Below are 144,179 nucleotides of genomic sequence, written 5' to 3'. Positions count from 1 at the left end.
CTTCAATGCCTGGGCTCACCTCCTGACGTGCAAATGTTCCACCAAAACAAGCCCGCCCCCAACATTGTTTTGCAGGTGTCCTGGGCACTGCCCAGGATGGTTGTGAGTGACTAAGAGAAATACAAACAAGCTAGGGCATTTTTCCCTTATAGATGAATCTGGTGTGTTCTGCCATCTAGTGGCGCCGCCATTACTGCAGTGGCAGGTCATGTCTGTTACTTTCAGTATCTGCTGGTCATATCTAATAGGGGAGATTTTTCATGGTTTTGGTAAAAATGTTCACTCTTACGAGATCTCACAGGTCTGTGGTTCCCTTTCAGGCACCATACCTGCTGTTGCCTTCTAACAGTGACAGCAGGATTTTAGACAGTGGCCCTCAGTAACTGATGAAGGTATCCTTTAGGATGACGATATTAACGTGGGGGAAACTGGAGCACCTGGAGGAAACTGACGCAAGCACAGAGAGAACATGCAAACTCCACACATAAAGGCCGTGCGACCCAGAACTCGAACCCACAACCTTCTTGCTGTGAAGTGAAAGTGACATCGGTTAGTTGAATAATTGCTTGTGTGTCTATGCTCATTGGTTGTGAAGACAATTGTAAAAATTAAACAGAAAACAAACACTTCTGAGGGTTGCTGGTGGATTTAATGAATCAAAGAAGTTTGTTTGTGGAGCTAATAGGACTGAAAAAATAGATTTAAACATGACTAAGATTAATTGATTTTATTTATTTAACTGTCCAACACCAGACAGCAACAGAAATCATAACATATAGTATATTTCAAAACATTCAATTTCCATGACAAAAACATCTTATTATGTTGAATACAGTTTTCTCTGCCTTTTCTCTAAATTTTGCAGAACCAGTTGCCCCTTGGGGACAAATAAAGGTCTTGAACTTGAAATCTCCTCATTAATGGACCAGTGAGTAGGATTTAGTAAGATCTAGAGGTGAGCTTGTAGATTGTAACCAGTTGAATACTACGAAGGTGGCCATGAAACTTGCAAAAAACGTGAAGATCCATAATAAGTCTGAGCAGGGGGAAGTGATGAAATTGTCTATTTACTCAGTTGTGTCCACCAGGTGTGCTCTGTGGATTATAGCAATATTTGGACATCGTGTCATTCTCACATACAGTAAATCTTAGGGCTGTGCATTTGTTTATGTTGGCCAAGTCACCAATGATTCATCCTCCGTCAAGTGAGGTAAACTGCAGGCCGTTTACACAGTATGTTGTTATTTATTTATTGATATTTATTTAATACTTCTTTTATTTTATTTACTCATTCATTCATTCATCATTGTGCTTTCCTACATCAGATATCGCAAGTGCACAAGTAAACAGTGGAAGAGCAATAAATCTGTCATTGAACCCATTATTTTCATGCATTGCTGTGAATCAGTCAACTTGGAAGTCTCAAAGCTCAAAACAAACATTTAATATTGCACTTGAATCAAATTAAATTTTACTGGCTCTAGACAAAAATGATGCTGCTGCTTTAGAAGACAATTTAAAGTTAAATCCACCCATCGCTTGACAATAGATTATTAGTTTAGCTCAAGATGTGGCTAATCACCATAATCAAATAATCAGTCTGGGAAGCTGGGAATAAACTATTTAAAAATAAATAAATTTGGTGAGATTCTCATCCTTTTCTTTCAGTCAGAGGTGGTGTAGGTTTACAGTGGAGCTTGGCTTGACGCTCTCATTAATCCCCTCGTTGTCATCCACATCAATGAAAAATCCCACAGGACCGCTCGTAAAAGTTTAAACAGTTTACTTGAGCAAAAACAAGAAAAAAGGTGGTACAGAAAAATATCAAAATTGTGCATTAAGCATCCATCACATCCAAGTAAAACTTACAACGAGGAAAAAGCGAGGGAGAGAGAGAGAGAGAGAGAGATCAAAAAAATATGTGGCTCCACTCTCACCTTGCCCAACTGACTGATTGACCGACCTCATGGGAGCCTCAATTAAAGTAATTAAAGGTGCACAGTACCTTAAAAACATCAAACTCCTATATGCTCCCATCCATTACAAACATTACAGAAATTACATTTTCATCCATTTTAAACCATACATATGCATTTTAAATGAATGAACTTATTACTATATCATACATATATACTGAAAATTGTTGAAAGTAGGCCTTTTAACTTATATTACTGTGGATTTTTAACTTAAATTATTTATTACTAATCTTTTAACCAAAAATCAAAGAACTGCATTTAGGCTCCTACAGGTGGTGAGTGTAAGAAGTATTTCAGATGAGGTTTGTTTGGATTTATACACACAAGAAGTGCACATTCAGCAAAAGTTACCTCCACAGTGGCTCAGTGTGTGCACAAAACTTTTCCTACTAGAGAATTAGTTGATCTGCCCATGCCTCTAAATGGTTCAACGGATAATAGTTCAATACATATACAATAGTTATATGTATCATCAATAGATACTTCATCAATAGCACTAAAAATGCTCAATAGTTAAGCTATTGCATCAAATGCATTAAACACAAACTTCCATGAAAACACATAATGAATAGTGCCTGATTGATAAATAGCCTATCATATCCATTGATAATGGAGCATACTACAAGTGACACACAAAACATTTAACAAGTTGCACCATCAACATGTGACACAACAACAGAAAAACTGAAAATGTTGAGCTTGCCAGTATGATTGTATGTTTTTTTTTGTTTTGTTTTTAAGTCTAGTAAGTCTATTACCCATGTGCCTTATAATAATAACCTTAATAAGGTGGTGAAATTCAACCCTTTTTTCTCTATAGGTATCAATTAAGTGATATCTACTGAAGCTAAACATTTTATCATGATAAATGTTTAAGCTATATCACCTAACCCTAGCTCTCTGTTTGTTTTGATTACAGAGTTGAAGTAGTTATACTTAAAAATCTGAGTTACATAAGAAAACAATATTAATCTTAACCAGGGATTGGAAGTGTTTCACCATAAATGTATTACAGCTTCCTGTGTGCTGGTGCCCCACCACATGCAGCTGGTGCTCTGGTTACTATTATTATTTTTATATTTATTCATTTGCCCCTGCCCCTCAGGGCCTGTCACTGTTTCAGAGAGGAGTATATACAGATAAAACAATGCACAAGGTCAGTTATAGATCTGAGGACCACAACAATTAGACAATTTCACTCTACTTTGTTTGGTATAAAAATACAAAATCCTTCTTACATTTCTTCTGGAGAAAATTGCCTGTCCTTTATTTTCAGATTCCAGTGATAATGTTTGACAACCAAGGCAATTATGCATATACCATGATCCAGTGCAGCTTCTTATTTCATTTTAATTATTTCAAAAATCATTGTTTATAGAGGTAATTTGACTATAAAGTGCTCCTCATTATCAGCTGCTTTTTGGGTCAATCAATACATATAAATCAGTGATAAGTGAGCTGAGGGACTTGCTTTTGTCATTGTTCTGTTTCACCAGTGCACTGACTGAAAGAGCTAGTAGTTAAAGGGACAGGGGACAGTTAAAACCAAAATTTACTGTATATTTTTTCTTGTGGACTATAGTGCTATTTATTTATTTAATTAGTTTGTTTTGTTTAGTTGTTGAGATTTTGAAATATTGCTGGTTCTGTCCTGGGAGTGGAGGTAGAGTCTCTGGTGAAAGCATCAAAGAGGAGGATGCTGAGAAAACCGCTCAGTATCATGGACAATGCATCTCGTCCCCTGCACGGCACACTGGAGTCCTATTACAGGACCTTCAGCTCTAGACTGAGACCACAGAACATTTCAGGAGCTCTCTGTGGCCATCAAACTGTATCACTCCTCCCCTTTCTGCTGGATGGAAAACTGACACATCAGATAAATACTATGTTCTGTATTACTTTTCAACAAAAGTATTACAAATAATATTACAATTTTCAATATTATGAGCTATATTATGCCCCAATATCATGTGCAATATTAGGTTTCTATATGTTTAATGCCATATTTTAATATCATGTGCAATATTACTGTTCAACATCATGGGCTATATTATGTTCATTATCATGTCTAATAATGTATTACTTTCACTATCATATGCAATATTACTTTTCATTTTTCTTTTTAGCTTACTTTTGAACTTAACTTGTTTCTTTGCTCTCTCTCTCTCTCTATCTCTTTTTTTTGTTTGTTTGTTTCGTTTTGTTTTTGTTGTTATTGCCATATACCAAAAGGACAGACAGTACACGTTTAGCAAATCCAAACACTTCTTACCACCTCAAAAGTATACAGCGCCAAACAGGTTACAGTGGTTGAAATGGGGAAATTAACAAGGTATAGCACAGGGTTAGGTATGGAAAGTTTCGTGTGATCGAATGAATGAGCCATTGTGTCAGAGTTAAAAAAAAAAAAAAATCTATATTTCTGCAACTTGAAGGCTCAGGCGTCATGAAGAGTGATATAGATTTTGTACAATAATAATCTTCTATTCCGATTATCTATAAATAGCATCGTTCTTAATAACGTCATAAGACAAAAAGAATATTATTAGATGTTCGCCTTGTCAAATCAACGTCACAGTCGCGGCAGGAAAAGTCAGGCTGCTAAATCGAGCACTGATGTATCGCTCATCTGCTATCTGTCGGCCCAACTGAGAGAAGCAAACTCCGACATGTGTGCATTTAAGCAACGTTAAGATGAGTAGCTGTTTTACTTCCCTGGTATTCACCTGGAGTTAAATGCGAGGCGGGATTGGCGTTTGTTGTTTTAAGCGGCAGCTATCAACGGAAGAAAAATACGCTTTCAGATCAGTAGCTTCCTTGCTAGCTGCAGCTAATTGCTAATGTAGTGCTAACGGCTAACCATTTGCTTCACAGGGTTATTTGTTATTGAGGCGTAGCCACAGTTTCTAGACATATCTGTAAGGTATCAGTTTATGTAAGAAATGACCATGTGTTGCAGCTAAAATAAGTGTTTTTTTAGTCGGGGGTTAAATGGCGCCGATCCATAAGTTTATATGTAGTTGTGAATGTTGACACTCCACAGCGTAGCTTCCCACCTGATACTGAACGCTACCTGTTTGTATCCTGCTGCTAGCCACGTAAACTGCTCCTGCTTGGTGTTGACGTAGCAGGAGCGGCTAGCTTGCCTGTCTTGTTAAGCTAGTCCGCATTTTTTTGTGAATTACGGGTAGCGAGTCATTGACAGCCCATGTAATACAGCCAACACACCCTGAAGACTGCACTCCACCTTGAACATGAACATTAGTGGGTCAAAATGCGATAGCTGGACTTAAACGCGCAGAGGCTCGTTGGTGTCCTGGTCCTGTTGCATTGAGCGGATGATGAAGCGGGTCATCTGGCTGATATCAGGATTAAACAGAAGAATGATGAAGCTGCTTTTTGCCCTCGCTTTGATCGCCTACATTGCCTGTAAGTACACTAGTTTGTGTAATTGAATTTAGTGCACCTGTTGAGATTGTCATCTTGGCTGTGACTTTATTTTCAACCATGACAACCAAACTGTAAAGTCGTGTGAGTAGTTCAACTGTCACAGTGGGAAAACCTAAGCAACAAGCAAAGTTTCAGATTAACTGTATGAATGAATGAGGGGAAACAAGGTGGGAAAATAGTTTACCTACCTCTCTACAGCCCTGGTCAAAAGACAGCCTGCTACTGGGTGGCCAGGCCCCCACAATGCAACCAGGGATGAACCATTGATCAAAATGTTATTGAAATTACAATATTGCCAGGTGTAGGGATGAGCGATATATATATACAGCACTATTTTTAGGCTATTCTGCAATATGCAATATAATAGGCAGTTCCTTTAATATAACATATTCTTAATTCTCAAAGAGGGTGTGTCTTAGTAAGAATCTTACAACACATGTCACAATACAGGCTTTACAATTCAGTATATTGTGGTATTTTAAGCAAGGTGAAATATTGCCATTTTTCATCTAATTTTATGAAAATGGTCATGATATAAAGAACACACCACACTTTTAACACTTTTTAAGCGATCAGAGCAGTGAAGATCGATAACAACACTGCTATGTAACTGTCAGGGATTTAAACATAACACAAAATGAAAAACTGCCACAAATCTTTGCATTCATCACAATGTTACAATACAGGATTTTTAGAATCAATACAGTATCACATATCACATGTTGTTATACTTGTGTATGGATAACTTTATTACACCTCTAGGGCAGGGTGATATAGACAAAATCAAATATCACAATGTTTTTTTAACCATATACCTCAATATTAATATTTATTGATATTACAACAATATTGAAGAGATGGCTATTGGTGTTCCAAAATATTAACACAATTAGATTTTTGATAAATAATATTGAATTATATGTTTTATAATGACTAAGTGGGTAAATAAAGGTAACAGGTAAATAATAGAACAGCTAGAACAATCTGGTGAGTTCATAAAATTGCTTCACTTTACTGTAATGCAGCCTTTACAACCAGGAAAAGACAGCACTCATGCCATACCAGGATATAACTGCACCCAAAATCGAGGACAATATCTAGTCTCATATCACAGTGTTGATATAATAAAAAATAAAGATAAAATGTGTCACAACATTGTTTATGGACAGAATTTTTAGCTCTGGAGGATTTACTGCAATGCAATTGTGATATGATTCATGAAAAAGAAAATCATGTAACAAACAAACATGTTCTCTTATTTCTGGAGGACAAGGTTTTTAGGGTAAGGCATCTCTGTAGCACTACAGAACTTAATTATAATACTCTTTATCAAAAAATTGTAGCTTCTGCAATTTGGCCATTAATGAAATGGTCATATTGCGATTTTGATAATATTTAAATTGGGCTAATTGTGCAGTCCTAATTTTCATTAGTAAGAGAAAGGCAGTGGTAGAGGGAAGTTGTATTTTTTTCATCTATTTCTAAATGAGAGAAGTTGGATTTTATAGGCTATTTCTACATCTACTGAAGGTGACAACTAAAGTTACTGTTTCCAGAAAGTTGGGGGGGTACCCAGATGTGTGAGACATTTGAAACTGGTTAGTGTTTTTAATAGATCTGTATGAAAATTTTAAGTATGTATTTATAACTTTAAATTTGCACTTTGAATTCATGATGCAGGCATTTTTTTTGACAAGTTTTCCTTTTCTCTCTTCAGCTGTCTGGGGAACATATACGAGGTACAGTAATTCATTTCTTTATTACCTAACTTTTGAATAAAATATTTTCCGTTTTCCATGGTAAATAGCTCATGGCTCTGGCCAACATTTTACCAAATGCCCAAGTAAAGGGGGTGGCTCTTTAATAGAATGGTATAATCTGTGGGATAATATGTGATTATCAAGCTTATCAAATAGCTGAATGTGCTCTAGCACTAACATTAATCTTTACAGCCTATCATTATTTCATCTGCAAGTTCATCCTATTAAATATGTAGATAATACTTTTTTTTGTATAAATGCAGAAAGCTCCCTAATCAGAATTCAGAGGAGTCCCCAAGTGCTGGCAACTGAATCACTTCCCTCGATGAAGTCATAGTTTGTAGGACAGCTGGGTCATCTAAAGACGTTATTTACTGAACATGATGAGTATAATCTGTATCAGCATGAGCCATTGTACTCCTCGATGTTCCGTAGTTTTATCTGTTTAATTAATCAATTCTGACGAGTGTGTGTGGTGCTTGACGAAAACCACACATCTTTATTCTTCCTCATGACACTTCCTAGTGAGCAAAATCGTGATTTTACTATTAATGGATATTCTCTGCTCATAAAATATGACATGTTAAAGTGATTTGACTTTCAATTATTCAGTACTTAAAAAGTCATTTTATATTTCGAGCAAATTCATCCTAACCTGAGTGCGTGATTCTCATAGTGGACGTACAGAGTCTTACTACTCCTGATGTGGCCCTGTGATAAGTACAAGTGATCAGTAGTGGACTGGGCTGTTATTATGCTGTCACATACTAGGGTTAGGCGAATTTTTAATGACTGATTTATCGATCATGGGTTAATTGTTATCCCTAAATGTAATGAAATACCGTTATTTATTTGACTGGTATTTAATTTGGCGAGTTAGCCAAAAACACACGTTCATGTCATGTTTTTTCTATGAACAGTGGACAGAGAATTGACCATTTCAAGACATACAGACATTGTGATAGGAAGTTGTATATTCAGTGGATTTTGTTCATATATGTCGCTGTTAATGGATTGGTGGGGGAGGTGGGATCTGTGTTGCTATGTAACGGCGCTCTTCACGTCAAGAGCTATTTTCCCTGGCCTTGTGATTATGGTTGTTATCATCTCATCCCCCTCTCCTGGTCTTTGTTTTTCTCTCATTGTAGATCAATACAAGAACACGAAGAAATCAAGATTGAGAAAAGGATTGATGAAGTGAGTTTGGCTCAGAAACCTGCTTTCTTCTACTTAGCATGTTGTCTGTTTTACAGGTCGAAGGATCTCTGATGCATTTCTGTCTCGCTTGTATATGTTTTTACACATTCAGTGGAACACAAAGCCATACTTGTTTATTGCAGCCGATGTTCATAGTTTTTCATTGATTCACATTCATTTGTGACCTCTACATGCCTTAGCGTAACATAGATGTTTGATTGGGCCCATAAAATCTGGTGCAGTCTGTCCTGAATTGCTTCAATTTTAGTCTGTCCCAGACCAATCTCAGTCCTGATAAAAAGTGGAATTTTTGAGATTGCCTTGTATTATGCTAGGGAACATTCAAGTTCACATCTTTTTCTAATTGTCATTTGCACAGTGCTAGCACAAAGCCAATTTCACTGTGAACTGTAATGTCAGAGTAGTTTCATAACCATTATTCTTTACCCTTTTGTGAGAGCAAAGTAAGTTCTCCTGAATACAGTTGGGATTTTTGGAACACCTTAACACTGAAAAAAACATCATGAAAGAAAGAGCTGTCTGTCAGTACATGGACTAACGCTAGATGGCAACTACATTAAAAAGTCAGAAGTATAATTACTTATAATGTACTACGTATATAAATACAGCCCTCTAGTTATATATTATATTTAAATTATCCCTGACATTTAAACTTCCTTAACTCGACTCGACTCGTGGTTAATACTCCTGACGGTGGAGCTACAGCAAGAAAATTTTGAAAATTCGTAACAAATCATCCATATGTAAATTTGGAGTGGAAGTCCACTTACTCTGTTTTTTTTCCCAGAAACTGTAAACTTTTCAGAAACTGTATCTCCTCTCACAGTGTTTGCTCAGTCAACCCCAGCTTCAATATTGATCATGTAACCTGTGACTTAATGCATATTGCTCTTTATTTCTGCTTCAGCATATTTATTTTGATTTTGTTCATAGGTGATCTTGATGTGAATGCACCTGCAAATTGGAAATCGAACTTAACTGTTCTCTTAGTCTCCAGTATGGAGTAAATAAGTCAACATAATAGTAACTTGTAGAATATGTACTCCTGTACTGTAGTAGTACTGTAGGTTACCAGCTAAATAAAATTGTACCAGTCATTTAAGAATGCCATATTTATTCGTAAAAAATCAATTATTGTGGAGTGGTTGTTGGTATCACTTTGGAAATAAGAGGGAGCTCCTTCATGTGAGATCATTGTGAGTTTCTGCTGTGGAACTAAAAGAAAACATCAGATAAATTGTTATTCATACTCTGACCTGAGCAACTACGCTCCTAGTCCCATCACATCTGACTTGTCACGTCCAATTTGTCTTATGGCTATAACACACACTTTCCCATGAAGGATTAATAAGACTTGGTTGCTTAAGTAAGCATTGTTTAGGTTTAATCACCTCAGTTTAATGTTAATTTGACCACATGGGAATGAATTTCTGTTGATCTATTCTTTTGGCTCTCATAAGGTCATACTATTGTTTCTACAGGGTATCCACAGGTCTTAAAAATCATTTAATTACGTTTCCTCAAAGAAAAGCCCTCAGAGTGTATTAATACATTTTTTATGTAATGTCTAAAATAATTTGTCTTGCCTGCTGTAGGCATTAAAGTTCATTACAAAATGTTTTTGTGTCCAGTTGCAGGTTGTCAGGAGCCATTACACACACACACACACACACACACACACACACACACACACACACACACACACACACACACACACACATTGACTCTCTCTTGACTCTCACTTCTCATCTCACTTTAGGCTGTGGCTCCTCTCAGAGAGAAGATTCGTGATCTGGAACAAAGGTGTGTATTTCTATGCACAAATGTGTACACATGCACACTCAAAATTAGTAAGATGTAAGTATAGGGAAACTTATCTGTACACTTCTAGACACAGATGATTGGAATCTCTTCTCACCCTCAATGCAAGTGTGTTTACTATATTTTGATACAGACTCAATACTCAGTGAAAGGTTAATGGGTTATTTATTAGAATTAAGACTCAATATTGAATAAATTCTTTTGTTGTTTTCCCAACCCAGTTACCAGGTTTGAAAATGCAATACAGCTAAACATATTGTAACATTAAGGGCTCGATGTTCTGCTTGTGCAGCTGTCATTGGTATTTTCTGATGGAAGCAGTTGTCATTTTCATGCCTGGCACCAACGTTGTGTAGGTGGCAAATGTACTTGTGCCCATCTGTGCACCCAGGCGTGTGTTGGCCTTAAAATGAGGTGTGGTCAGGCACGGTTTTGGCGTGTTGCTATGTTGAGGCAGCAGAATGTGACTGTGACATTGACCAACAAAAACCTGGTCAAAAGTCAAAGGCACAGTATTTTCTAGTTTCTAGTTAAAGAGTGTTGTTACATAGACAGGTTCAAAACACATGTGCACTCTTCTTCTAGGACACTGCATTTAATCTGTGGGTAATTAATATCCTCTGTTCTTCTAAACATTGAGTAGATCTTACATACATACACATACACAATCAAAGTTCATACAGTGAAGTTGTTTGGACTAAAGGAGCTGTATAAATCCTGACTTCATCAGGGCTGTCTAAAAAAAATATTCAGTCTTACAGTTTTTAGTTTTGTTGATTTAATATTATGTAATTATATAAGGAAACAAGACTGAAAGCAGCCTCTCTGATCATGTCTAGTAGTTGGTGTTGTATTGATGTCTGAGTTTTTTCTGTCACAGTTTATTTTAGTGATTAGAGAGGCTGCTTTCAGTAATGAGTGTAGTGATGTAACCATGTGTGCTGTAAAGCTGCAGTGGTCATGCTACTGAGCATCGTGAAAGCACACACACAGTTAGGACACAAGGAGATGTTTCACCCTATTTTACCCACCTGCAGCCCTTTCGCTGTTAATCACAATGCTAATTTTTGTAATGCAGCCTGCCCAACCTACAGGTTAACTGCAGTGCATGTGTCACCACTAGTGGGCCAGTCTTTCAGCATCACCAGCTATATTGCAAGGCTCCAGAGGCAGGCACACCTGGTTCCTAAAGAGAATAGGAGATGACGCTCTGATTATTTTCATTCATGTTGTGCACATAACACACCTATTACTAAGTGACAAAATACAGCCCCTTTGCACCTTGGGCCTTACTTTGCCCCTAGATTATGCGCTATTTAAATAGCGAAGTGGAGTTGGACACGCCATGCACTTTAGACTGGGAGCTATAGAGCATCCAAATAAGGCCCTAGACGTCATATGGTGTTGGTGATCACGAGACGTCTGCATAGCAGGCTATCCATTAAGAAGCCAATATTGATTGTTCAATTGCAGCTACTGTTTGGAGATAAATTGTACCTTTAGAGGTTAGTTATCTATGTCACCTTTGATGCCTTGAATACTAATGAGGCAGAAATATAAAGCCACTTGTTTCAATTCATGCGTCCGTATGAGACCCAGGTCTCTACTGCATGCTGCTTTCTATAAACCTGCAATATGCCACAGGATTTCAACAACCTTTACAACCAACGTAGGTTTCATTCAATAAATATCTATATTGAGGTTTAAAGCTTGTGGGATCTCAAAATCATGGGAAAAAAATTAGCAGTTTTCTCTGCTCTGAAATGCGGGGGTGCGTCCACTCTGCTGTCTCAGTGTCAAACACCACTACGACCTGAAAACAACCTGAAACAGTGACAGGATGGTATTCTATTTTTCTTCTGTGTCAGGTTGTTGAAGCTGAAGTAAGGTGAAAGGAACTGCTGGGCTGATTTGAACTGAGAGGCAGTGTTGTTCAGGTGTCGATAGTCTTGGGGGTGAACACGGCTCTGATACAGTATGTCACCAAGCTGTGTGGCAGGTCTGCCCAAAAAATGCACAGAAATCATGAACAGCAGTTTAACAGTCCACAATTAAGTACTATATACAGATAAGGATGAAATTGTTAGCCCCCCTATGAAAATTTTTTAAAGTATTTCCCAAGTGCTGTTAAACAGAGCAAGGCATTTTTTTAACACAGCTTTTCCAAACATCATAGTTTTATTTTGGATTACATTATTTTACTTTACACACAGAAACAAAATTATTTCACAAAAAACAATAACTACCAGGGTCAAAATTATTAGCTCCCCTGATGCTAATAGTCAGTTGTATGTCCTTTTTGCTGGATAACAGCCTGCAGTCGTTTGTTGTAGTTTTCATCAAGTCTCAGACACGTCTCCTGAGGAATCCCAGCTCATTCTTCTTTGGTGAATCTCTCAAGCTCCTCCAGATTTGATGGTCTTCTGGCATGGACTTTGGTCTTCAGTTCACCCCACAGATTTTCAATGGGATTCAGGTCAGGGCTTTGTGCAGGCCAGTCAAAAATGTTCACTTTGGTCTTCTGGAGGTAGTTCTTCACCAGGAGTGATGTATGTTTTGGGTCGTTGTCGTGTTGGAAGACAAAGCAACGACCCAGACCCGGTTTTGCTGCTGACTGCTTGAGGTTTTCTTTCAAAATCTGCACATATCCTTCTTTCTTGATGATTCCTTCCACCTTAACGAGATTCCCAGTTCCAGACACACTGAAGCATTCTCACAGCATAATACTCCCACCAGTGTTTCACTGTGAGGACGGTGTGTTTTGGGTTATATGCCTCTCCCTTCTTTCTCCAAACATAAGCAACATCTCTATGGCCAAATGGCTCCGGTTTTGTCTCATCTGACCAAAGGACACGCTTCCAGTATGCATTATCTTTCTCCAGGTTGTCCTTAGCATACGTCACTCTGGCTTGAAGGTGTTTCTTCTGCAGAAGTGGAGTTTTTCTTGGTCTGCAACCTCGCAGTCCATTCCTGTGCAGGGCTCTAGTGATTGTCTTTTTTTGAGACTACAATTCCCGACTCGGCAAAGTCATTCATTAGTGTCTTTGCAGTTGTTCTGGGGTCTTTAGACACACATATAGAAATAATTTATTTCTATAACCCTAACCCTAACCCTTTTGAAAATTCCTTGCTCTGTTAAAAAAGCACTTGGGAAAATTTTGAAAAAAACTTAAAATTTCATAGGGCAGCTAATAATTTTGTCCTCAACTGTAGTTCTCAGTGTTTTGACATGTTTTCAGCAACCATTCTCTAACATGTATGATGGGTTGAGAAGAAAATCTTCCTTTTCCTCCTTTCCTTTAACCCTAACACTTTAAAGAAAGATACTGTAAGACACCATAGTGCTTCAGTGCCGCTAACTAGATAAACAGTTTCTTAGGCAGAGCAATTCACTTATGGTGCACATTATGAGAGCAGAGTTAAGACTGCCTTAAGGCCTTTTATCTATTATTTAAGGACTGGATTTACAGGTAGCTCATAGATATTGTTCTGTTTCCTTCTCTTGGCGTTTTTTCCCATATATGTATCAATAAGCACTTTGTCTATTCTCTCTTCCAGTTTTTCTCAGAAATACCCCCCAGTGAAATTCCTGTCAGAAAAGGATCGGAAAAGAATTTTGGTATGTGACAGACATGCAATTCACACACAGTCATATTCACAGAAAACTATTTCACTGTGGTCATATCCCTTATGTTGAGCCACGTCGGCAGCACAGATCCCAACAGACTGAAACTCCAACCTCCCCTGCAGCTGTTTTCACACAATTTAAAATTAAATTATGTTTTTAGACTATATATTTTTATGTGGCTGTATATGCAGATGACAGTGCTAGATGGTCGGTGTGTTCGTCACTTTGATCCAGACTGAAATATTTCTGCATCTACACAGTGGATTGAACAAGTCTGCGCAGTCATTCATAGTTCTAGGATGATAAATCCTACTGACCAAATTTTAATTATTTGAAACTTTCACTGTAGACTCTTGTTATAGTTTTGGCCATCATTCCTATCAGGAATAATGATTTTATAATACTATTATAATTTACTCAGCAAGTTCATCATAACTGAAAGAAGTAGTGGCCAAATATTAATAAAAAAAATAAGAAATGGAAATTTCTTTTTAAATACTGTGCATTATATAGATTTTGTTGCCTTTGCCTTTGCCTTTGTTGCCTTTGTCTATGGAAAGAGTAATTGAACACAAACAAACATTTTGTTTGGTACATGTAGAAAGTGTTTCATTGCTCTTTTAAGAAACTAAGGCACACCAGTGCTATTACTACATTATCCTTTACTGATGTCATCATACATGTGTTTCCTTCCACCAGATTACTGGTGGGGCTGGTTTTGTGGGCTCCCACCTTACTGACAAGCTGATGATGGATGGCCATGAGGTGACAGTGGTGGACAATTTCTTCACAGGAAGGAAAAGGAATGTGGAGCACTGGATTGGTCACGAAAACTTCGAGCTCATCAATCATGATGTGGTGGAGCCTCTGTATATTGAGGGTAAGCAAGACAGTAATTACGAAAGGTGAAGACTTTGTTTTTATTTACTGGTGGGGTTCCAAGTAGGATCAGCTTGGCCAGAGCTAATTAAAAAAAGCTTGAATTAATGGGGGCTCAGGGAGGACTAAAGTTTGAGTAAAGTTTGAAGACAGCAGCTGGCCTTTGAAGTTTTTACTTGAATCAGTTGTGAAACTGTGAATACAATATTCAACAATAAATTCAATTATTGTAATTACAAATCACAAAATGATAAGAATCTACAAACAAGATCAAAGGTATATTTTTGTTTGCCATTACATACAGGACCTGGTTCTTTTTTAGTATCACCTCAGTTGAGGTTTCAGGCGAGCTGAGACGATACTAAAAGATGACAAAACACTGCAGACGACTGTTCAACATCCTGAACAAGCCCCAAAAAATGACTGCCTGCAGAAACCCCTCAGTCAAGATTTTTCAAGTCGAGCAGTCATTTTTTGTTTTGTATTTGTCAGTCAGTGTGTATTACAACAACATAACAAAACAGAAGCGTATAAAAACACACAGGAATAAAATGAGCAATTATAAATAGGGAGAATCGTAAATATATTTTTATACTAGCCGGTGCACTTATTTGAACACAAAACTGTTGTTGCAGAGTTAATTTTCCACTCTGAAGTATTTGTCCTGTACATGTATAAATACATTTAAAAAATATAGACACATGACCAAGAATTCAGCTTTCCCCTGGAGAAGCAAAGCTAGTGTTTCCCTAATTCCTTCCCTGAGTTACTAGCCAACTATCCCACATACATAATGCTCTGAAATCAAATTACTGCAGAAAGCTGTCTGTAATCCGCTTACTTAAGTGCATGATCGGCGAAAACCTCTAATAATATATATTTACCTAGAGAGGAGGGTGATCCACAATGCCTTTATCTACTTTCACCTCAATTATTTTTCCATTGATTCCATAGTATTTATTCACGCCTTATTTTTAGCTAAGTAAATAATCATCCTTTACTCTGGCTGTGGTGAATAATGTCTTTTTGAAAAGCAAATGTCAGGTCTCTGTTTCTGAAAAATATTTGCCAAAGCAGTCATTATGTCATTCAGATGTACAAATTGCTCTCTGCACACAGCTGTTATATTTAATGTAACTAATATGCTTTGTTAGTGAAACCTGTTTCTTTTACACAATGTTACATGAAGTAATGTCTTTTGAAAAAAATGCAGATACTGTACACAGCAAATGGATTTTGTCACTGTTGTGAGTGGTAGATTCAGGCTGTTTGAGGAGCAGCATAAAAAAAAAATTAAAGTTCCACCAAATAGAACTGGTGGAAGACAGTTCCAGTTTTCTGAGTAGAGGGCGTTGTGATCAGTTCTGGTTCGATTTTTTTGATGCTATAAAAGGGGGCTTTTATGCCATGATTGACAGCTGAGCACTGCTCAAGATTGAGTTGGTCTGTTGTATGGATGGGAACTCAAAAGCGCTGCTCTAACCCTGATCACTCTTGTGCAGACTCTGGCTCCAAATACCGTCACCAGTGGAAGATAGCAGCACTTGTATCCAGATATTTTGACTTGAGTTTTGTACAGTGGGAGGAAGTGGAGCCAAGACATCAATGTTTATTTACAGTCAATGGCTAAAAAAATGCATTTGACCTGAAGTATTTTACTAAGGGGCTGATGTAAAATGACCCCCTTTGTATCACTGTATGAAGCTTCAGAGTGGTCAAAACCTACAGGAAGCTGTCAGAACACCTGGAAAGTTAAATATAGAAATGGACCCAGGTTTAGCTCACAGCTAGAACCAATGCTGTGACACAGTTTCCATTTATCTTCCCTGTACAGCAGCCTATTCTTAGTGGTCATCTCACTAAATTACTTCCTGATGGGTTCTCACCATGGCCTGGCACCTATTATGCTAGGAATATCCTGGGTAAATCCAAGTGTTTTTGGATCGATGTGAATTGGTATATAAAGCCTGATCCATTTCTGATCTTTTGTTTGTTTGCTTTTCGTATACCAGCTGTGAAAAGCACCCTGGTGAGCTCTGTTAGACTCAGAGACTAGAGATGGATGTTGGGTTGGGGGTGGGGCCTTTGAAATGCTGTATGAACAGCAATGGCAGCAAGTGATTGTTTTTTCAGATTAGAAGGAATAAAGCAAACTGAGGATTAAGGGGAATAACACCAACCACCTGCAGAGGGGGCAGTGAGCCCCCCCCCCCCTTCATAAATTGCAGTTTGCAGTTTAGCGACAAAGAAAAACTACAGAAAAGAAAAGAAAAACAAACAAAAGCTTGAAAATGTAAAACTAACAGTAGACACTGGGAGATCTGCTGCTGCTGGTCATTACATGAAAATCTGATGTCAGTGTCTCTGTATGTTAGGGAGGAAATTAAGTGTTACAATGAATAGAAATGTTGAGAGAGGACATGGAACAAGCTTTGAAATTGAAAATGTGAGTCATAAATCAAGAGATCAAGCCTTCAATAGGCAAAGGCATTCAGTATGAAAAGAGACAAGAATGAAATGGTTTAGAAAATGGGATGAGATGAAGAGTGTGAGCGAATGGCTCAGACATTGTTGAGGCTTTGAGGGCATGATGATTGGGACTTGTATGTAGTTCATGTACCCGACTCATTCAAATGTGAGCCACATGTTTTGGTGCCTTTCTTTGTCATCTGTGATGTGAAAACAAACATTTGCACACAATCAGAGAGAAAGGAAAAGTACAAAAGCTCTCCAGTGTGTGTCAGAGAGTTCTTTTGCCGGGCTGTAGTGACTGACCTCCGTTTCTATCACTCTTTTCAGCATTCGTCACAGTTAGTTTTGAGTTTTGTGGTGATTTAGAGACTCGGTTTGTAAAGTTTGCAGCCTGTTGTGCTGTCGCATTGAAACTTTTAACAGTTTTACCTTGTTATTGCACTGGTTCTCAAACTGTGGAGCATGAATGACCATGGGAAAATATGGAGTGAAAGTCAACTTGAATGAAAATGATTTATGTAGGGGAAATAATAAACAGATGCTGATTCCTGGTATTATTGTGCTGACCTGTATTTTACTAAAATTCAACTTCTTCTTTTTTTCTTTTTCTTTTTTTTTTAAAATTGCTTCCCCTGTCATTGTTAATCATTGATTTAAAAACTTGTCGGGTGAGGGGTAAGAACTTTTTTTGGCTGAAGCATGACAGAAGAAGCTTGTTGTTGTAATGCACACTGACTGAAAAAAAAGAGAGAAAACGAAATGACTGCGCAACCTGAAGAATTTCAGTCAATTGATGGTTTGAATCTTCAGCTCTCAGGAAGCAACTCTCGATATTTTTATTCTATTACACTGTTTCGCTGCACTGTAGACCTCCAAGACCAGCTATCAGTAAAGACATGAAGGATAACAAAAGGAAATCATTTACTTGCACTGTCATTGACATTTTGCTGGAACAGACATATGTTTGAAGGTGAGATGATTCATGATTCTCCTGCTCTTCACAGTGGACCAGATCTATCACCTGGCATCTCCTGCCTCTCCTCCCAACTACATGTACAATCCCATCAAAACACTCAAGACCAACACTATAGGCACTCTTAACATGCTTGGTGAGTAGTAGTAGCTTTATATGAAGACTTTTTCTAGAACCGTTTTCCAAGTCTGAAATGAATCCTTTCTCATTAACAGTTGAATTATTGTAAATTAAGTGTAACTCTTGTTACATGTTGTTAGGGACTCTGTAATACATTTGTAAATAAAATCAATAAACCATAAAATACATTGAATGTGCTATTTTCAAGTTGTTGATGAGATTCCTCAGTTCTTTGAGATTCGGGCAATTATAAATGAGTTTTCATTCATTGTTCTTCTTTACCTTGTCGTGTGGGACAAAAGAGGGAGTAAAAAGAAACTCTCCCTCTCCCTCATTAAACTTTTAGGTTTAATCCAAACCAGCTGATTACAGTCTAAATATCCAGCAAAGTACTTTATGCTTAAATGAGAGTCAACTTATTAAAAATGTATTATTATTTTGTCAGGGTGCTCTCAGTATGTTCAAAATTAGGCAGCACATTTGTGGATTATCAGTAGTATCAGTATTGTGTTGTCAAAGAACTGTATGAACATTAACATAAACTTGGATTATATTATATCAAAATGTTGTAGTTTGTGCAGCATTGGCTGTGGAACAGTATGTGCTGTCTCTTTTTCTTTCTAATCTGTGTATTGACTCAGGTTCAAGTCCAGGGTTTGATCTCAAAACTGCAAAAGAAGACTGTTCTCACTGTATTGTTTGTTCCAAGGTCTGGCCAAACGTGTGGGTGCCAGACTTCTCCTGGCTTCTACTTCTGAGGTTTATGGAGGTAAGAAAGATGCCTTTCACTCGTTTTACAGTGTTTTACGTGGCCAGATAAAACTGGTCCCAGAAGTTGCGTTAGACCATCTCGTTGGTCCCTAACTTTGACAGACTTGGTCGTAAAAATCGTATTTATTACCAGACATGTTCATTTTTAATGATAATGAGACATAGCTTATTTAATAGCAATTAATCTAAAAAAAAAAACAACTCGATCATAAGAACATTTAATACACAGAACAAACTTACAGATAATGCATATATAAGGGTGTGGAGAAAAAAGATGAACAGCGACACTGACAGTGCAGTCATTTTTCTTGTCTGCTGACAACACAAAGTGCTGCTGCTGGTGACTGATAAGTGTAGTTTTAGCCCCTTGCTTGTCCTCCATTCTCCACTGTATCAGTCCTTTTTTCACACCGTTTATTAACCACATCATATTTATCAGTGCTGCCAACTTGGCGACTTTGTTGCTAGATTTAGCAACTTCTCAGACCCTCGTAGTGACTTGATTTCTAAAAAGCAACTAGAGACAAATTTAATGACTTAGAGTAATAAAATTGCATTCATTTATATATAGCACTTTTAAAAACGGAGTTTACAAAGTGCTTTGACAAACAAAGCAAAAGTCAGATACATCTAACAACAGATTTTAGCGCTGACAGCTCTGCCATTGTTAGACTATGGTGGTGTTTCTCAGTCCTGGTCCTCAGGGCCCACTGAACCTGCATGTTTTAGATGTTTCCCTGCTCCAGCACAGCTAATTTATATGATCTGGGCCCCATTTCCCAGAGCCTTCATAGCGCTATGTACGCCGTAAGTTGTGACTTCCTCTGACTGGTGCTGGTTCTACTTTTCAGTGGACTTCTTTAGACTCATGACTCAGTAGTGTGTAGTGGCAATATGTGTGAACACAATATATTTCTTAATAATTTCAGGAGGGCACTTAACTGCCACATCTGGCTGTCTTTGTGATCACTTGTATTTTGTTGCAGTGAGTCACACATGGACAGCTGCACAGCTGCACAAGTATAAAGTGATGATTTGTTTGAGCCTCAGGTCTCAGTTCAACAGCACAATTATGGTTAGTCTTGTTTTAGAGACAGCTCTTACGATAAATCACTATCTATACTGCCGCTCATCTGACAACATAAACTAAAGTATTTGTGACAAGCAATCACAGACAGAGTCAGAAATAACTGAAGAGAGTTTTATCTGGAAAACTTATCAAAGCATGTCATTGAATCTAGGGTGGCAGCTCGGTGATCCATTATTGCACTGTACCAGTTTGGATGTTTCATCTAATCTGTCTGAGCTCTAAAATGAAGCAGAATTTTCTGGGTGTGTGTCAGTCTGCAAGATGGGAAGCATGATCTTTCAAACCAACACTGTTTTAATTCTCTGTGGAGAAAACTGAAATTTAAAAATGTGTCTGAAATGTTTGTAAAATGTTCTGGTTCCAGATCCAGAGGTGCACCCACAAAATGAGGAGTACTGGGGACATGTAAACCCGATTGGTCCTCGAGCATGCTACGATGAAGGGAAACGTGTAGCAGAGACCATGTGTTATGCCTACATGAAACAGGTATAATTACTGTAACTCTATAGTATGTATTTGAAAAATAACAGGTTAGAGAGAGGTGATTATATTTTTTTTTGATTGACAGTCATGTTAGTCCCCATGTTTCTGAAATACTTTGGAACAAACTTATCATTCTGCAAATGTACCAGTCAGCCAAAACTCCAAAATAATAATTTAATAATTCTACTTCTGCCCAAAAACTCTTACTCGTACTTTGACTGCATGTTCACTACTGACTGGTGAACTGTCACTGCTCTGTCACAGTTCTTTTAAGTGTGGCAGCTGTAGTGATCACTACCATGTATGTTTTGTTTCAGAATTTTTCATCATTTCACATAATTTTATTCTGAAGTTGTGGTTGATAATTGATTATAAAGAAAATGTGACACCATGGTAAAGAACCAGGGCTGTGTGTTGGCAAGAATCTAGCAATACGATTCATATCATGATACAGGGGTTACTATTCACTATATTGCAATACAGTAAGCCAAGTGATATATAGATTTTTGTTTTCATCTAATTTTAGGAAAAAACTGCCTTAGTATCAAGATCACACCACCATATGTGTAAAATCCAACTTCAAAAAATTTATTTTTTATGCAGTTAGAACAATGAAGATAAGAACGCTACTATCTGAGAATCAGAATGAACCACTGCCACAAATCTTTGCATCAGTCACAATATTGTTATATAGTGTTTTTGAGAATTAATACAGTTTGACAAAACATAATATTGCAGTACTAAAGTGTATCAATAATTTCTTGGTCCCCTAAGGACAGTGTTTGTATATGGTCTCTCCAGTCTTCTGACTACTCAAAGCTTTTATGCCACTTGTAAGCATTCACCCATGCATGCACACATTCATACACTAATGTCATGGGGCCAACCTGCTTATTTCTACACTTAGCCATTCATGCATGCAATCACCCCAATGCATAGCCATCAAGAGCATTTTGAGGTTCAGTACATGGACGTGTTTAGATTTAGACACTTTGACATATAGACAAGAGGAGCAGGGGATCAAACCAAGCAACCTTCTGATAAGTATACAACCTGTCCTACCTCGTCCTCCATACAGTCCTCCAACTTCCACAAATTCAAGAGGACTAAGAATTGTCATTAGTATCTAAAGTGTATATAGCATTCCTGAATTTTTGTTTATAGCAGCCGTTTTGACATGAAACACTAGGTTAAACACATGATCATTAATAATAATTAAGGTTCCATTACATTCAGGTCAGACAGAGTCAGGGTGATGCTGTTGTGCATGTTGGCTCACTGGAAAGGCTCTGCTGCACTAAATGGAATGGGACCTTATTTGGTATCATTGGGGTTTAGCCTTACAAGGTATTTTTGGAGTGTTATTTCTGCTAATTTACTTAAGTCTTATGCACATGCACTCAGGTATGCATAGGTTGATCATTTACGATATCTGAAATTATGAGCATTTGAATCTGAATCTGAGGTGTCATGTTCGTATGAGCCCTTCATCTGATAAAATGTAAAAGAAAAAACTAAGATCAGAATACGAAAATGTTCTTGCATGAAGCCCATTGTATTTTTGTGTGCCAGGTGCTATTTTTAGTGTACCCGGTACAACAGAACGTCCTTAATGTTGAACGTTGGATAGTGTTTACCCTACTATTTCTTATCAGTCTGGCTGATGTGAAAAAGGTCTACTGGCACATTTTTTCTTAGATCTGAACAATTATTTAAAAAAATTATCAATATTATATTTCTTTCATCAGGAGCAGATCACTAACAGTCATGCGAAATGGTTTACTTGGTGTGAAAAGAGAGGCTAGTTTGAGTTTGATAGTTTTGAGAGGGTAGTTTGGTATCCTTAAAGATATATTAGCAAATCTTGTATTAATGACACAGTTTGAGTTTAGTGGACTTAAATTCACAACATACTTCAAGCGTGATATCACTAAAAAGCTCTTCAAAATTTCATGCATGTTTCTTTAAATATCCAGATGTTGTTGAGACTTTTTGGTTATTTTTTTCCCCCTGTTACGACTTGATTGACACTAGCCTTTGATGATCAGATATGATTGACTTCTCTTGCCTTTCCTCCAGGCAGGTGATATTTATTTATCTGCCTCGTCTCTTTCTCCTCCTCAGCTGCTCATTATTTTTTTCACACCTACTGGGAGAATTCTTGGAAATGGTCAGCTTTCGATATCCAGCTGTCAGTCGTTTGTGCATAGGGACAAGAATATCACACATTACATCTACTGCACAGTCATGTAATCGAAATTAATTAACATTTAGGAACCAATGAGTGTAGGTTATGCAGTGGATGAAATAGCATGTCTTACCTGCTTCTCAAACCAAAGGCAGACACTATAAACATGGAAAACTGTGTATCGGTTGACAAATTGATATAATGTGTTTATTTATGGTTTTTATCATGTACAAGGCAAACATACAGAGCTATATTTAAAGTACTGTTTCATAAGATTGAGGGGACTCCTTGTTTTTATTAGAAGTAGAAGAGATGAGTAACTTTAGACTTTTATCAGTGCAGGTTTTGGGACTTTATAGGAATTCTCATTGTCTCATTGTGTTAATATTTTGAGAAAGCACAAATAGACATTGCTGCAATATTATTGCAATATTGAGGTATTTGGTAAAAAAAAATATCTATTTGTATTTGTTTTTGTCTACATCATCCATCCCTACTGTTGGGTAGTTTAATCTACAGAAATGCATCATATTCTATAAGATCATAATATATTTGCACTATTTGAGAATTTATGGTGTGCTATTTCGGAAAAAGATGTTTATATTGAGATATATATCATGGCATAGCCTAATATTAATATATTATTTATAAGCCATATTGCCCAGCACCCCACCTGTGGTGTGAACATGTCTAGTCTGGTGAACAGCTGTCTAGGTTATACATGGTGGGTGTACAGGAGAAACAATAAGGCGTACAATTTCACCATGTAATTGCAATGACTAAATTTCTGTGCAAATGTAGATGCTTCAAAGATGTATAACAAATCAGATTTAATTCAACATTTAATTTGCCTGACAAAAATGAAACAGCAGATATTTGTTTCATTTAACAGCAAGAAGACCTTTGAACCAACACAGCTAGCTGGTGCTACTGTTAGCAATCATTAGCATTGGTGTTTTAACTGATGCTGGTGATGTTGGGTCGAGATGGGATCGATTCGATCTATTATCGGTATTGGGCTTGATAGTGACATAAAGCATTCTTTGGGCATTGGACTTTTGACACAGATCCTTGTTTCATTATAAATTACACAGTGCAGTATATCCAAATACTATGGCAAGCAGTACAAATTGACCCATTTTTACTGTTTAATAGACAGCTGAAGTGAAGAAATGTACTATACAAACATAAACCACCATGTTCTGAACAAACAAAACCAATATAATTTGCAACAAAAATTTGTAACATAAACTAGCAAACTGAAACCCCGTTCAGACATGCACTGTAACTCTGCAACTGTCTAGAAACTACTCAGAGGAGCTGTATGTGTGAACACAAGTGTCCACATTTTCGCCTGGACTTAACCCTGCCACCTCCCTAGTCCTAAACTGCATGTGAGACCAGAGCAGCTCAGTGTCTGCAGCGCACGAGTGGATGTGTTAATGACGCTGCCTAGAATGCAGCTGCTCAACTTTGAAGGCACGGATAGTTTGGTTTTCATGCAGACTTTCTGCCAATTAGTGTTAGCACACACCAGTCAAATATTTTTTGAGTTCATGTTTTAAACAGCACACCACAAATTATTTCTTCTGCAGGCAGTGTCTTTTTTTTGTTGTAGTTGTTTTTTGTTTTGTTTTGTTTTTCCCAGGATGGCAAAGGCATGGCGGTACATGCCTCCATCATTCTTCTCTTCTTCTGACACCATTTGTTAAATTCATGACTCTATTGATATTAGTGCAAAAACAGCCATCATTATGGAGGAATCCCCATCCTCCTTGATCTACAGACACCATCCCTCGCCTAAATGCATACTGATTATTTCTATCATATGTGAACATGTCTGATGTGGATGGACTACTATTAATATTAATACTGCTTATACCACCACTACTAATAAAAATATCATCAAGAAAAAAGAGCATTGGTATCGTATAGTGCTAGTATCAGCAGATATTCAAATTCAGTTAATCAGAATCAGATTGGAAAAGATAAGAAGTGGATCGGTGCATCTCTAATAACAAGTTGTGTTACTTAACCTTGTTATTCTGCGCATCAGAGCAGCTTGCCAGCATTCAAGATAAAGCTAGGGGAAGTAGACAAGCTGCACATTTTTTCTCATTAGTTTGCTAGTGTTCCACCTGTTAGACACAACAGCTGTTAGGCTCATACATTTTGATTCACTCTGTCGTACAAGTCAGACTGCTCCTCCAAGCTTTTTAACATGTCCCTGAAATTCAGTTCAAATATGCTAGTTGAGATGGTAGGAACATTTTTTTGAGTGAAAGACTAATTAAAGTTCACAATTTCTTTTCAGATACAACCTGAAAATGCGCTGAGCAGCATAGCAATGATTAAATAAGTACCTGGCACATTTAATTACCAGGTGTAACTTACATACTTTAGCATGCCTCATTGTTCACAAGCTCCATGCTCCACAAACTTAATGGTTAAAGTCTTGATTCAGAACTATTGAACAGATAAGTTTGAAGGGATAGTTGAGATTATTTCAAGTGGGCTTGTTTGAGGTGCGACAGTAGTCGATGTGTTACCTGAAGAAGACGCTGGTCAGCAGGCCCCCAGTTTGGGGAAACAAAGAGGCCCCACACTGAAGCTCAGCATTGTACTGCCGCAGATGGGGTCAACAGCCACTTAAACAGATAATGATGTTTTTAGGTAGGCCTTTTTTAAGTGTATGCTGTATCTGGAGTCTTTTCACTGCTTTATTTTGCCGTTATTCCTTAACCTTGACACTGCATTTTCTCAATCATAGTACCTCAGTATTTCTATGTAGCACCTGCCTACACTTCACTTTGTTAATGCTGCAGATCAGCTGCTTGGGTCAGCAAGTTGCAAGGTCAGATGGAAATCAAACTTTACTTTCTTAAAGACTTCACAGGTGGTCCACGCATGTTTTTTCTGAGCTGTTCAAACAAGCGAGCTTTGTTATATTGTCCTTGGACAGCTGTGACTAACTGCACTGAATGAAGACATCAACACTCAACATGCAAGACTGGTACCTCTGCGTGTTTGCAGTGATCATTTTTCTGAAGACTGTTATGAATAACCAGGTTCCTAATGGTATCCTTTTGTCTCCATGCTGTCATAATCACTCATTTATATTTAGTATTTGTTGACTCTTCCATAAAGTACTGTAACTCTGACCCAAACAGCTGATCTGTGACTGCCAATGTACAGGGCTGTCTGATGGCAAAGTAAAGTGAGGGAAATACTCTAAATATAGCGTATATTTAAAAAAGTTTAACTGGGAGACTCTGGCTCCTTAAACTGAAGTGATTCAGTCATCATGGTCACTTCACCTGTGAAACCTTACCTTTCTGTTGGTTTTGTCAGACAGCCAAAACACACGCAATCCACTTGTGATCATACAGTAATGTTCGACAACATTGAAGTAACACATTGGCACATATTTTAAGAGTCTGAAGAGTTTCTTAAGCAGAGGACAAAGTGGCAGAAAAACAGATACAGGAGAAATCTTCTCCACATGTTGAATGACAGCAAGTTAATGAAATGCAACAGATTAGGTTGTGCAGGGATAGTGTTTGTGATTGATCTTATTTGCACTCACATAATAATAATAAACATTAATTTATATATACCTTGACAATGTTACAGTGTGCTTTACAAATAAAAACAAAACCAGGTAGGTTAATTTCCCACTAATGCAATGATGCTATAATGGCAGAAATTAAAGTGATCTTGACACAGCAGCAGTGATGACTTGTTAACTTTCATCAGCAGAGGAATCACGCAAAGAAATACAGCATTTTTATGACACAGAAAAAGACGTCATCTGGATGGCAGCATATGTTGCTCCAGAACCTGGATGCAGTTTTTAGCATGCATGTGGCCTTCACAGATGTGACAGTTAGTCATGCCATGGCTACTACAACACCCCCATACCATCACAAATACTGTGTTTTTAAGTTAGCGCTGGTAACATTTAGGGATGCGTGTGATTAGTCGACCATACGGTTAAACCTCCCCACCCTCGCTAGTTGGCACCAGAAATACTAGTCGTTTAAACTATTTATCAGCATTTAATTAACGCGTGATGCCAGTTACCTGTTGCCTCTGAGATTTTATGCAGCCACCCACCACTAGTCGGGTCTGCGACACTGTCGGACAGCAGCCCCTCTCGCCCAGGGTGTATTCCCTGACCGCTTAGACAACCCCTGATGTTTATATCAGCAAAGTTGGACAGATGACAGCTCTTAAAACCAGTGTGGTTTGGCAGTGTTTTAATCTAGAAAATGGAAATAATGTTGAATGTAGACTGTGAGAGAATAAGCTGATATATATTCAATCAACTATAGAAATGTGCCCACATTAAGCACAGACACACACGGACATAAACCTGCAAGCGGAGCAGCAGCTAGCACTGCTAATGTTAACCACACTGTGTGTCAGGCTGGCAGCCTCTGGCAGCTCTGGGTCCTTTTCCTGCAGACGCTGTCATCCTCTTCAGTCTGAGAAGGTGAAGCATTTAGTGGGTTGTTGTCATGTTTTGTACATTAATGTTTATCTAAGGTTTGTATTACACAACACAAAGTAGTGCAGCAATTGTGGACTGTGATTAACTTAATACACAGTTATTTTTCAGACAATAGTCGACTAGTCTAAGTTAAATTTTGCATTTAATCGACAGGGAAATTGGTCGCCAGGAACATCCCTAGTAACAATCAATGTGAATGCGTGTAACTCTCAGTGATCAGTGTTTTCAAACATTTTGTAAGCTTCTTTTGAAGTATGGTTTACAATTCAGTCAACACAGAGTATCTCATCACATAAAATAGTATTCATAATTTCACCATGTCTTGATAGAGGATAGATTCTACTGATTTCACTGTCTATTCTATGTTCATTATTACTAATAGTGAGTGTAACCAGTCACACCTTTTAAAAGTCATACCTTGCAACTATGTCAACCACCCCTCCTCAGTAAGTGAAAAATTTCTGTCCCTTCTTTCCTCAAAGCTGCTCTGACAACTTTCCTAAATCCGTCCTAAGCAAGGACTCTTTGCTAGATTTTTTTAGGCAAAGTTAGGAGCTCTCTGAGATCATTCTCACAGTGTTTGTGAATACAGCCCCTGGTATTTTGTCTGAACTCAGAGTCTCTTGCACCGGTATGGAGATTGTTGTTGTGGTTCACGGTCGACGTCTTAACTTCTAAGCCACTGGTACAACAACATATTTGAAAATTGTGTACTGAAACACAGAAGGAACCACAAGATAACACTCTGCAGATTGTTTCTACAATCAGCCTTTCTGGCTTTCATTGTCCATTTCCACCTCCTCACATTTCCATTCAAACATCACAGGCACTCAACAAGGAGTTACAAAGGACAACGCAATCTATTTGTATCTCTCTTGTTTTCAAGTCAAACCCACATACATGCTCTAAAGAAACAACCCTGAATTAGTTCCTCAATGCAGTTCTTGGAAGCATGTGGTTTAACAACTTTCTTTTACGGTCACTACCTTGGCATCTTATGCTTGCATTCATATATACGTTTCACTTTTTTTTCTTCTTATACTCGTGTGTGTAGGATGTGGGCCTCACTAGAGGAGTCCTATAGACAAGAATGTATATGCAGATTTGGAATTTTAATAACCCTAAGGCAGTGTGGTTGCCTGTTAGAATATATAACATGCCAGTCAGCGATCATTGGATGCAATAACACTGATGTGCAGGATTTAAATGGCAAACACCACACGTTTCTGTGTAGTTGCAGACAATTAGTGGCAAGCAACACGATTACATTTGCTGGAGAAGGTTTTTTTCTGTCTTTCTTCCTTTCTTTCTTCCTCTCGCTAATCAGAGTATCTATGTTGCCGTGTCTCAATTAGGTGTGTTGACTGTCATGTGTTTCAAGACTGATACAACTCCTCCGGGTATACATATAAGTATACCTATGCACACATCATCGTTTACATTTAGCGCAGCGCACACACACCTTCGAGACCTCTTCATCATGTTGTCCTCATTGTGTCCTTGTTCTTCACTGCACTGCATATATTTGCAGGTTGTGCCCATTGAATTTCATGTTCCACTTTTTCAAGGGAAAATTCTACATAATTTTCATGTTTTTATTCATGTTATATGACCTACATCTCATCTAAAGTAGTATTTATTGATGCAATGAGGCTGACTGATTATGAAGGTCATGGATTTTTTAAAAGGCCCACAGAGTTTTCTCTATCTGTGGGATCAATGTGAGTATCCGTGGCATAGTTGCTCTCTTGTATCCATTCTTTATTGGAGAGTGTGTAAAGAGAGCATCGTGTCACACTCACCTGTACGATCGATGTAGTTTGTTCACACATTCACCCAATGCAGTTGATTCTGAATGAACACATATTGCTCTATGTAGGAAATGTCTCATAGGAGAGGTGTGAGGCAAATTATTTCTGCACCCTGAGAAATATGACGTTATGTAGACTAGTTCTACAGTGGGATAACTTCTATTGAAAAAAGGTATAATAAGCCAGAGTTAGCCAAATGGGCTAATTTTCATTGCGTCTTTTCTGGCGAGATGTTAAAAGGGTTCATAAAAACCCCATTTGCTGCACACAGTAACATGTATGGGCAAATTTCCAAGTGACACCATGCACACACAGAAATAATTAATTAAACCCGAATGTTTAATAAGGAGATCTGGTTTCAGGTATCTTATATTTGGCTTAAGATTTAAGATTGATGATTGTCGACATGTACAGAGCGTTGTTTTATGTTCCCCTATAGCTGATAAATAAATCCTGTGCTGGGTTACTGGTGGGCAGCTTCGACATGATCATATTATAAGTGACTTGTGTGTCAGATGTGTCTCATATATATTTTGATGACAGACAGCAGGAATTTCATACATGCTGTTAATGTTTGATCATGAGGGGGCTCCAGGCTGTATGCTGTGTGGGAAACTGTAAGAATCAGCTAATTTATCTTGACTTTCAATAACTAATTGATTGGGGTTATTCAGATTAGCATTATACCGCTGCTAGCTGACATTTCTGTATTCATGACTTTCTAATTCGTGCATACATATTATTAGGGCACTAATGATTCATTTTAGTGCAGAAATGCTTAAACCTTAATATTTGCCAGGGTTCACATATTTCCCTAAAGACTACACATCATATAAATGATGAGTGTTTGGGAACTGAAGATACTAATTGTTGAAACTTATTAAGTGAAATTCTTCCTTATTCTTGCTTGACATACAACTTTTGAATAAAAGTGGAAATTGATTTGGAAATAGTTGCATTCTGTTTTTGGGATGTTTTACACATCGTCCCGACTTTATGGTATTGGGGTTGTATATGCCTTTGACAAAGTGTACCCCACTCTCCCCTAAATGTCAGTCACATTCTGAAATTTACAACATTACTGTATTTTTCTGTTTGGATAAACACAGCATGTTACTGGCTAAGATAACCATTTATATGTGTTTGTAATGTGCAAGAAGTCATGTAATTATGCATGGCTTTTCTTTGATTTGATCACCTGCAGTATATATTGACCAGTGGCTGTTTGACTTGCTAAATATCAGCAGTGGACATTGACTAATGAGTCACCCACTGTCTTGTGTGTTTGCTTACAGGAAGGAGTTGAGGTGAGGGTTGCCAGGATCTTCAACACGTTCGGCTCCCGAATGCACATGAATGATGGACGTGTTGTCAGCAACTTCATCCTGCAGGCTCTACAGGGAGAACCTCTCACTGTACGCATTTTAAACCTTTTTTCAGTGCGCTGTGCCGTGATGTACACACTGAATCAGCCTCAGTGAGATGCCGATTGATTACCATTATGGTATAAATATTAAATCATGTAAGATCTTAAGAACAAAACCCTGCTATTCTTGAACATGATTTTAAATGAAAAGACAGAGGCTTCAGTGTTTCTAATCTGGATGCAGGTCTGTTTTATATTGAGAGTTATATGAAATGTTCCTTCAGTATTTTAAATATGGTTTAAAAGAAGTGCATTATGATGCACAAAACTGACTATAGAAAGACTCAAAGAAATGAAATTGAAATAAATATGTAGTAGTGCTGTACATGATGTACAGTTTTGGGTAAAAGCCTCAAATTACAATGAGTGTATGCATCACGCAGAAATGATAATCAATTTTCTGTTGTTCCAGGTGTATGGCACTGGTTCCCAAACAAGAGCCTTTCAGTATGTGAGGTAAGATCGCTAAATTAGTCCATGAAAGACATCAGTTTTCTCTTCAATCTGTATCCATATACCAGACATGGGTAATCTTGAACTCCTCTCAACTAACCCACCAGTAAGGAAACAATATAATGAGAATATTAAACCACATTAAAAGTGCCACACCGTTATGCAGCATATGTAGTGTTAGTTTTTACTTATCTGTGATTCATTGAATTAAAAAACTGAGTAATTTTGTATTCTGTGTTTTGAAGTAAATATCAAAGGTATTTGTGGACAGTGATGCTTTCATGCACTGCTGAATTTGGGATAAGGAGGAAGGGTACTGCTTTAAACTGGACTTTGATGTTTATTAGTAAATACCAACATGCGTGTGTCTTTCTGCATGAAAGAGCAGAAATATGTATATATGGCAGGTTTAAAGAAGTATTTACTGGTTTGTTTGCAGGTGATGATGAGATTAATTTGATCAGTTTGAAGAAGGAGTATCAGAGAGACAGATTATTTGAAGCTGTCATATCTCTCAAAAACATTCACCTGCTGCTTGATGACCTTAGTATTATGTAAACAGTGAAAAGCCAAGGTCTTTGGGTAAGCTGTCCTTTAAGTAAAATGCAGAAGACCTGAAATGACTTTGGTAAACTCACGTTATCTCCTTCATTACTGAAGCTATTCAAGGCAGGAGATGCTAAAGCCCCCCGCAGTCATATCTGCTCCTCTTCTGTCAAATCTTAATGACCAAGTTTAGACGCTCTAGATGCAGTAAACAGTTTTCACTCAAACATGGGCTTATTCATTTTTTATGTAATTAAGAGTTTGTTTTCTTCTCACTGATCAAAAGAAAAAGAATGTGAAAACAAATCTCTATAAAGAGGAAATGTATAACGGTTTTGCTGGAACTTATCATTATGAAGCAGAGACCCACTGTAACTTGGAGGAACCTGGAGGTACCCTGTAATCACAAATTGGCTTAAAAAAGGTGTTTTTATGTAGCTAGTTTGAAGCTAAAAATGTCTATATAGAAATAGAAATATATTTCTATCTAAATATAGAAAACTACTGAAGTCATAGCAGGAGTCCAACCCACACAAATGCTTTAGAAAGAAGAAGAAGGATGAAAATGAAATAAATATATGAACATAAAGATAAAATATTAACCTATGTCAGTTAATCAACTAGCTGTTGTTGTCAAATATCTATATATATATATTTCATCAGAGTTGACAAAAGCTGCAATCATATATCAAAATATATGCAACATAATAATACAATCCCATCATTAAGGTCAGTGGAAAAGGTGATTAGAGCTTCAACAGTTAGACAACAAGCCAATCAGAAGATCAAAAGAAAATTAATTGATAACTATTTTGATAATTCATTATTTCAGTCATTTTTTCAAGCAAAACTAGTATATGTTGTCATTTATGAATGTAAATGAAGAGACTTTGGATTTTGGACTGTTGGACAAAAGAAATATTTTGACAACATCACTTTGACTCACTCTTTGACACACAGATTAAACAATTAATCTTGAAAATAATCATCAGATTAATCAACAGTGAAATTAATCCTAGCAGCCCTAAACATGATTGGATTTATCTTAACATCAGCATTTTAACCAGCAGAATGTATAATGAACTGAGTGAACTTGGAAACTTTGAACTTGAATTTTGAAATGAAGATGAATGGAGCTGGAACAGTGAATTAATGTCATGGGTAAGATGAAACCTTGATTGAGTGTCCAGACAAAACCAAACCTGCAGAAGATAATTTACTGTGTGTCAGAAAGGAAGGCAGGGACACAAAGGACAGAAGTGTAGAGCTGTCAATAAAATAAAGCAGAGAAAATAACATTCTTCTTTTGAATTGTTTGTTAATGAAAAAATCTTATTTACATGAGGTAACTGCTCAGTTTTAGCTTCAGCAACAAATGAAATGAAAATAGTCAAATCACAGTCTCTTGCATGGCAAAAAATACACCTAAGTTTAGATTAACTGAGGAGTGTGTTTTTGAAATGGCACTTGCTGACAATGGTGTCTATTTATAGTCAGTTCATCTAAGTGCTTTTAAGGGAAGTAAACATTGTAGAGTAATAGTACAGATGCTGTCTTCTGTTACAAAACGTAAGGTTGCATGGATACATAGTGGTGCTCAAGGTCCAACTTTAATGATATTACATAGCACAGGGTTGATTGAATGAAATCAAATTTAAACCACCAATGCTATGCTATGATTTAGGAAAATAAATCAGATATATGGTAATAAAGGAGATCTCACTCTGCAAATGAACCCTTCATACAGCACAATATAGAAAGGTTTTCTTATAGAAGCAGTGCAAAGACAAGATGTAGAGAGTGACATATTGGCATGCAAAACATTGAAGTACATGAGAAAGCAGCATGGTTGCAGATTAAGTGTTTCAGTCAGTCTATGGGGGTGTGAGGAAAAAGAGATGCAGTCAAGGAGTGCAAAGAAGCTGCTCTGCAGTCTCGTGATACGGTAGCTTTGCAAATAGCAACAGGGTTAAGAGACGACACGGTATCAAAACTTCATATTATGCCAATAGTGACCAAAATAAGCACAGTTATCAGTATCATTGTGTTATTATTAAAATGTACTGATACACACACTAAAATAATTTACACAAGTTTTATTTTGAAATTGCTTGAAACTGTTATTGCATTGCATTCATGATAAATCACTCTCAGAACAGTTAGCTTCCAAGATAAAGAACTGAAATAAGTCAAAGAGCCTTATGCCTTTTTCACAAAATGAAGACGACTTTGCTCGAGCCTCTCTGTCTCTTTGCCACCCTGTGTTTGAGCTTATGGCTGCGTGTGATCTGTTTGTCTTTTTGTGTGTTCCCTTTAATGGAACAACATAGAATAACGTGCCAGGAGGCCGATGATTCAATGAGCAGTGGCTTAAAAACAAATAAGAAATATAAGTCATTTGTTTAGTAAATGTTTCCCAAGTGTGCTTACAGGCAAGTGACACATTTTGAAACATGACACTCTGTTGTGTCTTCCTTTTGTCACCCTTGTGTAGAATTCTCACAAAAGATGAAATAGGGACTAAATGTTTTGAGCATAGATGTATATGTATATAGATATGTCATTTGCCACAGCTGTCAGGTGTTGGAAAAACTTGAAAATGCTTGAATTTGATGTTGGAAACGGAGAGGGAAACCTGGGGTTAGTCTTTGTCTGGAGTTACTACTGTTCTTCAGTAATCTGCTGGCTCTGCACAGGTATCTCCTCTCACCGCTGTCACTGGTGATCATTGGATAGGTACCAATGGCCAAAATTCTATCCAAATTTAGTACAAGCTCTGCAAAAAATTGCAGAAAGAAATGCAACTGTGCCATTCCCTCCTCTGCTGCTACATGAATATTTTAGCAGATTGATAGAAACAGTTGGTAATGGTAATTTTCAAGTCAGGTGCCGGTAAACAACAGTGAGTTTCTGATTCTGTTAAATAGATAACATATTAGAACAGTTTAATGTTAAATAATAACCAGTTAAGGGTGTTTTTGCAACTGTGCAACTGCTCTGCAGTTTTCTTGATCGCTGCTGAGAGAGGCAGAGGGATAAGTAACAGTACGGCAGAAAGAGCAGTATTGTCTTGGGGCAGTTGTTTTTTTCATGCTGGCCTGAAGGCCCTGGTTACTGATATTGTTATTTCATAGAAGTTTGCCGGGCTAGAATGAATACTTTTTATGTTTACTGTGTTTGGCCAATGACAAGTGAAGTATGCAGGGGAGAAGGGGGTTGGTTCAGGCTGTCTAGAATTAGGACAGTAGACCTGTTTCGAGTTTGTTTACACGCATCCACATTTTCTCTGAATCTTGTCCAGTTACTCTGATGAAAAGTACACCACAGGTTGGTTATTTTCACTATAAATATATTGACCCTTCTGTGTACCCATCTTTAACAGTATGTCCAGATTAGGGGCAAGGTGAAAATGCCGAGCAGCACAGACCAACCTACCTGTAGCATCTGACCATGTAGCATTAAAGGTACCCTTTGAACAGTGCTATAGAGAAATGTTTTTCTAAGTGTTACACCATTCATTTTCTACCAGTGGTTTCACAATATTGTGCTGATAGACAGATAAACATAACATTGTGCCAAGGCCATGAATGATGATAAGCAAAGATGTAAATAATGCACAGTTTAAGTACTGAAAAACTGGCTCTGCAAATGTTTTAAAGGGATAGTTCCCCCCTGTAATGAAAATTCAATCATTATCTGCTCACCTTCATGCCAATTGAAGGTCGGGTTTAGTTTTTTAGTCCCCAAAACACTGCTGGAGTGTCCCAGGAAAACAGCATTGCAGACTCCTCCAAACAATGGAAGTGATGATTTTGTGTTATATTCAAAATCCTGACTGCTACATAGCAACGTTTTTATCCCTCTTCTGTGTTCTGATTACATTAAACTGTTTTAACTCAAATTTTATGCAAATGTTGGTGTGTTTTTTTACGCAGTCAGTTTTACTAAAATTAGATTTAAAAAATAACAATATATCACATTGCTTACAGTATCACAATATATCACATATTGAATTGTAAGCCCTGTATCATGATACATATATCGCCAGTTTCTTGCCAATACACAGTCCTAGAAAGAAGTAGGAAAAAAGTTTTCAAATGCACTACTCTGTTGGTATCAGTATCATTTTAAGGGCACAGGTATTGGATACCCAGGTACTGCCTTTATGGTTCCACATTCATAGTTTTAAGCTTTTGTTAAATTGTTCAAAAAATAAATTTATGATCATTTAGGAGGATGTAGTGTGTGGTGCTGTTGAACCATAATGCATCATACAGAGAGGTGTTTATGTTATTTGGCCTAACTCATCGATGAAAATGGGTTGGACAAAATTCATCTCTCAGAGTATCATGTATATATGCATGAATGCAAATTTGACATTTAAGAGGAAGTTGAGCCAGCTGATGTGGATATGGTGCAGTGTTAGAGATAATATATTTTATAGTAAACCTGCATCCACACTGACCTGTGGTAGGTGTTGTAGCCCGTCATATCATTATCTCTGTTCGCACATGCCGGCTAATGTCAAGGTCTAACGCATATTGACTGAACTATATTAATGAATTGTGTGTGGGTATCTCTGAGCAACAGGTCATTCAAAAGCTAGGAAAACAAGGCAGGATAGAGGATTTAATTAGTCTTTATTTTGTTTTCTCCTCTAGGTTATAATTACACCGTATCATCAGTAATTCATGATTATTGTTCCAGACGTGAACAGGGCACAAAATAAACACCACCCTGGTGAAATATGCAAGTCACAATATTAATGGTTTGCTGGTAAAATTTGAACATTCAAAACAAAAGGTTCATTCTGCCCCATGTCCAGTCCGAATAAAATATTTTGTTAAATGATGTTTTTATTTTTAGCCACACTAGCAACAAGGCTCTAAGCCATGGCTCTGTCGGTTGGTCAGTCAGTTTGTACAATCATTTATGGCCCCAAAGGATGAATCTGACTGACTTTGGAGATCCTCTTATTTTTCCTCTCGTGCCAACATGAGATTTATGCTTTTGGTTTTCAGCAATGACTTTGAACGAGGTCTGTGTGGTGTGACAATGTGCACACTGAAGTGAGTGGCATGTCAGGGCTTTAGCAGACTTGGATTACGCCAGATGGGCAGTATGAAGCAATTTTATGTTTTTGAAAAAACTACTACACATCAGCATGTTAGCAGCATAGTTGTATGTATGACACACTAATAAGTCCTTCAAACTTCTGTACAGACTTTGTTTTATAACTACCATGATGACGATGTGATAAACAGATAATATTGAAACAATGTCCTCATAAAATTATCCTAAACAAATGTCTGCCTGGAAAGTTCATGTTCTTGAGTGCATTTTAATGTCTGTGCCTCTGTGTGTGTCTGTTCTGCAGCGATCTGGTGAACGGCTTGGTGTTGTTGATGAACAGTAACATTAGCAGTCCAGTCAATCTGGTGAGTTACCCTGCCGTGTTTTACAAATTGAAACAGAAAAAACTACTTCCACAAAGGCAGACGGTTTTTAAAGTAGCGCCTGTCTCCTGGTGACACTGATGTGATGGAAGTTTATAAAATGTGTTTTCAGGGGAACCCAGAGGAACACACCATATTGGAGTTCGCTCGTCTCATCAAAAGTCTTGTCGGTAAGACGCCCGATCGATCAAGACAGCTGACATTCTGCAAACTCTTGACTCTTGTCCTCCTCTCACTTTACTTTTCCTATTGTTTGTTTTGTCGTACCTGTTCTCTCTGAAGATGGGGTTGTGCAGTGTAGGATTTAAAGCCACTGGAAACCCAAATCCACAGAAGCCTTCTAACTATGTAATTTAGGGTCTTTTGTGCTTATTACTAAGCATGTAAAAAGTTTTAGAGATGAGTTTTAATCCAAAATTCAGTTCAATTCTGGTGGCTTTGAGGATAGCAGAGATGGCAGCTTCAGCTTTCTGACAGCAAATTAAAGCTGTGAAAATATTCTAAGTGTAGTGTACGCTTCAACTTAAATTGACTTATTTTTAGGGGGACCTTTTTGCTTTTTTGGGTAGCTGAAATACATTTTGCTGCTGCCACCACTCTTGTTTATTCAGTCAAGATCATCTACTGTCAGTCAAACATGATACACCACACCTGCACAGTCTTGAGAAATAGTCTTAACAGCAAAATTTGCTGTTTTTTTGAACAAGTTTTTATAATAGCTGAAAATGTTTATTGGCACTCAGATTTTTTGGGATGATTAATGAGACACTTAACTGTGATATCACACGTGCATTTTTTTTGTAGCAATGGACGTATTTTTTATCTGTCGCTTCTTGTATTGTGTACAACACAAAGTAATCATATTTACATTCTCCCATTCACTGTAATAGAGAATAATAATAATAATAATGACTGCAAGAACAAGTTTGGTTTTGGAAATTGCTTATAAAGGAGAAGTTTTTGTTTTTGTTAGTTTGCTCTGAGTTGTTTTTGCTATAAATAATCTTCACTGATATCAGAAACGTGGGAGAATAATCAAGCAGCCTGAGAGGACCAGTCACAGTTGTGGTGGTCTGACGTGGTATCTCAGCCATATTGGGAAGTCGCATGTTTAAGGAGGTGCACATCAGCTTCAGTAGTTCCTCTAGCAGAATTAGAACTTCTACATATGAAGCCACCGCAACATCCCGACACAGAAGCATCAGTTTGCATCTCTCTCTTACAAAACTGTTTGCCTTTCATCATCAGCAGCAGTATTTAAAGGAGGAGGAAGGAGATGAATAACAGTATCCTTCTTTCTGTACACTTGTGCCTTGTCTGTGAACACACACGCACACGCACACGCACACACAGTGAGCCGAAGTCAGATCCAGTTCCTTCCAGAGGCCCAGGACGACCCACAGAGGAGGAGACCTGACATCCGTAAAGCCAAGATGATGCTCGGCTGGGAGCCAGTGGTATGTGTAACACATGACAGATTCTTGTGTCGAATGGTCACATACTATCTTATAGATCTACAACGATTAATGGATGAATCAGTTATTACAATAATCAGCAACTAATCTGATAATCAGAATCAACTTCTCTGATTTCAGCTTCTTAAAAGTGAATATTTTCTGGTTTCTTTACTCTTTTCTGATTGTAAACTGAATATCAAGACATTTGAGGGTGTCGTTGTGAAACAGTGATTCACTTTTTTCAATGTTTTATAGACCACACCACTAATTGATTAGTGGAGAAAACGATCAACAGATTGATAGAAGTGAAGATAATTCTTACAGAAATGACTTGAAAAATAGGTCCAAACCAAAATAATCATTAGTTGCAACTCTACCGTCTTGCAAACCTGAACCTCTTTCACACACGCACTACAACTCTGCAGTTCTCCACACACTATTTGGAGGAGTTGTATGTGTGAACACAAATGTTTGTATTTTTTAGCCCAGACTTAACCCAGTCAGCTTGCTAGTTCTTCCTCTGGGAGAGCCTCATGTGTGAATAAAGCAGCTCAGTGTCTGGAGTGAGCGAGTGGGCATGTTGATTACATTGCGTGGTATGCAGCTGCTCAACTTGTATATCCACTCTTTCATTGATCATTTTATTTTCATACAGACCGTCTGCCGATCAATATCAGCCTTCATGAGTCTAAGATACCGGCTTTGTAGAATCAAAGAGAGGCTGAATGTAACACATCAGCATCTAGTGTTAGGATGTTGACCATGTTGATCGACAAGTGCTCGCCTGCTTTTTTCTTATTATATATAGAGCTTCTACCCTCATGAATTCATGATGTAAAGCTTTTTATGTGTTCATAGATAAATAAGAGCATTTCTTCTGCAACAGTTCACTTCTAAGGATCTCCTTGTGTGATGATGTGTGAGGAGGGATTTCTCGCCTCTATGTGTCTGTGTTTATAGATCTGGTGTGTGTGTGAGTGTCTGTCCACTTCTCTCTCTCTCTGTTTAGACACAACAGAAACAAATGTGAAAATACAGAATTTAAACAACACATTCACAAACACCCTGGTTCACCCTTTTACAAAGACGTCATTTCAGCTCTGTTACTACCTCTACTGGGGAAACCCCCACCCCCATTGCCCATCTGTAAATTTTTGAACAGGCTGTGTAAATAGGGACTAGTGTCTCATCAACACAATGTACATTTAAAGCCTCTCAGTCTCTGACTGCAAATAAATGAAAGAGTTCTTGCAAGCAAATACTTATATTAACAATTTTGATATTAAAATCATTATTGCAACATTCTGCTGATACCAGACCGGGAGCTTGTCCTCAACTAATCTAATCTAGCATACTTGCTTTTTTTTTTTTTTTTTTTATTTGGTGCACATTCATGACTGTATACTGTGACCTCTTAAAACAGGTTTTTGGCCAGAATTCATAAGCCAATTATGGCAAAATTTCACACTAATGTCTAATAGGATATTAGCAGTGCTGGAGAGTAACTTGTTACATGTAATTACATCACAAAATAAATGTAATCGTAATCCATTACAGTTACTAAGAAAGAAATATGTAATTAAATTTGGTTACTAATCAAAACATTGGTGATCACAAAGACACTTGTAGAAAAGATGATGAATAATCTTCTTTCTTGGTTTTGAGTCCAACATGTGTCAGTGTATATGAATTATTTAATATATTTATTTGAAGGTGAGTCCAGCTCGTTAAGACAGACTGACCCAGTGCATCAGTAAAATTACAGGAGAAACTTTGGGATACACGAGGTCTTTAGATAGCGTACAGTGATTCATTATAAAGAATATTGTTGGCTGACTAAATGAGTAATATTATATTGCACATTGCTCAGCTGTGTTTAGAGTGTATAGCTGCAATACGTAGTGTCATTTCCATTTTGTATGTTAATGTTTTTACTCAGTGACAGCATCTTTATGCTGCATGTGTTGGTGTCTCATGTTGACAGGTGCCCCTGGAGGAGGGTTTGAACAAAACCATCCAGTACTTCAGCAGGGAACTCGAGCACCAGGCCAACAACCAGTACATCCCCAAACCTAAAGCCGCCCGCATGAAGAAAGGAAGACCCCGACACAACTGAGGTCATGTTTCCCACCACAGACAATCCTAAAACACAGAAGGATGTTAAGACTCCTTAAGAGGACCCTTGAAGAGCACCTCTCTCTAAAATACAGTGTTGAGTAAAGCACTCTGGGATATGGTGTCCTCTTTTGAGAAGCAGAGACAACTCTCTCCTAAAGTCTCTTAAAAAAGATAGTGTTGCCTTGCGTTGGAGCTGCTGCACTGTGGGGTAAGAGCTTCCACACTGGAGCTTGCGTGTTGGATGGACAAGCCTGAATCAAAAACAGAAATTTGAGGCAAGAAATCTGAAACCCAGCCTGCCTTTTTTTTGTGAATTTGTGCTTTTTGCTATTTAATATGCAGACGTGAGAGTCTTGCAAACAGCTTGTACTGTGCATCAGTGCTTTGTGTTTATTTTATCAGTTTCATGGTGTTTTGTCTTCCGGTGAGCTACCTGATTTGTTTTTCCACTGGATGTTTTGTCCTCTTATCAGTAGGGTGCCAGCACCCTGTTGGCTTTTAATGCGGCACACTGCAGGACTGGACAAATCTTCAGAGAGACTGTTACAGCATCACAACATGTTTATCAGGACATCATTGTGTTCTATTTTGTGAAATGTCATGTCAGGATGTGCATTATCGATTTCAGATGAAGATCTTATTTTAATAAAATATTTCGAATATTTTGTGTATGATATAATTAGGGAGGAAGATATCGTGTGTGTGTGTGTGTGTGTGTGTGTGTGTGTGTGTGTGTGTGTGTGTGTGTGTGTGTGTGTGTGTGTGACAGTGGGGACACACTGGGTGCAGAAGCACCATGAAGTGCTGCCAGCTTCCATTCGGTGCCCTTGGCTCAATCCCAGTGTCCCCCTTCACAGTCTTCGAGGCACGTTCTTGGTAAGTCTCTGAGAATTTATGTCTGTGCTGCTGTCAGATAGTCAGATCCATGAGGGTTTAACGCTTCTACGTTTCCCCTGCTAGCACAGGATTACCAGGGGAGCCCTAAAATGCGTAAAAAAAAAAAAAAATCAATAGATGACAGCGCCATTTAACATCTGATTAATTTAACTATTCTGTATGCAAGTTTTTTCTTAACCATCTCAAACCCAACAAATAAACTCCCTAATCTTGAACACTGGACCTTTAAGTGGAAATGAAAAAGCAGTGGATGTAGTATGATGCCACATCTTTATTTACAAGTCTAGTGATAATAAAAGAGCCAAGACACTGGATTTGAACAATGTTTTTATTACAAATCAGCTGCCTCAGAAAACCGTACTTGTTGAGCAGAGGCAATGTTCAATGAGAGTAGAAACAATTTTTGTAACTAATATGTGTTGAAGGAGAGAAAACTTTGAGAGTGGATTATACTGGTTGGTGCAGCCAATCAGAACTAAGAAGTCTGAGCAGTTGTGGAGTACTTGGATGTTGACAGCTGCATGGCAGGTGTAAAACCAACAGACTATCACAGGCTGGAGTTAATAGTAGTCATAGTTGACATTAGCGCCATGTCTGTAAGCACTGGGATCACGTGGGCCAATTGGGGAGTTTTCATCATAGTGGTGCTGACGCCCCTGGTCATTACCACGAGCGTGGTCCATCCAGTACGACAGGTCGGTCTCCAGCCTCTGATGAAGACAAGAAAAATAATAAACACCACAGACGTGACTCGTTAGAAAACTCGGCTTCAATAAATTTCAAGGTAATAGACACAGGCAGCTGATAAGGTGTCCACTGTGAACGTCAGCAGTGTGTGTATGAAAGGCAGACGTTGAAAAGGCCAATGCTTTCACAGCTTTGGCCTTTTTAGGAAGAAGCAGCAAATGGCACACAAATCCTGCTGCACTGGCTGAAACGAAAAGGCTGTCGGCTGTCGCAAATAGTGGCAGTAGAGGGTCATTTTGTGCTCTCTGATACGTTTCCTCCATTGCTCACAGTCCCTGGTGAATTCTATATGATGGTCACTGACCTGGAAGAAAACCGGCTGTGTGAGTGGGCTTGTATTTGTGTGTGAGAGAAGGAATTCATGTGTTCAGCTCCACCGCTGTATTTATTCCTTCAGTTGGACACCAATTGTGAGGATAACTGTGCCTTTTGAAAATTTTAGACGACAGTTTACACCACCCTTGTCGCTCAACATTTTTGTTCTATACACATCTTAAATACATAAAGGCCCAGATTACTCAAGTTTTAATTGTCTGTTTTTCATGTTTGTTTGTCTTATTAATGTTTTTAGCATGGTTGATCTTTTTGGTGAGGGTTTAAAGTCCAGGAAAACCCAGTTTTCCCTCAATAAAATGAAATATTCATGACTAAAGAAGCAACAGTAAAAAGTTTTAAAATAACATCATCCTCATGTATTATTTATGAAGCATTTAACATTAAAAAATTCTGCGTCTTAAGACTTTGCAGTTGTAGTTTGACAGTGGCCTGGAAACTCTGGCGAACCAACCCACAAGTGTCAACAAATATAAATTTAAATATTGCCAATTCCTGATTGGTGCACAAAAGAATATGACATGTTTTCTAACTTGGCCCTGCCCACTGCAAACCAATACAACGAGGACAAAGAAAATAAGGCAGAAATCTCAGACAGAAACAAGAAATTTGTTTCAAATTTAGCGAAAAATCTTTGGACTACATTGCTCAAGAGTAGGAAGAAGGATTTTCAGGGCCTTTATGAATTGCAAAACTTTACACAACATTGCACTTGCATCACTGGAGGGTCACTCAGAGGGTGACTCATGTTTTAATCGGCTTACTATTCACAGTTAGTGCTTCTCAGCTTATGAAAAATTAAATAATGTCTTTTCTGAGAAAATGACTCAGACTTGTGACGTTATCAGGGTTATCTCATCAAGAACTTCAAGACTGCAAAGCAGAAACGTTACAAACTGGGGCAATTATCCAACAAAAAACAGGCTGTATAACTGCAAGCATATGGTTTGAGCAGCAGTAGAGAAAAGGGGTGTGAATCTCTTGGCACCTCACAATTCAATTATAAAACAACCATATATAACATCTCGATTCATGAAAAGTTCTTTCTTTCTTTTTTTCCTCACTTTTCTCACACTCACATGACTATTTGCCACTTTTCAGTGTACTTGTTTGATTGTTCTCAGGTTGGCAGGAACTACACCTGGCTGTTTTACCTCCAATATAGTTTCTCACGTGTGATGTGTTTGCAAAGTATTTCAGTTTGGTTAAACAGAACGTGCACAGACCTACAGTGTGGATGTTGTCCTGGGGCCTCATTTATAAAATGGGCTTACAGTTAATTTTAATCTCAAGTGTGACAGAAAACCACATGTAAGTATTTATAAAACCTCACGCTGACAAGGAAATGATCTTATCTCTAAGCAAAGTCTGAGCTCAAGTGTTTTCCCTGTGAATTATGTAGAAGGTATTACAGTTTGTAATGCATATGCACCCAAGCCTGCAGTGAACTTTACATTAGCTTTATGAACAGTGTGATAGGAATTATCTATTAAAGGTGTGAGGAATTAATTAACACACTCTCTCAGTATCTTTTATGAATCAAATTTAATGTCATACTGTCGGAAATTATTTATTCAAATGAGGCCCCCAGTCCTTTTGCCTTCAGCATCATAGAAGCCAAAATACCTCCGTTCTCTAGATTTTAAACCAGAGCGGTGCAGGTCAGATTATATCCATCTGCTCACACTCAGCCACCTTCACCATAACTGAAGGAGTAGCCTAGCTTAAAACATAAACATGGCATGCATGTTTTCATGTGTTATGGTTCTGCTGTAAGAAACATACAGCACCAACTCACAAAATTATTACAGATAATCTCGAGAACTGCTTTTAAAATTCTGATTATTGACTGTGTTTAGAAGTAGATCATGTCTCGATGCAGAACAGAGTAGGGATACAAATTCTCTACATTTTCTTAACCGATCAGTCAGTCAGATCAATAATTCATAATTAGTAAGATTCAGGACGTACGTCCATTAATGGTACACAAAACATACATTATCAGTTAATAAATCATTAATAGGTTAAATTCTTAATGACAACTGTAACAGAGATAGAATCACAGTGCAAGAATCAGTTTTTTCTTTCATACTCCAGAGCTGCAATGATTAATCGATTAGTTGATAGAAAGAAACCACTTGCAACTATTTTGATAATCAGTTAATCATTTCAGTCTTTTTTCAAGCAAGCATGTCAAACTTTGCTGGTTCCAGCTCCTTAAATGTGAGGATTTGCTGTTTTTCTTTGCGATTTATGAGTCTTTGGGTTTTTGGACAAAAGTAGCCATTTGAGGACATTTTTTTCACAGTTATTTGCATTTTATAGACTAATCAATGAATCTTTAATCTTGAAGATAATTAGCAGTTAAATCAATAATTACAGTAATCGTTAGTCGCAGCCCCTCTTGAATAAAGACAGGGAAGACACAGACACAACCCACCTGCTCATCAAATCCCATGTACATAAACTGCATAATCCACTGCTGTACGTCTGGCCTGCTGCGATCCCAAATGTTCCTCTTAGTTCTGCTCAGTTTTGCCAGGAACTCTTGAGCCTTGGAGGGGGGGACGGCAATAGCAGACTTTGAGAGGGCTGTTCCAGCTCCCGCCACTGGATGGAGGCACAATAGGGGCAACAGAATGAAAAGGCACTGTCAAAACACCTTCAACAGGAGCTGGTCTTTGTATCAGCAGTATGATGATCAACTGTCAAGTAAAATGTTACCATCTCTTTTTCTTAAGATCTTGTGCAGGCTGCTGGCACCGGACGCATCTGTTAGGAGAGTCAGCAGAGAGCTAATGAGCTGCAGTTTGAAACATCATTCTTCATGACAGGTAGGCTGATAAATAATAAATCAGCTGTCACTCATTTCTGAACAGTCACAATGTTTGTGTTCGCCCTGTGAAGCCTGACGCAAGAAAATACGGCCAGAAAGTTTTTTGAAACTGCATTGTTAATTGGACCTCTTGAAAAAGAAACAAAAAACAACTGTATATTGTTTACATGTGATATATCGTTTGTCATATTTGATATATTGGGCTTTTCTGAAAATCCATTGATCACTATATTATCTATTTTAGAAACAAGAACAAGTATTGCTGATTACTTTTGGGAAAAATAGCACATTTTTATTTGTTTTTTTGTTTTTTTTTCTCAAACAGGAAACTTTTTGTTTCACCTTGAGATCAGCAAAAACAACTTGACCAATATAATCTGAATTGATCATTATAATATACACATTATATGTTTGGAACATTAAAGTGACTATAATGAGAGCAGATTTCATATATAAAAAAACATATATAAATATATTAATTTTAACTCTAAATTTATCTTCAGATAACATTTCAATCTTTAATCACTTGATTTAACAGTGTATTTATAATCATGTTAGGCATAATGTGGATGTGGATCATGAAATTCAACTGGATAATTACGGAGGGATTCACAGATAAATTATCTTATATGACTCTTGTATCTGGAAATGTGTGTGTTTGATATGCACATTTTCAAAATCATTTTACTATAAAATAAAGAACAAAAAGTAAGGCAATCATAATGTGTTTAAATGCAGTAAATATTCATATTGAAATATTAGAACAATATTACTGTTACTTGCCCTGTAACTTTTTTTTTTCTTAATTAGCAAACATTTCCCTGCCAAAAATGTTCAAGTTGCCTTGTGAAGTCAGCCATGTTGGATTTTGCCCTCACCGGTTGGCAGCTGCCTGCAGTGCACTGATCATCCACCAGAGGGCAAAGACATTTCTCAGATTTCATACAGCAGGTTTTTGAGGGAAGTATTGATCATACTGATGTTACAGAGGTCTCAGAAACTCATGTATCCAATGTGATGCAAATGGAGTTAGAGGGTTAGCTTGTATGCTTCTATGCTCGTAGAAGATGTTAAAGGCTGCTCTTACAGAGATGGTTCATCAAACCTGTAGCTCCATTTTCTAAGTGAAAGCTTCATCGAAATGGCATTTTGTCTGACTTTTCCAGTGGTGCTGCAGCACCAGTTTTATGGATGAGTTTGTTCTCATTTTTAATTATTGATGCAAATGTCAAAGCAGAGCACTGAGCATGGTTAAATGAGAAGTTGCCAACATGCCAGTTTTCTTGTAAATATACATATTCACTAATTTGGATTCCTTCCTGCTGCTCCTTTCTCCCACTGGAGCTATACAGTGTGTGGTTAATGTTCATATGCACTAAGGAGCTCTACCTCAGTCTGTTCAGTCAGATTAACTTTTATAATACTTGTAGTGGCAGTTTACTGTTTTCTCAGTCCTTCCCTACATCTGGTCCTCGTTTCCTACCATAGCACATTTAATCAATTTAACAATTTCATCTGTTTTTCTGAAGTTTATCTGAGGTAAACCTACCTCAGAAGACCATGTACCTCAGAATATGCAGATAAATCCAGTCCATATCTTATGGTGAACTCTGTGAAATACTGAGTTACTTTGTGGTTAGCAGTCTTAGGATACGGTTTGAGAAAATTGCTTGCATGTGTTTTTTTCTCCAGTTTGTGTTGTAAATGAGCTATGAACAACACATTCCTGCAGAACTTGTCTCGTAACTATAGCAGTCTGTCCATGATATGCACGGTATGAGTCATTATTTCCAGAGCTTCTGCATGGGGTGTTTTATAATCATTTCTCCCATCATTACATGGTGGTGAACCTCTTGACATCTGTGTTACAGCAGCTTATCAGTGCCTTTGAATGCACAGGAAACAGCGAAGGAGAACGTTGACTGAGGTTCTAAAAGGAGTGGCACTTGAAGGAAGAGACAGTTATCAAATTTTAGCACGCTAACATGTTAAACTAAGATGGTGAACATGATAAACATTATACCTATGAAACATTTTAGGATTGTCATTGTGAGCATTTAACTCAAAGCACCGCTGGACTGAAGTATGGCCTTACAGAGCCGCTAGCACCACTATAGACTTGGTTTTCCTTTAAGTAGTACTGGACTTATCTGTTCAGTGTGGACAAAATGAAAGAGACTTGATCATTTAAGGGCTGGCTCAAATACTTTGTATTTTGTTGTTGCTGTTGTTGTTGTTGTTGTTGAAGAGGGTGTAGGTGATTTTGCATCAGAAAAGAAGCAAAATACTGGTAATATAGAGAGAAATTGTGCCCCTCTATTGTGTTTGGTTATTCTGAAAACTCGTGTACACATTAGCGAGCAGAAAAGCATCATCGCGAGGAAGTATTTTTACTCTGCAAGCACAAATTCTGTCCTGTAGGCACAGAGCTGTGACAATCACAAGCTCAACCCTCCCTACATGCTCACAACTGGTCTGTCAAGCTGACTTTTGAGACTTGTGTAACAACCACCCCCGACCCCATTTACCTCAGAGGACACGGAGATGTAGGGCTCTTCACAACTCTGTAGTTGTACTGACTCTGCCAAGCCGTAGCCTACACAGATTAAAAACCAGTTGTCCTAAAGTAGAGCCCTGTGGCACACCACTGAAGCTGTATCACAGGACTAGATAAGAACAAAATCTATCTGTGAGTTATGTCCAGAAACAACAGAGTGCAATGCAGACATTTACTTTACTACAGAAGGAGAAGTTTGAAATAAAGTCAGTGTTGTTGAGAAGGTTTCATATTATTTTCCTTCAGAGGGATTGTAACTTCGGCTCTAAAGAGGATAAAAACCTGCCTAAAGACATAATTAAAAGTGAGATTTTTCACAGCAAAGGCCTTTTTCAGTGTTATTGCATGTCTTATCCTATTTTTATCCAATGTGCTTTACTTTCCAAAGCATGGCATATTTGTAGATTTGTGTGTTTGTTTACCTGTCTGGTAATTGCGATCCTGTAATCATAGTAAATATTGTGCTACTCATCTTTAATTTCTTCTGTTAAAAGGGGTTTATCATTCGGCATGTGTTGTGATAATAGAGTCCAGATGTCACATGAACCTACTTTTTAAAGGCATTATCACATAACAACAGTGTAACTTAGACAGTAATAGGTGTGGTGTTCGCTGTGGTGGACCGTCTCAAATAAATTTCTGTACCTCTTTAGATGTTGAATTTCTCCCAGTCTGAGATTAACAAGATAGAAAACGTCTACACTGAAGATTGGCAGAATACATTCAAATCTGTTATGCTTTCAAAGATGTTCAGCAGAAATGTAGATTATACTGATTTTAGTAAATGGGACACAATTATTGTTATGGCCTTTTAAATCTGCTCTTATCTATTAACAGCCTTTTTCCTTTTAGTTTTCTTTTTTGTTATCAAAGTTTCTTAAGGTCTGTGTGTGACAAAAAGAGAGAATGAGACAATGGCAAAAGAGAGAAAAATGCCAATAATTAAGAGAGCCTTTTTCCATTTTAAAACATTCTCTAAATAACTTCCCACACTGTCTCATGTGCAGTAATTCATCTTCCTAACAGCTAGCACTCTTACAAACCCAACAGCTACAGAAAAGTGAAAAGCACAAAGCCAGATGTTGAAGGACAGACTGGTATGGACAAAGGAATGTGACATTTTAAAAGCAAATCTTGAGTAAAGCAGAAGAAAAGCCAAAGAAAAAAAAGAAGATTGACCTCACCTCTGAGAGCCAACAGTGTCAGCAATAAAGCCAGCCCCATTAACCTCAAACAGAGCTGCTGGGATGCCATCTTGTACCTTCTCAGTCTTTAAAGTGCAGCTTAAAGGCAACAACTGTGCATAAACTGCTGCAGAAGCAGAGGGAAGAGTGGGCGGTAACCCCCGACTTTCCAAGTGGAAACTGGCCCATGGAGGTGGAATGTCGTTTACCTCCTCGCCTACAGAGGCAAGACTGGGAGTTTTTTTCCATTTTAAATGAATTTTCATGTGGTTCCCAGGTACTTTTCCATCCCCCATACATACAGCACATGAGCTAGGAATGAAAAGTCTGTAACTGAATCTGGTTTGTCATATAGGTTGTGTTTGTCTGTGTGTGTGTGTGTGTGTGTGTGTGTGTCTGGGAAAAGATATCCAAGATTTCTGAAGCAATTTGCTGCACTGCAAATGTGGTCATAGAAAAAAATACTGCTTTCATTAAGATGTTGGTGAGTTTGAATTGCTGTGCAGAGTTTACACTTGGTTAAGTGAAACCTCATTTTAGAGAAAAACAAAACAATAAAGGCAGGTAGTATAATGTTCACAGTGATTTTAATTTGATTTTTTTTTGTGTGTGTGTGCCGTTGCATCGTGCACAAATAATGTGTCTAGCCCAAACAGGCTTGGAAGACCCAATTATTTAGTATCAACATGACATGAATTACAATACTCATCTCACTAATACTAAACAAATAAACCATCTTGATGTTTTTTTAGAGACAAAAATAGCCATTTCATTTATTATAGGTATTGTTAACTCATCATAATATGAAAAATACAGGACATAAATGTGATTCATTCTCAACTCTAATTCACATAATTCACACAACTTGATGACCTCCTGGATGTTTTTAAATCTGCCAGGATTCAAGGGCCAGAGGAAGGATTCCTCTTCTCAGCTCTGCAAGTAACGACCTTTGCCACCTTGTTGTAAGATTCAGGTCCAGAATGCTTGATGTGAGTATTTTCATAATTTTGGTTTTAACACAGTATCTTTCAACCATTTTGCCTCAAAGCTAGCATGTAGCTTTCTTCTAGTTGTGTTCATGCTGCATGATAAATTATTACTATACATATATCGTAACTCAGCTTCCTCAAAGTATTATGAAGCCATGGAGAAATGTGCATTTTACCACAAAGAAAAACAGGATTGTGATTATCAGACAGATGAGACAAACTCATCAAAAACACTCAAATGACTGCGCTGTCTGAGGTGAATTTCACTGAACCACGTGTAAACTGTGCACAGCACTTCAAACTCAACATTTTTGTGCATGCTGACGCATGTTGGCGTCTCTGTAATATTTATTGCAGCAGCCTTTTCTGTCACAGTGACCATCACTCAAATACCTGAAGAGTTCTCTTCTGTTATTTTAATCATCAGTCATTCATGTTGACTGTGTGAGAGGCAGAGTGGGTGTCTTGAGGGAACCGGTGTCTCATTATCAGCCAAGAAAGAAAAAAGGCCTAATTACTGCAGTGAGCATGAAGTATGATGCTGCAGATGAAGTTTGCTGAATGCAGCATGCCTTTTTTGAGTCTCATTGCATGCATTGCTTTATCATTTAATCTCTTTTGGGTTAGTAACTTTGGGTTATTGATTAAGAAAGAGATACTATCATGATCCCCTTTCCCCAGCGCTTCATTTCCACACTTGCACTTTATCCTGACTGGATCTTTGGATCATCCTCTGGTGTTTTGTAAAAGAAACATTTCTCACATTTTTGAACTTGTTAGTTAGTCCGTTGCTAGTGTCCAGCAAAGATGGTGTCCTCTCACTTGAATTAAAATTATTCATCAATCACATAAACCAAAGAAGTTTTCTGTCTCATGTGTTTGCTGTTGAGTTGTGTGGCCCACTTCCACTGGCCCCACCTGCATGTTCCTGATCAGCGCATACACTTAATTCCCATGTGAAAAATCCCATGTGACCCAAAATGCTTTTTGATTTTTTGGGTTGCAGTACCACCAGTGTCCACTGGGACAAACTGACAGCAAAGCTGAGTGGTTGCACCACATCCAGGTCTCTTAATTCATTCATGCTGTGTGATATCTGGTTGTTCTTTTCCTTGTCATATGCTTTCTATATGTTTTTTTTATCCTGATAGACTGAAATAGGCTGAAACATTGTTGTGGTGGTTTTCTTTTTTTTTGTGACATTTATCCTGTTTTTGAAAGTGTGGTGTGTTTGGTTGTAGATGTTATTCTTTCTGTGTGTGAGATAAAATTAAACACTCAGTATGTAAGTTTGGCCACTAGGGGTCTGTCTCACATTAAAACAGTTTTGTTGTTTGATGCAATTGTGAGGTAGCTTGATCTCATGGGTGTTGTCTTCTTCATCATTAAACAATCACCATTTCTGATGAAATTTTATTCAACATGACTCAGGCAAATCATTTTCATGGACGAGGTAATGTACAATTTTTATACACATTATGTTTAATCATGTTTCCTTGAAAAAAACTTACCACAATACACATAAAATATGAATTAAAATTATTTATTTTATATGCCATCAGAACAAGGAAGATAGATTATGTCTGTTTTATTCTATTCACCCACCGACCATAAGTTACTGGTCATACCAGGCCAAGTAGGACCAGACCACTTAGTGCATTAAATTGGCAAAGATTGTGTTTTAGGTCTTATGAGATCAACTTTTCATATGTAAGGGAGAGATTACGTTAAACTGTTTATCAAAAGTTACATAGTCTCACTTTAATGACTGCTGACTGGAGTGACTGTTTGTCAGTCAGCAATTCTCTACGAAGCAACTGCACACAGTAATCACAGTGTTTCTGATAGCAGATTGAATGATAAACTATTACTTTATAGAGGTTTTCGTTGAGGAATTCTCACTCGGCTGGGCTTGAAAGTGTAATATGGTGTGTGCGTGTGTGTGTGTGTGTTTCAGAGACGGAAATTGTTTGATTTGGAACTACAAACAGTCTCTCTGTCTCTCTCAGGTAGAGCTGGAATGCAGGAAACCCAGAGGCTGGCAGACGATTGCACTGCTTTCATGCTAGATTTAGAAAGAAGGTGAAGTGAGCGACAAAACAAAAGACAGATAGCTGGAATAGATGGAAAGTAGTTGAAGATCAGAGTGAGGATGAACTCTTGCTTTCCTTATTTCATTGTTCAAGCTCCCCCTAAAGTGGCTGAGTCCTCTTAACGAAGCCTGCATTTTCACCAGTTGCTTGCCTTCTCACACACTTCAGCTGCTCATTTGCACCGTATTGAAAAAAAAGTCCGGGCTAGCATGTTTTGAAGCTCAGTGAAAAGCACAGACCTCTGCTCTCAGAGCAGGCATGCCTATAGACATGATTTCCGCTGTGTTTTTATTCATCAGATACCTCTGAGAAGGAGCAGGCTGAGTCCCTGGCCTCTACTTCTGTGTCCTCAGGCAGACATTGCATTGCAGATGAAAAACCAGAATACTAAAGGGAAAACAGATGTCTGTGGATTTATGGGATGCAAATACAGATTTTGAGTTTGACATTCAAAACCCTAAAAACACATTGTAGATAAAAACACAGACTGATCACTCGGGTCCCTCAGGTGACATTTGTAATTCTTCAGCCACAGAGCAGACAAGAGAATAAGGACGAGGGGATGAAAGACCCGAGGGGCCGAGAGAATCTAACGTGTCTGACAGGGAGAAGAATTTCATAGCCACAAAATCCTTCATCTGACACATGGTTTGATCCTGCCTATTCACATGTTCAACACACTGAGCTGGAAAGAAAAACAAAGCGTTCAGATGTGTGGACACTCAGTTTCAGGTACAAAGATTTCTTTTGTATTTGCCCACAAAACCATGAAATGAGCATATCTGCATCAGAGCATTATTGGTCAAAGATAAAGCAGAATAATTTAATCCTCTCATATGTCATGTCTCTGAGTCCATTTTCCCCTCCACCTTCTCCTCACACCTGACTTGACAAACTGAGTGTTGTGAGTCCGATTTATTTTGGTGTCTGACACTTTTGCATGAAGATATCCCAGATACCGCATAAAATTCACACAAACACTCTTCAGTTAAACGATGAATCCAAAAGTCACAATAATTATTTAAATAATGGTGAAACAACATTTATTTCAGAGGTTCTGTTTAAGAGAACTGGTCCTCTTTAACAGCTCAATAACACACTTAAAGATCATCTCCAGACATTTATTAAGTCAATAGTCTGTCTGCATCAATAGTGTGTGTCTGATATGTTTTACTATAGTATAAGTATAATTTCCACAATAAAATCCTTAAAAAGGCACCTACTTCTTCCACCCATTGATATTTCTAATGATGGACAATATGAGCGCTCCCCAAAAGTGAAGCCAAAACATCTTAATTGCCCTCTGGTGGTTGGTTGCAGTGTAGGTCATAAATCCCGTCCCCTCCACATTAGCAGATGGGCCAAAAAAAAAAAAAAACAAAGTTCACAGCAAATCAATTTCCCATAAGATGGTTTCTGTCATTTTATGTAGTTTTTATCATGCTGATGTTTGTGGAACTCTTTGTTTTTCTGATCAGTTTGGTTTTACTTAGTTATTTGATGCAATAAAAAGATTTATAGATGTATTGCACTAACATTTATGGTAGGAAAGCGCTTTGTTTTTTATGATTTAATATGTCACATGCAAACATATGGTAGCTACAATTACTGCCACTGTACAGTGACTCACATAAGTCATTAGTACAACAGGATGTGTGATCAGGTTATCAATACAGATTATGAAATCTTGTCTCTATAGTTTGCTCTAATTTTATGAGGTTTGATGGAGTATTGATATATTAAAAACAAACTGTACTTCCCTGAGGCGAGAGAGCAGAAGAAGGAATAATTCTCAGGTTTATCACAGAAGAGTATGAACTACACTGCAGACTTGACTCTGCAACCGTGAGGATGTTAATGATTAATTATTAATCGATTAATCCTCATTAATAATCTAACTGATAAAAAATGGCAATAAAGTAAGTAAAGTAAATTTAAAAACATGCATTTTGTTTCTTACTATTATTCTTGATTAATCAATTGAGCGATTGTGAAAGATTTTCAATTATCAGTTGAGGAAAATGCACAAAATTCACAGAGTGACAGCGGTCTCATATGAACGTGGGCGCTGGTAGATATGCTGGTTTTCTGTGTGTTCTGGTGCTGCCTCACTCCCTCTTCTTCTCCTGTGTATAAAAAATGATCCTGTCCATTCAAATGCATGCAGCCATGAATCTTGCACAGCATTTTGTATGATATTAAATAGACTGAGATTCTCTCAGCACCTTCACCTCTGACAGACTCCCAGCGTCTCTGGTGGAGATGCATCATCCATCTTTATTTATAATCAATGCTTCTACCTCATTAAAGATTCAAGAACCTATGAATATGCAAATTTTAATCACTTCTAAAGATGTCCTGCTGGACATCAGGTGTTTCCCTTCACTGTGAAGTCCACTCTCAGTGCATGTGTACTGGTGGCTTCAAGTTTCCACATCACAAAGGCGTCACATCACACAAATTGGAATGCGATTGATTTTCCAACTATTTGTGATGTTACAAATCATGCTCATAAGCCCGTCCCTTAAATGTTCCATATTTAATCAGCACAGAGAAACTTTTTCTTTCATCAGATCAATGTGAAACAACCTTCTAGTGTCAAACTCTGAACATCCATGATTCTGCACCGTGAAGCTCAAATATCCAACTGAGAAGAAAAGAAGAAGAAAAACACTTTTTAGGGGAGGGCAACTTTTAAAGTGTTTCATCACTAGACTCAATTTTCTTAATTTTTTATTAGAATTGCTCTTAAAATGAATTTTGAACCAATGGCATGTTTTAGAAGTCTGCTACAGAAAATGATGCATTACTTCTGTTTGGAGACGCGCAGTGATGGAAGGAGTATTCAGATCCTTTACTTCAGTAGTCATGCCTGTACACCAATGTTAAAATATGGTAAAATATTTCCTTATTTGATGTAATAACAATGCTTTGTGGTAATTTCTATTATTTCTCACCTTCAAATGTGCAAGCCCAGCTTGTGGCAAAGGGAAGGGTTACCACTTCAATACCTTTCTACATTTTGTGGTTTTAAAACATTCAGAAGAGATGGAAAAAAAAAAAGATTTTTTTAATTGATACTTAATTCAATTTTAATAGTTATTTTACTGTTAACAAATTCTCAAATCTTTGTATATACTTTATGAACAATTTATTAAGCAGTTGTAAAGTTTTACAAACATCAGTTACAACTTTTCACGCCATCCATTTAATGTTTATAGAAAGTTTATAAAGTACTTGTCAACCATTAAAATGTTACAAATAACTGCTCCATCTCTGTGTAATGATTTCTAAAAGGTTTACAGATCATTTGGTAACAATTAACAAATACTTAATATAGTATATAAAATGCTATAATGTGTTCAACAATATACTGAGTTTACTTATTTAATTTCACGTTAATTATGATTGTCTCCTATCAGCTATGATTACATATAAAATTCATAAACAAATTTATCTTTTATATTACACAAACTAATGATTAAATAACAAAATATAGCATTAGTATTAATTAGTAAAAAACATTTCATTGTTAACGGTCAAATAACTTTTATCTTAAGTTTATTAATGATGGTTATAAAATGTTATCATTATTTTTATACATGAAAAGTCAGTATTAACAGAACACAAAGGTTCAACTATCCATGTCTCCAGACTAACACATGTTAAAGGTGACTTCCACCCACCCTCAGGCTCTCTGATCCCTCATCTGCACCCTGTCTCTTCCTCCTCTTCCTCACTCCTCAGATTGGGGGTCAGACTCGGGACTGTCGTAGCCCAGCTCGTTGGCGATGGGGAAGTGAGCCCAGAAGGTCCGAGCCAGGTCCTGCATCCCCCGATAAGCCGCCTGAGCCCGTAGCTCCTCCAACCAGCCGAAAAAATCTGACGACCACAGGCCCCAGTAGGGTAGGCTCCGCTTCTCCCTGTCTTTCTCCCTCCTGCTGGCTGCATCGCTCTCCTCTGCCCCTGTCAAAAGAGACCGAGACAGAGGGAGGTGTGAACATTGTTTCACACCTTGCCCCTCATGTCAGAATTAATGCATGTTAAAATGTCAAGTCTGTTAATGTGTAATGCCCTGTGTGAGCTGCTGACATACCTGTAGGAGGCAGAGAGCTGAGCAGAAGGGAACAGAGCAGCACAGACACATACAGAGCACACATGCTGCCAGGAAATGAGAGACAAACCGCTCGAGCTGGAAAAAAAAGTGAATGAAATGTGCATGTGTGAATTCAGGTGCATGCTGAACATCAGAATAACATGATGCAGAACCTGTTCCACAGCCTGTTCTTTAAAAAAAATACAGGCTAAGTAACTGCAGGTATCAATAAAAAAGACACAAAGCTTCAATGTCTGTCAAGACCATCTATGCTTCATCAAATCTCATCCTCTGTCTCGTCTCACCTGATCAGCAGCAGATTACTCTTCTGGTACTGTCTCCCGTCCTTCTTTCTCTCACACTGATCTCAGGATTGAGTCCTGATCAGAGGTAGACAGGAAGGCGGACATGTTTGTCTTTCACATTTTGCCTCTTTACACCTGCCTGCCTGTCTCCAAATACGTCAGAGAGCCTTTTTCACACCTCTCATGTCCATTCGATTTGTGTGGAGGGATATAAACCTCACATTTTCTAGTGTAAAAATACACTAATGTCATGCTTTTAGGCAAGGTAATGTAAAATAAATGAGAGGTCACATCTGGATCCAGCCGCTGGCCCTATCTCTCAAATTAACTAACTCATTATTCTTACTACAGTATATTTTTAACTGTGGTGTTGTCACAACCGTCAAGAACTCAGTGTGAGATTTTTAGCCTTGAGCTGTTTGGATTGATATTGATTTTTTTTAGGGGGAAAATCAGAGGGAAGGGTGGAAATGTGGTTAAAAGCAGATGAAAAGCGTGTACCAGACAGTTTTCACACCTGGTGTCCAGACAGACAGTCTGTGCCAACATTCTGCCACAGGGTGTAAAGTTAGTTGTTTTTTCTGATTTCCATCCATTTGTCGGTTCTGTGGATGTTTGTTTGTCTCTGGGGACCTCAGCTGAGAGGGAGGAGGGGTTTTGACTGGACTCATGCTGTGCCTTTCTGTTTTTGGTCAGAGGAAGAGATGCAGTGCTCTGATAGATCCCACAGCCTTTGTTACTGTCAGCTACTGTTACCACACAAAGTGAAAGTGATCATTGCCAGTCAAAGTTTAATGGGCAAAGTTGGTGTTATTCTTCATTTTTACAGTATCTGGAAAAGGATCTTGCGTCCCAAACTGTGACTCTCAGTGGAGAAATCCAGTGAGCATATTCTGAGGACAAAATACTAACATTTCACTTGTTTTAAGGCTCTGTGCCAAAGCGTGTCAGCCATACCTGTCAACAATGTGATTTGAAAATTGAATATAAGGGAAAATGTCTGGCATCCTGCCCCTGGCTGTCTGACTTTCAAATAAATAAATAATAGCAATAATAATAATAATTATCAGCCTGTTATTGTTTAATATTTTCACTTTCTTTCCAAACTAATGTTAGTTTTAGTCTCTTTCAGTGTCAACCAGTGATGGACAAAGTACTCAACCCCAGTACTTGAGTTAAAGTATAGATACTCCTGGTCAAATTTTACTCAACTACAAGTGAAAGTTTTGAAAATTTTACCTCAGTTTAAGTACTAGAGTACTTGCTTTTAAAAATACTTAAGTATTCAAATTGTACAATTCACAAAGTACATTTTCTAATATCAATACATGCTGTTTTGTTTCCACAGTACATTTACAGAAGCTTGTAACTCTCTGAAACCATCTAATGATGCACTGATGCTTGTAGAACCACTCTGCTACACAAAGTCTGTAGAAACACCTATAAAAACTTTACCATAGAAATACAATCAAAAACAAAAGGGACAGTTATTGTCATTTTCTGATGTAACTGTATTAAAATCACATCATAAAATTAGATTGAAGTCAACTGTAAGGAGTTCTCCAAGTCTGTTAAATAACTGAGATTTCTTTCTGGCTTCAGGAGCAGTATATACATGAATTATGTGGTATTTTTCACCCCAATAAAAATAATCCAACTTTAAAAGCTACCTGGAATACTTAATAATTATAATAACATCTTGAGATTTCATTTTGTCTTTCTCCTGCCGTCGCATTACAGAGTTTTGTTTGAATGAAAGAGGGAGAGCTTCAGTCCCAGTTGAGAGCGTGTACTGTGATTGGTTTCCTTCTGTGAGGAACACGGCGTGTGGCCAATTGCATTTTAGAAAAGAAAAAACAGCAACAGCTGACTTCAAAGCTCTGCTTAGCCTAAAAGTAACGAGTAACGACAACTTTCCTAAAAACGTAGTGGAGTCAAAAGACAAAATATTTGTTTTTGAAATGTAGTGGAGTGAAAGTCATAAGTTTAAAAAAAAAAACAAATACTCAAATAAAGTACAGATACTCAAAAAATGTACTTAAGTACAGTACTCAAGTAAATGTACTTTGTTACTGTCCACCACTGGTGTGAACAGACTCCATAATAAAAACTAGAGACTTAATTAGAAATACTCTCAGAGGTCTGCAAAGTAGAGTGTTTACTGGAGAATGATGGCTCATATATGTAATTCCAGAAATGTAATTGCAGAATGCAGTCCTGATAAGCTGGAAATATTCATCTACTTTTACCAATTTTGAAGCTATTATACAGTTGCACTGTTATTACGCATGTGACACCTGTAGTTACTGGTGGTAACAGCAAATAGGCTTTAATACTACAGGTCCCTGGCGGCAGCTTAACAAACCATTGTGGTTTTAATGAAGATATCAGGCAATAATTTTCTCATCATTCTGTGAGCAGCTGTGTTTTGGTTTAATGCAGCACACAACATGAGTGTGTAAGCAGCAGGATACAGTGAAAAGAGTTAGTTACCTGGCTGGGGAGTGGACATGCAGCCTGTCACCTGCACCTCTGTATCTAACAGCTCACTGTGGCTCCTGACTGTTCTGCTGCTCCCTGAAATATTTCAAACTGATACTCTGCCAGCAAATGTGGAAAACAACTGTTGTCTCATTTTGTAGGCACACTTTTGATAAATTATATTTTTTTTATTGTGAAGCTGCAGCAGTAGAAAATAATTGGTTTGTGGTTTGCATTAGCAGTAACATAACACAATACTATGTCTACTTCATTTTGAGAAAGGTTAAAAATACAGGTTATCTGCAGGATAATCTTTCTATGGTAGAAGAGCAGGAGAGAAGGATAAAATACAGGAGACTGTGAAGTGAAATTTTTCTAGATAAACAGTATAAACAGTAAGTTGTAAACAAATAGCAAGACAGATAACAAAATACATCAAAAAATGATTTATAAAATCATGAATACAATTTTTGATAGTCAGTAAAATATTTAATCCTAAAACTATCTAAAAGGCACAGTAAAGGAATGTGAAAAGAGGTGCTCATAGCCATAAAACTAAACAAGACCAATCTAAAACTTTTATTCAGTGAATTACAAAATACTGCCAGAAGAAAGAGAACATAGTTGAAACAATGAATGAATTCACATAGAGGTACCAAGTTTCACCATTTATACATTTAGCCATACCTGTTAACCCTCCTGTTTTTCCCAGGACCCTCCCACATTTTTAAAATAAAGTAGGCATACCGTTATGTTATATTAGTGCTAATACAAACTGCAAACCAGGAAAGGAAATTTATTTGCCACAATTTGTCAGTAAGCTTAGCTTTGCTGCCATTGTTTATCAAAAGTGTTTACAAAATGAGGCAGTGGTTGTTTTTTGGCTTTTGTTGACAATGAACAAGTTTGAGATATCGAGATAAACACACTGTCAGAGGCAGCCACAGTGAGCTGAAAATGACAGCCTGCACCTACAGCCTCCAATTTCTTCACGTTTCCCTACTTATTAATTAAAAAACCCCAGAATTCTGGGACCTGTAGTATTAAACCATGTTTATTGTTTGTTGCCAGCAGTAACCACAGATGTCACATGCACAGTAATGGTGCAACTGCATAATAGCTTCAAAACTGGTTTAAGCTCATTAATACCTTCAGCTAATCAGAACTTCATTCTGCAATTATGTTTCTGGAACGACAGATATGAACCATCACTCTTCAACAAACTGCCCCCTTGCCAGAGATCTGAGAGCATTTTCTAATTAAATATCTGTTATAATTATGGATTTCTCATGTTTGAGTCTGTTCCTACTGATAGAGGCTAATAAATAATTAATTTTTGAAAGAAAGGGAAAATATTAAACAACAATAGGTTATTTGGGCCTAAATGATTTTTTCAAACTGTTGTTAATTGAGAGTCAGACGGCTCAGGGCAGACCGCTGGAAAATTTCTTTATTTTCAAATCCCACTTTTGACAGGAATGGATCCAGCTGTTGACATGTTTCTGTCAAGTACATTTTCAGAGATGAGGTTGTAATACAGTACAATATGAAATTTTTTAGTGTAGTATTACTGTACACATAGGACAGAACAGGAAGGAGTAGAAGAAGGCATACACATCTCAAGGTTGTACAAAATAAAAGGAGAGCACAACACCATAAATATAGTGTACACATCAATGAAACTTTACTAGTTAAAGTCAGTGTTACTTATAAAACTATATGATGACTTGTCAGATAAATGTGTATCAGCCAATGTCAGTACAGTGATGTGTTAGGAGCCTTGAACCTCCAGAATGTAAGAAATCAAAAGACACATGAAGGTACAGTACATTCCCATGGTGAATGTACTGTATGGTGAATGAAACTGAATTTCACCTTTGGATTTTTCGCTTTTTCACACTACTGGAGTTTAAATGACAGAGAGAATAAATCTAAAGTATGTCTATGAAGAAGAATAGATAAAGACGATGGTTTATTTGTATAAATGCAGGAGAAAGTATTTTTTAAATATATGTATTTATTTTTGTTTTGAAAAATAAAACTAATCAGCACCTCACCACCATCCCTGACATGTGTTACTCCTCTGGACTATAAATTCATTTGTATAGTGTATTTCAACAAGGCAAAATGCTTTACATGAAACATAGAAGGCATCAAGACAAAATGTCAAAACAACATAATAAAAAGACATTTAAATACAAAAGTGTTTAATAGAATAAAATAAGAGAAAATGAAAGTTACGGTTAAATGAAAGGCAGAGACAAACAGAAAAGTCTTCAACCTTGATTTTAAAAAAACTTGACTGTTCAATCATGGCCTGTGGCCTGGCCAACAACTCAAATAACATAACTAGTTCCATCTATATTCATGACATTTTAATTCAAGCAGACGCTTTTGGGCAAAGTTAAAAGTAAATTGAAGCTGTGAGAGAAGAGCTGTGTGAGCATAGTGGAATAAGTAACAACATAGGACTGGGCTTTTGCATCAGGTAGATTTTGGTACTTTTTACAGTTGCATGAGTGTGTGTGTGTGTGTGTGTGTGTGTGTGTCTGTGTGTGTCTGTGTGTTGTCATTGTAATGAGGAAACGTGTCATCCATTGCAACAGTGTGGCTTGTAGATGTGACTTTAATTATTCTTAATAATTAACAACTGAAAGATTTTGACATATTTGACGCCTTAAAACAAGTCACTGTCTACTTGTTGCAGGTTATCTGCTCGATGTGAACAGGAGTTGTGAGCAGTTTGACCAAAGTTTTAGTTTTTCTTCTCAGACTCTTTAATTTGAATGATTTGAGGGCTTAAAGCTGTAATATGTAACATTTCTGCATTAAAATGTCTAAAAACAGTAGACCTTTGTTATATACTTTGTTGATTTGTGTTCTCACATTATCATAAATGTTTCCAACAATGGAACAGTGGTCAAACCCAGAAACTCATTGTCTCTAGATAATATCTGGTTGCCATAAATTGGATACGTCAGATTGAGGAAGGAAGTTGTGAACAGGATTAAATGTAACCTGAATAGAACTTTAATAGTCCCTCATCCATGAACATGATTTCTGCCTGAGTCATGTCTGATATCACTGTAAAAAAACAAAACTCAGACTCTTAAGTTGTGATAGTTTTTCTTTTTATTAGACAAACTTAAACTTTTAGGTTTTTAGAAATCCAAAAAATATATTTTTAAAAATTGTTCACAGTTAGCAGTGAACCTGATTTGTCATTATTTGAGTGGTTGAAAATTTAATGGATGGAACTGAAAATATTAAAATATTAACTAATATTCACTTTCTCTCCTATGAGTTTACTCAACAATATCTGATATTTAGCAGCTTCTAAAACTCAAAGATTCAAGTGAAGACAACTCCTATGATGCCACAGTACTACACAACATTGTCACAACGTTTTGTTATTGTTGTAGAGACCCCTTGAGGCAGAATGTACAAGTTGTGCGTTTAAGGGGCAAAAGTATCCAGTATCTCACAAAGAAAAAACACAAACCAAAATATCTGAAACACAGTTTCATGTAACAGAAATATAACTATCTTGACAATTATGTAATCATTTTAGTTATATTTTCAGCAAATGTGCCAAATATTTTAAATTCCAGCAAATGTGAGAATTGGATGCTTTTATTGATCTTAAATCAAACAATTAAACAATAAATGAATTATTATGTTGGTTGTACAAAACAGACATTTTGAGTATGGGGTGCAAGATAATATCGGCTAACTATCTGTATCAGGTAATAAGGGATTTAAAATGAAATATTGAATTGGCTTGAAATTAACGTTTCTGCTAATATGACAGGCTAATGACACTTCACTATGTGCACGCAATATGAATACTGCCAGTAGTAGTTTTCTTATTTTGCTGGGTGACTGTATACATTCTGAAAAACATTCTTTTATGTCTTAATCTGCCCGTGACAAGAAGAGGCATAATAATATGTTAATTCCACCACAGGAGTTCCACCACAGGAGAACCTTGATGTTCCCTGCAATCAAGTGGGAAAATATTTGCATATATCAGCATGTGCTATCAGACAAAATAAGCTGGAGAACATCTGGAAAAATCCAGTCATCCTTGATTTTAAGACATCACCGTGTGCTCTTGCATATTGTGATGGGTATTCTTAACTGTTTTCTTTGTCTAATAGACCAAAAGATTAATCGATCAATTCATAAAATAATCTACAGATGTATATATAATTTTAAAAAATGTCAGTTGCAGACAGAAGAAATACTTGTTTAACAGAATAAATTCATTGACGGTTTTCATCTTTTTGTAGGAAAAATACCGAACATCTCTGGGTTTATCCTTGAAGACAGTAGTCACCAGGGGTTGAGAGAAGACGTAATGTGTTAGGGTAAAGGAAAATACAAGATGAAAGTATTTCCATTAGTACAAGGTGAATGTAGGAGTACATCAATCAACAGTACATCAATGTGTGTGCCGGCTGACTGTGACCACAGGTCCTGTACGATGAGATGGTAATAGGGATTGGATGAGGTGGAGATGGCTCTGAGGAGAGAAATGTAAAGAGCATGATGGAGGAACCATTATCTTATCTATCTTGTCTACATCAATGCTTGCTAACAACCGCGTTCACAGTAATGTTGCTGTATTGATGTGGCCTTATAGATTCTACCGGCAAAATATTCATCTGATCCACTTAGTCTGTCTGTCATTTACGTGTCTGTTCTTCTCCTCTTTCTCTTTGGACTCCAGTCATCCTCCTCAATCTACCTATTTTGTCTTGCTGCACTACACAGCGTTCACTGCACCACACTGCAACTCATCATTTATTAACATTATTCAACACAACTGACATTTGCCTTGCATACATATCAGAGTTATTATATTTTCTTTTTTTTTCATTAGTTTTTCTGTTTTTAGTTTCACTTACAGTAGTTTACAGAGCAGGTTTGCTCATTTCAGTTTGGTTTTAATCATTAAATATATTTAGTTTAGTTTTGGTTTTTACTTTTTTCTTTTAGATTATTATATTTGTTAGGTGCAAGATTTAAGAAGATGGGCAAATGACTCACTGTCATATAGACATCCCAGTCTCAATAAACAGAATAAAGAATAAATAAAATCTGATACCGTATGAAAGCACAAAAATAAGCAATACAAGGGAATACAATTAACAACAGAAAAGTACAATAAAATACATATTATATATTATATATTATATTTTATTTTTTATATTTTTTCAAACCTAGTTTCACATTTTAGTTTAATTTAAGGTACTTATAGTAACCTTGCTAACTGCTTCTGTGTGACTTCTCATTTTGTTTCCTGCCTTGACCAAAGTGAACACAAACACAAACTCCTTTTGTCAAAATAGTCTATCCACCTGACAGGTGTCACATATAAAGATGCTGACCAAACAGCATGATTTATAACAAAGGAACACTCAAAAATGTGAAGTTTTATCTTGAAAAAAGACGATTATTAGGCGCTGAACTATAGCTATTTCACATAGAGTGACAGATACCTATTTTTTTTTTCCCAGGACGGCAAAGTCGTGACTCCCCCTACTCTGCCTCTGATTGGCTATACTTGTTGCTTTCGTTATTTGTATCGATTAGGGTTGGGCAAGAATATCACAGTAAGCCTATCAGAGGCTGAGTAGAGCGGGTCAATCTCAGCTTCAAATTCCCAGGGAACAAAAGGGGATTGGAGCACACTGATGAATGATGACACAGTCCCACCTCTTTTTTCTCTGTACTCCAATGACAGCTGAGCAAGTTTGGTGCCTCAGTCAACTTTCTCCTGTTCTGTTTCTTGTATTAATACTGTGTTCCATTAACCTCAGAAGTTGGAGCTCGGAATGACTTTTCACCTGAGTTGCTGGTGTTCCAGTAAACACGTAAAAAAACCAAAACAAACAAACAAACAAACAAACAAAAAAACAAAAAAACTGGGGTTTGTGCTAGCCAGAGTAGCCATTGTTAGCAATACCTATTGATAACACATTTCACAGTATTTTGCAAATACAAATACCATTGCAACATCCATGGATGGAACTTTGACTGCACTGTATGTACAACTGATTTAATGAGACACAAATAAAGACAGAAGAGCTAGTATACAGTCTATACTACAGCTTTCAGTACTTTTGATGTGCTGGGCAGCCATCTTGGATTTTGAGTTCAGTGCTGGTGAGGTTTGTCCAAGTTGGAAATCCGACTTCAGGGGGCATGACAGTTGAGACTTTTGTCTGGGTACCTGGAAATTCTGACTTAAATGGAACACAGGCATCTGTAGCCCGGTGTGAATTAGCCATAGCTCAGTGGTTAATGTAGTGTTCTGGACCTGCAAAAACTTTATGCAGTATTTTTTTAAATGGGTAAAAGTGAACAAATTGCTGGCAGGCAGCAGGTGAGAGAAATACAAAATAATACAAACAATAGAAAAAAAATCCCCAAGAAATCAGACATGATAATGACTATTTTTAACATTTATTTTGCGAATACAGTAATATCAAGTCTAAGGTAAAATAGACAGTGGTGAATACAAAAGTGTGGACAGTTAATTGTTGCTGGCCAAGTCGGACATTTGGAAAGATTTTGTTGCACTCGTAGACCGCGAGAATGATGTTGTCAGACGCTTTAAAAGTCTTTTAAAGTATTGCTCCTGATAGCTGCTAGCGCGGCTCGTCGTCACTATGGAAACACATTGACAGCAGCTGGAGCACAGGAAGTGCAACGAGTGAGTGAACGGTGTGTGTGTGTGTGTGAGTGTGTGTGGGAGGTCGCAGGGCTTATATTCACGGTTCCGGTGGGTCGGTTGTGGCTCTTAGCTTTGCGGGGGTGGGTTTACAAAACTGGATCTGTGCAGGACTCTGGCCTAATTAATGTATTTTTGTGTGGGCTTGCACGATCTCGCCGTGCCTGGTTGGGTTTCCTCGGAGTGCTCTGGTTTTCCCCCACCATCAAAAACACATGCACATTAGATCAATTTTCCTGTCAGTACCCCTGACCAAGGTGCTGGCTTACAACTGGAGTCTGGTCTCCGAGCACTGCACAGTGCACAGCTCCTGATATAAGGATGGGTGAATTGCAGAGACTGAGTGTGACTACGTACTTTGTATGGTTGTGTATATCACAGTGAAGTTAACCTTCACCTTTTTGTTGAGTGTATTTATTAAAGTACTAGTGCCAGGAGCAAAGTTTCCACAATATAGCTGGTACTTGACAAAAACGCTGTCACTTAACTAATGGGTTTGATGTACCGGAGAAACAAGGTCATGAAGAGGCGTGTGTAGGCTCTTCTTAGCTCTCTTATAACAAGAGAGTTCAGTCTCCAGCCACTGTATCTGCACACTCCAAGGTCTTCTTCTGAACAACCAGTCAGTCTGGAGCCACTCTCATGTCAAAGAGTGACCCCTTTGAGTCATTTTACACCTTTCAGCAAGGTAATACTAATGATCAGTTGGCCTGCTTTAGTTGGTGCAGTTGCTACCTCTTGTGGCCAAATGAAGGCTTGTCCATCAGTCTGCCAGTATGTTATAAGTCTGCCCTGTTAATATTGGCTATTTCTTTGCACATTTTGGTAGTTGAACACAAGTTTATTGTATTTCTCTAGTTATAGTAGTTTTCTAATCCTTTGTCCTGTTTGTATCGATACTTTTTTGGTTTTGTTTGAGGTTTGTTGGTGCTGGTGCATTGTGCATTTTGTTTAAGTTGTATGTTTGATTGCTGGAGTTTTCTGCTGTTCAAAGACGCGTCATTGCATCAGCATGGCTTACTGGAGGTAAGTACATAACAGGTGTTTTCCAGGCGGATGACAGATGGGTTTATTAGATGGCTTATGTTAGTGAGATTCCATTTTGTTGGTGTGGACTGTTCAAATTTTTTTTCTCATACCAGTATTTTGTATTTTATTAAATAAATGAAATTTAAATACATTTTTGACATATTTATGCTCATCTCTGACTAGAATTACACTTTGATTTCATTCATTCATTCATTCATTGTCTGTAACCGCTTATCCTTGACAGGTTGCAGGGGGCTGGAGTCTATCCCAGCTGACACTGGGTGAGAGGCGGGGTACACCGTGGACAAGTTGCCAGTTCATTGCTGGGCTGACACAGAGACAGACAACCGCTCACTCTAACATTCACACGTATGGACAATTTAGTGTCACCAATTAACCTATTATGCTGCATGTCTTTGGACTGTGGGAGGAAGCCGGAGAACCCGGAGAGAACCCATGTGAGCATGAGGAGAACATGCAAACTCCACACAGAAAGGCCCTGTCCCAGCCACAAACTCCCCAATGCCACAATTGGCTGAGGTGATTCAAATTCAGGATCTTCTAGCTGTGAGGCAGCAGTGCTAAGAGCATTTTGATTTAATAAGTCAAAAAACCTCCCAGACAATTCAAGGACGACACTGCCATCATGTGGAGATTTACAGGTACTGCAGTCTACATTTCAGTGACACATTTCAATGTCAAAATATTTCCTCCTATGTTGTTGAAAACATTTTTTAAAATTACCGTTACAAATATTTCTCTTATGTATTATTGTTTACAGGTGGGCGTCCTTCTGCAGACATCTGGTCCAAAACACAGAGTAATTCATCAAATATCTTACTCTTCCAAAAGGTAATGTATGTGTGTAGTGTAACTATCATCTCTGTGTCTGCTGAGATGTCTCAGTTATCACTCTCACATGGAGATATGAAATACACACTGTTAGCATCTCGATGCTGTCAAAGCTGAGGCAGATGGTGGTTTAATCGCAACTGACGCAAAACTCTTCTCCCAATTGGCCTCAAACATCAGGCAGCCTCTGGTTTCACCAGCTGACAGTGAGGACGTAGGAGATAGATTTTCACCAGACGGCACTTGATGGCCCTGAAGGGACTTTTGATGGCTGACAGAGTTTGTACACAGTGGTTCAACAGATTCTCAGATTATTCCCTGAACTAAAAGCTACAATGTGAAAACACAGCAGTGCCCCAAAAAGTATTTACAGCAAGACTTAGGCTACCAAAAAGTAATCGTTTCAAATAATGCTACCTTTGAAACATTAATGTGTAAATAGCATTTTAGTGTTTTAGCTTGGTACTTTAAGTATATTTTAATGCTAAAACTTTAGTACTTTTACTTTAAGATTTTGAATGCAGGACTTTAACTTGTAACAGAGTATTTCTACTACGTTCACTCAAGTAACAGATCTGAGTTCCTTTTTTTTTTCACTTCTGCCCAAGATTTAGTACTATTTTTTTTTTTTATTTGTATTATTTGATTTAGTGTCCAGCACCTCAGTTGAAATTATTATTTAATTTAGTATACAGTGACTGAATTTATTTAATTTAGTATACAGTGCCTGAATTTATTTGCTTTTTTAAATTTTCATGATTTTATTCAGGATACAGTGCCTGAATTAAGCATGTTATCTTCACACTATGAATAATGAGACATTGTGTGCTCTGTTCACAGGTATAAGCCTGTTTTAATCCAGTATTACAGATGTAAACACAAACAGAATACATCATATCTTAACTTTATTTCCAGTTCTGTTTGTATTAATACTGGTTAGGTAATCCATTTTGTACTTTTGGAAAGAGCTTTAGAGGACAGAGTGGGCGGCTGTAGCTCAGGTGGTGGAGTGTGTCTGCCATTAAATGTTGAGTTGATCATTCAATCTGTGGCTTCTCCTGTCCACATGTCAAAGTGTCCTTGAGCGAAACTCTGAACTCCATATTGCTCCTGATGTGTTTATATCTGGATAAAGGTGTGACATACGTTCAACAAGAGCATCTTCCAAATGAATACAAACAATGTAGCTTTACCGTTAAGGTAGTTTTGCTTCATGATTTGTCTGCCAGTCCACGCCTTTTCAAGTAATTTAAACAATAAGCAGCAGGATAATGAAGATGACAACTAATCACACATTTCAACACCTGTAGTTTTAGTATTCTTCAAAAATTTTTATTGAACAAAAGTATTTCAATTCTCATCACGTTGTCGGTGATACAGTACCATAGTTTGATCTTAACGATTCATATATGCACCTCATCTTATTTTGAATATATACATACAGTGGAGACAAGAATTAAATAACAATGCTCAATAACATTCAGATATATCATATAAAAGCTGAGGACCCCATGATCAACAACACTTCCATTGGTAAACAAATGCACATAGCAAAAGAAGAGAAACACGGAAAATGTTTGGTAGGACTAGTTATTTTTCATTATAGACCAGATGACAGTATATTTGGTTTCCCGACAGTAAAACATGACAGTTGTTTTAATTTGACCATTTGTTAAGCCCTACCTCCCATAGCTACTGTTGCTATGCCCGTCCAATGCTCCATTCTTGCACAGCTTCAGTTTAAAATGAGAATGACTCAAAATTTCTAATCTTTTTTTGAAACGGTGGGTTTTTCAGACAGAAGGAGACAAAAGCAGGATTCTCATTTCTAGACAGCAGATGCCAATTTTGAGCTGTAGGTAGCTAACATTGGGTGGCTAATTAAAGCTGGGGTAGGCAGTTTATTTTTGGCGTCATTGGGCAAAAGCTCCATAGTAACTTTTTCAGCATAATGTGGTCTGAGAGAAAACTAGACTTCTGCTCCTCCTCTTGGCTCTGTTTTCAGGCTTTAGAAAATCTACCTCATGACGGGAGACTTTGGCCAATCACAGGTCAGTAACATAGTTGATTGTTGAGTCTCATTCCCAAAATGTCAGGTTTTGGCAGCCTGGGAATGAGACGCAATCAAATGTATTACTGTAACTTTACTTTAGGCAAAAAAGATTTTCTCAAGAGAGTAACGTCAAGGCCCGCCCGACTTCATCTCTGATTGGCCAGTGCTTGTTGCCTTTGTTGGGTTGATTTGGGTTGGTTAGGTTTAGGCATGAGGATTGACATTGGATGCGGTGAGGGTAAGAATATCAGAGTGAGACAATCAGAGACAGAGTAGGGCAGGTCATGCCTTCGTCATCCTGGGAAAAAATATTGCCTAATAAAGTTAGCATGCTATTTTGCCAGTTACACACTAAAAAAAAGTTGAGGCAACCAATAATTTCAAGGCAACTGTCTTGACTAAATGTCTGAGTTTAAAATCAAAGTCAGTTTTGAAATAATAATTACTAAACTAAAAAGAGTTTCATAACCTATAATCTTTCTTCTTTTAAAAAGTACTTCAATCTTTGAGTTTTAGAAACAAAAAAATGTATTTCAAATATGGTCAAGTATATTCACTTAAGTAAAAGTGCCTAATGGTTAAGAATTAAATATTTTCAATTGTAACCGCTTAATTTTCAAGCACCCACATAATGACAAATCAGGTTCACAGCTCAATGCAAACAATTTTTGAAATACAGATTTTCTGGAGTTTCTAAATCTCAAAAATTCAAGTTTGTCTGAAGAAGAAAAGTAAATTATCTTTATAGGTCAGCAAAACTTGTTTATGTAAAATGATTTGAGTTTGACTTAGAACTAAAGAATTTAGTGAAGCCAGCTGGCTTGATATTATGACTTCTCAACTTTTTCTCCCAGAGCATTTGAGCAGATACACACAGCTTGGAAAAAGACACATTCCCTCAAAACTCTAGTGTTGAATGCTGATAAGACAGAACGGTCATGCCTAGTTAAGGTTGCTAAGCTATGATCAGACAATAGCTGCTCTTGGGGAGGGGGTTAGCAAATGGTAAATCACTGTTGTTGGACTGGTTTGTTGAATAAGTAACAAGAAAGTTTCAATAATTTGTTGACAAATGAATATTAATTTGTGATTTGTAAGTGTAGAGCTCAGGGCCACCCCTTCTCACTTCTTAGCTGATCGGTGCCTCAGTCATTCACTAAATTGTGAAGTTTTTTGTGAACAATGACACTTTTCCTGCAAAATTCTCTTGCCTGTAATCACAAGATTTGCAAAGACATACTCATCTTTGACAAATGCTACATCAAAAGAGGTACACTTTCATTTGTTCACAGGAGCTGGAGCAGATCAAGTGTAGTTACTCATAAGTGTTACCAAAAAGGTTTTTTTTTTATTATTATTATTCTTCAGTCAGTCAGTATCCTCATGTAGCTACAGACACATACTGGAGAACAGAAGAGGAACATGTTCAATGTGACATGATATAAAGCATGAGCACAGAGCGATGAATGAATGCCAAGTGTGGTGAGTGCAGTGCAGACCTGGAGCCAGAAGTATGGGTACAGGGTGGCACATTTGGTTACATTGATAAACATTCAAACTCTACAGGAAATCAGAGGTCTCCCCTATTGCATTAATGCTCCCCCACACTGCCCCCTTATATTACAGGAAGTATGGTGTTCAGATTTTCAATAAAGTTACTACTAAATGGCTGGCTCTGCGGAGACAAAAACAAGGAGGGATTTGAAAAAGTGACAGAAGACACAAGTTCAAATAGGGAGAGAAATCATGTAGAGGAATGATGAAAATTAGGAGAAAAGGCAAGAGAGTGATTCTGGTCACTTTGTGAAGTCACTGTATGTAAGAGCAATGATTCAAACCTCCCAAGAGGAATTTAAATTAGCCTAAAAAAAAAAAGAAGTTAACTCAGGATCAAGCAATTCTTTTTAAAAATAAAGGAACAAAATAAAACAATGGCCAGCAATTTGACAGAACAACAGCAGAGTAAGGTCCCTCAGGGGTTCGAGTCCTTTTGGAACTGTTAAACATCTTCCTGTGTGGATTAAGAGCAATGGTGTAACCTACGATGTGCGTGGTAGTAAATGGACATTATGTATGACATCAGAAGAGAGCTCAACCCCCAACAAGGCCTCAGGCGTTCTGTTAGCGGCAGATGTGGTCACATCCAAGAGACAGGGGGTTATTATTAAGCACTGTGCAGCACATGGCGGGATGCAGCTGGGTGTTTCCTGACACAGTGCTCACCGTCTTGGGGTTAACTGCTCGGTAAAGTTTCACCTGATCGCCACTGGAGGGCGACAGACGTGAAAACTTAGAGGAGTGACTGAGGATCTGGATGTGGTACAGAGACGCCACAGCGAGAGGGTCCAGAGCTAAGGCTTGAGTTAAGACGGTTAGGAAGTGGCGTTATTAGTATTACGCGTGTCGAGTGTGTATGAAGAGTGTGTGTGTTTGTGTTTGTGTGTGTGTGTGTGAGAGATCCAGTGTAGGTGTGAGGATGTGTGAATCACAGCAGCGCTTTGACCAGGTACAGCTTCTCTCCATGTTCGCTGGTGAAGATGGGGGCTTTCTTGTAGTGCTCCACTAATTCATCCATGGAGTTGAACCGGCGCTGGCCGATACAATACACTCCATCAGACTGCTGCACCTTAAAGTGCTTATTCTTACCGGCTGCCTTCAGAGACACAGAGAAGTCACTGGGCTGAAAACAGAGAGGGGAGACAGTTGTTGATATGGTTAGAAATATGACAGTGGGACAGAAAAACAAAAGACAGACTGCATTACTCCAGCAGGTGGCACTGTATTCTCACGTTTAAAAATCTGGAGGTATCAGAACTCAGTATTCATTGTGATTTCGTTATTCCGTTCTGCACACACAACATCTATTGCATGTCTGTGTTTGTTATATAGTTCTATATAAATAAAATTTGGCTTGATATGACTTTTATCAAACTGCTACATGTGAATTTTTAGACTTAAAAGATAAAAACAAACATTCTTCACTACAAAAATACTTTCTTTGGGCCTGTAGAACTATTTATCCATCTAGACTGTTTTGGTGTGAGTTGCTGAGTTTTGGAGGTATCAGCAGTAGAGACGCCTGTCTTCTCTCAAATATAGCTGAACTAGATGGCACTCAGCTTCTGTTGCTCAAAGCATCAAAAATTACATTTGGAAAAACTCAACAACAACATCTCTCTCCAGAAATTATGACCTGGTGACTCAAGATAATCCACTCATTGTGAGCAGTTTCATGTAGGAACTACTTTTTTTTCAGCTGCAGAATCTTAAAGGTGTATTTAATTTCTTGCTTTGCATGTTAATTGCTAGCAGTGACAATAAAGAGACCATATTATGCTTTTGGGGTTATTCACTCCCTTTAGTGTATAAGGCTTTTTGGTGCCTGTACAGCATCTGCAAAGTTACAGAGGTCAAAGTAAACGCCAGAGGGAGTTATTCTCTGCTACAGAAAACCCTAAGGTTATCAAAAGTATCAGAGTATCAATACTTTTTCAATACCATCTTTTCAAAAACAATACTAGCATTTCATAGTATAGAAAATAACAGATCTATCTCAGTAGATTCAGACCTCAGATCAGTTTAGTCCTTACTGTCCTGCCTGAAATGTGGCTTACATCATTGCAGAACCAGACACTCTCTGTCAGCACTGTGAGCAGTTTTTCTTTTTTGGTGGTACTGAAAGACGTATTGAGTATTGTTATTTTATACTAGGTTTGTATCCAAGTTTAAAATTCTGTTAGCATGAAAACTCCAGAAAACACTGCTCCTGACCTGCCTGAAACACCTTGTTTGTAGTCCAGCCGGGGCTGGGCGATATGGACAGAATCAAATATAATGATATTTTTGACCAAATACCTGAATGTGCTTTCACAAAATATTAACACAGATTTTTTTTTAATTAATAATCCTCAGTAATGTGGATATAATTACTATATGGGTAAAGGCAAATAATAGCACAGTTACAACACATTCATATCACAATATTGATATACTGATTTTGTTGGCTCCTGTGGACAAAAGCGGTAATGTGAAAGCACCGACAGTCATCTCAATATTGTTTGAATATCGACATTGAGGTATTTGGTCAAATATATTGGGATATTTGATTTTGTCCACATCGCCCTAAACCCTAAACCATATATGCTTTTGCAGAATCATAGAGGGAACAGGAAGAGGATTTTTTTTTTTTTAAGTATGATCAATAAATGTATAAATCTTATTCTGACTGGTTCTTCCTGCTCTGAGCATATATGCAAACATTTGCAATGATTAAAAGCTGCTCTTAAAGGTTCCTGTGACACTTCACTGTAAGTAGGAATGAGCTTGATAAATATGTCATTCTTCAATTCGAAACATTTTCATTCTCAATTTGGCCCGTAACATGTTAATGCAGGATCTAAGTCAAATTTCTTACTAGATTTTCAGTAAAACTCTTGTCTTCCATCTATTAAATGTCTCATTTGACTTTCTCCCAGCCTCCCTAATGCAGCTCTGCCATGACTTCACCCCACTGACTCACCGATGACTCGCTGTCCCGTACGAGGAAGTCACCCTCCTCTCCTCTCTCGTTGAGTATACACTCAGCCTGGTGTCTGGTGATGTTGCCGTAGTACCAGTCCCTCCCAGCAAACTTCCCTGAGCGCGCCGGTGCCACAAAGCGGTTCTGCGGAGAGCTCGATGCGGGCAGGTCGGGCCGCTCGTCCAGCACCATCACATAGTTTTTAGGTACCAGGCCCACCATGCCACGCGAGTTCTTACACCTCCACCACTCCGGGTCATTCTCAGGCTTCTCCACCACCTCCATGACCTCTCCCTTCTCAAAGTTCAGCTCCTCCTCCGTCACTGAGCTGAAGGGGTAGAGAGTTTGAACCAAGTGGAGTACTTCGACGCGGCCGCCTGCACGCCCGTTAGCCAGCAAAGTCCCCTGAGAGCCTCCGTGGTAGACCCGTGAGGAATCTCCCTCCCCTCTGTCATCCGCCCCTCCAAGCTCCTCTTGGACATAATTGGAGGGGAACCAGCCCACACGGCCTGCCTGACTGCCCCGCCACCAGCCGTCACTACACTTCTCCATTACGATGACCCTGGAGCCCTTGACCAGGGTCAGCTCGTCGTCTCGCTCCGCTGTGTAGGCGAACTTGACCACAGCGGGGATGTTGAGGTCATAGATTCTTTCAGCAGCTCCTCCTCCCACTCCTCCACCCCCGCTGCCATTGGAGGGGTACTCTGTGTCTGAGCTTGGCGTTGGGGAAGCATCACGGGCGCTCGTCTTCCTCTTGGTTTTTCCCAAACCTGCAGCATGAACAGAAACAAGAGAGAATAGTGATGCTGAAAGAGAAACAGATTATTTTCTTCTCATTTGCTTTAGTAACTCCACACCTGCATTTCTTGATTATTTTGGCCACACATGTAAACACTAACACATAAAGTTGATATGGCAAATGTGTAAACAAGTTGCTTGTTGACACATCCAGCAGACTCTAAGCAACATTGGTATTCATTTGAAATCATGTTTGGGCTCAGTTCATGAATGCAAGTGCAACATTCAATCTCACTCTGTTTTTGTCTCCTAAATGCTCCACTACATTCACCAGTTAGATGCTAATTTAAGCCTGTACGCTGAACAAAAACAACACTAACATCTGGCTTTTGTTTTCAGTGGGAAACGGTACAATCAGCATTAATTCCCTGGTTAAATGACTCTCAAGCGAGGCAATGAAGGCTTGTCAGTTACTTCTTTTTCCCCTTTTCGATACACATGTGCTGGCCTTGGCTTGATTTGGTAAAAGTGCAAGTGTATATTTAACAGATTATGCACTTTTCTTTAGTTTAGGGCACCTGTAAAACAATGGATAAACACAATAATTTCCTATACATTCATTCATTGTCCAGCAGTAACTTCTAGACCTGACTCCTATCCAATGGAAAACGGCCATGAAACAGTAAAATAAAGCAGATACCTGAAAGTACAAACAGCAACACAGGAGAGAAATTAAGTTTGAAAACACAGAGATTCAGTTTGAAGCGACAAAAGTACTGAGAGCTGAACACACAAGGACTTTTAAAAATTGCCTTTCTCTTTGCTCTCTGGCATAGACACAAGTTGGGTCATGGCTTTCAAGGTGACACATCAGAAAGGCAAATCTTCAACTGGCAGTGGCAAAAGAGTCAGTCACCTATTTCTTGCAGGTTTATCCATAACTAAAAACACCAGCATATACATGTACATTTTGGTGTAAAACAGTATTTGTCTGTATGCCAGTGAGTTTAGCAGAGCTTGTTCTCTGAAAACAGCTACCCGCTGCTCTTGTGCACCAAACTGATGAAAACACAAAGAAGACAAGTGAGAGTCAGGTGATAATTCTGTTGGTTTGTCACTACAAGCAACAGAGATTTCCAGAAGAGCTGACAACTCATTCTAGTCCAGCCGTCTACTATATTAGGCCATTATAGTCATTTCTGATTTGTATAAAATAGTTTTGATTAACACGTTGCAATTTACAATGCTTTACATTTTATCCTTCAAAACAATGCGAGCATGGTCAGAGAAACATGCCTGTCACTGTACATGTATGAGCATGCCACGCTCAGCTGAGGAGCTCTGTCCAGCTGAGTAGAGAGTGGACGGTGGTCTTCAGTGTTTGGCAAGTATTAGCAAGATAATTAATGACAAAAACACATTAAGAATTGCATCGGTGGTACAGACAGGGAACATCATTAGATGGGCTGCTGTGGAAAACACCACAGAACACCAGTGTCAGCAACTTGATGATTATGCAGTAAGCATTAAAAAGTCCAATGAAAGTGCTGCATTTTCCATATACGCCACACAGACATTTATGGGCTAAATGAATGAATGAATTATTTATATTGTGCTTTCTACTGCAGAGTCACCCCTAAAGGTGCCCACCCTGGCTGTGCCGGCTGTGCCATAGTTTTCCTATGGGGAGAGTAGCTGCCCAGCTAGTTGGAGGCGGTACTTTTGGCGTAGTGCATTGCTTGAAGAATGATGAGAGAGAGAGAGAATGACGGAAGAAAAGTGTTTCAGAGAGAGAGAGAGAGAGAAAAAAATACCACGATCTCACCAGTAAATGTAACACATGATGAAATGTCAGCAGTCAGATGGGGCTACCAGATTTGTGAATAAGCATTTAATTTACAAACTTAGCTAAATCCAGTAATTAGCTGTTTGTAAAGGAGGCTGACATAATGTATAGCACTGCACTTAAGCTCTCTGTGCTATATGTCACGGGAAGCCATGAGCATATTTCTTATTGTGTGAATGCAACATCAAATGAAATGCAAACACGCACAAAAACAGGTAATGTTTTCAAAGTAACAGGCCTGTCATATGAGGAAAATATAGGCCTTGCTTATATAACTTTTTTGATTATCAGTTAATCATAGAAGTAATATTTCATCCTCTCAAAAATGGAGATTTCCCACTTTTCTCAGTTTATTATCATATTAAACCAAATATCTTTGGTTTTTGGATGTGTCAGACAAGATGATTAATGATGTTACCTCAGACTTCGTAGGATAAGGATATGGATAAAAATCACCATAAAACTAGTAAATAAATCAAAGTACAATAGAACAGTACTAAAATAATGTGATGGACCTTTTTCACTATTTTCTGACATTTTATAGGCATGTATTTCTAGATTAAACTATTAACTTTAGTCTTTGTTGTTATTTGATAAATGCTAGGGGCAAGTAGATTTTTGACCCACATGCTGGACTGGGCAAATAAAAAAAATAAATAAATAAATGATTAACATTGAATCCTGAAATATTGATTATAGCAGCTTTATAGCTGTCAAGACTGAAAGCACGTTTAAGAAAGCGGAGCAAGACCTAAGCTCCACAGGGGGAGGAGGCAGTTTAGGTCAGCAGGAAACTAATTGAGGCTGCAAGATGCACTCGTGGGCCCTCAGAAGCGCAAAAACGACTTTATAAAAAAGAGGATACAGGATATCCTCTGAGAAACCTCAGTGGTGAAGGACAGATCGATACTCCCGATAATAGAATTAACACAGAGGTGCACATAACCACTTGCACTGAGAGCACCATGTCCTTTTACTCACACCCAATGAAATGAAAGCTCATTATCTACTTGGTATTCTGTCGACACTATCCACACACCGTATACACATCTATACTAATCAAAAGGCTGAAAATAGGTGGTGTAGACAGGGAATGAAAAGTGGAGCAGGCACCATGGGCTTGATAATGACAGACATCTCCAAGTACAAAGTCAGCTCCTGTCTTACCTGTCTCTGACTTCTCCCATTCATGTACTTTCAAAGGCATCTTTAAAAATGTGTTTTCTCGCGTCAGAACTTAAGTTTCTAAAGTCTCTGAGCTGAACATAGCCAAGGAGGTCTCCCCTTCAAATTCATGCTAAAATAATAATGATACTCTATGTGGCTGACAACATTTAAACTGTTCACTTGACAGTTGAGGCTGGTGTCAGCGTGTGCTCATGTGTGCTACTAATAACTGCAGTGAGTTTCTTGACAGCTAATCACCCAGTTTTTTTTCCCCGTCCCACAGAGCCTGCTGAAATGCCACAGAAATGTCATTGGTGAATAGAACATTTGCATTGTTTGGAAAATTGCTGGGTTCACACAGAGTAGCATGAAACTTGTTGTCAGAGAGAAGAGGAGGAAGAAGAGGAGGAGAGCAGTGAAACAAGGCGAGGGGTCCCTTGGCAGCTGTTTCTCACACACACAGTAGACCGAGAACATCAAGAGGCCACAGCTGACAAAAACGCAAAGAGGAAGACTGAGGCGGGAATAACAAGCAGATCATGTTTATGGATAGCAGCGTGTATCCTACATATCTGATGTAGCTGTGTGTATATGTGTGTGAGAGAGAAGAGTCTAGTCCATCTAGAGATCTACCAATCCAACTTTTATCAGTTACAGTCCAATTCTGATACCTGAATTTGGATGTCTGCCAATACCAGCGCTCTTGTTATATTATTATTACTGTTGTTGTTGTTGTTGTTGTTATTATTATTATGATTGTTAACAGTATTAGGAGTAGTAGTAGTAAGATTACAGTCTGGAAAGTTTGTGTAATATGTTGACATGATATTCGAATTTCTAACTTTAATTTAATACCTTGAAAATAGGCCTAGGTGATAAAACAATATGGCTATCTATCGGCAATAGACATGTCACCAATAGCAATAAGAGAGCAGTTCGCTAAAAGGTTTGAACGTAGTTTCATTTACATGCATTAAATGTAAACGACCATGAAAGCATGAAACAAATACACCCAGCTCATACAGCTTATCATATCCCGTGATTATGGAGCATGCTACAGGTGGGACACAAACAGCCAATCATTTAACTGACACGCCCCACATGTGCTCCTACCCTGGTTCATTAACAGCCTATCATATCCCTAGGTGCTTCGAGGGACACCTTAACAGCCAATCATTATCAGGTATGTTGTTCAATTACCCATCAATGTAACAACAAATAGCGTGACTGACAAGTGAGACTCCAGCTGATAGATAAAACAGGACAGGTCAGCTCAGCTCCAGTTCTCTGGATGTTTTTAAGTCAGACAAATATGAGAGAGTGGCGGGCCTTGAACATGTGGAGTAAACTCGAAAGTAGACTTGCACCGATTTCAACTTTCTTAGCCGATTTTTGAGGGGTCTGACCTACCGATTCCGATTTTGGCCGGTTCCGATTTTCAGTCTTTCTAAGAACTGTAATTGACAGCATTCACAAACATTTTTGCAACTTTTCTTGTAAATGTGTTCATAATAAGACACTGACTATTAAATATTCATTTAATACTTTCTCCAAAATCATCCAGATTACAACCAGGCCTTACTATAATTTTATATTAAGATTATGAATTGGGTGAACGTGAACGTGATCATCTCGCGGGATTTCGCAGGACACAATTTCACGTGATCTTTTGTGGAAGCGGATGTAAACAAACCGGAGACTAACGCGGTGCAACAGTTTGAAGTAAAACTTTGCCGTGAGAAAAACAGACACAGAAGTTAAAGGAGTCTGGATGAGAAAATGTTTGAGGAGACGCATCAACACAGGTTGTTTATTCTTCAGCCAGAACAGGAGGTGAGATTTGAACTGTCCCTCTGTGAACAGCAGTCTGCTGCTAGCTTGCTAGCATTAGCCTGAAGTGCGAGAGAGTTTACGGCTGTTCTGCGCCATTGTCAGCTGCTCTGTCTCGTTGTAGACTGTCTGTCTTCTCTTTATCTTGTTCTTGGAATCTGTCTCTGACACCATCTTCAAGCAGACATGTCAGAGTGTGTAGCTGTTATCAGCGCTGTGTTGACGTCACGGTCAGTTTGTCTGCTGCGCACATGACGTGACCATCGTGCAGAACATGTGTGTGACAGTGACGGGCACAGAACCAGATTTGTGACGCTGACCGGCCGGTCACTGGTCAAGGCCAGTCACGTGAAAACCGGCCCGATTCCGAGCATTGCCGATTAATCGGTGCAAGTCTACTCGAAAGGGACCAGCTGAGGTGGTGGAGCTGGAAAGTGTTGCTGGAGAGAGGGATGTCATTCTCTGCCAGCTGCTACCGTGAATCTGGATGAATGAACCAACAGATGACAAGTTTATGTAAACTGTAAGCCTCATGGCCTACATGACTGACCATCATCAGTATATACCAATATTAAACTTCACTACTGTGATACACTTTTCAACTACTTTGCCCAGCCCTACTTGAAAAATATTAATATTCAGTATCTACACCATTGGGGAAAAACACAAAAAAGAGCATGAAGGGCAGCTGTTACCAGAGTATCAATACTTGGAAAAATGAGCACTGAATGCATTTCAAATATTCAGAATTGATATTTCAGTATTTTCAACAACGCTAGTGTAATGTAACTTGTGTAATGGCGTTCTTCACTCATTGTGGAGTGCTGTTTGACACTCACATGTGCAGCTGATAGGCTGAGAAATGGTGCTCATTTGCATAATTATCCCATGATGCAATGCTGAGGGTTTAAATTTGCTATTTTATGCAAAAGTTACTCTTTGTTAAGTGTTTGTCATGTTTGTAATGTGTTTGTTCAGAACATAGTGGTGGTTTATGGTGGTAATTGTCATTTTATGCTGGTTAATTGTTACACCATAAGTGAGTTGGCTAGTACACTTCTTCAATCCAGCTGTATTGTACTACTATAAGCTGGAACACAATTTCATTACACATGAAGACACAATGGAAGTGATAAGTGCTACTATAAGCTCTGAACTTTGCACAATTTAGGATCATGTTTACAAATAGAAAACACAGAGAAAACATGATAATGTGGGCCGAGTCTGATACTTGACAAATGCCTTATGTGAATATGAGGCCCAAATACAGATATTAGATCAGATCGGTTGCATCTCTACTTTTATCTCCTGCTGAAGACAAAGGTTTAGTCTTGGACCTACTTCAGGTGATCCCTTAGGAAAGGTAAAATATATTGTCACTGCCTTGGGGTACAGAGGAAAGATACACAATAAGGACACTCACACTGCATTGAGCTAAGTGGAAACACTTTAACGCACACACAGCTACACACACACACACACACACACACACACACACACACACACACCTTTCTTCTTCTCTCATTTCCACTTCAAGGCACTGGCCTGCTGGTTAGGGTAGCAGCAGGCGAAACTCCCTCCTCCCACACATTCACTGCAAACCTTCACCTACCTCTTCATCTTGTGGAAGGAGACCAGATATTCAAGCCCAGAGGACTTCAGCTCAGAGGGAAGTGTGTTGATGAAAGCCTCGATGACAGCATGTTGCAGCATATTGCTTCACTCTATAGCTTACAGTGGAGGGCAGTGTGGAAGTTAGAGTAACAATTGAGCTCCCACAACACCACGCCACCCACTAGACACATTTGAGTGTGTGCAGCAAAGAAAAAGCACAACCTGCCCCGTAAATGAAGCATTAGCTTGGTGTCAGTGAGTGCTGTGGTTTTAAAGAGTACTTTAAGTGGATCACAGATGAGCTATGTGGCCCTTTAAATAACCCTGTTCTCAATATTCCACAAGTGCAACGGGTCTTAATGCATTGCTCTGTGTAAAACCAGTAAGACCTGCCAAAAGGCTCCAGGAGACAAATGAAAATAAACTGGAATAAAAAAAAAGGTGGTTAAACTGAAGCTCTTTGCACTCTCTGGGGAAAATATTATGCCAAACTCCCCATAAGAAATATGACATTATTGCAATTCCTTACATGTCTGCAAAAACACATAACTCTACAAACACAGGATATAAGGCGCCATATGTCAAGAGTCTCTGTGTTAATTCAGCATCAATATAATCCATAAAGATAAACTGTGTTATCTCAATGTTGTAATATGAGACTAGATAATGATGGATCTATTGTTATATTGTTATACTGTGATATGCCATTGATGTTGTCTTTACTTGTAATTTCCTGAACTTACCAGACTGTTCTAGCTGCTCTATTATTTGCATTCACCCAGTTGTCATTATATCCACATTACTGATGATTATGTATCAAAAATTAAATTGAATATTTTGTCAAGCACCAATAGTAATCTCAAATATATTCTTGCAATATCGATATCAAGGTATTTGGTCAAAAATATTGTGATATTTGATTTTATCCATATCATCCAGCCCTCAATCGACAATCGACATATGATTATCGAGATAATTTTTACAAGCTATATCACCCAGCCCTAGCTTAGACCATAGAAATGAGAGGAGAACCATTTTAAACAAATAGATTTCTCACTAAAGTATGCCTTGATTGGTGGATCAGATACGTGCTGAATTAAAAGCTGACTAATAACACTGATCATTCACTGTCTATCGTGTGTGTGGGTGATGGTATTGAGTTTTTCGGCCATTACTTAAGTAACTAGCTGGTTTGCACAAATAGTGAAATAAGTTCATAATGTACCTTAATGTGTTAGAATGCTAATATTTAGCACTAGTCAACAGAAAGCTTGGCTGAGGAAGGTGGAAATGTCATTAGTTTAGAATGTATTTGATCATGATGGATAAATAAAAAAGTTAGATAAAGACAGAAAAGTTAAGGTTGCCAAAGACGTTACAGTTCATCCTTAAATATCTACAAAGCTTCATGGCAATCTCTCCAATAGTTGTTGAGGTATTTCAGTCTGGACTTAAGTGGTGGACTAAATGAAACAAACCTTGCAATCTCTAGAGCAAGGCCAATAGCATGGCTGAAAACAAGGGATTTGGGAAGGTGCACATGCAATTGTATATCTTGTACCTTTCTTCAACCAATAGGCCACCAGGACACCCCACAAATCTCTAATTCCTAACACAAACTACTGCTGGTAATTCATGTGTGCAGAATGCAGATTACCAAAACAATATACCCCCAATACCTGGCAGGCTCTGCACAGACCATTGGGATTTTGGTGGCCGTCTTTCCAGAAATCCACAGTCTTATTAGGACTTTCCTGAATTAACTTCAGTAGACCACGTAATGTGCTGTACACAGCTGCACATTTCTGCCTCCTTTTGCAGCTTATTTGAGCAGAAAACAGGGTTATTTCACTTAATACCTACAATAACTATGTTCATTACAAAGCACTGAGTACAACTGACTGCAGGTATGTAATGATTTTGACCTAAGGACACACACAGACAGTAGCAGGGCTGCTGTGTAAAAACTGAGGACCAACTTGCCCGTTGGTTGTTCTGGTGAGTACTGGCCCGGTTTCAGCAATGAGCAATATTGTTGCTGAATTCTTTCACCCATTACTGTTTTTATTTCCTGTCAGAGGAAACTGGGGCACAAAGCAGCATGAATCCATTTACAATTCAATTCTGCCTGGATGGATGTAGATGATACAACCACAGTGAAGCACAGCAAATGAGGAGGGGGAAGCTGGAGATGACAGACTATTTGCAAGATCCATAATCACAATGTAGACTCACTGAAGAGCCAGAAAAGAGAGAAAAAGAGCCAGGATGAAATAATCACGCCCTTAGCCAATCAGATTCTCTATTCAAGTGTATGAGTAAGTTCCATTAGCCCCTGACCTCACCTATTGCTCATCACCTCATCATGAAAATGTTCTCGCCTATTGGATTTGCTCAGGCTTTTAACACTAAAGAGCTACCGGGCTGGAAGCAAACTACTTAGACTGAAATGGAACTAGGCCATAATGTTGTAGTCTAAATGTAACATAGTCGGGGACAGAGAGGTAATCCATCATTCCAGCACAACCATTAGGCTGCTGATTTCTCCACCAATCAATCTACTGATCATAGAAAAGCCTACAGTGACAGAGAAAGGGGCTGATGTTAACAGTATTGAAGTGACGGGAGATACATGTTGTCTCTGTACACAATGGACCCTGGTGTGGGTGACCGTGGCAGGCTGTGCCACGCTGGCCCACATAAAGCCGCAGAGTTTCCCCGAGGGCTCGTATCCACAGAGTCGAGAGGAATCAGCACATTAGACCAGACTCCCTTCATCTCTTTCCATTCTCATCACCCCTCACCAGCTCTAAATACGGCTACCTTTCAGGGACACACAGTTACTATTTTTATTACTATTCAACTGACTGATCATTCTGTCTTGTTACAATTTCTACCACGTTTCTGTTTTGTCCCCATCTCCGCTCCTCTTTAACTGTCCTGATATAAAGTGATAAGTGATGCTAAAACTGTCAAAACAGATGAATTTCTGTCCCGTGATGTCCTGTAACAAGAAAGTGGAGCAAGCTGACAAATTTCACCTTAATTCTGTTAAATTCTTTACTTGAACAATACCAACACATTACAGTTTTGCCCTCTCAATCTGTCATGGCTGCTTTCTGGGCATCACATCTATGTGATAATTTTGTGCCCCTACTTCCGAATTCAAAATATTAAGAATAAATGTGATCATATACTGGGCTTTCGCACCTTTTCCAAAGTCAATTTCAGACACTTTTCAAGCATTTTCAGTAATTTTTGTTTTTTTTCCAGCACATTACAGCTGTGGTAAATGACATATCTATATACACAAACTCAAAATGATTATTTTATTTCTTCTTCACATTAAATTAGACGTTACTGTGCCACGAACAACCAATGTTATGTTTCATGAGAGAATTCTACAGAGGGATGACAAATTAAAGGACAATACAACTAAGTTTCATGTTTCAAAATGTGTCACCTGTTCTTATGTAAACTTGGCATCCTTCATAATCTGGTTTAGCCAATTAAAATAGGTAAAAAACAAATAATTACCAGACAAATAAATTCAATTAAAAAGCAAAAGCATTTAGGCTCTCTGACTTATTTTTATTTATTTGTCTAAATAAAAAGTGAACTTTTCAGTCAGGGACTGATTTATTATGAAAGTAATGCAATTACAGTTTCAAGCAGATTCAAACACTTTATCCAAAATCCAAGCACTTTTCAAACCTTGAAAACATAACATTAATATTCAAGGGCTTTCACAAATTCCCAGCACCCACAAGAACAGTGCACATGCTGCTGGGAAACCAGACATCTATTACAAAGTGGTTGTAAGATCATTTGTCTCACAATCACTCATACTAAATTACACCAATTTCATGATGCCTGAGTGAGGTAAACGGAGAGGTTTTGAAGATGAAGGATCAGAGACAACAGACAGCTGCACTGATGAGCTCACGTTAGTATCAAAATATCAACGTACAAGATAATTGTCCTAGGAAAACATTTTAGCCACATGGGGGGAGCTGTGTGCGTCACCCTGACACTACAGCACTCCGAGCTCTGTTTTTATGCACACCCAATTTGGTTTCATGCACACACTGATATGTGTGTGTATACTGAAAAATTCCTCATCACAATCCTCAAATCACTTTGTCCCTCCAATCAACAGAAAAGAAATTCAACTCACAAAGATATCAAAACAGACAAAAGCAGCAAAATCAACATGTTTGGGAAGCTGAAGCCAGAGCTCGACTGGTTCAAAGCACAGCCAAATGTGTGTGTGTGTGTGTGTGTGTGTGTGTGTGAGTGTACATGTTCAGACTACACTTGGATTTAAAAAAAAAAGTGTGAAGGAATAAGATAATTGGTTAAGAAAGCCAGATTTTTCATCTGACCAACCATTTGAAGCCAATTTGCTATTCTTTCCCCCTGGTTTTCAAGGAGAGCTTTGACAGTTTTCAGTACTCAATACCATGTTCACTCCTATTTTTATTATTTTTACATCACATTTGTGATTCACACTTGTGAATTTGTCTGGGATCTCTCCGTTTACTTTTTATTTTAAAGGTCGTTATCAACGGATGCAGACCAAAATGCCTCTGCCAAGTGGACTGACCAACAACCAATCAGAGCAGCGATGCGTATGACATAGCACGGAGTGACACATTGAAGTTGGAGGGCCTGCCTAGTTTTATTTCAGCTCAAAAATATGTGACTTCAAATCTGAACTGGCAGTCTTTCTCTGTCAGTCACCGTATCAAACCTGCCCCACACTGAATAATCATTTGTGACTGGCCAAAAGAAAATTAGCACTGGCCAGACGTATCAGCCAGAGAAAACATGAGTTTGCAGATTTGTCCAGTTCCCTGGTTATACGAAAGCCATCTCTTTGATGTAATGAATTTTCTTCAATCCTGATTATTTTTTATAGCTGGCTATAAAAGAAGTAAACCCTCCCCCTTTTATTTTTTGACTAGCTTATTAACAGTGTTGGGAAGGTTACTGAAATTTAATAATTAGTTAGTTACTAGTTACTTCTCTCAAAAAAATTTGAATTACTTGGCCAGTTACATCCTTATAAATATATTACTTAAATAAATTAACTGTTGCATTACTTTAAAATGTCTGCTTTCATTCTCTCATTAATGAACACAGTTTATTAATGAGTTTCATGCAGTTATATTATTTTAGTGACAACTATCAAACTTTTATCTATTTTTTTTTTTTATCTTATTTTTAGCTACACTTTTTTGCCTATGGTTTAGACAGTAGGATTAAGTGGAAGATCACAAACAGTGCTGGCTATACATATTAAGCAGGGGTTGTTGCAGCAGTTAATAAATACTTACACTGTGAACAGTTTATAGTTATAATTCCAGAACTGTCATTCATAAGGTTGAGTGACATTTGATAATAGCTTTGGGAAAGTGCCACGTCTCCTGTCCTCTGCTTTGAATGTAACAAGCCCATTTAAATTTCAATAATTGTATTGTGTTACTAATTTGAGAGAAGTAATTTGTTTCATGTCAAGTTTCTGCCAAAAGTAGTGGAAGTACAATAATGCTTTACTCTGTAACGTGCTATTCCCGACAATGCTTTTTAATAAGCCTCTTTAGCTTTTTGTCTCCTGCCCAATTCCATAAAAGTAAAAACAGCTGTCTAGTTAGATCCACTTATTCTATATGCACCCACAGTCCCTCTCATACATTGCAGATATGGTTCCATTCACAGTCTAATGTATTCAAGTCATGACTGGGGACTGAGAGACAGTGTACTGACAGCTGAGAGCAACGGCCAAATCAACAGGATCCCTGGAGTGCACAGTGACAGCTCCCAGCTGGGACAGACATACAGTGAGGGAATCATTTTACTTCTGAGATGATTCAGGCCAACACACACACACACACACACACACACACACACACACACACACACACACACACACACACACACACACACACACGTGCACAGGGAGTGACTACTGTTAATGATCACATCTCCTCTCCTCTACCAGGGAGCAGAGAGCACTGCAAAGGAAGTGCAGAGATTTTACTGAAAATAATCTACTGACTGACACCTTTTACACACAGACGACCTCTAACTTCAGAGCAGGCTGAAACTAAATTCTTCTTACCCAGTGTGTCTTTGATGTTCTTCACCAGTGAGCCTTTCTTCAGGCTGTTCTTGCGCTCGACGTAGTTCGATGGCACATACCCCGTTTGGTTGGCGGCATTGCGGACACGCCACCAGGTCTTTGAGTCGTCCAGGAGGTAGAGACGCTCGTTTTTACGGATGTCAAGTTCCTGGTCCTGCTGGGCCGTGTAGTCCCACTTGGCTACAACAATCACCTCCTCTGTCATCTTTCATGGAGTCCTCCTGTGGTGAAGAAGAGGACTGAGGGTGAGCCAGCGAGTAACACATCTCACACACTGCCAAACAGAGGTACACAATGACTACTAGCATCAGATCATTAGAGAAAATTTGTCAGAGGGGTAAAGATGAAAAAACAAAAACAGGTGACGTGTGCAGGTTCAGACAGACATTTGTTGACATCGCCACATCTTCAAACAGCCACTAGGGGGCAGATAGGTTGATCATGAGTGCATGAATGAATGAATGATTCATTAATTATTGTGTGTGTGATTGAGTTACTGACTAGGCCCATTCGTTACCATTTGGTTCATAAATAACTGAGGATCAGGTGGGGCAAATTCAGAACAATAGTGGGCTTCGACTTTGAAATAAGACTCTATAATGTACACAAAAACACTAACACAACACTAATTAATTCATGAAAATGGAGGCAAAAACTAAAGACAACAGGTTTATTTCTCTCAAATTGTGTTTACAAATACACAGAGATGCAGATTAAAGATCATGATTATTGCACAGGAGTGTGTCTTGAACTGGGGACAATAAAAGGTCACTCTATACCAGGCGTGGGCAATTTTTTTCATGGAGGGCCACATGAGAAATTGATCAGGCTGCCATGGGCCAAGCACAAATGATATAAGGTCCTAATAACAGCCAGGTGTCTAATACTGGAATGGTCATAACTATTCCATATGGGGCATTTCAACTGTTCATCACCTTTCCTGAACTGCCATGTGATGAACTGTGGGCTAATATTTTGTTTGTAATGTCCAAAACTTGGTGTTTTACAGTGCAATAAAGTTACAGTTTAATATAAAAGATGCAGTTCATTATCATTACCAATCAACACAGCACTGACCCCTTTAAAAATAAAGAAGCAAAATGCTTTTGACTGTCTTTAAGTTTTGGTATTTTCAAGATGCCCTTGCAGGCCACATGAAACCTCTCAGTGGACCACATCCGGATCCCAGGCTGCATTTTACCCAGGTCTGCTCTATAATGTGCAGTTTGATCCTGAAAACATGCATTTATTTGGCACTGAAATATGGCTATTTCACATAGGGCTACAGATACCTTTTTTTTTTTTTAACCACAGGAGGACAAAGTCATGACCCGACCTACTCTGCCTCTAATTGGCTAGTACTCAATGCTTTCATTGGTTGGGTTGGTTGGTTTAGGCATGAGGAGTGATTGGTTAGGGCAAGAATATCAGAGCAAGCCAATTATCTTCACAAAAGAGAAGTGCTCCCTCTGTATGTGGACAATGATTGTACAGTTCTGTTGAAAACATTCTGATTAGAAATTCCAACTTAACTGTTATCATGGACGCCAAGTATCTGACCGCTAATTTTCAAAATGGCTCCACATCATATCCTCAATACTATATTAGTATTATATTTTTTAAGCTTTATAACAGAAAAGTTGTATCCATTACTGACCAGATCTGTTTTGCTACTGTCATGTTTCTGTCCCTAATGCAGACTCGTTTGTGACATGTAAACTACACCCATGTAGGGCAGACATGCACAAAAATAACATTTATTCAGAGAGAAACCATCACAATAAGTGTTTACATGGATATTATTCCTTCTTATCAGGCTTGGATCAGAGCAAAATTGGAGCAAAAGCAAAAGTGTTGCATTCATATTTTAATTGAGTGTTTATATTCTTGTTCATTTGTCTGTAAATGTAATATTACATGTAATGTGGAGTCTGATCTTGAGGGGTGTATGTGTGTGTGTGTGTGTGTGTGTGTGTGTGTGTGTGTGTGTGTGTGTGTGTGTGTGTGTATGAGGCTGAGTTTTGCCGTAATAAGTGACAAGTCATTACAAAATAATCCATATCCATCCATGCACACAATTTTTAAACCGCTTATCCCAGCTCACATTGGGCATTAGACAGGATACACTGAGGACAGGTTGCCAGTCTATTTCAAGGCTAAATTACATAACTGAGCTAAATATGAGTTTAAAGTTTGGGGTAATAATCAGAGCCTAAACTGGCACTAAAAACTGCTAATTCCTTGGATGAAGATTATGGCAGAATCTCAAATTGCTGACCATGTGATAACTCTTCCATCATAACACACAGAGGAGTCACATCCACAACACACCCATGAAGAAGATGCTACGTCAAACCAACAGCTCAGCTCAAAGCATACAGGTTTCAGGACAACAGTCACTCTGCAATTCAACATTCAGGCCCAAAAAAAGCTCCTCTGAAAGGGCTTCTTTGGTAAAAAGCAGCACAAACACACAAAATCAATTTATGCATTTATTCTGCATGCTCACACACACACACACACACACACACACACACACACACACACACACACACACACACACACACACAAAGCCCTGCCTATTAGTTTTTGAGACAGACAGTGAGCGATTACATGCTCTATTTCACTAGGCTTTAGGTGAAGTGATTTGACCTTAACTGCTGAGGAATTACACACATGTATCTGTTCATGAGACAAGCAAACAGGAAATAGATTGCCTATTTGGGAATATGTATGAGGGGATCAGAATAGTTTGATGTGATTTTGTTTATTCCTGTTCTGCGAAAACTTTTTTTTTTCTGTGATAAAAGGCATCTCATGGTATGAGAACCATCCGAGCAATCTGATTTATATTTAGCTCTTCAACAAGTTAACAGTCTGTGGCTGGAAACAAGATCGCTGGAATAAATAAAGGAAGTAAAAATGGTTCAGATGAAAAGAGGCACTTTGAAGATAAGGGTGGATCCGAAGATACAGAATAAATAGAGATGTGATAAAGCTTTTGTGTCAGAAATTGTTCATCGTTAATAATTAAATAAAACTGTCTGTTTCGTATCTAATCTCATGTGATGCTATCAAAAGCTATTGTGGACCTCTGTGATTTACAGCAGCAATGAACCTGACAGTTAAATATCCTCTACAACACAATTATATATAGTAGATATTTCTTACAGAGATTGAAAGGATAGTTTGGCATATTTGAAGTCGGGTTGTATGAGGTACAAATTCTTTTTCTTCGTTTAGCAGCATTTTATGATGGTCAGCACCATTCAAACTTTCAAACTGAAATTTAAATTAAGTGCATAAATACATAAATATCACTCATGTATTTTGTTTATTGCTCCCCTAAACTGAAAATAACCTTAAATAACTGATAGTTAATCTAGTTTTAACTTAAGCTTTTATGTGACAGTTTTGGCTATTGGACTGTGTCATATTACATGTTTTTTTTTTTGCTCAATATCCGATCCAGTGATTTGAACCAGTACCAGACCTATGGCTATACTGAATATTGTGTCGGTCCATCCCTAGTCAAGTACTGAAGTAAAAATACTCTTCAATACAATGCTAACATTTTCTAATATCAAAAATACCAAAACAATTTTCAAAATACGTATGTGCAGTTTAGTTCAGTCTTTCTTGTCCTGCTTGAAATTTGGTTTGCAACAAAACCAGACAGTGTCCACTGACTTTCTGTACCAGCACTGTGTGCAGGTTGTTAGTAAAGATATTTAAATACATTTTTGTATGCATAAGTGTTAAATGTTTAAAATTCTGGTATTCTGACAATCTTAATGAGAAAGTTACATTTTCTTAAGATTTCATAGATGTCGCATGCCTGTTTTTCCAAGCTGTTCAAACAAGTGTCACTATACATATTTCACAGTGTTCCACTGAGTCATAATGGCCTTAGACAGGTGTGACTAGATGCACTGAATATAGACATCAACACTCAATGTCGAAGATTCGTACAACTTGGCATTTGCAGTGCTATTTTTTCTGAAGAGAATAATGAAAAACTATAATTCTCCATCTGTTAAAGTTGTTCTATATACTGTGGCTCCTAAAAGTGTCCTCGTCTCCACAGTGAACGGCATCGTTCACCGGCAGCAGTCTACCAGCCATCAGTGACATCTACATCAGCAGGCGCAGGAAAAAGGCCCCCTGCATCATGATGGAGTCTTCCCACCCTGCAAATGGACTGTTTGCCCCCCTCCCATCAGGCAAGAGGCTACACAGCATCAAGGTCAGTTCCACCAGGCTCAGGAACAGCTTTTTCACTGAGGCTGCCAAACTCTGCATCTCACTGAAAACTGCAGCTGAACTGTTTACTTGTCTGCACCTCTTTGAGGTACTTCGAACAACCTGTTGCTATTCATGCATTGCTGATATTTTCTACACCCTCATTACTGTTGCTGAAATAATTTATTGTGCTGCACTTTGGGCATTGGCCACCTTAGTCTGCACAGTCTCCTTAACACTGTTTATTGTGTTTCTTTTTCTTCTTCTCCTGTTATTTTCATCACTGCCAGCCTGAGCACCTTATTTCATTCTGTCATGTTTAACACGTTCTGGAGTGACAATAAAGTATCCTTATTTTATTGTCCCTGTCATAATCACACATTTTTATTTTCTTGTATTTGTTGTCTCTTCCATAAACCACTGTAACTCTGACCCAAACAGCTGATCTGTGGCATAATACAGTGTACAGCGCGCTTATGCGTGGGAATATGGAAGTACTACAGTTGAGAAAATGTAGCTGTAAAGTAAATGTCTGTCTGATAGCAAGATAAAGCTGTGAAAACTAAATATAATGTACACCTAAACAGATATTTATTTATTCATGTGAGCCTTTTTTAAGTGGTTAAAATACGTTTTGCTGCTAGCCCTGTCTGCAGCAGTGCAATGCTGAGCTTTCATGCTGGTACTCTTCTCTGCTTCTCCAAACTACACCTACTATTGGTAATACACTGACTATGGACAAGTGCCTCATACAGAACTTCTAAATAACATACTGTATTTGTGAATGAAAACCCCTGCTGAGTCACAATTAGATGGAAAAAAACAGTAGTGATAAATGTGTGTGTGAGGAAGCACGTGGGTGAGTACATTCATGCATATTTAGTATATGAGTATACCACTGCAGAGTTTGATACAACTAAATAAGACACAAGGAATAAATGCATGCATTTAAGATGCAGGGGGATTATATATTCCCTCACACACATTGTCATTTCCATTTTATTCTTTAATGAGAGGACAGAGCACAGATAAAGTGTAACAGCAAAAGAGAATTATGACTCATAAGAAGTGTAGCCGCACAAATTAGATCATATTAAAGATTCCATTACTGGTGGAAAGATTGATATCTTCTGTCCTGTGGAGGCTACATTTTTATAAAATGCAAATGGGGGCACTCCATTCAGCCATTACTGAATGCATTCTTACAGTTGGAGTCACTGTCAAATGTGTGTCACTGCATGTGTCCAATAGCTGCGGTATAAAGTGCAACAGTTGGTACAGTAGAGCGTTGCTCTTATGAATGTGCCTCTGCTTGCCGTCACTAAAGCTGTCAAACTGGATTTCTTCACAGGCCAAGACAGGGACAGCAGAAGAGAAGGCCGAGAGGGGGGTTGTGCAAGACACCACTAGAGAGGAGAGTTTATGTCAAGTTCAACATAAGTTAAGTTACACAACTTTCCAGAATGTGACATCTTTTACTGCAGCAGCAGAGGCAGCAAAAGAAAGACGGTGGAAGAGTCAGTTCGATATACAGGATGAGAAAAAAAAAAAAAAAAAAACAGCACCTGTGAGTCTTTGGAAAGTGAAGGAAACAGAAGTGGAAGGACAGATTTATGACAAGATGAAGGACGGTGATGTCAACTCTTCCAGGAAACAGGAGGTATGTGAATGTGCTGTGGCCTCTATCCACCTCAGGCCTGAGCTGCTGGATTAGACTAGGCTACTATACTTTCCTTTGGTTTTATTGCATTCATTCCTCCTGGTGTGGATGGATGGATGAGCAAACCTGATAACATCTGCTGAAATGCTTCATGCTATCACTGTCACTACATGTGAAATATTGATATAAAAAGCAGATCAGATAAGCGCTCAGTGGTATTAATTCCAGGCCTTTTTTTCCCCCAGGATTCTCTACTTTTTCATTTTCTTCCTCTATACAACAAAGATTCAAAAGATTCACGCTGACATGCAGACCTGGACTCAGGCCTTCCAGCATAAGGTCACTTTCACACCTGTAGTTAGGCCTGGGCAACAAAACAGTAATCATGTGTATCAGCAACAGACACCTCATCAATAGCAATAAGAAAACTGTTCAATAGTTTTACTTAAATTCAAACCACAGAAGACAGCCTAATGAATAAGCCCTGGCTCATAAGCAGCCTATCATGTGACACATCAGAAAAAGTGTGGAGTGGGAAAATGAGTGCAGAAGGTGAGGAAACTGTCAGTAAAAAAAAGGACATATGGCAGTTTTATTTTTCGTTTATTTTAAAGTCTGTTGCGACGTATGCCTTGATAAACAAAGTGGTTAAATTCAAAGTAAGGCAGTTAAATTCAAAACAGTAGTTAACTTCAACCTTTTTCTCCCGGTCTTTAAATAGAAATATAGCTCATTAAAAATTATAAATAATTACTTATATCGACTGAAATGCAACATGGCCCTGACCAAGTTAAATAAAACGATATATTGTTGTCTTTTAGTTCTCATCTTGTTCATGTTCACACAAATAAACCAAAAGCTGTTAACTATCCAGTCATATAACGTGTCACTCATCCATTGGACAGTGTGGGTGATGTCATCCTGCATCGTCAGAACTATATACAACACAGACCCAAGTGGGTATTCACAAAGCTTACAAAGAAATAATGAGAATTAATAGTCCTGACTACAAATCCCCTTATCTTCTGAATAATGGCAACCAGCTAGAAACAGAACAATAAAGATATAGCAGCTGATTTCAGCTTGATGATTCAGCTTACTGATGAAAGTGTTGATAAGTAATAAGAAATTGCAGCACAGAAATGCCGAACCAGGTTTGAGGTCATTTAGAAACAGTCTCACCATGACAGTTTGTCAACTGGGGATGTGCACAATTGGTTGACTAAACATTTTTATGTTGCTACTGGCACCAGAAGTACTAGTCTTGTGCACTTTTTATTAATATTTTATTAACTGCCGGTTAACTGATGCTTTTAAGATGTTATGCAGAAACCTACCACTAGCCGCGGATGCAGCCCCAGCAGACGGCAGCGCCCCTCTGCCTGTTCTAATGGCCAGATGGTGTAATCCAACAAGGTGGAAAGTGGAAGTGGGACAGATAACAGCTCGTTAAGCCAGTGCAGTTGGACAATATGATGTAGAAAAAAAAAAAAGTTGTAAGCAGACTGTGGCAAAATAAACTGACACATAACTAAGTGGAGTGATGTGTTACAAATTAAGCTCAGACAAACAATGTTTAACCTTTTTGAATAATAAACTGTGCTTAATTTTGACTGTTTTCTGAGTAGGGTGACCAGGTCTCACACTTAATGTGGGACTGCACACCAATTTCATCCCTTGTCCCACGTGTTGATTGGCTAGTTTTCAAGTATATTTCATGTATATTCTCTTCTTCTCTTGACACCAAAAGTGAATTGCACCAAAAACCTCCTGTTGTTTGGTTCGCAGCAGAGTTTGACTGAAAGCTTTTGCGCCAGCCAAAGCAAACAAAATGGGCAAAAACACTAAACCAAACAGGTTAGGTGTATGAAAGCGCCCAATAAAGTGATCACATTACACTATAAACCCTTCAACATTCATTCTAGCTTAGTGTCATTTCTTTCCACTTGTGACTTCATGTAAATTGGGGGAATAGCACGTGATATTCTCCCATCCTAGCATGAGTATTTTACTTCCCCTCATCCATGGTACCAGTTTCTCTGTCGCCTTGACAACCTTGCTCATTAGGCAGAGTGATGGGAACGGCACTCCAAATCAAGACCATCCTCCTCTATGGGCAATCATGTATGTCAGACTGGCAGCTATAGCATTGCTCATTCTGGTGCTGCCTCTCGACATACCAATGAAAAGGGCAGCTTACACAGAAATTAATCTGAAAGTCTTGTTTTAAGCCATTTGTGCTTCAGTCAACTGTGTGCGGAAACTGGATTCACTAAACAGTAAATTTTATGATACACTTGTCGTTTAATCAGAGGCACTTACTCAGTTTCCTTGATATGGTTCACAGACAGCTGGTTGAACAAAAAATTTATAAAGCAGTTTTCTTGTGAGAGCACACACAAATACACACAAAAGAAAACAAACAGATTGGGAGAGACCGGATTTAAAAGAAGAGAAAGCCTGGGAGCTCATGCTCCTCATGACCCCTCATTCCTCTGCTGAGCGAGTTAAAAGAGGAAAGATGAGCGACAGACTGCTGAGCTGGGCTTCACCACCACTTCACAATTCCCTTCACTGAGGGGGGAACGCTCACAGGCTCTTTCAACACCACACAAAGAGAAAGGGAAAGTAAAAGAGGATTATAAAAAAAGAGGGGATGTTTAAAGAAAAAAAACGTCTGGCAGAGCTTTCTGTGTTTGGCATTCAGGTCAAAGACAGGCAGGATTCAGCCAATGGGAGGCATTTCTACCTCCCCCTCCTCCACTCCACACTGTTTGCAGTAGTTGCCTCTCAGAAGGACGACTGCTTCACTCCCTACTGGCAATCAGTGTCTGAAGCATTAGGAGTAAACTGAACAGACTGAAACATGAGGCCACGGTCACAACCACTGTGGAAACTAATGATCAACAACAAAACCCGGGCAGTCAATTATTAAATGCCTTTCACATGCAGTCAGTATTAACAATGTTTTACACATGTACAGCTGCTACTCTGACAGCTAGCCTATATTGCGAAACAGGCAATATAGAGCTCAACAGTGAGGTTACAGATGTGAAAATCCCTTTCATATTCTGAATAAAGGATTTGTTATTAGCCAAAAGGCCTTTTCACATTGTACTTAGCCCCAGGATAAGGAAGCTGTTAGCCCCAGGCCAAGGAAGCTGTTAGCCCCAGGCTAAGGAAGCTGTTAGCCCCAGGCTAAGGAAGCTGTTAGCCCCAGGCCAAGGAAGCTGTTAGCCCCAGGCTAATGAAGCTTTCATAATGGCACAATCCTGGCACATTCCAGAGTCCGACATTAATGGTTACCCGAATATCCGGGGGAAATAAAAATAACTGGCAGGCAAGCAAAACCTGCCCAGACATGCCCGATCGGACAAACACCGACTTGGGTAATTTATTTTTATTATCATTATTATGTTTTTCCTCTCTCGTTTCTGTTACTATGAAGCCCCTGAGTGGCCAGCTACAGTGTGCCACTGCCTCCATTGGCTGAGCATCTCTGCTGACGTGCAGACGTCAGACGTTCATTCAAACACCATGGCGGAAGGCTTGCATCCAAAGTTAGCTAAATTAGCTTATGAGACAGAAAAGAGACACGGAACGTTCCTAGCTTCCTCCTCCACCCATGGATATACATCCGCGGGTGGAGTACAATGTCACAATACCAGCTATGTACTGCACCGTCTGCAGAGAGTTCCTGGTTAAAGCCAATAAAAATTTATTAATAGTCATTTGAAGCCGTTAATCACAGTCTACAATCTCCAAATCGTACTCTAAATGCAGCTGAAATGCACGCTGCTTTGTGTTGTGCAATACAAACCTTACAAATTAATGGACAAAACATGACAACAACTCACTAAATGCTTCACCTTTTCAGACCGAAGAGGTCTGCAGGAAAGGACCTAGAGCTGACGTCAGCTGCCAGTCTGACACACAGTGTGGCTAACGTTAGCAGTGCTAGTAGCAGCAGCTGCTGCTGCTGCTCCGCTTGCAAGTTTATGTCTGTGTCTGTGCTTGAGTGATTATATATCAGCTTATTCTGTCACAGTCTACATTCAACATTTCCATTTTCTAGATTAAAACACTGCCAAACCAAGCTGTTTTTATAAGCTGTCATCTGTCCGACTTGGCTGATATAAACATCCAGGGTAGCATACGCGCTGGGTGAGAGGGGCTGCCATCTGACGGTGCTGCAGCCCTGATTCATGGCGGGTGGCTGCATAAAATCTTAGAGGCGACAGATAACTGGCATTGTGCATGAATTAAATATTGATAAATAGTTTAAACATCTAGTATTTCTGGTGCCGACTAGCGAAGGTGGGGACGTTTAATCGTATAGTTGACTAATTGCATGCATCCCTGGTAACTGGTACTGTTTCATTATTGTGAAATAGCACTGAAACATTTCACAGATCTGACTGCACTGATCTGTACAAATTCCCGGTCAAATACAATGTTGAGTTGAGTTTGAAGTTTACTGAACATGGCTAAAGACAGCCTGCTGAGCTCGCTTTTACCACGGGAATGTTCATCACATCTGCAAACAGGTATCAGTCTGGCTAGCTGGCTAGCTAACATTAGCTAACTAATCATGCCGTTATACCACAAATATAATTTATACACACACACACGCACAAAACACAAACTACAATATAATACAACACTGTTATTTGTAAACTATGATAATGACAAAAGTTAAAATTCAGAAGAAGCAGTATCACTTGCAGTGATTTGAGGGATGAGTTATTCCTTCACTCCTAGGACTGGGTATTAGTACTCAATACCTTTAAGGAATAAAACAAAATAATCCAGTACCTTGTAGCATCGAAACATTTCCAGTCAAACAATATCTGCATTCAATGCTTTTCTGTACCTAGATCTAGAAAAAAAACAAAACCTTTTTTTTTTTAGTTTTGCTCATATAGGCTCAATATCACAGCAGCACACAGCATTTTACCTTCGCCTTTTTATCCATGTATCTTTTTTCCTCTGAATCAAATGTTTTATGGTCATGATTTATCTCATAGTTGGCTGGTTTGGTTCCAGGCTCTAAGTTATGTTAGTTATTATTATTACAAGGATTTTTCTGAAACGTCAATAGATTGAAGGAATAGGAAATTGACTTTCAGAAGCAGAGTAGCTGAAAAAGTACGCTGCTGAGCTCCATTACAACCCCAACAAGCTCTTAATCTGTCACTCACACACATACAGTACATTTTCACACACTCACGGCCCACTAACTGAGGGTGTGGTACATGACATAAGCCCATCTTGCTCTCTGTCATGAGGTTTGGTGGTTGCTCTTCTTCAGTTTCAGTGGGGAAAATGGGTGCTATACATGTGGATAACATCAAAATGATAAAAAAGAAAAGCCAAAAAACTTGAACCACAAAAGGACCTCTCAAATACAAACACCAAGAGGGTTTCTCGTGGTTGGCTCAAAATAGGACCGAGGAGAAGGCCCTCTCAGACCACACAAATGGAGCCATGGCTCACCAAACCATATGACTGCACATCTGAGGACAGAGGAGGCTTCTTTATCAAACTCAACTATTCCAAACTGTGGTAAGAAAATAAATAGCAATTTATTTAACTTTTTCAACCATGGGCAGCAGCAGAAACAAGCTGTGAACACAACACTGACATGTATCTTTTAAGTTCTTTATGGGAAACTTGTTCGTTGCTTATTTAAACATATATAAGCCTAATAAAACCAAAGGGAGCTGTAAAATCGGGTGATATTTCTCTGTAGGCTCACAAACAACCTCTTTTTTTGCACAGAATATTACCTTATTATTGCTGTACAAATAAAATCGATGTTGTTTGCACATTGCCATGCAGCTTGCACACAGCCATCTCAAAACAGAAAGAATTTGGTTATTTTTATTTTAGCCTCAGTTCAATTCTTGCTGCTGTTGCACAAAAACACCTGATTGTTCTCTAGAGTCTCATGAGCCGAGCTGGACCCCAGGCATTCAGCACACAGATGGCACCGACTTCACAGAGGACAGAACTTCTCAAAGGCACCAAATCATGTCCAGCATGTTACTCATATCACAAGCTCATAGTGTGGGTATTAGCTGAGTGAATGCCTACAAAACTGAGTGATCTAAAGGTTGTTGGAGACTACAGAAGACTATAGAGAGACTACAGACAATAGAGACTATAGTCTGGTCTGATTCATCTTGTTTACTTATTCTGTGATCATGTAAATTCAATTTTATGACTGTAGTTACAGCAAATTACAGCTGCTTGCATTTGGACAAGATTTAACAGACGGGAAATTTGGCTTCTCTTTTGTGAAAAAGGATGCTCACATTTCTCAAAACAAGGTCTGTCCAACTTCTTCTTAATGATGATTTGCTGTTTTTTTTCTTTGTGATACTAAATTGAATATCTTTGGGTTTTGGATTGCTGGTTGGACAAAACAAGCAATTTGTTGGCAGTGCCTCAGGCTTAGGAAACTGCAGTGGATATGTATGACTACTGTGTGACATTGAGACCAAATGATCAATTAAGAAAATAATTTTCAAATAATCGTATGTTACAGCCCTTCTACTGTTTTAGTTTTGCCCATCTAATGTGCCTTTAACAACTGCAAGGCCAATACCAAAAAGCTGGGGCACTGTGAAATGTATATAAAAGCAGAATACAATGATTTACAAATAATTTTCAACATGTATTCAATGATATACAGTGCAAATACAAGATAGTTAATGTTCAAACTGATAAACTTCACTGTTTTTTGTAAATATACACTCATTCTGAATTTGATGCCTGTAACACGATTCAAAAAGTTTGGACAGGGTCAACAAAAGACTGGTAAAGTTGTGTAATCCTTCAAAAACACCTGTGTGGAACATTCCTCAGGTAAAGATATTCATTGGTAAGAAGTGACTGTGTCATGATTGGGTATGAATGGACTGACTGTCACACCGTGAAGGCCTCATTAATGCTGAAAGCTACATAAAGGCTTTGGAGAAACATGCTGCCATCCAGATGACGTCTTTCTCAGAGATGTCCTGCTTACTTCAGCAAGACTATGCCAAGACAGAACATGGGTGCCCCAGCTTTTTGGCATTGGCCTTGTAGTTGTTAAAGGCACATTAAATGGGCAAAACTAAAACAGTAGGGCTGTAACACATGATTAATAATAATAATTTTCTTAATTGATCATTTGGTCTCAATGTCACACAATAGTCATACATATCCACTGCAGTCCAGACCTGTCTCACATTGAAAATGTGTGGTGGATTATCAAGTGCAAAATATGACAACAGAGACCCCGGACTGTCCTATGTTATGCAACAATGAGAAAGAATTTCTCTTTCAAAACTACAGCAATAAGTCCCCTCAGTTCCCAAATACTTACTGAGTATTGTTTGATGAAGAGGTGATGTAACACAGCAGTAAACCTGACCCTGTCTCTCTTTTTTGGAATGTGTTCCAGGCATTACATTTAGAATGAGTGTACATTTACAAAAAACAATAAACAAAATGCGCTGTGATTTGGGTGGCAGTCGTGGGCGGGGGCCCCGACAACCCAATCCCAGGACATGGAATCTCACAGTGGGGACATGGAATGTCACCTCGCTGGGGGGGAAGGAGCCTGAGCTGGTGCGGGAGGTTGAGCGGTACCGGCTAGAGATAGTCGGGCTCACCTCCACGCACAGTCGGGGCTCTGGAACCCAACTCCTTGAGAGAGGCTGGACTCTTTTCTACTCTGGAGTTGCCCACAATGAGAGGCGGCGGGCTGGTGTGGGCTTGCTAATAGCCCCCCAGCTCAGCCGCCATGTGTTGGAGTTTTCCCCGGTGAACGAGAGGGTCGCCGCCCTGCGCCTTCGGGTCAGGGATAAGTGCCTCACTGTCGTTTCGGCCTATGGGCCAAACGGCAGCGCAGAGTACCCGGCCTTCTTGGAGACCTTGGGAGGGGTGCTGGAAAGTGCTCCGACTGGGGACCCCATCATCCTGCTGGGGGACTTCAATGCTCACGTGGGTGGCGATAGTGTTACCTGGAGGGGCGTGATTGGGAGGAACGGCCCCCCCGATCTGAACGCGAGTGGTGTTCTGTTATTGGACTTCTGTGCTAGTCACAGTCTGTCCATAACGAACACCATGTTCAAGCATAAAGGTGCCCATCAGTACACGTGGCATGGGGACGCCCTAGGTCGGAGGTCAATGATCGACTTTGTGGTCGTGTCAACTGACCTCCGGCCGTGTGTCTTGGACACTCGGGTGAAGAGAGGGGCTGAGCTGTCAACTGATCACCACCTGGTGGTGAGTTGGACCCGCTGGCAGGGGAGGAAGCTGGACAGACTTGGCAGGCCCAAACGTACTGTGAGGGTCTGTTGGGAACGTCTGGTGGAACCATCTGTCAGAGGGGTCTTCAACTCTCACCTCCGGGAGAGCTTTGACCAGATCCCGAGGGAGGCTGGAGACATCGAGTCCGAATGGACCATGTTCTCTGCCTCCATTGTGGATGCAGCCATTCGGAGCTGTGGCCGTAAGGTCTCCGGTGCCTGTCGCGGCGGCAATCCCCGAACCCGGTGGTGGACACCGGAGGTAAGGGATGCCGTCAGGCTGAAGAAGGAGTCTTATCGAGCTTGGCTGGCTCGTGGGACTCCTGAGGCAGCCGACGGGTACCGGCAGGCCAAGCGTGCTGCGGCCCGGGTGGTTGTGGAAGCAAAAACTCGGACATGGGAAAGGTTCGGGGAGGCCATGGAGGAGGACTACCGGTCGGCCTCGAGGAGATTCTGGCAAACCATCCGGCGCCTCAGGAGGGGGAAGCAGTACCCTGCCAACACTGTTTACAGTGGTGGTGGGGAGCTGTTGACTTCGACTGGGGATATTGTTGGACGGTGGAAGGAATACTTCGAGGACCTCCTCAATCCCACTGACACATCTTCCGTAGAGGAAGCAGAGGCTGGGGACCCAGAGGCTGACTCATTCATCACCCAAGCTGAAGTCACTGAGGTAGTTCGGAAGCTCCCCAGTGGCAAGGCACCGGGAGTGGATGAGATCCGCCCTGAGTACCTCAAGTCTTTGGATGTTGTAGGGCTGTCTTGGCTGACACGCCTCTGCAACATCGCGTGGCAGTTGGGGACAGTGCCTCTGGACTGGCAGACCGGGGTGGTGGTCCCTCTATTTAAAAAGGGGGACCGGAGGGTGTGCTCCAACTACAGGGGGATCACACTCCTCAGCCTCCCTGGTAAAGTCTATTCCAGGGTACTGGAGAGGAAAATTCGGCCGATAGTCGAACCTCGGATCCAAGAGGAACAATGCGGTTTTCGTCCTGGTCGTGGAACACTGGACCAGCTCTACACCCTCCGCAGGGTGCTTGAGGGCTCATGGGAGTTTGCCCAACCAGTCCACATGTGCTTTGTGGACTTGGAGAAGGCATTTGACTGTGTCCCTCGTGGCATTCTGTGGGAGGTGCTTCAGGAGTATGGAGTTCGGGGCCCTCTGCTAAGGGCCGTACGGTCTCTGTATGATCGGAGCAGGAGCTTGGTTCGCATTGCCGGCAGTAAGTCAGACCTGTTCCCGGTGCATGTTGGACTCAGGCAGGGCTGTCCTTTGTCACCGGTTCTGTTCATTATTTTTATGGACAGAATTTCTAGGCGCAGCCAGGGGCCAGAGGGAGTCCGATTCGGGGACCACAGGATCTCATCTCTGCTTTTTGCAGATGATGTTGTCCTGTTGGCTCCTTCGAACCAGGACCTTCAGCTTGTACTGGGGCGGTTTGCAGCCGAGTGTGAAGCAGCTGGGATGAGAATCAGCACCTCCAAGTCTGAGGCCATGGTTCTCGACCGGAAAAAGATGGCTTGTTCCCTCCGGGTCGGAGAAGAGTCTCTGCCCCAAGTGGAGGAGTTTAAGTATCTTGGGGTTTTGTTTACGAGTGAGGGCAGGATGGAACGCGAGATCGACAGACGGATTGGTGCGGCGGCAGCAGTAATGCGGTCGTTGCGCCGGTCTGTCGTGGGGAAGAAGGAGCTGAGCCGAAAGGCGAAGCTCTCGATTTTCCGGTCAATCTACGTTCCTACCCTCACCTATGGTCATGAACTCTGGGTCATGACCGAAAGAACAAGATCTCGGATACAAGCGGCTGAAATGAGTTTCCTCCGCAGGGTGGCGGGGCGCTCCCTTAGAGATAGGGTGAGGAGCTCTGTCACCCGGGAGGAGCTCGGAGTAGAGCCGCTGCTCCTCCACGTCGAGAGGAGTCAGCTGAGGTGGCTTGGACATCTATATCGGATGCCTCCTGGGCGCCTGCCTAGGGAGGTGTTCCGGGCATGCCCCACTGGGAGGAGGCCCCGGGGAAGACCCAGGACACGCTGGAGTGACTACGTCGCTCGGCTGGCCTGGGAACGCCTTGGGGTCCCTCCGGAACACCTGGAAGAAGTGTCCAGGGAGAGGGAAGTCTGGGTGTCCCTGCTCAGACTGCTGCCCCCGCGACCCGGCCCCGGATAAGCGGAAGATAATGAATGAATGAATGAATAAAGTTAATCAGTTTGAACATTAAATGTCTTGTCTTTGTGCTGTATTTAATTGAATATAGGTTAAAAAAATTTCTGCAAATCACTGCATTTTGTTTTTATTTACATTTCACACATCACAACTCTTTTTGGAATCGGAGTTGCATAAAGAGAACAAAGTGGCAGTGTCACAAGTTCACTCATGTTGGCCACTGAAGCAGCAACGCTGCACTTTCACATACGTCTTGGGTAGATGGACGATGACAGAAAGGTGGAATTCTCTTCTTTCTTTCACTGGACTATCCTTCCCCCAACCCCTCTTTACAAGCAATTTTTCACATGTCACTTCCATTTTCTGTCATTGCTTCGGCCCTCCTCTCCTCAGTAGAGCCAACATTGTTGAGTGAGTCTCCATGACAACAGTCGCTGGGTGGTCCCATTTTCAGTGGCAGGGGTGTTCCCCTAAGAATATGACTTTTAGCCCTTCACTCTTCGATTTTCAATATTTCTTTACATAGGATCAACTTTCATTCTACACAAAGATGGGTGCATGGGGGCTCTGCACCCACAGGGTGGTGGTTTAAACAAAGGTTTTCTTTTCCTTAGAAAGAGAGAGATTAGAGACCATACATCTCACGGAGTGAGCACAGAACCCATCTGTGTTATGGTGTCATTTTTAAAAAGGCACTAGCAACATATTTTATGTATATATGTAAAATGACATGAAAATATGCATTTAACAACATATTTGACAGCAGGCTGATGGCACTACAGTGGGATGTAATTATGCATCACCACTGTCATTTAATCCCTGCATCACACATTATCTGTGCAGACAGATGGGAGGTATTGATGTTTTTTACAATGATGCATCAACTTCCAGTCCCTAATTTGTTAGAGGTCACATTATGTGGATTGCTGTTTTAATTAGTATCTGCTTAGTTTAGGCACGGAGTAGTGCATCATGTTAATTTTATATTATTATTCCATCATTATGACTGCACTGAAAGATGATAAACAACGTTGAATCCCTACTGCATTGAGTTCTCTCCTTCTCTTTGGTCATAAATAGCTTACTTAAAACTTTGGGTTGTTTTCTCTGCTCCTTGATGCCCAGTTTACCTCCTTTCAAAACAGTGCACTGATTGTTCTCGTTGCACAGCCCCCTGTACTCTGAACACATGATGAGACGTGTCTTCTGAGTAGCTTGTTCTCTGTATGGTTTATAACACTCCTCTGAACACAATGTCTCTCTGCCTCCAGCTATTATCTAATAGTATAGGTTTCTTCATGTCTTTATATCCTGTTTTTCGCAGCTTTGGTTCATAAGTAAAGTGGAAGGGACTCTATTTTTACCTCTGTATGTGACAGTCTGGTATCCATGTCCCCTGGCACAACAACAAAAGACAAGCACTGTAAAGCGCAGCAGGGCAAATGTAGTGAACACGGCTTTGATGTACAATGCCGCTTGTTCTCCTTTGACTGGAGGAGACTGAGAAAAACCCGAGGTGATGGTGTGTTTGTGTCTGACAGAGAGAGAGAGATAAAGAGATACATAAAGGATCTGTGAAAACAGGTCACTTCCAGGTCAAACAACAAAGATGTGGCGGTGGCTATAAGCTATTGTTTTTAAATGAACTGTACAACACCCTGCACATATTGATTTATTTTTCTAACCCCTCGTCATAAAGCATGTCTCCAAGGAGCTTCTCTCCCTGACTAAACCCAAAAATGAATCTTTCTGAAAACACGTCACCACACAGTGCAAAAATCTGAAAACAAAGGGGAATGTAGCTTCTGGAATATTATGATGCAAGTGGGGTTGTGAACAGAATGTAAAGAAGACATCTACCTGTGTTTCTATCACAATTTTGCTAATTTTAAATGTCAATTAGCTAATCACACAACACAGGCAGGAGCTGAATTTATGCAATGACAACTTGAGGTATTAAAAGCAGTGCTGTCCATTGGTAATCGAAAATATTCAGTTCTGATTAATCGCATGACTGTCTGTAGTTTATTGTGTTTAACTGCAAATTAATCACACAGTTTTTATTTGTTCAAAATGTACATTAAAGGGATATTTTTCAAGTGTTTAAAATGTAATTCAAATATAACTTTACTAAATAAAATACATTAACCAAAAACAACGACAAATATTGTCCAGAACCCTCACAGGCACTACATTTGGCATAAAAAAATAAAGTTCAAACAATAACATGACAAACCCAAACCCATATCAAGCACAGATGAGGATACTGACCCGCTCAATTTAACATTAAGGCCAAAACGACTGAAAGCTTCAACAGAAAAGTTGACTGAAACTTCTATAGAACTGCAGGCTTCAGATTTAAAATTCAAACACCACAAAACCAAGAGTATTTTAGGATAAGGTTACTGTTTATATGCATTCATTTATTTATTTAGTATTATTATTGTTAAAAATAGTTTACGAAGCGATGCGTGATATTCATGTTTTTGTATTAAGGCCGCAGGATTATTTACAGTGAGAATGTTTTAGACCACAGCAGACAGCAAACTCCGCACCGACAGACACCAAGGAGATGAAGAGGAGAAACAGCGTCTGGACTCTTCATCATGACTTACAATAATGCAGCACAATGACAAAATGGAAGAGGCAAGCATCTGTCTGTTTGGCCTTCATAGCAACAGATATTTTAATATGCAGAGTTTAAACCACAGAACTGTACAGTAACATCAGGATTCATCATCAATAAAGGTTTTATATCGTCAGCACTTCACATACTCGCTCTCCTCTCTGCAGCTCGTCTCTCCTCGCAGTTATGATCAATCAGCATGAAGTAATTAAGTATTTAAAAGTACACAAATCGGATTTGGAGTAAAAAAAAAAAAAAAAATCAGGCACCACGGAAGTGTACAGTAACATTATGATTCAGGATCATAAAAGGGTTTTATCTGTCCATATTCACACTCTTTCTCCTTCTCTCTCTGCTGTAAGTCAGCCTTAGTTTTACTTTTACCAGGTTTCAGGTGGAGCTGCAGCTCGATCAGCACTCTCTCATCTCACTCCTCCTATACTTCTGTGTCTTTGCATTGAGTCAGTTGCCTAAATAGACAAACCTTTACATTGTCGGGTGTCAAGGAAACTCATTTCTGATTCAATCTATTGGTCAATCTACGAAGTGTGTGTTAATCGCACATAAAAAAAAACATTGTGGCGTTAAAAGGAATTTGCATTAATGTGTTATTAACATATTATCTTTGACATCCCTAATTAAAAGCTTTTCAAATGAGTAACCTGGACTTGAATTTTCGCTTCTGTGTTGGCGAGTTTGCAATCATGCATAAGTGATTTGTTCAAAGTCTCAAATAACAACTAATCAAAATATGGCTGGGTAACATGACAGTATTTACAGTGTAAAATCTCAGTGTAAAATGGTGATACCATTTCCACTTCAGAAGCTATTTTCACGTGAACTTATGAAACCTCAGAGGGTAATGGGATTTGGGCAGCAGAATGTTTACCACGCAATACAACGCTACAGATTAGAATAGGTGGATTGCTAATTACTTATTTGATCAGTGCAGAGTTCTGGCAAGTTTGCTGGACCTTACCTACATTAAGTAAGTCATCTGACATATCACACTTGTCATTACACACATGGTTTATGCTGTAAAATGTTTGCAGTTTGCTTAGGTTTAGGCACAAAAAACTCATTGGTTAGGAAATGACTGTGGTTTGAATTAAAATAACTACATTACATATGTTGTGTAATGGAAGTAAAGTCATTCACGTGATAGAAGTCAGTTCCATAACTAAAATGCTACACTTACTACGCCCACTAGGAGGTGGGGCCTAATAATAAACAGACATATCAGTTGAAATAAGCTGCTTGCACATTTAACCAACACGCACGGTTTCCTGGTGAGGATGAGCTGCACCATGAGATGCGAGTGTGACAGTTGTTGGTGGTAACACACCTATAAGATTGTTTGCTAACAACCTCAGAGGAAGAGAGAGCCAAGAAAACATGGAGAAAGAGCAGGAGGCATCCCAGCCAGGCTGGTATTTATTTGCACCTGTTAACCTTAAAACATTTGAAGAAGTTTACTCAAGTGTGTCTTACGCAAGTCAGCAGTGTTTGTTTGTATGAAAGTTCCAAATAAAGGAAGAAAATAATCAATACTGATGAAGAATAGTATGGTTAGTTTACATTTTCTTGATCGAATTTATAGAACAATTACTGTATCATATATATATGATTTATATAACATTACTATAGTTAGTCATATACTAACTTGAAATAGTCAAATATGTCATAAGATACCATACCATCTCATTAATGGGTAGTTTTTAGTAGTGGCCATCAAATCACTATTTCATGCCTGTCTAATTGTCTGACAACAAAAGTAGAGGAAATATGTAAATGAGAACAACTAACTTGAACTAACTAACAGCTGTGTTCAAGCACAATATGTAATCACAGAGAGCAGGAGGCAGCAGAATTAAGGTTTAACTGGACACCAGGCTGTGTCTGTCCCTGTCCTTAACATCTGATGGCTGGAAAGCACAGTTTAGATTTTTGCTGACCAAAAAAAAGATGGTCAGAAAGAGACGCCATTATTGTTCAAATGTTCTACAGAGACCTTTATGAAAACAACCAAAATGAACCATCAAAGGAGCCCATCTTAGTGATTTATCTCTCAGCAATACAACAGTCAAGTGTTGGTTTTATTTAACACCATCACCAAAAGCAGAGGTGAATATAACAACAACCATCCAAAATAAAAAAAAAAAGAAAAAGTGCTGCAGGATGTGCGGAGAACAAGAGATGCTCTATGCCATATCGAGCATTTTGAGACTGGAGGCGAGAAACATTTCCACACTGCAGTGTCTTATTGACTTGGAAACTTTGTTCAATGTGAGCAGCTTGTGGAATTACTAGACAAAATGCCCCCAAGACAAGCCCTGCATTTCAGCTTTCTTACACCCCATATAGTCAATAGAGTCAATTAGCAATTCAGAAACAATCTAACAGGAGCACTCAGCAGTAAGAGGATACACTTGCTATTAATGCAAGGAGTGATCAGATATTATACAATGCTGAATGCTCTTCATGAATGAATGCCCATGAGTCAGGCAAGCGAGGCATAATGAGATTAAACTCATTTTACATCTGCAAGCAGGCTTATGAAGGGAAATACAGTCATATCATGTTTTCAAGTTTCCGTGGTATTTTCTTTTTTTATTTGGTTTCACTTGTGAGAAGAAGCAAAAATCTCTACAGCTGTCCAAACCTCTTCTGAATGAATCTGGTTACAGCTGCAGCTGTCAAAAAATTTTGATCTGTAAATGAGGAAATTATTGTCAATTTTTCTTCCTTCATTTTGCTTGTTTCTCCAGAGGGGACAGAATTATGATGTGGTCACATGAAATTAGCCACAGAAAATTAGTCACAATATAAACAATGTGCTAATTATGTATCTTTGCAATCACTACGCTACACCACAGTCATCATGCTGGAACAATGATTAAGTAGGGCTGAGCGTTCAATCAGACTGTATTTTATCATGACTCACATTCCTTACAACAATATTTCACATGCATTTGAATCTTTATGGTTCCCTAAATCTATCAAAATTCAAAGGGCCGGTGTATGTAGGGCTGATGCTACACAGGAGTTTCTATCAAAACCACAGCATCAGCCACAATTGATGAAGACCTTGTAGGGTCAAAACATTTCCTGTTCATAGAAAACTCTACTGCTCATCAAATTAAGCACTCCCTACACTAACAGCCAACCAGTCTGCAGCAGCAGAGTGTGCACAATGTTCTGGATGCTGTGGCTGTAGTCCAGAGTAAAAGAGTAATATACAAGAGAGCAGACAGGCCAAATGAAAATAAAATGTCTGGAGGACAAAGATCCTTTGCTGTTTGGAAGCATTTTCAGATTTAGGCTTGTGTTTGCACTGAGAAGCAATGTAACTAACGTGTTCACCTGAAAAAGAAAAGAAAATGAAACACAAAATGCAGTACAATTAATTCATACAGGCCAAGAAGAATAACATTGCTTAAGTTATGTCACTGAATTCCTGTCCTTGTCCAGCATCAACTCAGACATCAATAACAGTGATGCTGTATAGACCATCATTGTCAACAATCAACTGTCTTTCTGGTGCGTTTATGAACAGCTCATACAAATCCACGTGATTCTACCTTTAAACTTACAATTTAAAATGTGAAAAATGTGTGTTTGGTATCTTATTATTAATGACTAATGAATTTTTAGTGTTATAAACTATCAGTTAACAAAAATGCACAAAATCCGCCACCCTAATATTGATACATTTAGTTTGTACAACACTGCAGTGCTTTTTAATATCTACACGACTGAAAGGTCAGATTCAACAAACCGCCACTTAACATACTCCTACATGTTGAATTGAGAATATATGACTATTTCCCTACTACTTACAGATTCCTCTCGTGCAAGCATTAAGTTTCCAGTTGAATGCAGAGAAGCACTCAACCCTGTACTTCCTGTGTGTGTATAATCAAAGTTTGAACTAGATGCAGCACTTTAATACAGGAGGAGGCTACACATAACCACCTCTCATTTAGAAGAGTGAATTCCATGCAACACAATCTAGGCCATACACACTAATAATCCCAAAACATGAAAACACAAGGGTAGCTCCGTGAGCCAGTTGATGTTGTTTTGCTTCTGTTCATGAAACGGTGTGCTGTTTAAAACTCCCACCTAGGGATGCACAAGCAGCAGTGTTGGTGTGTCTTTTCTTTTAAATGATCTTGTACAAGCCTCCCATGACTCTCAGCCTCCTCTTAGCCCTGACAGCTCCTTTCCTAACTCATGAATCCTGCATTTTATTGGAAAGCAACAGACAGTGCATAAACTGTAAAAAACAAAGTCACCCTGATTAAATTTAAGGGTCAGTTCCCTCAACCACTCAAAAAATATTTTCCTTCACTCTGCCTTGTGGTATCTAGCCACACGGAAGATTTTGGCTCCATTTGTTCATATTTTGAGATTTGTGCCGCTGACATTTCTAGACATTTTTTTTTGTTTGTGGTGCTCACAGCAGTGAAAAAATTGCATTAGAGAAACTCAACAGCAGTGTCTCTTTCCAGAAACGATGCCTCACTTAGTTTAAATAATCCACAGACCTCAGCAAGGATCTTTTTTTGGGAACATGTATAAGCATGGATTAAAAAGAGGACTGAAATAGGAAAAACAAAGCATTAGTGGAAAAAACCTTCCTTGAGGAATGGATTAAGGGGTTTTACTCTCAAACATCTAACTCTACACTCCCATGCAGGTAATCCTATACATTACCATGCATCTGCGAGGATCCCTGCAAGCAACAAATGGCAGGAAGAGATTCTCTCTTAATGAGGTAACAGGGGAGAGAAACTAAACAAGCTGCGTCTTCTGTTTGTAATTGTGTTGCGTGCACAATTTGCATCTGTGAGTTAATTCGCCGTGTGCTTCATTTGCGATGAGTGTGCAAGCAGCAACACCACTGATGACCCTCTGCTGTATGAGGAAATGAACTCGCAATCACCCGATGGGCTGCCTACTTCATTTTAAAACTACCTACTTTCTGGATGAGTGGTGAAAGAACATGTTGTAAGATGAAGTCAGTTCATGTGGAAACACAGCACAGAAATCGTCCTCCGAAACTCTCTTACACCCTCTCTTCTTCCCTGTGTAATACAAACCACTGTTGACTCTATCCCAGCTTGAGCTTTACCTCCCCTTTGTACCTTCTGCTCCATCGGTCTTCTCTCTACTCCTCCCTCGGCTGTGGACCTGAATTATTCTCTTTGATCAGGTGCTACCTTGAGGCTCCCAAGAGAGAACTGATGTAGCAAGAGCAATGCAGAAAGACTGGTGCAACGCAATGCAGACCTGTTGAACGACTTAAAACGCAGTCACCAAAATGTAGATGTGAATTATTTACTCAGGACATTCACTTATAGTCAAATGTCGAGTGGACAATCACAGTGAATATTTCAATAGACTGTGCCACAAACAAGAAAAAGGCTCAAAGCAGATTATGCAAACTAAATCGTGTTTCTTGTTTAATTGATTAGTTGTTTGGGGTAAAGAAAGTCAGCAGTCTTTCCAAAAGCCTAAGATGACGTCCCCAAATGGCTTGTTTTGTCCACAAACCAAAGATATTCAGTTTACTGCAATAAAGGAGTAGAGAAACTGGGAAATATTCACATTTTAGACGCTGGACGCACAGAGTTCTGACTTTTTCTTCTTAAAAATTCCCTCAAACCAATTAATTGAGAATAAAAATAGTTGAGGTTTAATTTAATAATCAATTAGTAATTGATTAATCATTGCAAATTAAAACTTACTGTGCCTTCTTCAAAAAGGTCTTCACTCTTCAATGTGGCAGTGGTAAAGGGGACAGCCATTTCTTCAAGGATCAATTTTTTTGTTTTAATTTATTTTGCATTTATTTATGTATTTGTTTTTATTTATACAAAAGTCAAAGACTGAGCCAGTCAGTGTTGCACATCATCTGCTATCACAAGGAGATCAGTGCGTTTTCAGAAAATGGAGAATTTGCCAAATATTTTCAAGGAAGAGAAACATTTTCTGGGACATTTTACCTTGCTATTTATTTTCCATGAGTGACTGTTATTTTCCATGAGTGACTGAAAACAGTCTAAATTTATCCAAGTTTTCCCAAGACACATGGGAACGCTTTCTAAGGAGCATGAGCAGAGAGTTATTAGCGGTATCCTGCTTGTCCTTCTTGGACATGTTTGTTTGTCTATGTTATATAAGCTTGTGTTGATTTTAGAGCCACAGGGAGGCCAGAACAGTACGTATGATATTCTGGCAGTAGAAAAAAGTTAAGGGAATGAGTAAAGGAAACAACTACCCAACAAGCATGAGGGTAGGACTGATATTCTTTACTTCCTATGCTGCTGTCCCTACCTCTTCATGTTTTGAACTCATGTTTGCTTAAGTTGGAGAAGTTGATAGACAAAAATGTCATCAAAAAGACATTATTAATCATTTTAGCTACTAATCATTACCCGTAACGTTAGTTCTCCTTTATGATTGTTCTGCAGTTAGAAAATAAACAAAAAAAGGTTACAGGAAAAGTTCAACATTCTGGGAAGTATTCTTGTTTGCTTTTTTGCCGAGCGTTAGATAAGATGAGAGCTCGACACTCCTCTCGTCTGTATGGTGACTATGAAGCTAAAACCAGCAGCTGATTAGCTGAAAGGAAAAGGGGGTAAAACAGGTAGCCTGGATCAGTGCGAAGATAACAAAATCTGGCCCCCAGCACTACAAGACTTACTATTTAACAGGTTATATTAGGGCTGAACGATTTTGACAAAATACATCATTATAATTGATATTGCTATCGCAACATGATTTGCAATATTAGTTTTCCTAAGTCTGTACAATGTTATGTGCAGGTCAAGGTATCTCTATAGCATGGCAATATTAATGCCCCTCCTGTTTTTTTGAAAATTGCATGAGCCAACACTGCAATTTAGATAAAATTTCAATAAACTGTTCAGCCCTGGGTTACATCTTGTTTGGCTAAGCCACAAAAAAACACCACAGTTTATGGTATAATGCAGAATATGTGTCAGACTATGTCTTGGCTGGCCTCAGTCACATCCTGGAGCTTCCACTGGTTGTTCCACTTGGTTCTTCTGGTCTAACTTTGGCAAGTAAGTTCCTAAAACTATTCCATTAAACTATAGTGTGCTGCAGATTAGGACTGCAACTATTATTTTCATAGTCATTTAATTGGTTATGGTTATTTTCCTGATTAATAGTTATTTGCCTGTAAAATGTCAGAAAATAGTGAAAAATGTTGATCACTGTTTCACAAAGCCCAAGATGACGTCCTAAAATGGCTTGTTTTGTCCACAACCTAAAGATATTCATTTTAATGTCACAGAGGAATAAAGAAACCAAACAATATTCAAATTTAAGAAGCTGGAATCAGAGAATGTTTGCTTTTTTCTTTAAAGCTACTACCCAAACCATAAATCTATTATCAAAATAGTCAATGATTAGTTTAATAATTGCTTAATAATTAATTAATTGTTGCGGCTCTCCTGCCGATTCACGTCTCTGTAGGTTTAACACTAGAAGTGACAAGGCTTCTCAAAGCCATAGCCATTTATGGTTCTCCTTGAAGCATGTTTTAACACCTTTGTTGCTCTTTGCTTTTACCTAAAAATCTTGAATATTTCTGGCTAAATGCTCCGTACTATGGACAGGAAAAATTTTTCATGACACCTCTAAATCATATGACCAACTTTGGTTTCTGTTTTTTCCCTTCAGCAGCTGACGGCCAAAAACATGTTGCACATGATGTTTATCATGTTCATCTCTGTTCAGTGCTTCAGGCAAATAATTAAAACATTTTTAAACACTCAGCCTCTGAGCTCCACTGTTCCAACTACGATATTCTGCACCATAGGATTTCACAGCTTGACATTTTGCAACACACTCAAATGCCACCACAGTGATTTAGTGTGGCCTGACCATAGGATGGCATTTCTGCTTCTCCGACATGCAGATGATATCACTCCTTCCACTGAACTGCTGCCACATGAAACACCAAAGCACCACATTCAGCAAGCATCTGGCGGCAGCTCTCCATGCGCTGCTGTGGAAGGCCGAGGTCATGCTCAAACAACTGTGGTTCTGCTCATTCAAAACACCAGATAGGGTGAATAGGTGCCCTGCACCATGTGTATACAACTGTGTGTGTGTGTGTGTGTGTGTGTGTGTGTGTGTGTGTGTGTGTGTGTGTGTGTGTGTGTGAGAGAGAGAGAGAGAGCAAAAAACAGAAGACACTCCACAGGCGAAATGCTGTGTGTGTGCAGTCTTGAATTCTCAGGAGAACCCTGTGGCTCTCTGAGCTATACATCTCATAAATAAAGCAGGATTTCCTTCAGCTGCAGCCGTGTGTGTGTGTGTGTGTGTGTGTGTGTGTGTGTGTGTGTGTGTGTGTGTGTTTGTGTGAGCGTGTGTGTGTGTGTGAGAATAAGAAAGAGAGAGTGCACAAATGGATTACATGAGGCCTATCATATTGCTCCATTCAGCAACTGAATCAACTCCCAAGCACGCAGCAGCAGAAACACATTACAGGACAAATAAATAAAGAGATATTATCTTTATGGCGTACATGTTAAAAGTGATATGAACTGGTGAATCCCCCTGATAATCGTCCTTAAAATATTAAAGATATTTGGAGCAGAAACGTCAAAAATCAGCTGTTGTTTCCAAAGCATTAATCTGTCCTCATACAAATTTTATGAGCACTGAATTATCAGCCATGTTCAGCCAGACTGTTGCCCCGATGTTTGAGGCACAATCTCTATATTGCACACTTACTGTGATTCTTTTACACGTGACACAAATTTGTGATATGAAATATAAGATTTGAAGAAGAAATCTGTCATATAATCACTGTGCTGAATCATAAAGTGACCATGATATGTCATCAGAGATCAAGGAAACATGCTAAACTGAAATACTTGCTACTCTGACAATGCTACAGCTTCAATGTCCTCATTTGAAATTTCTACTCTTTAGAATAAGAATACCAAGAGGTTATTATAGCTACTAGAATACAGTTGTAACCTAATTGTTTCACAGGTCAAGGACATTCAACACAATCAGCCTGGTATAAAAATATTCCACAAGCCAACTGAGAATCAAAACATGAGAGCGAGACTGCAGGAAATCTTAAGAGTGACTAAAGATAAAAAGAAGAATTCAAGTAAATTTTGTGGCAAAAAACACTCCTGCATTCTGTGGATCCTGAATGTGGGACAAGTCAGGTGAGAGACACTCGATCAAAATTTTAAAAGCCATTCATCTTGGGGCTTCTTTGTAAATGCACTAAAATGCTGCTCCTCCTTTAGTGAGTGTTCAGTGAGAAAACAGCCCTGTGTTCAAAAAATAAAGGGGCTGCCTTTGTAGTTTGTGTTGGTTCAGGTACTGGTGAGACAATAAAATATAATCCAATGAGAGATCCACTTTTAGTAATAGACCCATGGGTTTGAAGTCTTGTCAGGCGGTAAAACACTGCCTGCCAATTTAAAATACCATGCAACATAATGTCACAACTCTGGAAAACTGGCATTATGACAATTATTTTATCTTTTGTCACCAAGATCACAAGGTAACCGGCAGAAATAGAGTTAATGTTATAAAGTAATGTACCAGGAATGTTTGTTGACTTGTATGTCAACAATATTAGTTTATGTTTACGCTATATTTGGGGCCCAGGTAGCTCAGTTGGTGGAGCGTGCACCCCATGTACTGAGGCTGCGAGTCCTCTATACTCCTGCCTGCAGCGCTTTGCTAAATGCCATCTGCCCCCCTCTCTCCTCGTGTCCTGTCCTCAATTCAGCTGTCACAACTTTACCTGGCCATCAGACTGTTTTTTCTGATGGTAAACCACCATTACATAAGCCAAATATCGCTGTCTCCAAAGCAACCAGACTCCATAGGCAAAACATCACATCACAGAACAAGGAAGTTGCTGGTCTACTGCCGCCTCCACCTGTTTATTTGTGCTATTGTGTGACTTCTACGAATCCAAACTAACCTTGTAAAACCCTGAACTCCCGCAATAACAATCAAGCTGATTAATCAATTAATCAAACAGTCAATCAAGTTTTATTTCTATAGCAGTAACAATTTGCCTCAGGGGACTTTAAAATCTGTGCAATCAAACCAACGAGCATCAACAGCCATCTACTGTGGGTAATACACTGACTAAACTGATAAATACCTCATACAAACAGCATTCAAATAATCCAAACTATCCTTTTACTCCCTGCTGTGTCAGTGAAGTAGCCTCAGATAAAAAATATTACCATCTAATAATATGTGACAGAAGGCCTGGCGGTTCAGAGCCCTCTGTACACTCTGGGTTGCCAGATTTGTAGCTATCATCACTCGGCTGTTCTGTGTTGTGGCTTGTGCAATTCTGACAACATTGTTCAGCTCATGCATTGTAAAAACAACAGAGCTGGTGGCAGGTTTTCACGAGAGTTGAATTCCAATCCACATAATCCCTCCCATAATGCATGTCCCAGCAAAAACTATTGATACACCTGGAGAGGCTCTCACTTTCTTATTCTCTGTGTGTAGAGTGGTGTGGGCACTTTCCCTTAATCACAGCGATTTCTCAATTATCTTGTGGAAAATTACATACAAACACACTCCTAATTCTCTCAGCAGGCTTAAGTCATGTGAATCATCAGTGTGTTTGCTCTCAGGGGATTGTCATAATGATGAAAATACTTTTAATTTAAGATAAGCAACTAGCCATCCGGTGCCTACTTATAGATCTTATAGCCTTGAGGTTGTCATTTCATGTGGCACAGGATGTGTGCTTTATTTTAAATCCAGGAAATTGCAAAACAGGCTTATTTCACTGATCCACATCTAGTTGAAGGCGTGCTAATCATGAAATCAGTCCTCACCACCAGCATCGGCACAGTCACTTAGATCCAATGTCATATCATTTAAACTCGTCTCAAATCACTGGACCTCTTCAGTTTTTCTTCTGTTACGCACTTAAAAGCCAAAGATGCTACAGATCTGCTAAATTGTTTACATTGTTGTTAAAACATGGTCAAACTGTGTTGACCATGTAGCCCAACATAATTTGTATAAGTGAAGTGTTTGTAGCAGTGACGATCAGACACTTTATAACACTACAAGAACCCACCACTACTTGTTTATTTGAAAGGGACTTTGACAGAGAGCAGCCCACTTAGCACACCTCACTTTCACTGCCCTCATAGCAGAGTACTTTTAAAGACCTTAAAATGTGTCTGGAGGGGAATTTTAGGTTGATTACCTTAAATGTTGATTTATAAATTAAAAGTTTAAATGGAAGAATCCAACTCCTGAAACTGATGCAATGTATCGACTGGGGAGGCTCAACCAGGGCTCAAAATCACACAACTGTCCTTAATTTTACTTTCACCTGCTCCAGACTTAGGACAGCAATTGTCCCAAATTGCAATTCCTTTTTTTTCAAATTCTACATAATAAATATAGTTCACATACTGTTTTAGCAACTTGCATCATTTCACTGGCTCACTGTGGTCAGCCATTAAGTTCTACTAGTTGTTTCCTGCACTTATACCTGAATTAAAAATTTAAATCACTCTAAATGTTTGGCCACAATCAGTTCTTATTGTTCTTTTGATAACTGTTTGAGTTACTGGTTCTTGTTTATTTCAGTTTGATCAATAAATGCATCACGGCAAACTGCAGTTCACATGCAAACACATTTCTGATTGGTAACCATACAGTGATGGAAAGCCACACACGTAAAACATATCTAATATCATAACATGATTTTATGTTAAACACCACAACACTATGGTACTCCAGGTACTATATTGTACCTGGAAAAATGTAAACACCAAGTGATACAGAGCAATGCTTCTCTTCCTCACAAACAATTTTTGGATGGGTACAGGCACCAACTTCAAGCAGACAATGGTCACATCAAGTTCAAGTTCAAAGTATACAGCTCATATAACTTGGTGCCCGATGCGAGTCACTTTATTTGCAAAAGTGGGGGGCATGTTATTTTAGAAACATCCACTGCACTGGGAAATCCTACTGGGAACCTGCACACTGAAGGTTGAACTGAGGGGATAGCATGAAGCGCATACATGCTACAACATCTTAGTGAAGTCACTCGTGGGTGAAAAAGAACATCTGGAAACACGAGTCATGGAGGACAACATTAGAGTGAACACTGCATGGGTAGTTGGGCATTCCTAATTGGGAGTAAAGTAAAGTACAGTAAGTACAAGGGGGAAGAAAAACAATAGAAAATAGGCAGAATCAGATTTCTTAAGATCAAGGAAAGTCGAATTATCTTGGTTTGCAGAAGCACATGGTCTCTTTCAACTGAAATAAAGATAAAATGGTTGTAACTGCCCATCACACACTGTGAGCAGTATGTGGAACGATTCTCCGTCGCTCATGAGGGAAGACCTTTCACAAATGTGAATCATAATGTTTACTAGAGCGTCCATGGGAATGGTGCGAGATTGTTAATGAGGCTGAACCTCCGAGGGATGCGTGTAACGTGGGCTGCGATGCTCAGAGGGGAACTTGGAACGTGGATCATTCTGTGAAATACAGATAAGCAAAACCCTTGTGCTCAGTGTTTGTCTTCATACTGCCGGTTTGTGCATCAGGACAGCCAAAAGGGAAAACGTCCACTTAATTAAATCAATTAGAGCATGAAGGACCTGCTGAAGCCTCCACTGAAAACAACATGACAGAACAAACTCAAACAAAAGCTTAGCTCATTTCACGAGTCACAGAATGATGCATGAGCTCCAGTTTTTCACATGTTATAAGACAATGCAAGACATCTAAACAAGGTAATTTAGTTGTTAATAAACCAAAGGTTTGCTGAGCAGACAGGTGAGTGATACAGTTTGACTTCTGCTCTGACTAATGTGTTTGAGAAATGCAACTAAGTATTATTTTTAATTTTTGATTTGTCTGTAAATTATAGTTTAGGGGTTCACTAACAAAGACCTTATCAAACAGGTCAGGTTCATCGATCCACATCAGGTACGGTTTTCTTTTCCATTCCTTTATTTAAAGTGGTAAGCTTATAATATCACTGATACTTTGATGGCAGTGATAGCAGTAGTGTTGACAGTGACCTCTTCCGTTGGATTTACAGTAAGTTTCTGCACTTTTTGCCCAGATGTTGTCTTGAAACTACATCAACAGAACCCGTTTTGTTACAAGTTTAACAAATCTTTATGAAAGAGAGCAGCTCAGAACACAAGGCCTGACGTTACATCTCATTAACAGTTTTGACAGAGCCACACACCAGTGAAGTGGTCTAGTAAGGAGATGTAGAAGCGTGTAATCAAGCTGAGGGAAGTCTTTTCTGAGAACAGCCAGTGTAGCGTTGGCTCCGAACATCATTTATCACAGCAGTTGTTTGTCAGGTCAGAATCTGTTCACAACAGCTGTACGCCTACCAGACAAACTGCGTGTTGTTTGTTTTAGATTGAGCTGCCCCTGAAACTTAAATCCTCAGTTGGAGACCCCTCAGTCAACGGAGAATCTTCAAGCCAAGCAGTCTGTTTTTTTTTTTTTTTAACGAGCATTGTACATTAACCTACAAAACATGACAACAGCTCACTAACTACTTCAACTTTTCAGACCAAAAAGGACTGCAGTGCTGGGGGTTAACAACATTGTTCGTCCGAAAGCTGAACGTTAGCAGTGCTAGCAGAAGCAGCCTGCTCTAGTTGCAGGTTAATGTCTGTGTCTGTACTGAATGTGGTTACACATTGCTCCAGCTCTCCCAGTTTATTCTGGCACAGCCTACATTCAACCTTATTTTCATTTTCTCAAGCTGCGCTGGTTTTACAAGCCGTCATCTGTCCGACTTTGTTGATAACAACATCCAGGGTAGGGTGGCCCATCGGGGCATTCGCACTGGGCGAGAGGGGCTGCCATCTGACGGTTTAACCAACCAGTATTTCTGGTGCCAGACAGTGAGGGTGGCAACGTTTAATTGTATAGTTGACTAATCATGCACATCCCTGGTATTCACCCAGATTTTGAGTTTGGGTATCACTTAGAATCTGTATTGAGGAGAAATAATCTGATTGGTGCATCCCTTTTATAAAAAAAAAAGTCCATTACAATTTCCTACAAATGTAATCTGTCATATTTAAGTGCGTGTGTGTGAGTCTAGGAACCTACAGTCCTGAACTTTTGTCCAAAGTATGCACTCTCCTGCTAAGAAGTGTTAGGTTTCACTCCTCGCTCTGTCTCTCTTCATGGACCTAAGTACCAATTTTCTGCTGTGTAATATGAACCACACACACACACACACACACACAGAAGGAAAGTGTGGGGGAGCTGCTGACCCTTGATTACAATTTAACGAGCAGTTCTCAGTCTGTTTATGAATTTATGGGTACGTTTCACTGTTGAGGGAAAAGGAGTTGAGTTTACAATCCCCCCGGCTCCTCAAATCTCTCCTCAAATCTCACGTCATCTCTATTAACTAAGTTCTCTACAGAGACATGTTGGCCTTTCCTTGTTTTTAAAATAATATGCTTGTTACTCTCACATTCTTATGTTTCCTTCATCATCATGTTTGAAATTCTCGAACTCTGTAATCTCTATGATCACCTCCAATGCCATCTAAGGCCTTGACATCATCATGCACCATCCACAGATTACAGAGTCAACGGGTGTGGCTTTGTGGTTCATTCAGTGTAAGGCTGAGATACTGTACCGACGCATTATAACCAGCTTTCTTCACTCCCAGTTCCCTCCCACTCCTTCCCATCCCTTCATCGTCTCCCCCTCAGTGGCCTGGAGCAGGATTAGGCTCGGTGCCCAGTGGTGACACAAGGACACTGGAGCCAACAGACTGTTAGTTCAGTTGTTGGGCATGAATTAGGAACTCAAGCCGGGTGGTGGAGGAGGGAGGTGATGATAGAGATGAAGGACAAGGAGGAGAGAATGAACAAACTAAAGGAACAAAAGGGAACTCTCGGGACAGACAACTGAAACTCTAAACTACTGACAAGAAGCAGGAAATAAAGTCATGGCAAAACTAAGGTGTTAATTACAGGCAAAGGAGACAGATGATCGCGCCTGGATGTCATCTGTGTTTTTAAAAACAGATTTTAATGACTCTTTTACTGTCTACCTGCTCTGTGAGAAAAGTGCTCAGGCACTGTGGTAGTTAAAGCTAAATCCCAGCAGCAGCACACTTACATGCTCTCAATGACAAAGTTAAAAGCATGCTGATAAAAAGTAGGTAATGTTTGCCATCTTAATCTTGGATTAATCTGTTGTTTATTTTCACAATTAACAAGGAATCATTAAGTCTATAAAATATCAAAAACTGTGAAAAATGCTCATCACAACTTTCCAGAGGCCAAAGTAATGTCTTCAAATTGCTTCGTTTGTCCAACCAACAGTCCAAAACCAAAAGACTCTTAATTTACCATCATACATTGCCAAAAAATCCTCACATTTAAGAAGCTGTAAGCTGCAAATGTTCAACATTTTTGCTTGAAAAATGATTGAAAGGATTAATGGATTGTAGATATAGATGGTTGGCAGCTAGTTTTCTTTTGACTAATTGTTACAGCTCTGTCTTACTGTAGCATGATAAGATAAATACTAAGTACAGCTGAGGCTGATGGAAAGGTCATTAGTTTTCCAATTATTTTGTCATAAACCAAATCACTATTGTGATATGATGATGGCACTGAAAGAAATGTCAGCGGATCCAGTAGTTGCTGTGATATTTCACTCAAAACCAAAAATCAAAAAGAAAAGTTGGATAATATTGCATGGGAACCTTGAATGTTTGAACAAAATGTGGTGAGTATCCATCAAATAGATTAGGGCTGCACAATTAATCAAAACATTACCAAAATTACAATTTGGCCAACTAACATAAGCTGCAATTTTTGGATAAAGAAAAAAAGTGTCTCAAAACAGTGTTAGAATAATGATTGCTCTGATACTGATACCAGTATGTTAAAACGCCTCTGATAATGCCTAAAATGCTGATATTGGTATTGGCAAGTATACAAGGCTGTACAACATAATTTCTCAACTTTTTCCAAACATACTTCTGATGGATCCGTATTCACTACAGGCCAAAACACAACGTTCTGGTTTCAGTGAAAATACTAAGTATGAAGTAAAGATAAGAGTGGAATAAGTGAAGCCTTTGACCTGCTGGTGGTGTTACAAGAAAAGTAAAGGGGATCACCTAAATCAATAGGATTCACCCTTTGGGCATTATGAATATCTGCTCCAAAATTAATGCCAATCTATCAATCTAATCAATCAAATAGCTGAGTTGAGGGGAAAAAAAGACCTCAGTCTGACATTAGAGGAAAAGTCAGCGGATCACCAAAGTCTGGGGATTCATCCACTGGAGACCACGAAAATCTGTACAAAATTTCACAGCAATCAGTGACAACAGGGAGTGTGGAACAAAGTGGGCAACCCACTGACATTACCATCCCTGAACCTCATGTAGTTAAAAATCATAACATTTAAAACATGAATTATTGTGGTGCGGGGATGTGGTGTGAGGGGAAAAAAAACACATAGTACAAATGAAAAAGCAATTATTTTGCCAAAAAAGGACACGCATACTGTGTGCCCTCTGCTTAATAGCAGCACAAATCCTCTTTCTCTTCCTAGATCATGGGGTCATAGACAGGGGGTCTATTGTCATAACTGTATGAACTGTCAGTTAATGAACTGCCCAGTCCCCAGATTACAGATAATTACAATGACAATGGGATGACCTTTATCTCACTACCAACATGATGCTGTTTGTGAGCATAGCTGAATGTCTCTCGACCGCCCATCTGTGCCTGCACTTATTAATTCCTTCTCTTCTCCTAGACAGATCGGGATTTCCTGAGGGAGGCAAACATTTCGCTTTCCTCAAAGCCAAAATACCAATTTTGACAATGATCTCTGTTCCCTCCATGGTTTCCCCTGCTGCCCCGTTGCTTCCTGAAGGACTACTAGAGATACTACAGGATACATAAGTCACAACACTTTAAATGAATTGTAAATAAAACAGGAGAGGCAGCTTTATACGTAAAAAAAAAAAAAAACAGGCAGAAATGAAAAATATGCAGCCACAAGCATGATAAAGTGATATGAGGATAGACTATAAACATTAAAAACAAGCTTTACCAAGTCTAAAACACCATACTGTAATTCTAAGTGTTTTAAAGTGATATATAAATCTATTTTAGTTCACTTTCCAAGATAAAATCCATTTAATATGGGTCATAAAATGTAAGACGATGATGCAATCAACCTTAAAACCCTTTTCTCACATTCAAGTAAAAAGGATGATATTTCATCGGGTCTTGAAATTACTATCCTAAATTATTCAACTACCAATTACATTATTAAAGTATGAATTTTTTATTCTTAATTATCACAGACTGTTAAATTTATAATTATTATCACGTATTAGTCTTATTGTACCCACATATATTAATAACCCCATTCATGCTTTAGTAAAAAAGACACTCAAACTTAAATTACACCTGACAGTACTAAAGAAAAAATTAAAATATTCCTTGTAAATAAGGTCTGTTTTTCCACCAACTCCTACTCACAACAATGGATGAAAAAAACATTGTGTAGGCACTGTGTGACATTTAATCACTTACAATGTGTGAAGACGAGCAGAGTAATTAGTCTCAGCTCATAACTGTGCAATCAAGTACAGAGAACAAAGGGGACTGGGCTTATTATCTCATCTGTAAAGATGTGGCTCAAATGACACATTTGTGCATTAAGTGTTTAAATTAGCAAGCTAACCAGTGAAAGAGAGAAAATTCAGTTTGTTATGCAAACAACGTCAGCCAAAAACAAAATCAAACGAAGGCAAGCAAAACCAAAAATGGAAATGCAGCAATATTTACACGGTCAACAAATGTGAAACAAACAGGAATGTGAATAATGAATAAATGTCACTCTCAGTTTTCATCTTCATCCACAAGATGTAACATCAAGCCCAAGTCTGCAATACCACCTACTTTATCTTCCCATAATGAGTCAAACTGGTAAAAATTTATTTGTATTTCAAGACCCAAGACATCATCACGAGTAGACAAGACCACCCTGTATAACTACTCAACAAACAACCGATAAATTAGGGCCGCCCCCTGAAAGACGACGATCATCAGTCAGAGACCCATCGGTCGACAAAGATGAATTCAATCCACAGAAATAGCTGTAGAGTGAGCGCTCCTCACTTTCCCCCTGCTCTCCAGGGTAAAATCATTTGACTAGTCAACTCGTCACATCCACTGTCCGCAATGTGTTGAAGGAAAGAAGAAGAAAAAAGTGCAACATTTCCAGTTCATTGTTAGTGAAGCTGGCACACATTAGGTCAAAGTAATAACTTGGCTTGTTGACTATATTATGTGAAGGTTGCCATCATCCTGAAAGTTCCACCAAAACTTTTTCAAAATTTTCGCAGTTCAATAAAGAGTTGTTTGATAGTCTATGTGAAAAAAAAACAACAACAGATGGTTAAATATTCACACTGAACAGCCAAATCCGATTCAACTGACGAAATTCTGGGTCACGTTCAGCCCTGCGAGAACTTTCTTGATCAACTTTGTGAAGACACCACTGGTCCATCCCTCACAGCCCTCAGTTCTCTAAACTCCATCACAGTGCAGTCAGATTGTCCTCATCAACTTGGACAATCTGGAAAACATGGCTACCTTTTATATAGCACATGGACGTGTGATCTTCAGTCACTAGTAAATACGTCAAACGACCTGGACCGATGAAGATACCGCTGCAAGGTGTAAATAGTGAAAGTCAAGCATTAACACCTCTGTTTGTTCTTTTTAATCAGCCTGGATATGTTGTTAAACATTACAGGTATGGTTTTACAATTACTTACACATTACTTACTGTAGATGAATTAGGCCTTGATCATATCAATATATTTATCATTAACTCAGAGTTTTGATTGCCAATTTTCCATTAGGCTGTGTCTTGAAATAAATATCATAACTGGTACTTTAGACTCTGGTATTATAAAAGCTGTTAGAATTTATTACTGCTATTTAACACACACTGAAGGTTAACAATTTTAATTTCTGTAAGGCTAAAGGATGAAATCCCAATGATTCGACAGTGAGGTCAAAACCATCTCATTTGGAAAACAGGGGCATGTTCAGCTCACAAACCTTTAATTAACGCTCTGAAGGTTGTACCTTTGTAAACTGTGTACTAATTGAAGTTCTGCTGCTAAGGATTATTTTTACTATTAATCATCACTGTTTGTTTTTTTAAATGTCATAAAATAGTTTAAAAAGTCCATCACTTAATTTGTCTAATCAACAGTCTACAAAAACATAATATTGCAATATAATAATAATCAATTTACAAACCACTGAAGAGAGAAAAGAAGCTAATGCTCATATTTGAGATGCTGGGACCACCAGAGGATGTGCGTTTTTGAACTTGAAAAAAAAAAAAAAACAGTGAATAGATTATCAAAGTAGTTGCTTGTTATTCTTCTGTTAATTGATCATCATTTCATATTTGAAAAAAGAACAGATCTATTTAGAGACTGCTAATGTTTTAGGACAAGGAAATATCCAAGTTGTTGACTCTCTAAATTTAGTTTCAAAGTTAAATGATCATAATGGGTGTGTATGGCTGCTTTGAATATTATTTCCTTGTTTCTGGGGGCTTTTTCTGTATAAATACTCACCAGGAATATGTAATGGCTGTTAAAAGAGCAATATTGCTGTTATGCAGCAACTTTAACTTTCAGATACATTTAGAGGAGAAAAAAGTACAATATTCCCCTCTGGAATGCAGTGGAGTACAATTATAAAGCAGCATAAAGTAAAAGTAGATCAAATCTGTACTAAAGTACAACACTTGAGTAAATATACTTAGTTACTTTCCATCAGTGATATGAGGGAATATCCAACAAAAACTTCCCTCTGCTTTCCTTCTCATAAAGTGAGCAGCAGGCTTTCAGTTTGACTCAAACATGCTGAAAATGTGAAACCTGCCAAGCCTTTTGAAAGCACATTTTCTTTTCCTTGAGAGTGCTTAACTCATGATGTAAGATAAGTTATTGCACCTGCCCTCCACATACCTGTCATTGCTGGGCGAACCTTGTCCCAGACTCTGTGTTACCATGGTGCCCTCAGCAGAGGGAGGAGGGTGTGTCTGCAGAATAGGTGTGCCACGAGAATGTACCTGCACCAACAACTGCTGCCTGGAACCTGAATCACTACACTGCACGAGAAAAACGAAACACCTCTCTCCTTGTCTCTAGACAATGCATGTGCAGCTTCTCCAGACCAGCAAGAGAGACAATGCAGCCCATCATCTGCTGGGATTGATGGGAAGGATAGGTGGTGCAGTTACCACGAAGAGCCACTAGAAACATTGACAAGCTCGGCATGTGGCACCAGTCGCCAATCTATGGTGTTTTGGCAAATGTGGTTCATTGTGTAGGCTACTGCGCTTTCAAACAGAAGCCCTGACATACGCCATATGCTCTACTAATTAACAAATGACTACAGGTGTGTTTGAAATAACAGAAATGTAGAAAATAAGTCAAACCAAACAGATATCTTGGAGAACATAGGTGTCTTGTGGATTGTAGCCTTCGCTTACAGGCCTTTAAGAAGTCCTCCCGTGTAAATAATGCTAAATGGGTAAGTGGAAAAACACAAACTACTTGTTTTAGTTGAAAAAAATGAAAAAAAAACAAACCATTCAGACCGCTATTAAATGGTAAAAGGAACAGATGTGGTGTGGCTTCTTGCACAATGTCTTGTTAAAGCACATCTGAGTGGACAAAGACCGAGCGTCAAACCCACAAAGAGAGACGAGTTAAGCGAACATTTTTTTGTCCAAACTTTTACGACTGTTTGTGACACGCGTTTTCACGAGAAAATAAAACAAAAAGAGGCGTTAAGGAGCGCCCGGGTGGGTAAAGTAGCCCGCACCAACTTAACACACAGTTGATTTGCGGTTCCAGCAGCAGGCTTACCTTAGTGTTCACTCCAGTGAGAATGGGCAAACGGCGACACACTCAACACGCCAGAAACCAGGAGCCCCGCACCAAACAATAAGTAACTAAGCCCGCGTGAAAAGCGACGAAATAACGTTTAAATCCACATATCCCTGGGTTTCACAATTTTTCTTTCTTTTAAAACATGGACTGACCATGTACTGCTCGACCTATCCTCGCTTGTTTTTCTGTCGCAGGGCTGACTGCCTCCACATCGATCACTCTCTCATCAAGCTGGTCCCAATCAACACCGCATTTCCGCCGGGACATTTCAAAGTAAAAAACACCCGTTGGGAAGCAGACTACCTGTAGCGATTTTATTTACAAAATATTTCTATTTGTACAAAGTGCAAAAACAAAATCAAAGCAAATCCGCACCCGTGGTATGCTAAATGAGAACAGTAGATAAACGTAAATAGAAAAAATAGAAAATAAATAAATTCCAGAAATGTAATAAATAGATTTAAACACACACACACACACACACACACACACACACACACACACACACCATAAAATAACCACATAAAACACATAAAATATAGTGGAACTAGAAAAATAAGACATTGAGCTAACGTTAATAAAGTTTTTTTTTTTAAGATGAGTTTTAAGAATTGATTTAAAAGTTGTCACTAATTCTGAAAGAGTGCCCCCTTGTTATATTATTATACATCCTAGATTATTATGAGGTGTGCATTTAGTAAAAGAATCATACTAATCAACTACTAACTACTGATCAAGGTGGACCTAATTTCATTAAATCAAATGCTTTTGGTTAAATTTAATTCAGATTGACAATGACGATGTATTAGTGGTACTCTACAGTTTTTATGAATATTAAGATTTGATTCTTATGCTATAAAAGAAAAAAAATAATTCTTATCATTCTTATAATTATCTTACATGTCATAGATAAGTGTAACTTCACCAACAAAAGCCTTGTCTTTTTTGTCTTTTCCATTAAAAAAATGCGAGTACCATTGCAGACCATTCAATGTCACACCAGAGCTGTAATAAATAATTATGTTGCTTAATGTCTTGACTTACTTATTGTCTATTATTTTCTTTGTTCGGTTTCTTTTTTACTTTGTGTCATTTTTTATGATTTATTTGACCTATTACTAACTCTCTTTCTATTTTCTCAGTACCTTCATCACTTGCACTTTGTTTCATATAACAGCTATTGAAAAAGAAAATAAACATTAATTTTGGAGCAACGCCACTTGATTTCCGGTGTGATGTCGGTGTCTTCGGTTAACTTGATCACCGGTCCCGTTGGTGACGTCACCAACGCCGGGACTAGTACAGGACAACGCAGGAGGAAAAGGGACAAACTCTAGGGGACAACATCGCCCCTTGCTGATGATGATGGGAAGTTTGTGTGTCTTTTTTGTTAATCTTGGCAACATTTTTAGAACAGAAGTGACTGTTTTTAAGGAGATCTCGGTTTGAGTGAACTAATTTTTCCCATTCATAAATTCAACACTGTCTACAGACAGTTTCTGAACTTCTCCACCGAATGGCTCTGTCATTTACCATAAATGGCAGAAATGTTGAGATTCTACAGACCTGAGATGCAACAAAATGTGCTATATTATACAGAAACATTCATACTGTATTAATTTTATATTGTAAAATGTATTCACTCTGGTCCTAAATGGACCTCAGAGTTGCTGCTTTCTCAGCTCTTTCCAGGGTCAACAATAATCTATATTCAGACATATGTAGGCTTATTTCCCAAAAGTTTAGGACATCTGACATATTGAATTACAAAGTAGAAACAGACTACACAAAACAGTCTGGCTAGATGTTTGCGAAGAACCTTCTATTATCTATTGAAATCCAAAATCACATTTGAAATGGCAATAATCTTAACATACTGGTATATAAAATCATCATACTTTGAATTGGGAGGTGGCTGTCCTGAACCCTAACCCTTAAACTTCAATGTAAGAAAACTATACTAAAATTAGTTCTTTGGGAAAAAAAATCCCATTGTTGTATCTAAAATTATATTTTGAATATTTTGAAAGTGAAGTTTGAAAAATACATTTATTTTGTATTCTCTTTGTAAATCATGAAGCTTTATGTAAAAAATGTTTCTATCATTTTCATGTCATTAACAAAATTATGTAAGTTTGAGTCCTGGGACTGATACTGATTTTAGCCACACCCCTACTCGTGTCTGTGTGTGTCTCTGTCTCACAGCTGCATGGTGAGTAGATGAGTCCCATCAGTTTGAGGAAAATGAAAATTAGGGTCTAAATTTAAGGGACATCCCCACCAAACATCTAAAAACTTCTGCAGAAATTCTGTAGACTGGATCAGACACCTATCTGACTATATTCAAATAAGGTGAGATCAACTTGATTGTTCTCACACAGGAAAACTACAGAGGTGTCACAGACGCAAAATTAAGTTCAGAAATAAGTGCATAGGACAGATAAGGGAAGTGAACCACGGTATTAAATAAACAGATCTGAGACCTAATAATACTGATAGTTTATCATCACAGATAAAATTAATTTAGTGAGTGGGAGCTGTGACATGCAAGCTGAAACCCATTGCAGAATATCTGATGGTATGACAGATTAGCTGTTGGATAAGTAAACCATGGGCTTGTAGCCAGTGACAGTGAGTCATCAGGGACATGTGAATACATACATGCATTATATTTTACAACTTGGTAAAAATGACTCAGTCCTATTTTTGTATTAATAGACTCTACTGACTCATAAAGTAAAGGTGACTGACTGGTGACTCAGGAAGGCAGTCCTTACCAAAGTATTATCCAAATGTACTAAGAATTTTCTATTTTTGTTCCAGGTTATTCAATACTCATGCTTTTTGGCACCATGCAAAATTAAACAGTAACTCAAATCTCGTGTTTTTATTGTTCAAGTCAGTTGTAAATTCAAATGCTAACACATTAGTGAAAATATGAGAAACAGAGTCCCTGTTTGGGTTTTGGCCATTCAGAATTTGTGGTTGTTCAGGGTGGGCCAATTGTGTGACTCCCAGAGGAGCTGCTTGTAGCATCGTCGAGAAACTCATCCAATCAACTTCATACTTGACACTGCACTTCCTCGGGCCCACAGCAGTGCATCCACCCATGGCTGGATTTGGTCATTTTGGGGCCTAAGGCACAGGCATGTGGCTTTCCACAACCCTTCTTCTCCCTGTTTTTCAATCCTTGAATAAATAATAAGCTCTAAAAATAAACATTTATTCATGGTAGTGATTGGCTGATGAACTGTGGAGTCTCACAGCCTCAGGAAAAAAAGGCTGCTCTGTGTTCTGGTGGTATAGCAGCAAATACTTCTGTATCTCTTGCCAGACAGCACCAGGGTGAACAAGCTGTGGCTTGGGTGGGAGTAGCTTTGTTTAGTTTTTCTCAGTCGCTTTGGTACTTTTCTCAGATCAGAATTGAAATTCTCAAAACTACTTGTTCTTTGAACAAGTTGCAAATGCTTTGGTACATCCATGCAAATGATTATTTACAATTCTCTGCTGTTTCCTACATTATCAATTGCTTATGTCATGTTGATCAAAATGTATTATAATGGGTCTCTATTGAATAGTCTCACCCCCCACAACCTTTAGGCATTAGTTCATCGCATAAGTCTTTTCATGCAAAATGGTTGAACAAGTTGTCATAATATGTCAAGCATATTTCTATACATTTCCATTAGACTTTTTTTCTAAATCTGTCCTGAATTGGTAAATTGCTCCGAGGTGAATCTTGACTTTCTCTAACAAAGGGAAATGTGTGAAGCATTAGATCAACCAATGATCAACCACTTTTCTGAAATAGATCAAAGGTGCATCTCATGAACCATCAGCTGGCATGTATATATATAGCCGGAGCACAACACAATGTTAAATGTCTGACAATGGAAGGACAAGGAATTGGGCGGGGTCAACAGCCAGAGAGAAGAAGAAGAGGAAGAGGAGTGAGGCTGTGTGGCGGAGGAGCTGGGAGGCAAAACAGAGGAAGAGGCAGAAGAGGCCGAGGACATATGCGCATTCCTGATGAGATAAGAGCCATACTTGTAGACCATGTTCTCAATCATGGGCTTACAATGGCTGAGGCTGGTCGAAGGGTGCAGCCAAATGTTGGGAGAACAACTGTGTCCTCAATCATTCAGACTTTTCGTCAACAGAACAGGTATGTAATCTAACAATAGGCACTGTACTGTATGCTTCATACAATATTACAGTATTCCGCCTGCATTTTACAATATACAGTAAGTATTGTTAGTTTTGCATTACAAATTTTTTTTCACATAGGACTGCAAGACAACTTCACAGGAGTGACAGAGGGCCCCTTTTCATACCTGAGCAGGAGGCCACACAGGAGTGCCATTATAGAGGACAACAACATCTTTGAAAACATCCAAACAGTCAGCATCTCAACCATTGACAGGGTGCTGAAAAGAGCATCTTGTCACCTTTTTAGACACTATCTACAGGGATCTCATCCCTGAACAAGAGAGGGGTCAGATTGGAGATGACTTGCCAAAGTACGTGATAGTTTGGGACCATGTCAGTTTCTATTGCTCCAGCATCATCAGGCAATGGTTTGCAACCCACAACAGGATGCTGATGGAGTTCCTCTCACCCTACTCCCCATTCCTTAACCCCATAGAGGTATTTTTCTCAGCATGGAGATGGAAAGTATATGATCGCCAGCCACATACACTAAAAGATTCTTTCCACGCTGCATCGCCAGAGAAGATATTCGTTGTGTTGTGGATGAGAATTTGTGGCCCAACAGACAGGAACGTCAGGAGGTGTAGGACGACTGCACTGTAATTCCTACAGCATTGCATGTACAGTTTTCCCTAAGGAGATTGTCCTATGTTTACATTATTACTGTTGTTTTTTTGTTTTTTTCTTTGTGCTATGCAGTGCTGTCTTTTCCTTTCTGTATCACAATGACATGGTCTGTCAACAAATTACAGTACGAACAGTAAAAGCATAAATGTGGATCTTGTCCAGTCTCTTGCAATCCATCTCCCACATTCATTAAGGTGTAACTTACAATTTACAATAATTGTCATCAAACCTTTGGCCATAGTTTACATCAGAACATCCCTCCAGAGTACACTGTTATATTGACAACATGACTAAGCAATTTGACCGTCTTATCTGTACACAATGACATGAGGACTTGTCATTCTGATGGCACTGACATGTTCATTGACACAGATATTTACTTTTGAGAGATGAACTAAGGATTTTGAGCAAGAGACTGGCTTTTGCAGGTAATCCATGGTGTTTTGCTATTTGTACGAGTTGTTTTGAGAAATGCACTCACTGTTTTGCAAATGTCGAGGATGATTCGAGAAATGTACCAAAGCGACTGAGAAAAACTGTAATTTCCAAATTAATGCCAAAAGAATTAGAGGACATTCTGAAGGCCAGCTACAGCAAAGCTGTGCAGAGTATCAAACTGTTTTCTGCCCACTCCAGAGATGTTCTTTGCCAAATTTGGTGACAATTGCTCAAAAACTGTAGGAGGAGGCACAAAAAACAGATTTTGACAAAATTCAAAATGGCAGAAAATCAGTCTCGACACAAATGGGCTTGGCTTTATGGACTGATTCGTCTGGACCTACAGAATCCAAGGAAAAAAATGTTTCTGAGACTTATGGTTCAAACATTACAGTCCAAAAGCCGAATAGCACCAAATACAACAGTGCACTTCCTTGCATCCTTAGCAATACATCTACCAAGTGTGAAGTAGACTGGATGAACAGTGAAAAATGAAAATCAAAGGACATACAGACAGACAGGCAAAGGTGCCATTACTGTTTTCAGCTTCTTAAAGAGGGTGTAGCAGAAAAGTCCAAGAACCACTGGTTTATAGTAAGATACAGCTACTGTCTCTGTATGTGTGTGTGTATTAATGTTTTTGATTTTTTTTCTTTTATCAGTGTTGTAAAGCCATTTTTAATCATGTTTCATTTATCAAATCAAATTAACATGGAATAAAGACTAAGAATACATCTAAACTTAAACTGTACCATGAGAATTGCATCATATCCTTGTCACCTGACCTACACATACAGTTACAGTCTCCTCACATACTACACACCTGTAAAATGATTATATTTACATATGTGCAATATTCATCCATTGAACAGTTCAGTTAGGACAAGTATACACTGATGCAAGTTCATTCATTTGTTCCTTGGTCCACAGCACCTCCATCTGTCTAATCTGTATTCCTACACTGGAGAGAGGGGGATAATGAAATATACACCAGTTAAGTTTTTTTCTTTTCTTTTTTTTTTTTTAATTCATCTGAGATATTTTTTTAAGTGAAACTGATAATAAAAGATTGAAGGAAAACCAGTACTTTGATTTCTGAAATAAAATGTGAGTAAACAGGTATTTGGCTCTTGAGGTTTTGAGTTTCCCATCACAAGGGGGCAGAGCGTCACTGACAGAGAAGCTAGACAACATCTCCATCATCATCTGTGTAGTCACACATACCAAACTCTACTGGCTCATTAATATAGTGTCATGATTTTAAAATAACAAACATAATAGTGAAAGTTTCAGTATCACCTCATGCTCATTCAACTGTCCTCAACTACCCTACACCTACACTAATCAATTTGATTTAAAAGCAGTTAAATGAATAAGTATAAGCACATGCTTAATTTTATATTGGGCTTGTTTTAACACAGATCACTTGAGGATAATTGGAAAGAGCTGAGATGCATGTTTACCCCGACCAAGAGTGGATAATATTAGATTTCACGTTTGAATTTCATTTAACGGAACATTATCAGACAATATGTTCTGTGGCTGAACGATAGCATCATATCATTACTACTGTGTATTCAAAGCTGCTGTTAAAGTGCAACATTATTGGAATGGTTAGTCTTTCATACCCCTCCTCTCTTAAGTCCGAGAAGAGCTTGACTTATTAATCGAGGCTGAGTAACACTTGTCAACACTTTATCTGCCACTGCTGTAATCAGGATGTCTTCCATTTTGGATCCACGCCCCTTATATTCTCACCAGCCTCACAAAATCATCCCACTGAGTGACTGCTGAGCGGCCTGCCGCTGAGTAGAGCTATAGTTACAACGTTGATGTTTATTCTGGCAGAAAGGCGCCTGTCTTTAAGTCCACCTGATTGGACGTGATGATGTACGTGATGAGCCGGTGGCTCCTGTGCTATGTTTGCTATTCTGTGGCCCCCAGACCCAGTGAAACGTGAATCACATAAAATGTAGAGGATGAAATATATCTATTCGTGATTTGTGACACAAGACTAAACTTGCAAATAAAAATAAAGTATCAGAGCACAATAATATGATATGATTGAATTAACTGATTGAATCTTGTAATTTATTTGCACTTGTAAAAGGACCAGAGTGTAGGATTTAGTGTCATCTCTAGCAGTGAGCTTGCAGTTTGCAAATACTCTCCCCTTCCAAGTGTGTTGGACAGGAGTCTGCAACCTTGGAGGCACATTTAAGTTGATTAAATATGAACTTTTTTTTTTTTGGCATGTAGGCTACACATTTTTATGACTGGAAAGTGTAAGAATCATTCTAGGCCTACAACAAAGATATGGGAGAATTATTTATTATTATTTTTTTATCATTCAGAATTGAATCTGTGCCATGGTCAGAGGCATTATGTTTTCTAGTCACCTACTTGAGTGAATATGATATCTCAAGAATGCCTTCAGGGAATTTCTTCAAACTTGGCACAAACATCCGCTTGGACTCAAGGCTGAATTGATTAGGTTTTGGTGGTCAAAGGTCACAAAGCACATTCATGGCCGTAAGTCAAATTTTCATATGCTAATTATGAACAGAACTGCAGAACTTTGCAAAACTGCTGGTTGCATCTGGCAGTTGTCGTGGCATAGCAGTGTGTGCTTCACCATCTGTTGTCTGGTCGGGATCTGCACTGGGTATGATTGGTGATGTGATTGATGTGATGAGTGACTATGAATGTTTTGAAGTGAAATGAACAAAATTATTCAAATCAATAAACTAATCTGTAATTTCAATTACAGTACGAAATTCAATTCCTGTTTTGCTAAAACATCTTTTTCACCAGCACCACGCATTTGTTATCAGAATGGCCAAGTAACTAAAAGTTTATCAGCGTTGCAGAGAAGGGACTGCTGGCCCCCAGCTGCCACCACCACACCATCACCCTCAATCTTCCACCAGCCCCAAGATCTTTTGGATCTGTATTCTGGGACATGGGGCTTGGTGCTAGCTGCCAGAGTGCCATCATGACAGCTGCTGTTGCTTTGACAGAATTAGTGAGATAAACAGAGCCGGAGACAGGAGGGCCCAGTTGTTGTCCAGATAAGTGAGGTCAGATGAGGCCGCAGCACCCTTTTAGTGAATGGGAACAGGGGGGAAACAACCAAGTTATTAAGATGAGGACTTCTTGCTTAAACTAATTTGAGAGCTGGGTTTTATAATGAGGCATCAGTGGAAGGAGAGGAAGAAGGAGAAACCACTGCATTAAATCACCTCACTGGTGAGTGCAAAAGAGAGCTTTAGTGACATGTTAATGCCATTAAACAATCCAAGTTGAGAAATTATTTTTCCACATGAAATATTAATGCTGGTCCTTTCTGGTGTACTTTTTAAGGTTCTCCATATTAATCGCAGAACCCTCAAACCCCGTCCAAGTGGAGGTGTCAAAAAAGGAACAAAAAGAAAAGACAAACTTAAGTATCTAAATAAAGTGTCTGGTGACTGCCTGGGTTAAAACATCCCACCCATCTCTGCAGGGATTTAGCGGTCTGGGAACACAACACCACCAGGCTAAATGACTGAAGATTTGCTGTGCCATATATATAGACCCACATCACTGCTATGCACAGAGCAAAGAAAGTGAAAATGAGTACAGGAGGCTTTTAATCAAAGACAAAGACAAAGAAATCAAATTGAGCAGACAAATGTGCAGGAGACAGGTGTGGAAAAAAATAATACACAAATTTAAAACATTTGCCAGAGTTAAATTACTTTTATTTAAAATTTTTATTGGTTTGTTCTCTGTCTGTGTTGTGATAGACTGGTGGGATGTTGATGGGATGATAAGCATTTTACCATTTTACCTTGCCATCAGACAGCCTTTTCTGACAGGAATTATATAAGCCAGGTATTGCTCTCTCCAAACCAACCAAACTCCATGGGAAAATCAGTATCATTTTACCTCACAGAACACAGGAGTTGCTGGTCTACTACTGCCTCGATTTGTTAATTTGTGTTATTATGTGACTTCTGTGTTTTAAAAGTATAGCTCAAATTCACTGGATTCATCAAAGTCAAACACTAACACAAACTAATTAACAGGTCGAGGCAGTGGTAGACCGGCAACTCCTGTATTCTGAGGTAAAATCACTGATTTTTCCCATGGAGTTTGGTTGATTTGGACAGAGCAATATTTGGCTTATATAACGGTGGTTTCCCCTCAGAAAAGTTTTTTAGATGGACATTTTTTAAGTAGCTAAAACACATTTTGTTACTGACCTTGTCAGCAGTACACTGCTTAGCTTCCATGTTGGTGGTCCTCTCTGCCGACTGCCATATACTATAGGTAATACACTGACTATGGATAAGTATCTCATACATATATATGAGATATATATATATTATAGAGTATAGTCTAGACCTGCTCTAAATGAAAAATGCCTCACCTGTTATGATTTGGTGCCATTATATAAATAAAATTGACTTAATTTGATTTGGAAGGATGAATGTATGCATGATGATGAGTTTCAGATCATCCTGTTGTAGACAGTTGGACACAAAGCCTGAAAGATATCATGAAAAGTAGCCCCACTCATCTCTGTTTGGCTTCACAATGAATAATGAGACTCAGACTATACAGCCCATCTATATGCGTTACGTATATAAATAGCTCTGAACCATGGCAGTCTAAAAATATACCTATTAATTAAAGCCCAAGCATGACTTCTAGCCCAATTTTACTTTTGCCTCTGCAGTGATAAGTAGTGGGCAGCATAATACCACGATACTACGGTTGAATGCAAAGACTGAATCTCACTGTTGTACTTTGTATGGCTGTACATGTGAAAATAAAGCTGACCCTTACTTTTTGATCATACCCCATTGATAAAATTATCACAACCATTAGTATAAGATCATCCATAGAGTTCAGTTTCCTTGTTTGAGCAGTTGCATGAATCCATAGGAATCACATGTTGTCAGCATCGGGACTTCCTTATAAGATTTTGACAAACCATACTGCAAAAGTCCATTAGTAATAGCAATCCTTTTCATAAAATAAATTGTTGGAGCAAGCTGAAGAAGAAATTTGAGGCTAAGTGAGGATAAATTTAACTCTTACCAATGTACCCTTTGCTGGTCATTTTCTCTTGACATCCACAAGCAACACAGGCTGGTATGTGCTTGTATCTTATTTAATTAAAACAGTTTGTTAGTAACAAGACTTTCCTGTTGACAGCAGAATTGAATCACTCAGGATAAATAAAGCTATTGCTATTGACCTTTCTTTAGCTGCATGATAAGTACAGAAAATAGCATTATACCAAAATGTAAGCAAAAATATAAATTACTGCTGTATATGTGGTAAACAGAGGTGACTCCTTATATTACATTACACTATACATTATAGTTAGTGGCTTATTAAAGCGATCAAACGTGTTGTGCTATAAGTCATTTATACACCAGATCTGGTCTAACAATGAGAAAAAAAAGTTGTTTTGAAGGTAATCTTACATATTATTAATGGTATTTCAGAGTTTTTCCTGGGAAACAATTACTGTTGATGACTCATCGTGCACTTGCGGGCATGCACTAAATTTGAAACATTTTCTTGCTTTTGACGTCGCCTGAGCGTGAAAAGGAGAATATATCCAGTTTACTGAGTGGACTGTGGTGTTTCTGGAGAATAGGCCTCACTGCATAAAAGCATAACTTTATTCACTGATTTGGGTGAGACTGGCTTATATTTAATGGAGAAAAGATTTTCTCATTTGTCCTCTGGATCCTCAGCTTCAACTCTCGCTCATTTAATCACAGTTTCCTGATGGGCAGGTAGCTTTTGCAGCTTGTTGCTTAAGTAGCTAATCGTGACAAGTACTGTTATCGGGCTACAGAAACAGGCTCAGCAACCTCCCAGTGAACATGACCAGTCACCGGGACAAACACAGCCTCTGAGACAGACAAGTCACTTCGGTTTCTTAATGGAAAGAAACCTTACTTGCTAAAGTCAGCTAGTTAACTGCTTACTACCTCCTTACTGTCTGTCGTCAACCTGGCCTCCGTTGATCTGGAGTCTGTTTTGGTCCTGGTCCAGCTGTGTTAACTGGGAGTCAGTCTGGGAATAGACAGCTAACATGACCGCTCTCCTTCCTATATTTGTGGCGTGCTTTAGCTGCATGGCTCTGAGCAATGTCTGTGACAAATCCCTCCCTAGCTTACCCTAACCCCTGTTTTACAGGAAACATGTAAGCAACATGTTTTTAATGGATTGAACAAAAGATATATTAATTAGTGATCTTTATGGGTGTTGGTAGGTTAGTTATAGTCTTATATTGAATTGACTGTACACTGTAAAGGTGGTAAATATCTTCTAAAGGAAAGCGTATCCCCCAGAATGTCAAAATATTTGTTTAATGTGTGTAATCTAGTCTCAAATCAAGGCTATGGTACTGTGACACAAGTTCCTTCTGTACACTTGCCAAGCTGCAAGTATACCCTATCCCCACAGTGGGAGCCCAAAATGATTCTGTCCCTCTTCATCAGTTCTAATTGCCCATTTGAGACCTTCATTATGACGCTGCACGTTCTTCAGAGTCAGTTGTTGGGATCCATTTCAAACTGTTTGACAGCTTGCAGTGCAGTGAAGTTCCTCCAGAGGATCATATTGGATCTTGGATGACCCAGTGAAATTCCAGTCCAATTGGTTGCTGTGGCATTAATGATTAACGGTCCACTAGTGATGATGGGGGTCTGCCTGGCTTGACCTTTTCACATGGCTGTATTTACAGCAGAAGTAAGCACCAGGCTTTAGCATCACGATAGCCTTGCAGTGCCCAGACAGCTGCACCTTTATCCCCTGGCCTGAGCAGCTGAGTTGGAGGCCTCGATCCAGAGCACAGAGTAGAGGGAGTGGGGGAGGGATAACCGTGTACCTGCAGAGCACAGACAAGAAGAAAAGACTGGGGACTGAGGGTAAGGACTGAGGGCGTGCTAGGTCTGAGCAATGCTTCAGTTGGGCATGAAACAGACTGGCCCTTGAAGTAAAGGAAATCATGTTGAAAATATTTGGTTAATATCTGTGCTTAAGTTTTACTGGGATATTCCTGTAGTTTATTTTCATTACAAGTAGATTGGGTGCATGAATAAAAAGGCGTTTGTTTGGCAAACTAATCAAATCAAATCTTTTTCCAGTTCTTGGAACTAGTACACTATCGTTTCCTGTCTGATGAGTGGTCATCTGATTCCAATTTTGCCTACTAGTCCAAACAACATAGATTCCTGTTTGAACCAGCTCCCACTTCAAACATGTTTAGACTGGCAATAACACCATTCTCAAGGTATCTACATTTAAACCATTTATTGGCTGAATATGGCAGAAATGGAATATAATATTCATGTATGTATTCAGTATGTTTTCATTAGTGTATTTTTATCTGAAAAGAATCACTGTGTTTTTGTTTCATTAGAATGAGCTGTTTATATCTACAGAAGACGCAGGTCCTCTTCCGTGGCCGCCATGTTAAACCGCCATGTTTCTACAGTAGCCTAGAATAGACAAACCAAACACTGGCTCTAGGTATGGTCTTTTGCAATTTTTGGATGAGTTTTGCGGCCACCGTAGGTTCTTATACGTGCTTGGGGAGGGTGAGACAAGTTCACCGCTGGATGCCACTATATCCTACAAACATACATACTAACATGCTCACACTGACAACGTTAGCATGCTGGTGTTTAGCATGTAGCCTATGCCATGTACATCAGACCGACAATACGTCATCCAGCCCGAGTCTGCAACTCGCAGCTTCATGTAATGGGAGAGTTAGGAAAATACCAAAAAGCTGCTGTTTAGCAGGTTTTAAAACAAATAAACACACAAATCCATCACAATCTTTGTTTCCTCATTCCTCCTGGAAACGAAAGGATCCAAAAAAGAGAACAGTAAGAATTTATGAGCCTCCAGAGAACGGTTGTTACAACTGGTGGAAAGCTAACATTAGTCTGAGTGGGAGGCTGCTGGAGTTCAGTCATAACATAAGAGTACATCAGCGCCAGACTGTCATCTCTGACTAAATCTCAGCCTAGTTTAGATCAACAACTATTAACAGATTTTGTTATTTACAGACAACATTTTGCCTATGATAACCGATAATTCAATATATTCAGTGTCTGGCCACTGCTGGCTCATTGATCCACTTGAACAAGAGAAGACTGAGGAGCATGACAGCTGACTGATTAACCTTAATTTATTAAGGTATTGGAAACACTCAGGTTCAGGCAAGGTCGCGGTCTAATGTCTATAAAACAAAGCTTATTTTAACTCCACATGAATTCATACAAACATGTCAAAACTGGAAATCTAAAACATGTAAAATTGCATTGTTGGAGATGGAGATGTGCCTATTAGTACAGTAAATCAGTGCCTATAAAAACAGTACAGCAGAGGCTGATGTGAATGTTTTGTAGGTATTTGATCATAAACCAAAGTATCAGACAAATTAAAAAAAATGATCTGATGATGGCACTAAATGAAAAGTTAAAGGCGCACTATGTAGGTTCTTCTAGGGGTCTCTCTCACTTTTCAACAATAACAAATTATGTAGCTTGATGACATTGTGAGGGCAGTTGTTTTTTTCATTGTTATACAGAAGTCATCTCCATGGACAAAGTAATGTATTAAAGTTTTATTCATGTTACATTTAGTCACATTTTCCTCAGAAGTTATGGCAGCAAGCAACTTGTAGGAAATTCACCATTACCAGGAAAAATGACTGATTTTTCTCGGTTCAAACATTTGGGATAATGTATGTACACTCCTTAACAAAATATATAGTGTTTTCAGACATTTTAATGCTGATATATTACATATTATAGCTTTAAGGGATCATCCTGAGGGGAAGATGACACAACATTCAACAATTGTTGAGACATTTCACAAATATGATCCAGTTAGGAGATCTGCAAAGTCAATAAACATCCATCCTCCGGGGAGTGAACAAATTGTCTGCACAAACTTTCATGGCAGTCCATCTAACACTAAATATTTCAGTCTGGTCCAAAGTGGTAGAAAAAAAAGAGCACTTTTGATACACGATAGCGCACATTAAAGCATAAATACATGCATGCACATAGACACAGCACAAACACAACACTTTGTGATGCACTGATCTCTTTATGGCGGTCTACAAATAGAGCACTTGAATCTAGTGACGCATTTTCTCACTGGAGAGTGTCCAGGGACCTCCAGGTCAGGAAAACCTGCCTCAGACAGAGAGAGAGAGAGAGGTAGAGAGAGCTGAGAAGAGCACGGGGTGACGGATGGAGGGTGGTGGTGTAGCGGTGTGAACAAGGGAGTGTGGGGTTGCAGAAAATAGTGCTAGAATTTTCTTAGAAACTATGTGGGTGTCTGTCATTAGCTGGCCTGGATACTGTACCCAACACGTTGGAGGTTTGGGATTGACTGCGTATTCCCCTGGGAGGAAGAATATACAGAGGTAGAGACAGATGAGACGTATATAGGGACAAATGTCACAGGACAACAATCTTTGACATTTGACCCTTGGCATCCCCTCCATTGTATATCAAAGTCAAAAGGAGGATTGTGCCATTATGTAACAGTGTGCAAGTATGATTGTGAATGTAGGTGTGCACAAGGGGTTTGGGGAGTAACAGATTACATGTAATGGGATTATGTAATTAGAATAAAAAGGTGACTGTATTTCCTTTACAGTGACAGAAAATTATGTAAGCAGATTACCAGTGGATTTAATAAAAATGGAGACTATAAGCAGGACTATAATTTCAAAATAGTTTAAAATAAGGAAAGATGCACTACCATGTGCAGTGTGCACACATTACAACACATCACAAGTCTCACAGCAGCACTCTGGCCCGAGTGAAACCAGTTTATCTTACATTCAGTTCATTATCAAGCCCTCTAGTGAAAAAAAAATGTTTCACTGGGTGGAAATTTTAACATTGTCTTGTCTTTAAATCAGACAAGAGGAACAACATTGCAGTACAGTGATAGAACTGACATCCAAAATAAACATTTAAAGGTAAGACCAAACACTGCGTTAGCTACACAGGCTGACCTCGATGTTAGCTACACAGACCAAACCCCCAGGAAGAGTGCTGGGCTTTGAAGCCAATTTGACATAATAGCCAAGCCATTACCTCCACCAACAACACCCAATTACATCTACACAGATTAACTGCTAATGCTAGCTACACAGACTGATAACATTAGCCGTAGACCAACCGCTAGCATTAGCTAATGTTTCCTTCACAGACCAACTGCTAATGTTAGTTACATAGAAATCCAGTTAGCTATCTAACCTTTCAATACTACTACTACGACTACTAGTACTATTACTACTACTACTACAATTATTACTACTATTTCTTCTCTGGTGACCAAGATGTATGTGTCCAAAAGTAATGGAAAGTAATCAAGTTACATTGCTTTAATATTGTGATTATAGGATTAGGTTACTGACTACATTATTTAACAAGTAATTAGTAACTGCATCGGAATACATTTTTAAAGTAACCCTCCCAACCCTGGCAATATTATGAGAGTGATACCACATTTATCTCTGATGTGAAGAAAACAGCAGTTTAGGAACAATGACCTCCATTCCAGGAACTAGCAAAGGGAGAGATGAAATGATAAGGCTGTTGTGGGGACAAACAAAAATATTAGAAGGATGAAGTAAAGTTGAAGTGAGTGAGTGAAGCACTGTGTGAGTGCTGTACGTGACAGAGTGAACAACTGAGTGACCTTAAAAGGCCACACGGTCTCGCTGGTGACTGAATGAGCAAGAGAAAGGGGGCCTCGGGGTTATCTCTGTGAAGCGCCGCTGTATTTATAGATCTTCTCAAAAAAGATTCCCACCCCCCCTTGCTACCCCCCTCCTCATTTGCTCCTCCCCCATTTCCAATTAGCCCCCGATGGGTGGAGTAATGCAATCAGGAGTAACTACAGCTCACTCACAGCCTCCTGCTTCAGTCTGCCCCAGACTCCGCACAGGCACACACTCCTCAGATAGGAAGGTAAGACCCAACTCTGTTCAGCTGCTCCACTATCCATCCATTCACTCGTCCATCTTTCCGTCCTCCATCCACCATGTCTTCCATTCTCCGGGACACAGCCGCTCACTGTGCCCTGGCATCCTCCTATACCTGCCTCCCCACCCACCTGCCTGCTCATGTGCTTCCTCTTTCCACCTGCACAGTACCTTCACTATTTAACCAC

General features: G+C 38.9%; 5 protein-coding genes across 6 annotated transcripts in view; 2 read left to right on the top strand and 3 right to left on the bottom strand.

The window, feature by feature from the left end:
* The first annotated feature begins 4,566 nt into the window (after positions 1 to 4,566).
* uxs1 (UDP-glucuronate decarboxylase 1) lies at positions 4,567 to 41,271 on the top strand. Its single transcript, XM_084724753.1, has 15 exons — positions 4,567 to 5,405; positions 7,144 to 7,165; positions 8,335 to 8,383; positions 10,164 to 10,207; positions 13,784 to 13,844; positions 14,553 to 14,733; positions 18,209 to 18,313; positions 19,007 to 19,066; positions 20,523 to 20,644; positions 30,449 to 30,568; positions 30,992 to 31,035; positions 36,956 to 37,016; positions 37,147 to 37,204; positions 38,388 to 38,491; positions 40,476 to 41,271. Exons 1-15 carry the CDS (start codon positions 5,315 to 5,317, stop codon positions 40,605 to 40,607), a joined length of 1,254 nt encoding a protein of 417 aa, XP_084580879.1. The 5' UTR covers positions 4,567 to 5,314; the 3' UTR covers positions 40,608 to 41,271.
* A 549-nt stretch (positions 41,272 to 41,820) lies between these two features.
* On the bottom strand, positions 41,821 to 49,357 carry ecrg4a (ECRG4 augurin precursor a). Its single transcript, XM_084724032.1, has 4 exons — positions 49,164 to 49,357; positions 45,311 to 45,358; positions 45,027 to 45,196; positions 41,821 to 42,216 (listed from the first exon to the last, which is right to left on the bottom strand). The coding sequence occupies exons 1-4, from the start codon at positions 49,231 to 49,233 to the stop codon at positions 42,067 to 42,069; spliced, it is 438 nt and encodes a 145-aa protein (XP_084580158.1). The 5' UTR covers positions 49,234 to 49,357; the 3' UTR covers positions 41,821 to 42,066.
* Positions 49,358 to 54,322: 4,965 nt separating this feature from the next.
* On the bottom strand, positions 54,323 to 56,940 carry LOC146322691 (otospiralin-like). 2 transcript variants are annotated; one of them, XR_014771275.1, is made up of 4 exons: positions 56,650 to 56,940; positions 56,345 to 56,440; positions 55,935 to 56,214; positions 54,323 to 54,895 (listed from the first exon to the last, which is right to left on the bottom strand). XR_014771275.1 is itself a non-coding variant. In XM_084724031.1 (3 exons), the coding sequence occupies exons 2-3, from the start codon at positions 56,406 to 56,408 to the stop codon at positions 55,985 to 55,987; spliced, it is 294 nt and encodes a 97-aa protein (XP_084580157.1). In that variant the 5' UTR covers positions 56,409 to 56,440; positions 56,650 to 56,938; the 3' UTR covers positions 55,391 to 55,984. The 2 variants fall into 2 exon arrangements, 1 of the variants encoding a protein (XP_084580157.1); XM_084724031.1 differs by lacking the exon at positions 54,323 to 54,895 and having other exon boundaries at positions 55,391 to 56,214; positions 56,650 to 56,938.
* A 12,120-nt stretch (positions 56,941 to 69,060) lies between these two features.
* On the bottom strand, positions 69,061 to 127,915 carry nck2a (NCK adaptor protein 2a). Its single transcript, XM_084724751.1, has 4 exons — positions 127,662 to 127,915; positions 87,642 to 87,883; positions 74,323 to 75,092; positions 69,061 to 72,483 (listed from the first exon to the last, which is right to left on the bottom strand). Exons 2-4 carry the CDS (start codon positions 87,865 to 87,867, stop codon positions 72,289 to 72,291), a joined length of 1,191 nt encoding a protein of 396 aa, XP_084580877.1. The 5' UTR covers positions 87,868 to 87,883; positions 127,662 to 127,915; the 3' UTR covers positions 69,061 to 72,288.
* Positions 127,916 to 143,838: 15,923 nt separating this feature from the next.
* Positions 143,839 to 144,179, top strand: part of fhl2a (four and a half LIM domains 2a) — a 7,068-nt gene continuing 6,727 nt past the window's right edge. The window contains exon 1 of the mRNA XM_084724749.1: positions 143,839 to 143,977. The gene's annotated coding sequence lies outside the window, so the exon portion shown is untranslated. The remainder of the gene's footprint in view (positions 143,978 to 144,179) is intronic.

This window comes from Lutjanus erythropterus, chromosome 8 (assembly GCF_056507025.1).
Source record: "Lutjanus erythropterus isolate fLutEry1 chromosome 8, fLutEry1.hap2, whole genome shotgun sequence".
NCBI classification, from domain to species: Eukaryota; Metazoa; Chordata; class Actinopteri; order Lutjaniformes; family Lutjanidae; genus Lutjanus; species Lutjanus erythropterus.
The sequence above is the reverse complement of the archived record's forward strand: the minus strand, read 5'-3'. Positions and strand labels throughout refer to the sequence as shown.

Bases quoted from the DNA above. Each gene is read 5' to 3' on its own strand.
- uxs1 (XM_084724753.1), top strand. From the start codon at position 5,315: ATGATGAAGCGGGTCATCTGGCTGATATCAGGATTAAACAGAAGAATG. The intron at 5,406-7,143 runs GTAAGTACACTA...TTCTCTCTTCAG, and splicing joins TTTGATCGCCTACATTGCCT to CTGTCTGGGGAACATATACG. The intron at 8,384-10,163 runs GTGAGTTTGGCT...ATCTCACTTTAG, and splicing joins TTGAGAAAAGGATTGATGAA to GCTGTGGCTCCTCTCAGAGA.
- ecrg4a (XM_084724032.1), bottom strand. From the start codon at position 49,233: ATGGCATCCCAGCAGCTCTGTTTGAGGTTAATGGGGCTGGCTTTATTG. The intron at 45,359-49,163 runs GTGAGGTCAATC...CTCTCCTAACAG, and splicing joins GACACTGTTGGCTCTCAGAG to ATGCGTCCGGTGCCAGCAGC. The intron at 45,197-45,310 runs GTAACATTTTAC...GCCTCCATCCAG, and splicing joins GATCTTAAGAAAAAGAGATG to TGGCGGGAGCTGGAACAGCC.
- LOC146322691 (XM_084724031.1), bottom strand. From the start codon at position 56,408: ATGTGTGCTCTGTATGTGTCTGTGCTGCTCTGTTCCCTTCTGCTCAGC. The intron at 56,215-56,344 runs GTATGTCAGCAG...CTCTTTTGACAG, and splicing joins CAGCTCTCTGCCTCCTACAG to GGGCAGAGGAGAGCGATGCA.
- nck2a (XM_084724751.1), bottom strand. From the start codon at position 87,867: ATGACAGAGGAGGTGATTGTTGTAGCCAAGTGGGACTACACGGCCCAG. The intron at 75,093-87,641 runs GTAAGAAGAATT...TTCATGCTGCAG, and splicing joins GAACATCAAAGACACACTGG to GTTTGGGAAAAACCAAGAGG. The intron at 72,484-74,322 runs GTGAGTCAGTGG...CTCTGTTTTCAG, and splicing joins TACGGGACAGCGAGTCATCG to CCCAGTGACTTCTCTGTGTC.